Source organism: Callorhinchus milii, unplaced genomic scaffold (assembly GCF_018977255.1).
Source record: "Callorhinchus milii isolate IMCB2004 unplaced genomic scaffold, IMCB_Cmil_1.0 Scaffold12, whole genome shotgun sequence".
Taxonomy (NCBI): Eukaryota; Metazoa; Chordata; class Chondrichthyes; order Chimaeriformes; family Callorhinchidae; genus Callorhinchus; species Callorhinchus milii.
In genome coordinates, this window is record NW_024704753.1 from 11575135 (window position 1) to 11719313 (window position 144179).

A 144179-nucleotide genomic window follows, 5' to 3' on the forward strand; every position below is an offset into this window, starting at 1 on the left:
AATCCTCAGCTATACTTTCTTCTTCACATCCAATCTCTGAGCAAGACTGCTTTTCTTCACCTTCGCCACATTGCCCGCCTCCACCCCTTCTTCACTCTGAATGCTGCCAAAACCCTCATCTATGCCCTCATTGCCACCTCCCAGCTGGATTCCACTCCCTCGCTCCACCATCCTTGAATTATAACTCATCCAAAACTCTACCAGCAACATCCTCGCCCCCACTGCCCCAGCCCAAGTCAGGCTCCACCGGCTCCCTATCCCTCAGTGGGTTGGTTTCAATCTATCTATAATCTATACCGTATCTATAAATCCTTACCCCCTAGCGTCTAACTCTCCCATCTCCTCCTACCCCATTCCTCCTCTTGCTCCCTCTGCTCAGCCAAGCTTTTCATCAACACAGACCCAGCCATGAAATGAATGATCAATGTATCTGGATCACTGTTGGCCACGACACTGGGAAAAACTCATTCTCTTTAAAGATCCCTTGGCCCTGTTTGTAAAATCCACCTGAACTGGCAGATGGCACCGCGGTTTAACGTCTCATCCAGAGGACGGCGCCTTCAACAACGCAGCGCTCCCCCAGCACTGCACTAGAATATCAGCCTGGACTGTGAGCTCAAAGCCTCAACTGGAGGGGCTTGAACTCATGACTTTCTGATGCAGATGAGACTGATCCAGGCTGACACACACAACAGTACAATCACAAGAGCACAGCATTACCAATCTCACTTTGAAAATTGTTTTGTTGAGTGACGGCGTCCGTAGATATGAAAGTTAAGTGCTTACATGTATGTGTGCGCATGTCCGCATCTATGTTACAGGGATGAGGAATGGTTGTATCAGCTCTCCCTTCATAGAGGATCTCATGTGCAAAGAGTTGTAGAAATCTGGAACTCTCTCCCCCAAAGGGCTGTGGATGCTGGATCAATTGAAATTTTTAAGACTGAGGTCGATAGATTTTTGTTTGGTCAGGATATTATGGATATGGAGCAAAGGCCGGTAAATAGAGTTGAGGTACAGATCAGCCATGATCTAATAGAATGGAGGGGCTGAATGGTCGGTTACTACTTTCGTATGTATTTGTAAATTGGATTGAGAGAGCAAATCCAGAGCAATACTTTGACATACACCAAGGCAGCAGAAGAAAAGGTCAGTTGGGTTTGCGAGGCAATTTCAGGAAGACATTGAAAGGACTAGGAAAGTGGTTGAGACTGGGACAAATGGTCTCCTTTAAAAATTAGCTCAATGGGAAGACTGAAGGGTAGGTATTCTGGAAGCATGAGATCAATGGGTCAAAAGGGTCTTCACATTAACCCTCTGTGACCTGGGCGTGCATGTGTACAGACAAGTGTGTGTGAAGTTTCTGTGGGAAAGAGACAGAGAGGAGGAAAGAAGTGAGCCCTGACTGTGTATGTGAGACTGATCCCTGACCTGAACCCTAATGTGAGCATCTTACTGAGTGGGTTTAACCTTGTGACGACATGGAGATGTAACCAGCAATCTGCCCCAGTGACCGGCTAACAGTGAACATTGCTCCTCACCCAGATTAGCCATTAAACTCCTCTATTCTCAACCTGTACCAGATTAAACCCGGCCACCTTTGAACCCTCAGCAGCTAGAATCTCTTGAGCAGTAGCGTGAGGCTCTGTATTATTGTATAACTGCAGTAAACAGCCAGTTAACTCTTACACTGCCAACTCAGCAACACTCCCTTCAGCACTCACAGTGAGTAAGTGTAAAGTAATGTCTGTAATGTTACACAGTGAGTAACTGACTACACAGCAAGTCTGTACGACTACACAGAGTGTAACCCTCGCCGTAATTACAGAGCTAAAAAGCTAAACAAAAGTTGTGATTCACTAATATGGGCGCAATTTATTTGGGTCAGAAGCGATGGTGGGTGGGGGGAAAAAGATCAAATAATTCATGAGAGTCAACCCCAGATTCTGGGACATATACAGGACACTCAGCTCCCCCCCCACCCACCAACCTGTATACGCCTAGACCTTCCTCTTCGACTGTGCCCACAGTCACCTCCCCTCTCTCGATAACAAACTCCACCACTGTTAAGCGCTTTAAGACGCTACTCCGCACGAATGGCACTACATAGATGCAAACTGTCTTTGTCTAGGATATAATGCATTCTTATTAAATTTGTGTTGTCTTCAAATCTATACTCTAATAACTTGGCTGCCAGCCCTAAAGTCCAGCGCCCCATTCCTGAACAAGCTAGGGACATCTATTGGCAGGAATCATACTGTAAACCTCAAAGGCCATCACATTGACTGGCATTCGAGTTGATAGCAATTGGAGGCTGCAATTTCAGGCGTGAGATTTTAGCTGGTTAGACTCCTGCAGTTACCCCAACTCATACACTGGCGTCCCTAAGACTTGGCTCTTGTCAACCTGAGCCTAATACTTTCCGGGATTCGATAAGCAGGATATGCCCCTCCAGGCAGAGAGTGTGTATTCCATTCCAACAAGTTATCTCTGGGATTTCCATGTGAAGGTGGGATGCATTGGAATTCTCAGATTAATTTGGATACTCTTTAGCATGGGAATGGGTTTCCAAGTGTGTCAAGACACCCAGCTGACCCCCAAAAAAGGCACGAGATTCCACAGATCAATCTTAGACCTCACGATAATGTTAACTCAACTGGTGTGCATCTACACATCCCGGCCGGAACCCACTGCTGCCCCCTCCCTGGCTCTGTTAATGAGCTGAGGGACATTTCATGACATGCACAAGTCTTTGCTTTGATGGTGCTTCTTGGCTCTGATCTGATCTACTGACAGGCTTTAGAAAGATCTGCAGTGTAGGTTTTCTTTTCACGCACACACACACGGACACACATACGCACAGAGTTTTCCTCAAAAACAATAAAGTAAAAATAAAGTAATTCAATAATATAAAATGCCGAAAGCTCCCTGCTCCCCCCCGCCCCCAATTTCCCCTCACCACCCTCTAGCATTGTTACTCTGCAAATGCCCTCCCTATTATTCTGCTGGGATTCTTGGCCAAGTCAGGGCTGATCGGTCACTTTCACCCTGCTTTCAATGTTCAACGTCATTTTATCTACACATTTGCGGCTGGAAGCTTTGAAAGGCACAAAATGCTGGGGTTAGTTTACTTCAAATGCCCCCCCACCCCGCCAGGTGCAAATCTTTCTTACAGTAGTAGCACAGAGATGGGACATCACTCACCCTCTGCAGTTGAACAATCTTTCGCAGCGTCTTGCTTGGAAAAGTCCCCCAGTTCCGAGCTAATTAAGTGGATCAGAGACAGGTTGTGTTTGGTCAGAGTTCAGCTGCCACCCACCCCCCCCACACACACACACACACACACAATCAGGCTCTTTCTTGCTTATTAATATGTCTGTTTCAAACACTCACACAGACGGATGAAAAAGATGTCTCAACTCTCTCAGAAGCAATGCAGGTAAGTGGCTGATGTTTACAGCTTAAACTTGCCTCCGCGACTGTGCTCACAACCAGGGGCAGATCGACTGTGCTCTCTCTCTCTCTCCCTGTCCTTGTTCCAACCCACCAGCTCGCTCTGTATTTCAAAGCTTCCTTTTTCTTTTTAGGCAAGGTTGTGTGGCTGTGTGTGCCAGCACTGGGATTCACAGAGAGAGAGAGGGCTTTTCATGTGAGCAGGGACTGATGTCAGCGTCTGCTTATACCCAGCCACTTTCTGAAAGTCCAGTGAGCAGTGAAAGATTCTCCTTGATTTTACTGGAAGCAGTTCTCTTTCTCTTTCTCTCTCCTCTCTCTTTCATCCTCCTGTTGCCTGGAATTCCCGCTGAAGTCATTCAAGAATATCTGGCAATTATTTGGCCATTAATTCCTGTCCGAGTTCCCAAACGCCCAACACTGTTTTTGCAGAATTTGTTCCAAATGACTGCACGGCGCTGGCTGTCTGTGGCAGTGGCTGATCTCAGAGCATCAACAGTAACTTGTGTTTATACAGCGCCCTTTACAATGAAGGGGTTGGATCCTGAGCTGGGGGAGAGGATGGATAAGTCTGGCATTCAAAGAGGTAGATTTTAAGATTGAACTTAATAAAACTGTTGCATTTGATACAGCACCTTGTCACATCAAGATGTCTCAAAGCGCTTCATAAGAATTCACTGTGAAGTGTTGTGACTATATATTTTGTAGGCAAACTCAGCAGCCAATCTATGCGCAGCAATGTCCCACAAACAGCTAGGGACTGAGTGATTGATTTTATTTTGGGGTTTGGGCAAGAAACTTTTCTTTTTGAGTATCTTTTACATCCACCTGAACAGGCAGACGGGACCTCAGTTTAACATCTCATCTGTTTGGCTGATTAAAGTCCAGCAGTTACCCCAAAGTACATTCCGGGATCCCCAAGCCTGGGCTCTTGCCAATCTGTGTCTATTACCCTCCGGAATTAGGTAAACAGGGAGCTTCTCGCCAGAGAGATAGAGAGTGCGCACATTCCATTCCAGATATGGGAATTTCCATGTGTAGGTGCCAGGCATGGAACTCTGTGTAGTTTGGAAACTCTTAAGCACCGTAATGGGCTTTATGTGTTATAAAATAATGTGATACAATGCCTTATCACAGCACCAAAACTTCTCAAAGCACTTCACAGGTGGTTGTACGTCAAGTATAGTGTAAGCAGAGTTCTGTGAAGCGTTGGAGACATTCGGGTGTTACAGTCGTTATTTCAAACGTGAAACTTTTTACCAGGCTTTTGGTTACCTTTCCCCTCCGCCCAGCTCGGGTGCTCAGCCAACAATGTCAAGCTTTTTAAGACGTCCACCTGACATGACAGGTGCTGTGTAAATTTAAATTGATTTGTGTTGTTATGTTTTACAAGTCCGGACATATCATTGCTTTAAATAAACGCTCTCTATGTTTTTTACTCACTAACAATCTTGACAGCAGTTCTGTTTTGATGTATAACACACATGGAAGATGTAATTTCTCTCAATGTTAGCTATTTCCTCTCCAGCCTTCCAGAGTCCTCCCACTCTCCTTTCCCATCTTTTATCTCAATTGGGAATCATGAGGCTGGTGGAGGGGGAATACCAGGACCCTGGGGCGATCAGGGGAGAGAAGAGAGCGGAGTGCGAGATTCCCTCTCTCTCTCTCTCCCCATTGTGTCTGTGCTGGTGCTCGCTCCCCCACTGGAGCTCTCTACACCAAACCAGTGTGTGAACGGCAGGAATAATTGTGATGGTCTGAGCACAGTCCTCTCAGTTATATACATCATGCATGTCCATCGTGGCTGGGCTCCCAGCAGCAACCATTGCCAGCATTAACACCTGTCTCAACTATTCGCATGATCAGTACGCACACAGCTGTCTTGCACATTGTTACAGTAGCCCCCAATGATCTCAACATATTTGCAGGGCTTTGGCAGCTCTAGTGAGCGACCGAGAGAGATATCGTATTCTAATTAGATTCCTCGGTTATTCTGATCAAAGCCGGGGAGGGAGCTCTGTATCCTGTAATGGTTAGTCGCCTGCTCGCTCAGCCGACTAAGTATTTATTAAGGTGTTAAACACTCTGCCTCACAGCACACAAAGCCCTGTCACAGCTTCCCAGAGACTGGGAGCACAGCACTGGGGGCTTTGAGTGCGTAATGCACTGCTGGGTCGTGCTGGGTGGGAAACAAAGCATCAGAGACTTCCCAACTCCTGAGGCAGGTATCAGCCTCGCTCAACAATAACAACAACAACAAAATCACATTTGTAAACACACCATCAAATTGTATTCATGTACAGAGTCTTTCATGTAGGAAGGACGACCCAAGGCCTTGGACGGTTAAGGGTTTGCACTCGAGCTGGGGGTTGGAATCAACAGGATTGGAGGGTAGGGGGAGTAGAGGGGTGGCTGTAAGCACAATCAAAGAGGAAGGTCTCAAGACTGGCCTTAAAGGAGACGAGGGAGGGAGGGAGCGAGGCAGAGGGATTCGGGATGTAGTTCCAGAGAATGGGGGCAGAAAGGCTCAAGGCCCAACTGCCAAGGTAGGGTGGGCAGCTCGGGGGACGTGAAGCAGGCCAGACTAACATACTCCTTCCTGCTCTGGGTCAGAAGGTTTTGGGTTCAAGCCTCACTTTGGGACTTGAACTCACATAGTCTAAACTGACCCTCCAGTGCAGTTCTGGGGGGTGTTGCATTGTTGGGGATGCAAAGTAATAATATATTATTATAGACGGGGATCCACAGAGATCACCAGCAGCCCCACTCCGTAATGAAACTCCTTCCCCTCGACTCGAACGCAGGTCTCCAGCTCTCATCTCCTCGACCTTCAGAAAGATTCTCCCTAAACCACTCACTTCCCAACCAGTCTGATCCCATCACCCGTCTCTAGCCCTGTTGCTGGGAGCCTGGCCCACCCCCTCCCAAAGCTCCCAATGTCATCCCATGGGGTGCAACTTCAGGATTTTATTCTCAAGTCCAATGTCTTAAAAGAGCAACGTCGGCCATGTTATGCTGGGCCCGCCTTAGGAGAGCTGTTCGTAAACAATGCAAACACGTTAACCTTGGTCCAGACCCAAGATCTTCATCACACAATTTATCTCCACTCCCCCCATCCCGCTCCCCCAGTAAAATGTCTATAGCCTCCACCCCCCCATAAAATTATAATAATCCTTGCAATTGACATAGTGCCATATCACCTCGTCGAGACGTCTCAAAACGCTTCACAGAATATACTGTAAAGTGAATTGAATGTATATTTTGTGGGCGAAATGCAGCAACTCCACCCCCACCATCCCAACAGCTGTCAGATCTTGTGCCCCTCCCTCAAAGTGACTGCAACATGAAGGTAACAATTAGAAAACTCTGAGGTGTTAGCACTCTCACCTCAGAGCCAGAAGGTTGTGGGTTTAAGCCCCAGCTCAGGACTTTGAGATCACTTGCAAGCTTCCATTCTCTGAGGTGCTATGCTTTAGATGAGACAGTAAACCACAGTTATATCTGTGCCCATTCAGCCGGTTTCTTGCACTGAGAGCAGGGAATCCTCCCAGTCGTCTCCCGTTATCAGCCAAAACCCGAATGGGTAGGGTGGTCCTAGCTGGACAAGCAGTGGAAAAGCTTGCCAGACAGCGCTCTCAATAGCAAGCCATGCAGTTTCAGTTGGTTAAACTCCAGCAGTCACCCCAACGCACAATCTGGAGTCCCCAAGCCTTGGCTCCTGCTCACTTATACCTAATACTTTCTGGAATTAGGTAAGGAGGATGTGTCTTTCCAGGGAGAGACTGCGCATTCCATTCCAACAATCTATCTCTGGGATTTCCTTGTGTAGGTGGGATGCATGGAATTCTCAGTTTGGTTTGGATAATCTTAAGCATGGGGATGGGTTTCCAGTTGATTAAAAAAAGTTTGTTACAGGATAAACAGTGACAAACTTTACAGTATATTTAGAAGTTTGGGCAGGTGTGATATCAAACGGAAGGATTGTTAATTTGGGAAATAGAATAACTCTGAGGCTGTCACCCAACACCAAGCTAATGGAATATTACCCACTTCCAAGCAAAACCCTCCCCTTCCAGACACGGGAGAAGAGAAGGGAGTTTCACCCTGTGTCGTGGTCCAACAATCCTCATGATTGTTTCTTGCACTCTGAGACAACAACAACAAAATTACATTTGGATAACGCCTTTCACGTCAGGAGGACATCCCAAGGCGCTGGACAATCAGGGTTTCGGACCCGAGCTGAGGGTTGGGGAGGGTGGAGAGCAGGGGCGGAAGGAGGGTGACCAAAGGCACAGTCGAAGAGGAAGGTTTGGAAACTGGTCTTGAAGGAGGCAAGGGAGGGGTTGAGGCTGAGGGATTGCGGGATGGAGTTTCAGAGAGTTGGAGCAGAATGGCGGAAGACCCGCCCGCCAATGGTGGGGCGGGCGAGGTGGGGACGTGAGCCCGCTGAATGGAGGGAACCGGCAGGTTGGTAGATGGTCAGGAGGTCCCAGAGGTAAGGGAAGTAAGACCATGGAGGGCTTTGAAGGTGAGGACCAGGATCTTGAACTGTATCCTCTGTGTGATGGAGAGCCAGTGGAGTCGGGCGAGGATGGGGGATGATAGGGTCACGGAGGCTGGTGCGGGAAAGGATTCGGGCTGCAGAGTTCTGGATGATCTGCAGCCTGTGGAGGGAGGAGTTGGAGAAGCTGACAAGCAGTGAGTTTGTATAATCGAGCCTCGATGTTATGAATGCATGTAGGAGGGTCTCAGCGGCCTGCAGTGTGAGACAGTGTCGGAACCGGGCGATGTTGTGGAGATGGGGGAAGGCAGAGCGGGTCAGGGTATGGATGTGGGGTAGAAAGGACAGTTGAGGATCAAACAAGACCCCACGGTTCCGGACTGGCTTAGTAAGGTGGAGTGTGCAACCATGGATGGTGATGCTGTCAGCGCCTGAGGTGAGGAGGCGCTGACGGGAGCCAATCAGGAGAGCCTCGGTCTTGTTGACGTTCAACTGAAGAAAGTTAGCTCTCATCCAGGACTTGATGTCTGACGGTCATTCTGTCAGGACAGCAGTGGTCCTGGAGTTGAGGGTGGAGGCAGAGACATAGAGTTGGGTGGCATCCACATACACAACCTTAAGGTTAAGAACGATCCATTAAACACAAGTTATGGACTTTGTTAGGCGCAAATTGGCTGCCGCATTTGCCTACAAATACATAGTCACTACAGCTGACAGCAATGCCCTGCGAAGCACTTTCTGAGACATTTACAATTTGGGAAGTGATTAAATCAGAGTAACAATGAAGGCAGACTAGAATGCGTGTCCATGGAAGTCCCAGGGGCTGCTCAATGTTTGGTTATTCTGGGAATCTGCCTCAGTCACAGGCCGCTGAAAGCAATCGTGTATCAAGCCCTGATGATCTCTACTCACAAACCACATTTGATATCGGCAGCTGATACCTGTCCCCAAACAGAGATGAAAAATTAACTCCCAGCATTTCTCAACAGGAATCTGTGCTCGGGGAACCTCTGTTCACTGTCTTATAAAGAGGTTTATAAATCAGTGCAGTGCATATTGTGGGACTCTCTCCCTCCACCTCTCCTTCCCCCCACCCCGTTCCCAGGCAATGCATAAACATAAGATTTATAACAATGTATAACATATAAAAATGCAAGTTGTTGTTGTTCCATTGCCACCCTCTTAAACTTTCCAAATCAGGTTCTGAGGTTTAGCAGAGATTGTTGTCCAGAGACAAGAGTTCCTGCTAGGCTGCTCCTCACTTCAATTCCACCCCAGCAGAAAAGCCCACACATTCCCACCCACCACCCAACAGTCTCAGCCTGGCCTAGTCAGTATCACTCTTGCCTCTGTCACAAGGTCCCAGGTCAGGACTCTGAGCTCACAGTCCAGGCTTAACGCAGTGCTGCATTGTTGAAAGTGTCATGAAACATTAAACCGTTAAAACCTGTTCACAATCAGGCTCATGTGTGCACGCAAGCAATTAGGAAGGCGAACGGTATGTTAGCATTCATTATGAAAGGATTAGAGTATAAGAGTAGGGAAGTCTTGCTGCAACTGTATAGGGCCCTGGTGAGAATACTGCGTCCAGTTTTGGTCTCCTCATTTAAGGAAGGACGTACTTGCCTTGGAGGGGGTGCAGCGTAGATTTACTATCTTAGTACCAGGGATGAAGGGGATGAGTTACGAGGATAGGCTGAGCAATTCGGGATTATATTCTCTAGAATATGGAAGAATTAGAGGGGATCTTATAGAAACCTATAAGATCATCAAAGGGCATGATAGAGTAGATAGTGAGAGATTGTCTCCCCTTGTTGGAGAAACTAAAACCAGGGGCCACAACCTTAAAATCAGAGGCAGCCCTTTCGCACTGAGTTGAGGAAGAACTTCTTCACTCAAAGAGTGGTGAATGTATGGAACTCGCTACCCCAAAGGGCTGTTGACGCTCAGTCCTTGAACATATTCAAGACTGAGATAGATAGATTTCTTATTGCAAAATGGATTAAGGGATATGGGGATAAGGCAGGGTTAGGTTATTAGCTGGAGTTAGATTAGAAGATCAGCCATGATTGAATGGCGGCGCAGGCTCGAAGGGCCGAATGGCCTACTCCTGCTCCTACATGTTATGTTATGTTAAGCTTATGTGTGTGCGTGCGTCTGCATGATCTGTGGGAGGTGTAAAAGAGGTGTACAGAGGGCAGTGGTCAACACCCACAACCGAGGTGGGCACGACTGGGCCTGACTGTACAGGGGAACCAATCAACAACAACTCAATTACATTTACACAGCACCTTTCACGTCAGAAGGCTGACCCAAGGCACTGGACAGTTAAGGGGTTTGCACCTGAGCTGACGGTTGGAATCAAGAGGCGTAGGGTCTTAGGGGGCTTAGAGATGTTGACTCGTTCAGTCAACATCTCTTAAAAGCAGATGTTGACTGCACAAGTCCAGATGTAGCGGAGCACGGGCTCTGTCAGAGATGCCCAGAGACACACACACACCTGAGAGAGGAGGTTGTGCTACTGTCTCTCCAACTGACCGTGTGTCTGCCTGACAGACAACAACAATTTATATTTACACAGCGCCTTTCACGTTGGGAGGGCGTCCCAAGGTACTGGACAATGAGGGATTTACACCCGATCCTCAGGTTGGGAATCAGAGAGTGGTGGAGGGCAAAGGGGGGTGGAGGAGGGAAGATGACTGAAATAGCGGTCGAAGAGGAAGGTCTTGAGGCGGGCTGACAGGCGAGTGACCTTCAGGGTGCAGCGAAGCTGTGGAGAGATTTGAAAGTGAGGAGAAACGTTTTGAAACGGGTTATAAACAGATTAATTGGGAGATAAAGGAAAGGGAGGCTGAGGTGTAGAGAAACAACATCAATCACAAGGCAGACGGGACTGAATTAATCATTTTGGTCAAACAAAAAAGACAAGGTGGAGATAAATCAATGCCTTGTATTTAATATACAATCTGAATGGTAGAATCTATATAATGTTAGAGGGACAGCTGCTCCCCACAACTACCAGCAGCTCCCACATCACAACCGGGTACAACAGATTAGTTTTGATTGTATTTTAAAGGTGAATTTGCATTCGATTTGCTGAGATTTGGTAAGTTATTATCTTCAAACAGACAGGAAATGAAACGTGCCTGTGTGTGCGCATGTCTGACAGTCCACTGGCACTGACTATCTGAACCTGCTTAGGTGCTGTACACATCACCACAGGACTCTAGCTCAGTGCTATACCACTTGACTGAGTGTGCGCACTGATAAACCAGAAGGTGTGGGTTCAAGCCCCCCACGGAAGGACTTGGCAGAGTTCACGGTCTGGGCTGATGCTCCAATGCACTGTTGTTGGTGCCGTTCTTTGATTGCAATGTTAAACTGAGGACCATCTATCTGTGCCCTGTTTAGGTGGATATTAACACTGCCAAAGGGACTATTAGAAAAGAGAAGGGATTTGCTCTCAATTGGTGTTCTGGCCAACAATCCTCCAAATAAAATTGTTCACTCAGTCCATGGCTGTTTGTGGGACACTGCTGTGTGCAAATATACAGGCACTTCACAATGAACCCTATGCACACACATACAGATACACACACACACAGATACACAGTATACAGACCCACACACACACAAATACAGCAACAACAACAACAAGATTTCATTTATAGAGCACCTTTCACGTTGGGAGGACGTCCCAAGGCGCTGTACAGTTGGGTCAGGACCCGAGCAGGGGGGAAATGGTCAGGGTGAGGGGAGGGAAGAGAGGGAGCGAGGAGGGGGTAGAGAGTCAAGCAGGGAGCTGAAGGTACGGTCAAAGAGAAAGCAGACACACAGCAAGCAGGAGTCAGTGTCGACTTGTGTGACAATGTGGCCTCAGCTGTGGTGATTGTAAAGCAATAGGAAGCCTGTGGATTGGGGTCAGGCCTGGACGCCCTGGGGGGTAGGGAGGGATCTATAAGTTAAGGTGAGTGTGAGCAGAGCAGTTACTATTAACACCTCATTACAGCACAGGGTCAGAGTATCCCCATGGCTTGGGGGGAACACATTACACCCATCTGCTGGAGGGATTTATTAATTGCATAATTTATAAACACAGCAACACACAACCACACTGCCTAATTTACCGTAAAGTGCAGTGACTGTGTATTTTGTGGGTGAAACGCGGCAGCCAGTTTGCACCCAGCAACGTCCCATCAACAACCATAGAGCAAGTGACCAATTTTATTTGGAGGATTGTTGGCTAGAACACCGATTGAAAGCAAATCCCTTCTCTTTTCTAATAGTGCCTTTGGCAGTGTTAATGTCCACATAAACAGGGCACAGATAGATGGTCCTCAGTTTAACATTGCAATCAAAGAACGGCTTTTTCGACTAGCGCCATGGGATCTTTAACATCCACCTGAACAGGCAGTCGGGACCTTAGTTTAATGTATCATCCGAAGGACGGCAATCCTGACAGTGCATTTACCCCCAGGGCTGCATTGGAGTGTTAGCTCAGACTACATGATTAAAACCAGACGTCGCTGGAAACACTCAGCAGATCAGGCAGCATCTATGGAGAAGGAAAGTAAATCAACGTTTCGGGTCCACGACTCTTCATCAGAACAGGTTCTCTCTCTCTCCCAGTATAAAAGCTCTCTAGCTCTCTCCCAGAGTAAATGCTCTCTCTCTCTCTGTAAATGTTCTCTCTCTCTCCCCCCCAGAGTAAATTCTCTCCCTCTCTCCCAGTGTAAATGTTCTCTCTCTCTCTCTCTGTAAAAGCTCTCTCTATTCTGTGGAGTCCTGTAGCTCAGTAGTTAGAGCACTAGCCTTGCAAGCGAGAGACCTGGGTTCAATTCCCAGCAGGTTGAAACCTTGGGCAAGTTTCCTAACTCCACACAACTGATGATTATCCCTCAAGAAAAAAAGCAGTAACATTTGGTCCACAACTGTTTGTGGGAAACTGCTGTGCGCAATTGGCTGCTGTGTTTCGCCCACAAAATATACAGTCAAATGACTTTACAGTATATTCTGTGAAGCGCTTTGAGACATCCAGACGACGTGAAAAGCACTACGTCAAATGCAAGGATTGTTATTATTACTACCCCCAGTGTAAAAGCTCCCTTTCTCTCCCTCAGTCTAATAGCGCTCTCTCTCTCTATGCAAAAGCTCTCTCTCCAAATGGAAATGCTCTCTCAGTGTAAAAGCTCTTTCTCTCTCCCAGTGTAATGCTCTCTTTCTCCCCCAGTGTAAATGCTCTCTCTCCCAGTGTAAATGCTCTCTCCCCCAGTGTAAATGCTCTCTCTCCCGCCCTGTGTAAAAGCTCTCTCCCTCTCGCTTGTAAAAGCTCTCTATCTCGCTGTGTGTGTATAAAAGCTCTCTCTCTGTCTGTAAAACCTCTCTCTCTGTAAAAGCTCTCACTCTCTCTGTGTAAAAGATCCCTCTCTCTATGTGTAAAAGCTCTCAATTGGCTGCCGCGTTTTGCCCACAAAAAATACAGTCAATTGACTTTACAGTATATTCTGTGAAGCGCTTTGAGACGTCTAGAAGACGTGAAAAGCGCTACATCAAATGCAAGGATTATTATTACTACCCCCAGTGTAAAAGCTCCCTCTCTCTCCCCCTGTGTAAAAGCTTTCTCTCTCCCTCAGTCTAATAGCATTCTCTCTATGCAAAAGCTCTCGCTCTCTCCCAGTGTAAAAGCTCTCGCTCTCTCCCAGTGTAAAAGCTCTCGCTCTCTCCCAGTGTAAAAGCTCTCGCTCTCTCCCAGTGTAAACGCTCTCGCTCTCTCCCTCAGTCTAATAGCGTTCTCTCTATGCAAAAGCTCTCTCTCTCCAAAAGGAAAAGCTCTCGCTCTCCCAGTGTAAAAGCTCTCGCTCTCCCAGTGTAAAAGCTTTCTCTCTCTCCCCCTGTGTAAAAGCTTTCTCTCTCTCCCCCTCAGTCTAATAGCGTTCTCTCTATGCAAAAGCTCTCTTTCCAAAAGGAAAAGCTCTCGCTCTCCCAATGTAAAAGCTCGCTCTCCCGGTGAAAAGCTCTCTCTCTCCCAGTGTAAAAGCTCTCTCTCTCTCTCCCAGTGTAAAAGCTCTCTCTCTCTCCCAGTGTAAAAGCTCTCTCCCTTTCCATGTAAAAGCTCTCTCCCTCCCCGTGTAAAAGCTCTTTCTGTGTAAAAGCTCTCCATCTCGCTGTGTGTGTGTAAAAGCTCTCTCTGTTTGAAAACATCTCTGTCTCTGTGTAAAAGCTCTCTCTCTCTGTGTAAAAGCTCTCTCTCTCTGTAAAAGCTCTCTCTCTCTCTGTAAAAGTTCTCTTTCTCTGTGTAAAAGCTCTCGCTCTCTGTGTAAAAGCTCTCGCTCTCTGTGTAAAAGCTCTCTCTCTCTCTCTCTCTGTGTGTAAAAGCCCTCGCTCTCTCTCTCGGTGTAAAAGCTCTCTCTCTCTGTGTAAAAGCTCTCTCTCTCTGTGTAAAAGCTCTCTCTCTCTGTGTAAAAGCTCTCTCTCTCTGTGTAAAAGCTCTCTCTCTCGGTGTAAAAGCTCTCTCTCTCGGTGTAAAAGCTCTCTCTCTCGGTGTAAAAGCTCTCTCTCTCGGTGTAAAAGCTCTCTCTCTCTGTGTAAAAGCTCTCGCTCTCTGTGTAAAAGCTCTCGCTCTCTGTGTAAAAGCTCTCGCTCTCTGTGTAAAAGCTCTCGCTCTCTCTCTCTGTAAAAGCTCTCGCTCTCTCTCTCTGTAAAAGCTCTCGCTCTCTCTCTCTGTAAAAGCTCTCGCTCTCTCTCTCCGTAAAAGCTCTCGCTCTCTCTCTGCGTAAAAGCTCTCGCTCTCTCTCTGCGTAAAAGCTCTCGCTCTCTCTCTGCGTAAAAGCTCTCGCTCTCTCTCTGCGTAAAAGCTCTCGCTCTCTCTCTGCGTAAAAGCTCTCTCTCTCTGTGTAAAAGTTCTCGCTCTCTCTCTGCGTAAAAGCTCTCGCTCTCTCTCTGTGTAAAAGTTCTCGCTCTCTGTGTGTGTAAAAGCTCTCGCTGTGTGTGTGTAAAAGCTCTCGCTGTGTGTGTGTAAAAGCTCTTGCTCTCTCTCTCTCTGTAAAAGCTCTTGCTCTCTCTGTGTAAAAGCCCCTTCTCTCTCTCCCAGTGGAAAAGCTCTCTCTCCCTGTGTAAAAGCTCTCTCTCTCTCTCCCTGTGTAAAAGCTCTCTCTCTCTCAGTGCAAAACTAACGACAGGCTAAAGAGAGTGCAGTAAAACAGCCTATTCCCGCTCCCTCCCTGCGTGTCTATAAAGCTGCCGCTGGTCTGTTTGTTCATGAACACTGTGGGCCTTTGTTCCATGTGGGGTCACATCAGAAGGGGACGCCCAAGGGGGCTCCGCTCAGGAGTTGCCACTGGGAATGTGGCTGCAATACCAGTCAGGGGTGCCCCCCGAGCATGGGAATTAAAAGGGAAATTCACAGCTCCCAGTCTTACTCACACCGAACACCATCAAGCAGACACGCATGCACAATAACACACACATGTACTTCACATACGTACATGTGTGCACTCACAACACAAATACTGTGTGTGTATATATATATGGAAAGACTTTTGTTCCAGCTACAGCCCCCAAATACTCCCTCCCCCTCTCTCTCTCTTCCCATCTGCTCAGTCATTGAGGAAGACCACAGCAATGAGATTTATGCCCATCATTGTCAGCCTGGCTCAGTCGCCAACAATCACAACACACAGTCACTACACTGCACAATAAATCATGTAAAGCGCTTTGAGATGTCCTCCTGACATGAAAGGCTCGGTGTCAAATGTAGGGGCTATTATTATTATTAAACAGACATTCGTGATGGTGACTGAGGTTTTGAAGCTTGCATTTAGCCAGGGCTTCACTTGGACAATGTCTTGGAGCGAGCAAGTGAGTGAGTGCCTAACAACTGGCTTAGACACCGAGCAGGGTAAAGCTAAAGAGGTAAGTTTTAAGGTAGGACTTGAGGATACAGTGAGAGTGGCAGAGGGCAGCGGGAGGCAGTTCCCAAGCTTAGGAGCGGCGTAGCTGAAAGCTTGGCCACTGAGGGTGGCAGGAGGCAGGGGCTGGAGGGAAAACATATGGAAACAAAACTACCCAATAATGAGTGGATGGTAAATCCAATGCGAGCAATGCTGTGCAACAGATGTGCTGGAGAGAGAGACTCCTGACTGCTTTTTATCTCCTGCTTTGAAATGGTTGATTAGGCAGGGGCATGTGGGAGGGTGGGGAGTGGAATAGCCAGCAAACTGTTCTATTAAACAAAATGCACAATCCAAAATGGAAAAGGCATGAGAAAGGAAGTAAACGGAGAGCTGTTTCAGAGAGAAACAGAAAGAGAGAGAGGCAGCAAAGACACAAAGGGCCGATCGATCTCCCTCTGAGCTCTCTCTCTCTCTATAAATATATTTTAAAAAAGTATTGCAATTCGCTGTTATTGTTTAGTGTTTCTGTGCACAAATTGGCTGCCAGGTTTGCCTACAAGTAGTTCCACTATAGTGAAATCCTGTGAAGTGCTTTGTGAGAGTCTCAACAATGGGATGGGACACATGTATTATTATTGTTATGGTGAGTGCTTCAGGCTGACTGGTTTACTTTCGAATAAGATTCCCCCCACCCCTCAAGATTTTCTTCAACTCTGCAGACATGTTCCTAAAGTATGGCCACAGTACTGTGACTGTGTGTTCTGTGGGTGAATTCAACAGCCAATTTGCACACAGCGATGTCCCACAAACAGCCATGGAGTGAGTGACCGATTTTGTTTTTGATACAGAGCCTTACATCAGTCACATTGTGAAGCACTTCACAGGAGTGACTGTATTTAGTAGACTAACGCGGCAGTCCCACACTGCACTGTCTCTCCTCCGGTACCAGGAGAATGGAAACTCCCTTCTCTTTGAACAGTCCCTTGGGATCTTTAATGCCCACCTGAACAGGCACAGACAGGACCTTGGTTTGACATCTGGTCTGAAGGCCGCTGTATCTGGAGACCCGTAGTTGTAGCGGTTAGAGCACTCATCTCGCAAACAAGAGGACCTGGCTTTGATTCCCGGGCATCGCAAAACCTTAGTTTCCTTATTCCACACACCTGTTTACCTAGCAGCAAGTAAAAACAGAAGAACAGCTAGACGAAGAAAGACCAAGCTCCATCTAGTTTGCCTTCCACCTTCCTGGCGATCACATGCACATATTTCGCAAACTACCTATGTACTATATCCCATAATGTAATTTCTTAAAAGAAAACTATCTAATCTGCGTTTGAAAGAATCAACACTTCCTGCTTCAACCTGTTCAACAGGTTTATTCGCTCACTGAAATAGCTTTGGTAGATTTGTTCTGAATTCACCCCCCTTCAATCACAGGCCATATCCTCTGGTTTTACTATTCTGGACAAGTTGAAACTGTCATGATCTGTATTGTCTACCCCCTTTAGAATCTTAAAGACAGCAATCATGTCTCCTCTCAATCTTCTCTTTTCCAGTGTGAACATGCCCAATTTACTTAGTCGCTCCTCATAGTCCGGTCCTTCCATTCCCTCAACCATTTTGGTTGCCCTCCTCTGTATCTTCTCGATTTCTCCAATATCCTTTTTGTAATGCGGCAACCAGAGCTGTACACAGTACTCTAAGTAAGGTCTCACCAATGACGTATACAGTGGCAGGATTACCCCACTATTTCTGCTTTCTGTTGATCTTTTGATACATCCCAACATCTGATTTGCTTTACTAGAGCATTGGTGAGAGAGCTTCAATTTATTGTCAATCAGGACTCCCAGGTCTTTTGCATTTTCCATACATATTATTTTCCTTCTGTTCAAATAATAGTCCCTTCCAGGATTTTTTTTCCATGAGAAGTACTTTACATTTCTCCACATTGAATTTCATCTGCCACTGATCTGCCCAATTCCCAAGTATGTTCAAATCCTCCTGTAACCTATCTTGTTCAGCTTCGCAATTTACCATCCTTCATTAGCTTGGTGTCATCAGCAAACTTAGCCACTGTGCTTGCAACTCCTAGTTCCAGATCATTTATAAAAATATTAAATAAAAGATTTCCCAAAACAGACCCTTGTGGAACTCCACTGGTAACACTTTCCCAGTCTGATGACATTCCCTGTACCATCACCCTCTGGGTTTTTCCAGTCAACCAATTGCATATCCATTGTAATATACCTCCACTGAGTCCCCACTTTCTTCACTTTCAGTTCCAGCCTCTCAAGAGGAACTGAATCAAAGGCCTTAATTAAATCCAGATATAACATCCCCAGCCTTAACCTTATCAAGCTCCCTTGTCACACCGTCAAAGAAAACCAGTAAATTAGATTGGCAAGACCTTCCGTTCATGAACCCGTATTGGCTATCATTTATGATTTTATTTCTGTCCAGGTGCTCCATGATTTTATCCTTAATAAGTCTCCATAATTTTACCCACAATGGATGACAAACTTACTGGTCTGTAGTTTCCTGGGTCACTTTTGTTACCTTTCTTAAAAATAGGAGTAACATCTGCTTTTCTCCAGTCCCCAGTCACCTCTCCAGTATTCAGATTCTTGAAAGATTTGTGCCAGCCTTTCTGTGACTTCTTCCCTTAGTTCCTTAAGGATCCTCGGACGCAATTTATCCAGCCGCTGAGATGTATTTACCTTAAGTTTACACAGCTGTTTGGCAACCATGTTGTTAGTTATATGAATACTGTTGCAACTTTTCTCTGCGACATCTTTGAGTTCTCCTTCCAGATCAGATTGGTCACCCGTCTCCTCCTTGGTAAAGACTTGTGCAAAAAACTTATTTAGCAGTATTGCTGCCTGTACAGCATCATTTGTTATGTTGTCTCCCGAATCCACCTTCAGTGGCCTTATTCTGTTGCTTGCTTTTCTTCTACTCTTAATGTCACTAAAAAAACTTTTTGTTACGATCCCTTACATCTCTTGCCATGTTCAATTCAAAGCTTTTCTTTGCCATTCGGATGCCTTTTTTGCAGTTCTGGCATGCCTTCTGGTATTGAGTCTGACTTGATTTCTATGCCATTTTCCTTCATGGCCTTAAATGCTTTTTTTCCCTCTTTATGATTTGGTTTGTAGCCCCGTCCAACCAGCCAGGGATGCCATTAAGCTTAGTACCTTTGCTTTGCATGGGTACACATTGTTCCATTGCCTTCATAATCACTTCCTTGAAGGAATTCCATAGGTCCTCCATTCCCATTGCCATACTTAAGCCTGTTAGGCCTACTCCGACTGGACTTCTCAAGCGCACAAAGTCAGTCCTCTTGAAATTTGGCAGTTTTGTTTGGGTTTTTAGAACCTCACCAACTCTTGTGATGTCAAATGTGACTGCATTGTGATCGCTGTTGCTTAATGCTTCTTCCACCTTTATGTTAGAGATTTGGTCGTTCCTGTTGCTCATTATCAAATCCAAGATGTTATCTCCCCTTGTTGGCTCTTTTACAAACCGAGTCATAAAACAGTCTTCCTTTAACTCTAGAAACCCCTTCCCTATCTTACCAGTAGACAACAACAACAACTTGGATTTATATAGTGCCCTCCATGCCGGGCGGCGACTCAGAACACTTTACAGTTTAGGATCCCGGAGCTGAGCCAGTGGGAGGGGGAGGAAGGTGACCAAAGGTGCAGTCGAAAAGAAAGGTCTTCAGCAGAGACCTGAAAATGGGAAGGGAGGAAGTAAGACAAAGGGAGTGAGGAAGGCAGTTCCAGAGCCTCGGGGCATAGTGGCTGAAGGCACAGCCGTCGAGGGTGGAGCAGAAGACTCGGGACGAGGAGGAGGCCGGACAAGGAGGAACGAAGGCAACGGGTACTGTGCTGAGGAGAGAGGAGGTCAGAGAGGTAGACTCATTATTATCCCAATAAATTTCAGGTAAGTTAAAATCTCCCACCACTATGGTTGGTCCCTTACTAGCGGCCTTCCTGATCTCATCCCACAGTTCCAGATTGAGGCTTTCACCCTGGTTTGGAGTTTACAGCAGACCCCCAGTAACAGCTTACATCTGTTACCATCTTTTAATTCTACCCAAAGTGATTCTGTTACTGTCCTTTCCTTTTTTTATATCCTCTCTCACTTGTGTCTCAATAATGGAGTTTATGTATAGTGCCACACCACCTCCTTTTCTCCTGATACGATCCCTCCTAAACAGTTTATAACCTTCCAGATGCGTATCCCATTGATTGGATTCATTCCACCATGTCTCTGTGATGCTAATGATGTCCAAGCTATCAACCCCACAAGGCCTTCCAGATCACGCATCTTGTTTGTCAGATTTGTATTAATGCAAGTTAAGCTCCATAGTTTCCCATTTACTTTATAAGCATTTTTAGTTTCTTTTTCACCAACCTTTGGAGTTAGACCCCTTACACTGGTACACCATAAAGCTTTTCCTAAACAATTCGGGTGCTCTCTTACACCTACCGCAACCACCCCTGTCTCTGGTTTAAACACTCCCTCACTAAACTATTGATCCTGCCTGCCAATACCTCCACCCCACTTGTGTTTAGATAGAGCCCATCCGGTCTGTATAGATGCCCCCTCTTCCAAAAGGTGTTCCATTGTTTGAGGAAACAAAAGCCTGACTCCCCACACCAATGCCTTAGACACGCATTGTTCTGCCTAACTACCCTCTGTCTTTCCTCACTAGCACGTGGTACTCGTAGTATTTCAGAAAATACTAGACTTCAAGTCTTTCCCTTTAGTTTTCTTCCAAATGTTCTAAATTTAGCAAGTAGGAATGTGGTTGTTAGTAGATTGCTTTCCAGAGGTAATAATCCCTCCAAAAAAATAATAAAAATAAAATGCGGTCACTCAATCTACAACTGTTTGTGGGACACTGCTGTGAGCAATTGGCTACGGCGTTTTGCCCATAAAATATACAGAGAATTCACTTAACAGTATATTCTGTGAAGCGCTTTGACACGTCTCAACAACATGATTAGGCGCTATATCAAATGCGACTATTATTATTATCTGGAGAACGATGGGGTTGGGGGATAATGAAATGGACTGAAGGATTAGGTGAGGTTCGGGATGGTTTGATCGATTGCCGCCTTGGGCCTGGAGATGTGAAGGCTGTGCTCCGGTCCAGCTCAGCCTGTGGTGAGGGGGGGATTAATTATAGGTTTGCCCTGTGTGGCTGTGTGGGAGATTGTTACAGTGAGGGACACACTATTTTTAGCCGAGGTCCTGGCTTTGCATTTATCAGCATTAAAGGCCATTAGACACCGTCCTTCCAGAAGCTCAGTCTAATCTCTGGGCCGTGGTGACCAGGGACAGGAGAATTCTGCTCCGTAACATAAATGAGTTTCACCAGCCAATGCCACATATCAGCCAAGGTCATTACTGATCTCAGGCCCAGCCTGCGATCTTTGACAGCCCCACCCACCCCATCATCTTATCTGGACAAAACACCTACACTCTCAATGGCCTAGCTAGGAAAGAGACCATTTTGGGGGGCTTCAGCAGGCTGTTTGCCACAAGTGAAAACCCATCACCAGGCTTAAGAGTATCCAAACCCAACTGAGAATTCCATACATCCCAGCTACACATGGAAATTCCAGACATAGATTGTTGGGAAGGAATGCGCACTCTCTCCATGGAGGGATGCATCCTGCTTACCTAGTACCCAAGTATTAGGTGCAGGTTTGCCAGAGCCAAGATTTTGGGACTCCAGAGTGTGAGTTGGGCCAACCTTTGGGGTCCAACCAACTAAAACCACATAGCTTGCCATTCAGATCGCTGACTGGCAAGCTTTCCCACTGCTTGTCCAGCTCGGACCACCCTATCCGTTAGGGCTTTGGCTTGCAGGGTTAACAGAAACTAAGTGGGAGGATTCCTTGCCTCTGGTGACTGGTCTGTCTTTCCAAGTCCTGCCGATGAGCCATGCTGGTTATGCTGTCATCAGCAGTGCCCCCGCCCGCCCCTCCCCGCCCGCCCCAACTCGCACCCCCTGCCCACCCCAACAGTTCTGACAAAGGGTTGTGGATCCGAAACATTGAATCACTTTCCTTTCTCCATAGATGCTGCCTGACCTGCTGTTTTTGTTTCACTTTACAGTATATTCTGTGAAGCGCTTTGAGACGTCTCAATGACATGATAAGGCGCTTCATCAAATGCAAGGAGTATTATTTTCACCCTGAGATTCACTAGCCGACCCCGGATGCGGTGCAGGTTAGGAACAAATAATCAACAGGCACACCTGGGAGCCTGACTGTACAGGGAGCCATGATGTTAGTCACCCCACAGTCACTAACAGCAACACAAAGTGCTCGTAGCGTTTCACCATTTGGAAGCCCAGATGATTGTGGGTATACTGGGTTTCTGCTGTATACATTGCAGTGGTGTGCAGTGGAGAACAATAATCCTTACATTTGATATAATAATAACCCTTGCTAATTTATAGCGCCTTATCACATCTTCAAGACATCTCAGATCGCTTCACAAAATTTACTGTGAAGTGGAATGCCTGTGTATTTGTAGGCAAATGAAGCAGCAACACAATGCAGCAATGTCCCACAAACAGCCATGGAGTGAGTAACCCATTTTATTTGGGGGATTTTTGAATCATGCCATGGAATCTTTAAATGTCTACCTGAACAGGCAGACGGGACCTTGCTTTTACATCTCATCTGAAGGACGGCACCTCCGACAATGCAACCCCCTCCCCCAGCACTGGAAGTTCTGCCAAGGCTAAGCGTTTTTGAAGTCCCGAAGTTGGACTTGAACCCACAACCTGCTGACTCGGAGGCTAGAGTGAGGCTACACTGAGCCGGGCTGACACACAGAAACCTCAGAGACACATGAAGTCCTTGCTGTCTCTGTGCTGAGGTGCTTCCTCACAGGGGGTCCAGGTCTGCACGCAGCCTTCCTGTACAAAGCAGCAGCTGGAATCAAATGGGGTGGGGGGCATGGGAATCAGAAAGGCATCATAATAGAAGCCAAACCTGTCATCACCCAAGGTTACCCCTCCACCCACCCACCCAGGAGGGAGCAGTCAGGAATCAGGAATTTCCCTAACCCAGGGGTCATCAACGTCACCTGTAGCCCCAGCTCAGAGCAATAACTCAGCAAGGAGTGGGCAGAGGATTCAGCCTGGTGTTTCATGGGGAGGGGGAACGGAGGGAGGGGGAGTGTACTGGGGTGGGGGGGAATAGAAACATGCGATAATTCAGCTATTAACATTCCATCGAAGCAATGGACTGCTCTGGCTCCAAGGACAGGAGTATGAGGGAGTATGAGGGAGTTGGGTAAACTCAGCACCACATTCCTAACAAACCAATTACCTTCAGATAGCCACAAGGTGTCCAGCAGCACTATTCAAAAAGAGAAGGACGTTTCTCTCTCCCAGTGTCCCAAGCCAACAATCATCCAGACAACATTGCTCACTTGATAGAGGTTTGTGAGATGTTGCTGTGCGCAAATTGGCTGCTACATTCTCCCACAAAACAGTCACTACACTCTACCACAATTCTCTGCGAAAAGATGTTGAGGGGCTGGACCAAACAAGAGGACTCTTGTCGTGCCCCCACCAGCCCAACATGTCCCCTCCTACCCCAGTCAAAACCAACGACATGCTCCCCCCCACACTCACTCACTCACTCGCACACCAGGAACAATCACCTGGAGGGCACCCGGGAAATCTTCCCCAGGGGAGAAAAAAAATGCCATCAATCCCCCCCAGCCAGCCATTGCACCCCCCAGCCAGCCATTGCCCGCCCCCCCCAGCCAGCCATTGCCCGCCCCCCCCAGCCAGCCATTGCCCGCACCCCCAGCCAGCCAGCCAGCCGTTGCCCCCCCCTCAGCCAGCCAGCCGTTGCCCCCCCCTCAGCCAGTCAGCTAGCCGTTGCCCCCCCACACTAAGCCGCTGCCCCCCCCAGCCATTCAGCCTTTGCCCCCCACTGAGCCACTGCCCCCCAGCCAGTCAGCCTTTGCCCACTGAGCCACTGCCCTCCCCACTGAGCCACTGCCCTCCCCACTGAGCCACTGCCCCCCCCCACTGAGCCACTGCCCCCCCCAGCCAGTCAGCCTTTACCCACTGAGCCACTGCCCCCCCCCCACTGAGCCACTGCCCCCCCCCCCCACTGAGCCACTGCCCCCCCCACTGAGCCACTGCCCCCCCCCCACTGAGCCACTGCCCCCCCCCCACTGAGCCACTGCCCCCCCCCCCACTGAGCCACTGCCCCCCCCCCACTGAGCCACTGCCCCCCCCCACTGAGCCACTGCCCCCCCCACTGAGCCACTGCCCCCCCCACTGAGCCACTGCCCCCCCCACTGAGCCACTGCCCCCCCCACTGAGCCACTGCCCCCCCCACTGAGCCACTGCCCCCCCCCACTGAGCCACTGCCCCCCCCCCACTGAGCCACTGCCCCCCCCACTGAGCCACTGCCCCCCCCCCCACTGAGCCACTGCCCCCCCAGTCAGCCATTCCTTAGCCATTCACTCCCCAACAAGAACAAAGGGAACTTGTAGATACCTCTAAATCTGCAGCAGATCACAGCGAAAGGGGGAGAGAGGGAGAGAGAGAGAGAGTCCCGGGAGGGGGAGAGGGGGAGAGAGAGAGAGAGTCCCGGGAGGGGGAGAGGGGGAGAGAGAGAGAGAGTCAGGGGGAGAGGGGGAGAGAGAGAGAGAGTCAGGGGGAGAGGGGGAGAGAGAGAGAGAGTCCCGGGAGGGGGAGAGAGAGAGAGTCCCGGGAGGGGGAGAGAGAGAGAGTCCCGGGAGGGGGAGAGGGGGAGAGGGGTCACAGACTCACAGCTCCTGCGCTTTGCTCAGCGCTGAGGCGATGGTGAGGTTTCTTACCTTAAGAAACTTTGTGCTGTTCAGCTGCTGAGACACTGCTGCCCTTTCCCACGGTCCCCGACCCCGACCCCGCGGCCAACTCTCCGGCACTCTCTGCGCTGCGCTCCTCACTGCACAACTCCAACTTTCCTGCGCTCTCTGTGCCGCCGCTCCGCTCCGCTCCGCCCCGGGACCCGCAGGGCTTCTGCGGGAAGAAAAGCTCGTGCAAACCGCTCGGATGCGGAGCCTCTATCGCTGCCTTTACCCCCCACTCCCCCCACAGCTCACAGCCACTTAATGAGGCCGTTTTACATTGCAATCTGCACACTGGGAGATCACATGCACTCAACTCACTCAGCACTGCACACACAGGGCTGGGAAGGCTGGACCTGCCCATGACATCACCCCCTCACCCCCCCCACACCCCCCCCACACACACACACCCCCCTCCCCTCACCCCCCCCTCACCCCCCCACTGCCCTCACCAGGGCTGTAACTCATCTTAAAAGGGCAATGATCATCCCATCAAGGGCTCTTGTGGTCCCAGGTTATGGGGACCCTCATCACTGAAATGACTTGACACAGTCGGTCGGTGTGACCCACCATTGGGGCACATTCCCCACTCTGGGAAGTTCGATTCTCTCTATTTATTCTGCAACAGAATTTTGGGAATTTTTAAAAAAAAAAAAAAAAAGTTTTTTTTTCATTTCACTTTCTTTTAGGGACCACAGAAACTTCACAGCCACTTCAAAGTTAAGGAAGAATTTCTTCCTTAAATTGGGGTAGAGTGCACAGTCTCTGGATGAGATATTGTGTCCCTGTGGCCAAATGTGCTCCTGTCTATAGTTCAGCCACAAATGGAGCACTAACAATAAAATTCTAAAACAGATACATTCATCAATGACAGAAACACAGCTTTGCAAGTGAGAGGACCTGTGTTTCGTGTTCGATTCCCGGGCAGGGCAAAATGTTGGGCAAGTTTCCTTACTCCATAAGCCCCTGTTTATCGAGCAGAAACCTGGTTGTTAGTTGATTGGCGATCGCTTTCCGGGGGTAATGATGCCTCCAAAAAAAATAATAATTATGGGACACTGCTGTGCAATTGGCTGCCATGTTTCGCTCACTTTACAGTGTATCCTGTGAACCGCTTTGAGACGTCTCAAAGACATGCTATATCAAATGTAAGGATTATTATTATTATTAAGCCAACCAGCTTTTCCAGTTACTGGAATTGTGGTGAGTTCAGTTTTTCTTTATATACATGTCCCAGGATTTGGTTTACGAAATATGGTCACCTTACTACAGTGTGTGTGTGGGGGGGTGGGGGTTGGACACGAAGCAGGGGGAACAAGGGGTATGTGTAAGGCGATAGAGCAGGGCACAGAGCGGAGTGAGGGGTGGAGGTTAGAAGTCAGGTTTATACCGGGCCGTCATATCTGTGATCACTTCACAGGATTGGAGTTGGACACTGAAGAAAAAAAGGCGGGGGGGGGGGGGGGGCAAAAGCCTCAACTCCAAGCACCATCCCTGACAATCCTGTTCCAATCCTGTAACCCACTGGAGAAATCCTCTTCTTAAATTCCCCTTTCACGGTCCGAGTTACCATCTTAAATTCGTGCATTCCTGTACTCGAATCCCCTAACAGCAGAAATAGCTCCTCAGTGTTTATGCTCTCAGCCGCCCCTTACAAAATCCTAAAATATATTTATAGAAGCTCCCAATGCGTCAGCCAACATTATGTGCTCAAAGTCCCAACAGGAGACTTGAACCCACCACCTTCTAACCCAGAGGGTCCTTTGCTCCTTTTAATGCTGAGCTCTGGTTCAGAGCTTTGCCTCTCTATCTTGTCCTCAGCTAGCCTTATGTTCTGTAACCAGAGCCTAAGACTGGACAAGCCCTTTTCCCCATTGATCCTTTCAAGTGGGCGGACAAAAGGAGTGTCCCTCCGCTCCCCGCAAATAGCTTTTAGTGACAGAAATTCCAAGGATTGTGATTCCTGGGCATTCGGGAGCTGCTGTTAGCTATCGCTCAGGAATCCTATTCTGCACAGTCCTATTCTGTTCAGAAGAATCCGTGGATGTGAATGAACAAAGTGAACATGTTAAACAGATTATCTTTATTGCATTCAATACTTTTGGGTAATGGTAGGAAGGAAAATGCAGAGAGAGAGAGACAAAGAGAAAGTTGGATGAGACTTTAAACTGAGGACTTGTCTGTGCATGCTCATTTGGGCGGCAATGAACCCAAGGTGCTATTCAAAAAGAGAAGGAAGTTTTTCTCTGTGTCATTCACCCGCATTGTTGTTTGTGGGATTTTGCTGTGCACAAATCAGCTGCTGCATTTGCCTACAAATTACCCAGTCACTACACTTCACAGTAATTCCCTGTGAAGCACTTTGGGACATTGTGATGACATGATATGGCGCTGTATCAAATGTAAGAATTATTATTGTACAAAATCAAGTAAAGCACCTTTCCCCAATGCCACGGCTGAGATTTCTACACCATTCCGAGGTCTTGTAGGAAGATAACATTCCTGGGACGATGACATCAGAACATAGGAACAGGAGTGGGCCATTCAGCCCCTCAAGCCTGTTCTACCATTCTATGGCTGATCTGCACCTTAACTCCAGGTATTGTGACTCCCACCTTTGCTCCATATCCCTTTATGCCCTCAGTCTTAAACATTTGAATTGATTCAGCATCCACAGCCTTTTGGGAGAGAATTCCAAATTTCTACTAAACTTTGCGTGAAAAATCCCCAAAGAGCATTTTTATCAACAAAATGTCTCAAAGCATTTATTTTAACTTTCTGTAGGCAAATGCGGCAGCCATTTTGTGCACAGCAACGTCCCACAAACAGTCATGGAGTGCTGTTTTCTGGAGTGTTGGCCAGAACATTGGGGAGAAACTCCCTTCTCTTTTCCAATCTTGTTGTGGAATCTTCAGCATCCACTTCAAGCAGACAAACAGGAATTCAGTGTAATGTTTCATTCCAGAGGACGGCACCCCCGATAATGCAGCGCTCAAGTCCCAATGTGGGGCTCGAACTTGCAACCCAGTGACCCCAAGGCAAGAGCGACACCAACAGAGCCAGGCTGACACCTGGCTGAGACTTCAGCATGGATGCTCTCTGAGTGGGGGATGGGTGACACCTCAGGAACGGTAGATGAAGGCCAGTTGGGACAAGCCCGTGTGGGGGGGGGGAGGAGACACAAGATGAGACCAGCATTGAGACAAGAGAAGAAATGTATACTTAATAAACTGGTGAAAGGAATGGACACACAAAGAGAAGCCATCTTGCACTGTCCCATCAGAGAGAGCAGCCATTTGCTCTCCCTCACCACTAGCTGAACACTCCTCGCATTATTCCCTGAGGTCTCCAAGTCCTCTACATTGTTAGTTTACTGTTGAATTCCTGAGCGGTTCCACATTCACTCAGCTGTTTCAACACGTCCCCTTTGACAGCCTGAACTCATAGCCTCGCCTCGCACACAATGGGCTGCTCCCAGGCTGCCTGGCCACAGTGTGAGAGAAAATCAGGTTGTTTTCTGAAGCGGTGAAGAAAAGGGCTGAACGAGTTGCGGACTGTGTTTGTGTGTGTGTGTGCGATCTCCAGCAGCACAAAGCTGCCTCTCTGTGAATGGCCGGGACCCTGAGTCTGTCATTCACGCCACGCTACATTCATGATTAAACACTAACTCATTCATTCACGAGCTAAGAGTGGAGCTTGCATTCCAATTAAAGGGGACAACACCAAAGCCATGCCCAGGATTTAGATGGATAGCACAAAAAACATAATACTTGTATTTGATACAGTGCTTATAACATCAGAACACCTGAACCAGCTTCACAGATCATTGCTGTCAAGTATCTTGATTGTGCATTTTAGTCAACTAGAGTAGCTGATTGTGCACAGCAATGCCACGCAAACAGCCATGAAGTGAATCACTGATTTTATTCGGGGATTGTTGGCCAGAACTCCCTTCTCTTTTCGAAAAGTGCCACAGGGATCTTTAATGTCCACCTGAACAGGCAGACGGCACATCAGTTTATTGTCTTATGCAAAGGACAGCTCCTCCAACAAAGCAGCATTCTCCAAGCATTCAGCCTGAAATGTAAGCTCAAAGTCCCAACCCTGTGCGCAAACCCTCAACTTTCTGACCCAAAGGCCTAGGAACAGTGAGCACTGTAGAAGATGAGTAATAATCAGCCTGGTTCAGTCGGTTGCCCTCTCATTTCTGGGGCATAAGGTTGTAGGTTCAAGCCCCACATCTGGACTTTGAGTTCGCAGTCTAGGCGGATGCTGCAGTGCTGTGTTGTTGGAGGTGCCATCCTTCAGATGAGATGTTAAACCAAGGTCCCATCTGTGCCTGTTCAGGTGGACTTGGAAAAATCTCAGAGATTAATTGAAAAAAGTGTGTTTCCTGGTGTCCTAGCCAACAATCTCCAAATAACTCGATCCTGGATGTTTGTAGGAGGTTATTGTATGCAAATTAGTGTAGGAGTAGGAGTGCAAAGTAGTGTAGGAGGTTGCCTACACTGTACAGTAATAACTTTGGGAGGATTTGGCACTATTTGATGTTATTTCAAATGCAAGGATTCTGTTTTGAGGCAGCGGGGGACGGCTGATTAATAACCAGGTAGTTACCTCTTTTACCCATCAATGGGGAATTGGAGACAAAATCCACTTCATAGCAAAATCTCTCAGCTTGCGGACATTGGAGAAGACACAGGGGAGCAGAGAGTAAGAAGCTGACAGGAGAAGCTGGGGTAGTCCCTTCGGTGGCACAGTTGTTGCTGGGAGGCCAGGTTATCAACTTACAAACAGATAACAGAGCAACAGCAGCTGTCACTGAATGGAAATGCATCAGGGCAGTGCAGGTGCAAAGCTAGTGATTATGCCTCTGCCTGTGTCTCCCAGTCCTTCTGTGCGTCTCTGTCTGTCCCTGTCTTTGTTTTTCTCATTTCACCTGTGCCTCTGTCTGTGCTTGAGTCTGTCCATGAATCTCTGTCTGCCTGCCAGTCTGTCTATATTTCAGAGACTCTGTGTCTGCATGTATCTCTCAGACTATCTGTCTCAGAGATCCTGTCTCTCAGTCTGTGCTTCCACAAGATTACAAGAGAGACTTGGATGAAGAAGATCCTTTGGTCCATTTCATCTCATCCTTTCAGAAAAACACACATCAAGCTGTTTTTAAAAGAGGCCAGGACCGTGGACCTACTGGCAGCTTGTTCCAGCTATTAATTATCATCTTTGTAAAGAAATACTGCCTGGTATGACCCCTGAAATTGTCAAGCTCTCTTTGCTGCCATCTCTGATACCACAGTTGGTCTCCCCCACAGCTTGGTCTGATCTGCAAATGTGACCACTGGATGTAAACTGGGTCTGTGAATCCAGGCCATAAAAAATACAAGGAACTGGAGGTATCCACAACAGATGCAATGTGCCACCCCCCCGCTTAATACCTCTTCCCATTGTGACCTTGTTCCTCTAACAAAAACTCTCTGCTTCCTTGCCTTCAGCCAACTCTGAATCCTCGTCCATATGATGCCCTTAATACCAGTGACCTCCAAAGGAGTCTCTCACTTGGAACGTTGTCAAATGCCTTTTGTTCATCTAGATTTGTTGTCCTAATCTGTGGAGTTTAACACGAGGACGCCACCTCCTCAAACATGCCTCTGAGGTGGGACAGACAAGATCTGAATTTGTGTTGAACTGTCATGTATTCTTATAAGGTGATCTATTTCCTTTCTGATTATTGACTGCATCAATTTTCCATTTGTTCCCTATTTATTCTTGCTCCTCAGTCTCCTGTCTCCATCTCTCAGACTCTCTTACTATTTCCTCCTCTTCCACTTTCTTTGAACTCACAGACAAGCTCCTCGGCATCTCACTGACACCTACTGGAGAGAAAAGGAATCACAACCACTTCCCTCACTTGACCACTGCACCTCTTGCCCATCAAGACAACAACAGCAACAACTTGCATTTATATAGTGCCCCTCATGCAAGGAAGCGTCCCAGAGCGCTTGGCAGTGGCAGAGCACGATGCCAAGCCGGGGGGAGGAGGAGGTGATCGTAGGCACTATTGAACAGGAAGGTCTTCAGGCGTGACCTGAAGATGGGGAAGGAAGGGGGAAAGTGGAGGGACAGAGGAAGAGTGTTCCAGAGTTTCCAGATTTCAAAGAAGGCAGACATAGGGATAAATTCTGCACGGCATAGCTCAACATGAAACCATTTCGGGATGGGATTACTGAGTTCAATTTTATTTTATTTATTTATGTGTGTCTGTGTGGTGTGTGTGTGTGTGTGTGGTGTGTGTGTATATATGTATGTATTTATTTATTTTTGATCAGCCAGGTGTCTGTCACAAATCCGTCACCATGCTAGTAATAATAATCCTTGCATTTGATATAATGCCTCATCAAATCATTTAGACGTCTCAAAGAGGTTCACAGGATATACTGTAAAACGGTGTGACTATATTTTGTGGGTGAAACGTGACAGAAATGTCCCACAAACAGTAGTGGATTGAGTATTACCCCCGGAAAGGGATCTGCCAATAATAATAATAAATAATAATCCTTGCATTTGATATAGAATTTCACAGAATATGCTGTAAAGTGTTGACTGTATATTTGTGGGCAAAACGCAGCAGCCAATTGCGCACAGAGGTGTCCCACAAACAGTCGTTGATTGAAAATGACCAATTTTTTTTTGGAGGGATTATTATCAGGTGTGTGGAGTAAGGAAACTTTCCCAAGGTTTTGCCCTGCCTGGAATTAAACCCAAGTATCTCACTTGCAAGGCGAGTGCTCTAACCACTGAACTACAGGACTCAATCGACTAACAACGGGTTCCTACTTACTGCTAGGTAAATAGAGGCATGTGGAGTAAGGAAACTTGTCTTAAAGTTTTGCCCTCCCCCCAGCGATCGAACCCAGGTTCTCTCGCTTGTGAGGCAAGTATCCAAACCAAACTGAGAATTCAATGTATCTCATCTATATATAGAAATTCCAGAGATAGATCTTTAGAATGGAATGCACACTCTCTCCCCGGAAGGATGCATCCTGCTTACCCAATATTAAAAAGTACTAATTTTAATATTATTCATATTATCTAGTATTAGTATTATTAACCAATTTCTGGAATTTCTATGTTTAGGTGGGAAGCATGGAATCTTAGTTTGGTTTGGATACTTTTAAGCACAGTGATGGGTTTCCGCATGTCTCAGCCAACCAGCTGACCAAAATATAGATATTTTATTTTATTAATCCCATCTCCCCGGAATAACTGAGCATTGACAATCTCTTCTTGGTAAATACCATGTAGTGGCCTCTCGGTGGCGGAGCTGCTTGCTGTCCTGATGATTTGCGTATTTATGGCTCAGGCTCTGAGCAAACTCTCTCCCCCTGGAGGCTGGCGGGGGCGGGGCTGAGCCTGTGAAATGGACCAGGTGATATTTACCTGAGGCTGTAAATCACAGTCGCCAGGTAAACCAGAGAGAGAGCAAAGTGGGGACATGGGGACTCCAGGGAGGAAAGGATTTTACAAGCAAGACATCAACACAACGACTTGGGAAGTGCTGGAGAGATACACCAACCTGACTCCCATCGGATCGGGGGCATACGGGAGCGTGTGGTGAGTGAGTGAGTGAGTGAGAGGGACAGAGAGAGAGAGAGAACAAGGCAGCCAACACAGCACAACACAACAGCAGAGCAGAGTGCAGGCTGGAGAGAGTCAGAGGGCTTATTGTTCAGGCAGTCAAATTCTTGCAGAATTTTAATGCGATCAAATCAGTGAGTAAGTGATATGGTGTATTCTGATCCAGGAATGCAAAAAACACAAGAAGAAACAAAGTGTGTGTATGTGGGAGGGAGTAAACGTAAAATGACTTTATAAAGCGATAAGAGTTGGGACTTGCCTCTTGGTGCACCATCCTGGGAAAGAAACTGCCGTGTGAAAATCAGCAAAACTAGTGTCCCAGCCTCCCTCTGCACAGAGAGCCACAGCCCAGCCAGGCGGGGGCAAATGTGGAGATAACTGAGGGGAAAGCCTATCATTATTAAGCATATATTATATAGTATATATTAACAACAACAAGATTACATTTGTATAGCACCTTTCACATCGGGCGGATGTCCCAAAGCGCTGGACAGAGTATGGCATTTCAGAGCTGAGCTGGGGTCAGGGGGGGAGAAGAGAGGGGAGGGGAAGGGGGGTGGCCGATGGCATGGTTGAAGAGGAGAGTCTTGAGGCGGGACCTGAAGGAGGCTAAGGAGGGGGCGAGGCGGAGTGACTGGGGGATGGAATTCCAGAGGTTGGGGGCAGAGTGGCTGAAGGCTCTCCCGCCAATGGTGGGGCGGGTGGGTCAGGGGATGTGGAGCCAGAGCCTGTTATATTAATATGGTGTGCTTGTACACCAGTCCCAAAAAGTTAGTTTGCAGGTGCAGCAGCAACTAAGAAGGCGAACGGCATGCTAGCGTTCATTTCGAAAGGTTTAGAATATAAGAGTAGGGAAGTCTTCCTGCAACTGTATAGGGCTTTGGTGAGACCGCACCTGAAGTATTGTGTGCAGTTTTGATCTCCTTATTTAAAAAAGGGGATACTTGCCCTAGAGGGGGTGCAGCGTAGATTCACTCGGTTAGTTCCTGGGATGAGGGGACTGACCTATGAGGATAGGCTGAATAAACTAGGGCTATATTCTCTAGAGTACAGAAGAATTGGGGGGATCTTATTGAAACTTACAAGATTCTTAAAGGGCTGATAAAGTAGACACAGAGGGACTGTTTCCCCAGTAGGAGAATCTATAACCAGGGTCACAGTCTTAAAATTAAGGGTCAGCCTCTTAGAACAGAGTTGAGGAAACATTTCTTCACTCAGAGGGCAGTGAACTTATGGAATTCACTACCCCAGAAGGCTGTAGATGCTCAGTCCTTGAACATTTTCAAGGCTGAGACTGATAGATTCTTAAAAAATAGAGGGATTAGGGGATATGGGGATATGGCAGGTAATAATAATAATAATAATCCTTGCATTTGATATAGTGCTTTTCACGTCGGGAGGACGTCCCAAAGCGCTTCACAGAACACACTGTAAAGTGAATTGACTGTATATTTGTGGGCGAACGCGGCAGCCAATTGCGCACAGCAATGTCCCACAAACAGTCGTAGATTGAAAATGACCAATTTATTATTGTTTTTGGTTTTGGAGGGATTATTATTAGGCTCTGTGTGGAGTAAGGAAACTTGCCCAAGGTTTCGCCCTCTGCCTGGAATTGAACCCAGGTCTCTCACTTGCAAAGCGAGTGCTCTAACCACTGAGCTACAGGACTCCACAAGAGCACTTGCTTTGCAAGTGAGAGACCTGAGTTCAACTCCAGGCAGGGCAAGTTTCTTTACTCCACACGCCTAATAATAATCCCTCCAAAAAACAAAACAATAATAAATTGGTCATTTTCAATCCATGACTGTTTGTGGGACATTGCTGTGTGCAATTGGCTGCCGCGTTCGCCCACAAATATACAGTCAATTCACTTTACAGTATATTCTGTGAAGCGCTTTGGGACGTCTGGAAGACGTGAAAAGCGCTATATCAAATGCAAGGATTATTATTATTATTATGTTGAAATGTCAGAGTTAGGTGAGAACATCAGCCATGATCTTATTGAATGGCGGAGCAGGCACGAAGGGCCGAATGGCCTACTCCTAATTCTTATGTTCTTATGTTCTTAATATATTAATATAAATTAAATTAATATATTAATATATATTAAGCATATATTGAGTGCTCCCATATGCAAGTTATTGTTGTTTTATATGTGTGTGAGACTGAGCCACATGCACACACATATATACTTAATAATAATAATAATAGTAATAATCACCCTTGCATTTGATATAGCACCTTATCACGTCTTTGAAACATCTCCAAGAGCTTTGGATCGGGGCGTATATCCTGTGAAGCGCTTTGATGATATGATAAGGTGCTATATCAAATGCAATGATTATTATTATTATAAAGTCGGAAACACTGGGAAGGAAATTCAATTCATGTAAACACGAGGTAAACCGGACAGTCAGCACTAGAGGATCTGGATGGGAAATGGGAGATGGGAGAGTGGTCACACACTGGGCAACACCAAACCATCACTGCATAAACACCAGTGGACAATCTTTTGGTCGGTCAACCAAATATATTGTTGTTGATTGAATATTTTTCAATTTATGGCAACAGTATAAATATTGCTACTCAATAGCTACTGGAAACACAACATTGATTAACGCAGACTTAACGAGACGAGATGTGAATGTTTGGTGGGATATCCTTTGTCAGCTGGGTATCTGACACATGCAGCAACTCATCCCTATGCTTAAGAATATCCAAACCAAACTGAGAATTCCATACACATGGAAATTCCAGAGATAGATTGTTGGAATAATACATAAATAATAATAATCTTCAAAGCGCTTCACAGGATATACTGTAAAGTGAATTGAGTGTGTATTTAGTGGGAGCAACACGGCAGCCAATTGAACACAGCAGTGTCCCACAAACAGTCATTATTATCTTTTTTGAGGGATTATTACCTCCAGAAAGCAATCCGCCAATCGACTAACAACTGGGTTCTTACTCGCTGCTAGGTAACCAGAGGTGTGCAGAGGAAGGAAATTTGCCTAAGGTTTCGCCCTGCTGGGAATCAAACCCATGTTCTCTGGCTTGCGAGGCGAGTGTGCTAACCATTTCACTACAAGACTCCTCACGGCCGTCCTTCTGTTGAAACGTTCAACTGAGATCCCATCTGCCTGTTCAGGTGGACATTAAAGATTTCATAGCAACAATTCAAAAAGAGATTTTCTCCCGGTGTCCTGGCCACAATCCCCCAGATAAAACTGATCATTCACTTCATGGCTGTTTGTGGGTCATTGCTGTGTGCAAATTAGCTGCCACGTTCACCTACATAATATGCAAACTTTATGGTAAACCTGTGAAACACTTGGAAAGGTCCTCCTGACTTGAAAGATGCTATACAAATGTAATTTTTCTATTGTCTATCAAATGTGAAGATTGTTATTATCAATAAGGAATATTATTAATATAAGGATTATGATAAGCATTAATTATTAAGGATTATTATGGATTTGTAAGGATCATTATTAAGAATTAATATGTGTGAAACTTCGAACACAGATTTTTGATCCCAGTTTTGGCATCAATGGGTCTAGATATGGCCTGTTGTAACATATTTGTCACTTCTGTTTTAAACTGAAGCCAACTTGTCAATTCAAATTAATTGTATAATAATTACCTTTATCATTTAATTCAGTAGACATTAGAGATCCCCTCCCTGCCCCTCCCTATCCATCCCCGTTCCTCTTTGCCCCTCCACACCCCTTCTCGCCCCACTAGGCCCCTCCCCTCCTTGCCCCTCTCCACCGCTCCCTACCCCTCCCCCCTGACCCTCTCGCTCTCACTCCCTACAGTTCGGCCGTGGACAGGAAGACGGGGGAGAAGGTGGCTGTGAAGAAGCTGCACCGACCATTCCAGTCGCTGCTCCACGCCAAGCGGGCGTACCGGGAGCTCCGGCTCCTCAAGCACATCACACAGGAGAACGTGAGCCACGTCCCCATCACAGCGCAGCCCAATGTAGCGCAGCCCAACACAGCGCACACCAGAGCAGCACAGCCCAACACAGCGCAGCCCAGGCCTGCATAGCACAGCCCAACACAGCGCACCTCAACACAGTACCGCCCAGCACAGCACAGCCCTGCACAGCACAGCCCTGCATAGCACAGCCCAGCACAACACAGCCCTGCACAACACAACCTAGTACAGCCCAGCACAATCCAGCCCATCACAGCCCAGCACAGCACAGAGGTGGGTTTCTCTTTTGGTCTCACCATCTGGAGCCTATTGCGTTTTGGTTAGCTGCTCGCCTGGCAAGCGAGAGAACCCGGGTTCGATTCCTGATATGGGCAAAACCTTAGGCAAGATTCCTTACTCCACACGCCTCTGTTTACCAAGCAGTAAGTAGGAACCCAGTTGTTAGTCATTTGGCGGATCACTTTCTGGGGGAAATAATCCCTCAAAAAAAGTCCAGTCTTTCAATCTACGACTGTTTGTGGGACACTGTTGTGTGCAATTGGCTGCCACAGTTCACGTACAAAATACACAATTAATCCAACAATAATAACAACAACTTGCATTTACATAACGCACCTCACACAAGGTAGTGTCCCAGAACACTTGAACTCACTTTACAGTATATCCTGTGAAGCGCTTTGAGACGTCTCAACGACACGATAAAGCGCTACATCAAATGCAAGTATTATTATTATCTTCCCTCCCCCACAGGTCATCAGTTTGCTGAATGTCTTCACGCCAGATGACTCTTTGAAGGCGTTCCAGAGCTTGTGAGTACACGCGGAACATGGGCCGTGCTCCAAGATTACACAACCCTGCCACGCATAAACAAACACACACACACACCACACAGCCCCACGCACACACAAACTCACACAGCCCCAGACATGCACAAACACACACACACAGACCCGCACACGCAATCCACACACACAGCCCCGACACGCACACCTGTACACACAGCCCCCTCGCTTCAGGACCGCCTTGCTCCCTCACACACTATGATTTTGTTTATTGGTGTGTGCATGTGTGTGCATGTTTCAATGTACATACCCACACAGCCCTATACACACACAACCACAGACTTGCACGTGTGAACATACATACCTATCCACCCACCCACTGTGTCAAAACAGTGTGAGGCCGCAGTAAACCAGGCAAACAGGATGCTGGGTTCTATTAGAAACATAGAAACAGGAGGAGGCCATTTAGCCCCTCGAGCCTGTTCCACCATTCTATAAGATCATGGCTGATCTGTACCTCAAGTTCAATTACCTGCCCTTGCCCCATGTCCCTTAATATCCTGACCTAACACATATTCTGCAGATAGAACACAATTTCCTCTATTGCCAGAGATTGAGAGAATAAACCCAGAACAATACACCAGATACACCTAGTCTCCGGGATAAGAGAGCACAGAGAGTCTGAAGGGCAATTTCAGACAAACATCAGGAAGATTTCTCTAGAAAGATTAATTACTAACAGGAACAGGTAACCAGGAAGGGTTATTGAGGCTATGAAAATTGATTAATTTAACTATCTTCCTTGGGGTATGTGAGATTATCCTACATGAATCGCTATACATAAATGTTGTTATAAGTACTGTACATGTTGTTGTAGTTAAATGTTGGAATTGAGTCCACGCTCTGTGGTGATCGCTAGTCCAGTTCCTGAGCCAGGTGGGTCAGGACACTGCTGGTATCAGCATAGCCAGCCTGACTCATCAGCAGGATTTAGAAGGTTAGACTAGTCACTGGGGGCAGGGACTCTCCCTACTCAGCTCCTGTTAACCCTGCAAGTCAAAGCCCTAATGAGTAGGTGGTCCTAGCTGGATGAGCAGAAGGAAAGCTTGGCAGACAGTGATATCAATGTCAAGCTGTGTGGTTGTAGGTGGTTAGACTCTAGCAGTACCCCAACGCAGACTCAGGGGTCCTCAAGCCTGTGCCAGTACTCTCTGGAATTGGGTAAGCAGGAAGCAGGATTCCTGACACGGGAACATTTCCATCCGTACAAACAACTATATAAATATGTGTGTGTGTGTGTGTGAATTATATATATATACACACACATTGAAACATGGACACACACACACACCTATAAACAAAATCAGAATGCGTGAGAGAGCAAGGGGGGCCTGGAATGTGGGGCTGAGGTACTCATTGCCCCAGGCTGTGAGCTATGTGATCGCCATTTCTAACAGGAATGTGCAGGTTTCACAGGAGCTGGGGGCTGGGTGAGTTGGTAGAGGCTCCCTGTCAATCCTACTCACCTCCGAGACTCTGTCCGAACTTGCTCTGAGTGAGACTGAGAGATTGCGGGAGGGAGGGGTAGTGAGCGGGGAAAGAGTGAACGGGGTGAGGGTGAGCCACGTGAGTGTGAGCAGAGTGAGTATGAGCTGTGTGAGTGTGAGAAACAGATAATAATAATATTAATCCTTGCATTTGATGGGGGACGTCTCAAAGCGTTTCACAGGATTTACTGCAAAGTGTAGTAACTATGTGTTTTCATAGGCAAACATGGCAGCCAATTTGCACACAGCAATGTCTCACCATCAGTGCTGAAGTGATCAATCAGTTTTATGTGGCAATTTGTTGGCCAGGAAAATGGGATATTTAAATAACCTGATTTGAATATTTGTGGGAATGTGAGTATTTGGGTAAAGGCTGGGACAGTGGCAGAACAGAGGTCACACTGAAATTCCTGGGCGGATATGTGCACCACAGGCCTGAACATGCCTGAAATAAGTCCAGAAATATTTTCATATAAAATCTCCTCCCTGTCTCCTCTACTGAAGGAATCTGACTCTCTTTCCCTTCTACAGTTTGGGTGTCAGTCTGGTAACACTCTCGTCTCTGAGTCAGAAAACTGTGGGTTCAAGTCCCATGTGGGGACTTTTAGCTCACAGCCTTGACTGACACCCCAGTGCAGTGCTTGGTGTGTGTTGTATTGCTGGAGGTGCTGTCTTTCTGATAATAATAATAATCCTTACATTTGATATAGCGCTTTTCACGTCTTCTCGATGTCTCAAAGTGCTTCACAGAATATACAGTAAAGCGAATTAACTGTATATTTGTGGGGCGAAATGCGGCAGCCAATTGCACACAGCGGTGTCCCACAAAAAGTGGTGGATTGAAAATGACCAATTTATTATTGTTTTTTTTGATGAGATATTAAACCGAGTCCCATCTGCCTGTTCAGGTGGACGTAAAACATCCCACGGCACTTTTGGCAAAGAGAAGGGAGTTTCTTTTCTCCTGGTGTCCTGGCCAACAATCCCCCAAATAATATTGATCATTTACTTCAACAACAACAACTTGCATTTATATAGCACCTTCACGCAGGGTAGCCAGGCTAGTGTTTGCAAAGTGCTTCATGGCTATTTGTGGAATGTTGTGTGCTGCCACGTTTTCAGAAGATATTACCATTGAGAGGGGACCTAATAGAGGTGGATACAATGATGAGGGGTTTCGACAGGGTGAGCAGGGAGAAGTATTTCCATGTGAGTTAGTGACTAGTGGACACAGATATGAGATAGTCACAAGAGAGCTTGGGAGAAATTCTTTCACACAGAGAGTTGTTGGGATGTGAAACTTCCTGCCAAGCAGAGGTGGTAGAGACAGAATTCATTGTGGATTTCAAGAGGTATGTGGGCAAGTATATAAAGGATAAGGGCATGAAGGTGTATAGAACAGTGCAGTGGGATTGATTAAGCCAGTGTAGATTCAATGGACCAATGGCCTCCTTCTACATTATAATATGATTCGATGTCCCTCGGTGAATTGTGTTGCGAGATCTTAATGTCCACCTGAACAGACAGACAGACCGACCGATCGACGGACGGACGGTCGGACAGACGTCTGGTCTGAAGGATGGCACGTCAAGACAGTGCAGCACCTCCTTAAACAGCATCAAACAGCTTGGATGTGAGCTCAAAGTTCTGAGGTGGGGTTCGAACCCACAACCTTCTGACCCAAAGACAAATTGCTGAATGAAGACTCAAACCCCTCTTTCTCTCTTCACAGTTACATGGTGATGCCCTTCGTCGCTCGGGATCTCAAACACATCATGAAGAAAGAGAAACTGACTGAGAACGTGATGGTTTTCTTCCTGTACCAAATCCTCCGGGGTCTCAAGGTGAGCAAGAGGAGTTGTAAGAGGTAAATAGGGAAGAATGGACAGATGGGATAAAGGTTTGAGTGCCGTGTATTCAAATCTGACCAGGACCCGCACAAAGGTGGGGTTGGAGCTAGTGTTTGTGAACGTAATAAAATGTTAAAAAAAATTAAAAAGTAATAAAATAATAAAAGATAGCCAATATGGGTTCATGAAAGGGAGCTCCTGACAAACTAATTTACTGGTTTTCTTTGCCTATTTGACAAAGGAGCTTGATAAGGGTAAGGCAGTGGATGTTGTATTTCTGGAATTCCGTCAGGCCTTCGATATAGTTCCTCATGAAAGGCTGGTGCTGAAAATAAAGAAAGCTGGAATCAGTGGACGTAACTTGCAATGGATGCATAACTGGCTGAGCAGTAGAACCCAAAGGGTAGTGGTACTTCAGGCTGGGAAAATGTTACCAGTGGAGTTCCACAGGGGTCTGTTTTGGGACCTCTTTTATTTAACATCTTCATAAATGATCTGGAGCTAGGAGTCACAAGCACAGTGGCTAAATTTGCAGATGACACAAAGCTAATGTAGGTGGTAGACTGCAAAGATGAACAGGATAGGTTACAGGAGGACCTGAACATACTTGGAATTGGGCAGATCGATGGCAGATGAAATTCAATGTTGAGAAATGCAAAGTGCATCACGTGGGAACAAAAAGCAACGGACTTTTATTTAAATGGGAAGAAAATAATCTGTATGGAAAATTATAAGGATCTGAGGGTCTTCTGATTGACAATAAATGGAAGTTATCGCAACAGTGCTTGGTAGCAGTGTGGAAGGCAAACCAGATGCTGGGTTGTATTAAAAGTGCAATATTAAGCTGAAATAGTGGGGTAACCTGGCAATTTATAAATCACTGGTGAGACCACACTTGGAATACTGTGTGCAGTTCTGGTCACTGCAATATAAAAAGGATATTGCGGTGATTGAGAGGATACAGAGGAGGGCAACCAACATGATTGAGGGGCTGGAGGGACTGGACTATGAGGAGCAATTAGGTAATAAACTGGGCATGTTCACACGGGAGAAGAGGAGGTTGAGGGGCGATATGGTTATGGTCTTTAAGATTCTGAAAGGACGAGATAATGATAAGCTGTTTTATCTGTACTGAACAATAGAACCAGAGGATACGGCCTGCGATTGAAGGGGGGTAAATTCAGAACAATTCTGTGAAGACACTACTTCAGTGAGTGAGTAGTAAACTGCTAGGGAGACAGTGTAAGCAGAAAATATTGTTTGTTTCAAGAACAAATTAGATACATTTCTGCTAGAAAATAATATCTCAGGAATCAGCATATAGTTTGGGTTACGACATGCCAAGCGACAGCCAGGATGATGGAAGGCGAACTAAATGGACCTTGGTCTTCTATCACCAGCAAATTCTTATGTTCTTAACGAGAAACTAAATGCTGTATGCAACAAGAAGAAGAATCCTTGCATTTGATACTATATGTTCGGAGTCCTGTAGCTCAGTGGTTATAATAATAATAATAATAATCCTTGCATTTGATATAGCGCTTTTCACGTCTTCTCGATGTCTCAAAGTGCTTCACAGAATATACTGTAAAGTGAATTGACTGTATATTTGTGGGCGAACGCGGCAGACAATTGCGCACAGCAATGTCCCACAAACAGTCATGGATTGAAAATGACCAATTTATTATTGCTTTGTTTTTTTGAAGGGATTATTATTAGGCGTGTGGAGTAATGAAACTTGCCCAAGGTTTCGCCCTGTCTGGAATTGAACTCAGGTCTCCTGCTTGCAAAGTGAGTGCTCTAACCACTGAGCTACAGGACTCCACAAGAGCACTGTTTGTGGGACATTGCTGTGGGCAATTGGCTGCTGCGTTCTGGAAGATGTGAAAAGCGCTATATCAAATGCAAGGATTATTATTATTATGTTGAAATGTCAGCAAGTGCTTCACAGGGAAATTGCTATGCGGTGCAATTACTGTATTTGAAGGTAAGCATGAACAACTAATTCCCACACAGCAAAGTCCCACAAAGAGCCATGAGTGAATGGCCAATTTTATCTAGGGGAATCTTGGCCAGGACACCAGGAGAAACTCTTCTTTTTGACTTGTGCTATGAGATCTTTAATGTCCACCTGAACAAACAGACAGGGCCTCTTTATGAATAGTGTGATCTTTAATCCATCTGAACGAGCAAAGAAGACCTCAGTTCCCTCAGCACTGTACTGGAGTGTCAGCATAGACAACGAGCCCAACATCCTGACGTAGAGCTTGAATTAACAGTCAGCAGAATTACTTACTCTGAACTCATGGCAGCATTCTTGCCTCTGAGTCAGAAGGTTGTGTCCCTTGGTTACTCACTACCCAACAAGGGCAGCCTATTATGTGGAGTCCTGCAGCTTAGTGGTTAGAGCACTCGCCTCGCAAGCGGTTTGATTCCTGGGCAGGGCAAAACAATGGGCAAGTTTCCTTACTCACTGCTCCTGTTTACCTTGCAGTAAGTAGGAACCCAGTTGTTAGTCGATTGGTGGATCACTTTTCTGGGATAACGATCCCTTCAAGAAATGTATTAACAATAATTTTGTCACTCAATCCACGACTCTTTGTGGAACACTGCTGTGCACAATTGGCTGCTGCATTTTGCCTACAAAATATACAGTCAATTCACTTTACAGTATATTCAGTGAAGCGCTTTGAGACGTCTCGAAGAGGTGAAAAGCCGCTACATCAAATGCTAGGATTATTATTATATTACGCTAACTTTATCAAACCCTTTTATAATTTTAAACATCTCTATTAGGACCCCTCAAGATCTGGGCGACATGAACATAATACTCCAAATGTGGTCTAAACATGGTTATTTGGGGTACATTGCTGTGCGTAAATTGACATTCACCTATAAATACGGAATCACTACGCTTAACACTTTACATTAAACTTTAGAGTAGATCTTATGAAGTGCTTTGAGATTTTAATAAAATAATGAAATGGCCTGCAATTGAAGGGGGTTAAAGTCAGAACAAATCTGCAGGATTACTACTTCAGTGAAAAAGTAATAAAATGTATGGAACGGGCTCCTTAGGAAGGCGGTGGAAGCAGAAAGTGTTGATTCTTTCAAAAACAAATTAGATAGATTTCTGTTAGGAAATAATATCTCAGGATAATAATAATAATAATCCTTGCATTTGATATAGCGCTTAATATTTAGTCTGGGACATGACATGTGCAAGTGACTGCCAGGATGGTTGAAGCCAAACTGGATGGACCTTGGTCTTCTTTTGACTAGCAAATCCTTATGTTCTTATAAGGCATTGTATCAAATTGAATTATTAATGTAAGAAGTTAGCAGGGGAAGTTGAGTAGAGCTTCAACAGGGATTAAGCTAAAATGGGCTGAATGGCCTTCTTCTGTGTTGTAAAGTTGCTCGGCCCCGGGATCCATTATTGTGAAGCGCTCTGAGACTCCGTCCAGAGTGGAGGGCGCCATATAAATCCAAGTTGTTGTTTTTGTTATCAATCATTCTTTACTGCAGTGACGAGCTCCAGGAAAGAGGTGCATATTCCATTCTGGAAACGGGGACAATTCCAGAGTGAAACTCTCAGTAGTTTGGTTTGGAGACAAGTTGCAGGTTGCGTAATAAAAATGATCATCGATGTCCATGTCGGATCAGAAAGCCCACCAATAGCAGGACACTATGGTTCTCTAATCTTGCCCAGTATTTGCATAAACAAAGATAGTCTCATTAGTACAGCGACAGCATTCCAGCTCCCCACCCAATTCTGTGTGTACTGGTTTGGGGTGGAGAACTAAGAGGAGCAGAAGATTTCCCCTGGTCTTATAATGCTTGTATTTGGTACAGAGCCTTTCCTACATGGAATCCATCCTCATTTGTCCACATGATTCAGTGGTGCCTGTGTGATGTGAGGTTCACTCAATGGCATTCCAAGCTGTAGCTGCTGACCGTTGCCCTCGATCTATAGTCACTTTTGTGTTGGTGTGTGAGCTACTGTGATGATACTCACTGATCCTGTGTCTGGTTTCTCCCACAGTACATCCACTCTGCTGGGATTGTGCACAGGGTAAGACATGCTCTGTCATCACTGTTTACCCAATGTGTGTAAAGTATCTGTAATCTGGTTGGAGGGAATGAGGGAGGAGGAGTGTGTTTGTTGGGGTGGGAGGAGTGGGGTTTGGAGGGACAAGGGAAGGAGAAATGTTGCAGCCTAAGATGACAAACCATCACAACAACAACAAATATTACATTTGTATTGCGCCTTTCACGTTGGGAGGACGTCCCAAGGCGCTGGATAATCAGTGTTTCGGACTCGAGCTAGGGGGCGGGATTGAGAAGGGTGGAGGGCAGGGGGGGAAGGAGGGTGATGAAGACACGGTCAAAGAGGTCTTGAAGGAGGCAAGGGAGGGTGAGAGCGATGCGAAGGAACTGCGGGATGAAGTTCCAGAGTGGCTGAAGGCCTGCCCGGCAATGGTGGGGGCATAAAGCAGGCTGGAGCCCGCTGAGCGGAGGGAGTGGGCAGGTTAGTAGGGGGTTAAGAAGTCACAGAGGTAGTGGGAAGCAAGGCCATGGAGGGCTTTGAAAGTGAGGACCAGGATCTTGAACTGTATCCCATGTGTGATGGGAAGCCAGTTGAGTCGGGCAAGGATGGGGGTGATAGGGTCGTGGAGCCTGGTGCAGGAGAGGACACAGACTGCAGAATTCTGGATGATCTGCAAACTATGGAGGGAGGAGTTGGCTATTATTATAATAATAATCCTTGCATTTGATAGAGCGCCTTTCACATCAGCGAGATGTCTCAAAGTCTTCACAGGATGTAGTGTAAAAAAGACTGTATTTTGTGGGCGAAACATAGCAGCGAGTTGCGCACAACAGTGTCCCACAAACAACCATGGAGTGAGTATTTTATTTTGTTTTGAGGGCCAGGACACTGGGAAAGAGAAAATCCCTTCTCTTTTGAATAGTGCCATTAGATCTTTAATGTCCAACTGAACAGGCAGAGAGGGCCTTGGTTTAACATCTCATCTGAAGGATGGACAATATTTTGTCCTAAACGTATGATTGTGCAGAACTGTGGAAAATGCTTAAATTCAGTCTTAGTCTAGCATGACTCTCCAGTGTAGTGCTGGGTGGTGCTCTGCAATGTCAGAGGTGCCATCCTTCAGATGAGATTTTAAAATGAAGTCCTATCTGCCTGTTCAGGTGTACTTTAGAAAATCCTGTGGCACTTTTCAAAAATAGAAGGGAGTTTTTTTCTGTGTTCTGGCCAACAATCCCTCAAATATGATTGGTCACTCACTTCATGACTGTTTGTGGGACACTGCTGTGCGAAATTGGCTGCCGCGTTTCGCCAACAAAATATACAGTCAATTCACTTTACAGTATATTCTGTGAAGTGCTTTGAGATGCTTCGAAGACGTGATAAGGCGCTATATCAAATACAAGGATTAATTTAGAAACTGGTTAATTTTAACTGTCGCAAAAAANCTTCCAAATTATAATTGCATTTAAGAATTTTCCGCAATATTGTACGATCTTAAATCTATGGGCAAAATGGCTTACAGACTAAGATTAAATGGAATTTCAGACTTCTGGTGCCCTAAATTAAAAATGAGTAAAATTGTTGCATTGACATTTTTTTTCTTTCTTGCAGGATCTGAAACCTGGTAATCTGGCCGTGAACCAGAATTGTGAATTAAAGGTAGGCATCCATCTCCCCCACTGTCTGGACATCATCAAGCCAATGGGAAGCTTGGGTTTTAGCTATGAGCTTTAACTACAACAACAACAACAACGCTTTAACTACAACAACAACAGAAACCCAATCATGGATTGAAGTGACCAATTTTTTTTTGAAGGAATTTTTACTCCCAGAAAAGCGATCCACCAATCCACTAACAACCGGGTTCCTACTTACTGCTAGGTAAACAGAGGCATGTGGAGTAAGGAAACTTGCCCAACATTTCATCCTGCCGGGAATCAAACCCATGTCTCGCTTGCGAGGCAAATGCTCTAACCACTGAGCTACAGGACTCCACTAATTAGCACAAGGAACAGACTTTAAGAAAATTGCAAATTTGTGAATTAAGTAACATTCTATTCTGTAATTGGCTGGTGTCTCCTGTCCACCTGCCAAACATTACTATGCTAGCTTCCTTGACCTCGGTCTTTGGAATACTTGTTTCAATAATTCCATAAAAGGAACTGTAATTGGGGATTCTGCTAGTCTGTACTATTGTCAAGGCTCAGGATGGGAGATATGCTGTGATATTGTAAGCTTTTACAACATTCTGAGAATCAGTTCTTTAATTTGTTTGCAGATCTTAGACTTTGGATTGGCACGTCACACAGAGGCCGAGATGACAGGCTATGTTGTCACCCGCTGGTACAGGTCCCCTGAGGTTATTCTCAACTGGATGCACTACACCCATGCAGGTGGGGGTCTGATATTTCAAAGGTCACTCAATCCACAACTGTTTGTGGGACACTGCTGTGTGCAATTGGCTGCTGTGTTTCGCCCACAAAATATGCAGTCAATTCATTTTACAGTATATTCTGTAAAGCGCTTTGAGATGTCTCAATGATGTGATATCAAAAGCAAGGATTATTATTATAATTATTGTTTGTGGGTGTACGTGGTGTCCCAGTAATGTCCCAGAAACAGTCATGAAGTGAATGACCAGTTTTATCCATGGAATTATTGGTCAGCGCAGTGAGAGAAACTCTCTTTTTCTTTCGAATAGTGCCGTGGAATCTTTAACATCCTCCTGAACAGGCAAGCGGGACCTCAGTTTAACATCTAATCTGAAGGACAGAAACTCTTCCCTCTCCCCGGCCCCCCAGCTCTGCTGAAGTGTGAGCCTGGATTATATGCAAGTCCTAGCACAAACTCGAAACCTTCTGACTCAATTCAAACTTTGGGGCGAGAGTGCTACCGACTGAGGCAGACATAGTTTGAGAAAGCACGTTTACACAGATTCATGTAGTAGCGCTTTTCAAGTTTTTTTAAAAAAGAGATGAATTGGAAATTAATGTTATTATGGTGGCAAACACGACAGCTCATACAACACAAAATTAATCTGCCCCATCAATCTCTTATTGGTGATTGTTGGCCAGGACACTGGTTGAAGGAAACTCCCCTGGCTCTGGATTTCCTCTGTTTATTTTGAAGCCAGTTTTCTCCAAATTCTATTTTGAGAGCTACAGGAAACCAACTTCAAAGTTAAGTATTCAAAATTTAGATGCTCCAAAACGCTACATTAGTAAAGTAAATCTAGACGGGTGGAATTTCGATCAGATGATTGTTTGAGATCCCATAAACAGTAATGAGATGGTTGGAATTTGGATGAGGAGAGAATGATGTCACATTTCTGGGATGTAAACTAATAAAATAATAATCCTTGATGTGTGCAATTGGCTGCTGCGTTTCGCCCACAAAATATACAGTCAATTCACTTTACGGTATATTCTGTGAAGCACTTTGAGACGTCTCAACGAAGTGATAAGGCGCCATATCAAATGCAAGGATTATTTTTATTAGTTATAGCACCTTATCACGTAGCCAAGGCATCTCAAAGCGCTTCACAGGATATGCCGTAAAATGGTGTCATGTGTATTGTGGGTGAAACACGGCAGCCAGTTTATACACAGCAACAACAAAAACAACAAAATTACATTTATAGAGCACCTTTCACATCAGGAGGACATCCCAAAGTGCTGAACAGTTAGGTGTCGAGCCCTGAGCATGGGGGAGGGGTGGGTAGGGGTGAGGTAAGGGGAGAGGTGGGAGGCAGACCAAAGGCACGGTCGAACAAAAGGGTCTTGAGACCAGCCTTGAAGGAGGCAAGGGAGGAAGCGAGGCGAAGGGACCTTGGGGTGGAGTTCCAGAGTGTGAGGCAGAGAGGCTGAAAGCCCGGCTACCGATGGCAGGGCGGGTCGGGCGGGAGACATGGCGCAGGCCGGAGCCCGCTGAACGGAGGGAGTGGGCAGGTTGTTAGGGAGTCAGCAGGTCAGAGAGATAGGAGGGGGCAAGGCCATGGATGGCCTTAAAGGTGAGGACGAGGATCTGAACTCGATCCTCTGGGGGATGGGGAGCCAGTGGAGTCGGGTGAGGGTGGGAGTGATGGGATCACGGAACCTGGTGCATGAGAGTACACGAGCTGCAGAGTTTTGGATGATCTGCAGCTTGTGAAGGGAAGAGTTGGGAAGGCCGATGAGGAGGGAGTTCCCGTATTCAAGCCTTGAGGTGACAAATGCATGGGTGAGGGTTTCAGCAGCCTGAGGGAATGAGGCAGTGGTGGAATCTGGCAATGTTGCGGAGGTGGTGGTAGGCAGTGCCGGTCATGGCGCGGATGTGGGGAAGAAAGGACAGTTCAGGGTCAAACAAGATACCCAGGTTCCTGACTGGCTTAGTGAGGTTGAGTGTGCAGCCGTGGAGGCTGATGCTGCAACGCCCGAGGTGCTGTGTTCCATAAACAGTGAATCACCAGAATGCAGTAGTGACGGGTGGGGGTGGTGGGGGGTAATGTGGGGAGGAGGCTAATTCCTCATATGACAAGTTAGACGGAACCAAAATTAATGATTTCAAAATAGTGGCCAACAAAACCAGTCCAGGTTTTTGTGATCTCTTCATTTGCAGCCATCTATTGTTGCTGAGACCTGGATTCAAAGCTTTTATGCATTCTGCTTCAACCACTGTTTTTTTTACTGCATTCCACTTCCTAATGCTCAGCGTACAAACATTCTCCAACCTCTCCCTTTATTGATGATCTGAAATTAATGCCCTCCAGCTACCATCTCAGCTGCCATCCAGGTAGATAGTTTAGCAGAGAAGGTACCAGAGATCAGGAGCGGCTGGTGTTTAGAATTTTGGGATGGGTTTTCTGCTGCTGCACATTCCTCTGTTTATGTGCCAGCCTGGTGCGATGGTAGAGCTCTCGTCTCAAAGTCAGAAGGTTGTAGATTCAAGCCCCATGTCTGGACTTCCATCACATATTTTGGCTAAGCTGATGCTCCAATGCAGTGCTGGGGGTATGCTGCATTGTTGGAGGTCCTGTTCTTTGGATATGAAATTAAACGAAGGTCCCTTTTCAGGTGAACATTAAAGATCCCATTAGCACTATTTGAAAAGAGAAGGGAGTTTTTCTCTCCTAGTATCCTGGCCAACAATCCCCCAAATAAAATTGGTCTTTCACTCCATGGCTTTCTGTGGCACAAACTGACATTCACCTAAAAATACGGTAAAATCCTGTGAAGTGCTTTGAGATGTCTTCCTGAAGGCGTTCTATCAAATACAAGGGTTACTTTTATATTACTAAGAATCTGAAAGTCTCTTTTGCACTGGAGTTGACATTTTGCACTCAGGCTGAGAATAATATGGTGTGAGAATATTAAAGTTGTGATAGGCTGAACAGTACCAGATTATCAAGACAGGTTAGCGAGTCAGTGAGAGGATTTAAGATTATTTGAAATAGAATTAAAGGGGAGGGGAGAAAATATTTCTTTCTGAGAACATGGAATTCTCAGCCAAAAAACAGAGTTCAAGCAGTCAGTAAATTGTTGTTAAAAGGAACAGAGAGCAGTTTGAAGAGGAGGAATAGCACAGACCTGATGGGTGAATGGCCTGTTTCTGTACTGTAGTCCTCTCTGCTCCCACAATCTCAACCCTCACCTTCAGCTCGGGTGCCACGATAGGGCTCTTGGGACATCCTCACAACATGAAAAGCATTGTATAAATATACATTTGTATTTGTAATTCCTATGTAACAATCTAGATCTTTGGTGTGCAATTACTGCCTCCTGCGTTAATCTCTCTCCACGGTGGTATGGACACAAAGGCTTAAACTGGCCCTTAGACTGTCAAATGACCAACTAATGACAGAAATCGCTGGGAACACTCAGCAGGTCAGGCAGCATCTATGGAGAAAGTGAATCAACGTTGACTCACTTCCCTTTCTCCATAGATGCTGCCTGACCTGCTGAGTGTTCCCAGCGACTTCCATTTTTGTTTCAGATTTCCACCACTATTTTGTGTTTTGACCAACTAATTACTATCCTTTGGAGGTGGGGGTGGGTGGAGGGGAAGGTAAATGAGGTCTTCTTAGGTTCCAAGATGAGATGTTTCAAATGTGTCCACATTCCGGAAAATCACTAGCCATGGGCATCGCTTAGTGTCCAGTGGAATTGTGTAATGTGTGAGAATGCAACAACAACGAGATTATATTTGTAATCTTTCACGTCGGGAGGACGTCCCAAGGCGCTGGACAGTGTACAGCACTTATCTAACTGCAGACTAATCTCCAGCAGGTTTGGGTTGAGTTTATTACGTTGAGTGACTTTACATTGAGTAACTCCTCCCTTCTCTTGCAGTGGACATCTGGTCGGTGGGATGCATCCTGGCTGAGATGGCCACTAGCCGGGTTCTCTTCCCAGGATCTGACCGTATCCTTTCGTAATAGTAGCAACGGTCGTCCCTTAAAGTTCCTTTCAGCAAGATTCCTTCCATGTTGAGTGAGCGCTCTCAGAGTGTAGCCCAATGATGGGAGCTGCTCCTTCTCTTTCAAAACCAAAATGTTTGATTCAAGTTATACTGAAACCAGGAGCTGATTCATTTCACTTTCAAAAGGCTCATCCACAAGTCAACCCCAACCATCTCCACCGGAAACATTGCTCATCACGAACCATTATCTGTGGTGTTTGTGGTGCTGCTAGCCCTCAGTGTGTTCGAAGAATGCTAGGAACTCACTGAAGTTAGACTGCTCCACATTCCAGCTCTCTATTCCTAAGTCTGCTAGCACTTCCAACTCTGAGTCAGAAGGCTGTGGGTTCAAGCGCAACGTCAGGACTTGGAATCACATAGTCTAAGCTGGCTCTTCAATGCAGAGCTGGGGGAAGTGCAGCATTATTGGAAGTATATCCTTAAAATGGGATGTTTAAACCGAAGTCCCATCTACCTGTTTCAGGTGGACGTTAAAGATCCCGTGGCACTATTCGGAAAGAGAAGGGAGATTCTCCTGGTGTCCTGGCCAACAATCCCCCAAAATAAAATTGGTCACTCACTCCATGGATGTTTGTGGGACATTGCTATGCAGTGTTTCACCCATAAAATACAGTCACTGCACTTTATAATAAATTCTGTGAAACGCTTTGAGATGTCTATGCCCCTTCTTGCACCATTGGATTCCTTCCACCTTCCCTGTTTTGCCCACAAAATATATGGTCAATGCACTTTACAATATATTCTGTGAAGCGCTTTGAGACATTGCAACGACGTGATAAGGCGCTATATCGAATGCAAGGATTATAAATATTATTCATTATTAATTGAAAACCTCAATTTATTATCTGGCTCTGGCTTGCAGACCAGCTGAGAGCTAGGCTCTGGGGATATGAGCGGCCTGTAAGGGGGTGACCACCTGCTTACTTAACAAATGTGCTCAATGGCCAGCACATAGTGAGTGAGGCATCCTTAACTCTCCTCTACAGATTTTGATCAGCTGAAAAAGATCTTGGATGTGACGGGGAAGCCGCCACAATACCTCATTGACAAGATGCAGAGCAAGGATGTATGTATAACTCAGCCGGGTGTCTGACACATGCAGAAACCCATCACAATGCTTAAGAATATCCAAACCAAACTGAGAATTTCATTCATCCCACCTACACAGAAATTCTAGAGATAAATTTTGGAATGGAATACACATTCTCTTCCTGGAGGGACGCATCCTGCTTACCTAATTTCAGAAAGTATTAGGCACAGGTTGGCAAGAGCCAAGGCTTAGGGACCCCAGTGTGTGCTCTGGGGTAGCTGCTGGAGTTTTAATCAGCTAAAACTGCATATCTTGCCAAATAGCACTGTCTGGCAAGCTTTGCTGCTGCTTGTCCAGCTGGGACCACCTAACCTTTAGGGCTTTGGCTTACAGACTTAACAGGAGCGGAGTGTGAAGAGTCCCTGCCCTCAGTGACTGGTCTGCCCTTGCAGGTCCTGCCGATGAGCCAGATGGCCATCTGTGCTGTGATCAGCAGTGCCCTGGAATACTGCGGACCTGCCCGGCTCAGGAACTGGATTAGAGACCGCCACAGAGGACTGGCTTGATTCTGACATTCCATTGCCAGTTCAGCTCCAAGGAGACCCAGCTTACCTGTGTTAGATACTTAAAGCTACAGTAACCTGAGTCATTCGCTCACTGCCACACTGCTGCGCCCCTCCCACCTCCCGCCCGTGGCCCCCGGACTGACTGACACTGGTGTTTTGCTGCACTGTTGCTGAGTAACCATGATTGTGGCTGAACATCTCTCATTCACGCCTCCTGCACAGGCCAGAGACTACATCAGTGCCCTGCCCCCGCGGGAGAAAAAACATTTTCAGCAGGTGTTCCCCACAATGAAAAAGCAAGGTATGGGGGATTGTATGTATGTCGGGTGGGGGTGGGGGGGGAGGGCAGGTAACAGACAGTGAGCAGTGGTGGAGGAAGAGTCAGTGACTGACTGTCAGCTCCATCTGTTCCTCGTCTCCTTTCCAGTCAACTGCCCTGTGCTCAGTGCTGGCTGCAGTTAGGAGAGTGAGCACAATGAGTGGGATATTAACCTTGACCAGTTTGCTGATGGTGAAAAGCATCAGGCAAAAGAAGCTGTCAACTCACAATGAAAAGAGTATACTGTGCTTTGCAATATACTACAAGTGGAATCCCATAGCGGATTGGTTAGCGCACTGACCTCACAAACGAGAGGAACCGGATTTGATTCCCAGGCAGGGCAAAACCATAGGCAAATTCTCTTACGCCATACGCCTCTGTTTAACTAGCAGTAAGTAGGAACATGTTGTCATTTGATTTGCGGATAAATATCCACTTTTTAAAAATTTTTTACTCAACCCATGAATGTTTGTGGGACATTGCTGTGTGCAAATAGCTATGCATTTCGCCAACAAAATACATATATAATCCATTTTACAATATAACCTATGAAGCGCTTTGAGATGATAAAGCACAATGACATGATAAGGCGCTATATCAAATGCAAGGATTAATATTGTTATTATAACCACTGGTCAGTGTAACCCAAAGGTTGTCTCCTCCCTTAGATAACTCATCACTGAGCCCTTTTCCCTTGGAGTGACACATTTTCAGGAGTTCACTGTATTTATTTCAATGGATGACCTGATGAGGAAGAGCCTCTGCCCAATTTCTACCCAATCCCTCTTTGCTGTATTAACCAGAGGAAATAAATATTAAATGTTAATTTGAAAGAAAACAGAGGCCACTCTTAGGGCCTACATTGTGCTTTGGCAGGATTATTATTTAATGATTAATATTATGAAATGGAGAGAACCATTATCAAAGGTAAGTGGGAAAAGTGTTAATGTCGACAAAGGGAGAAACTGCAGGACATTTTATGGAGTTCAGATCCCTGATGTGTATCCAGAGCTGGGGTGCCCACGAATGACTTACCTGACCTTGAGTCTCCCTCCCTTCCTCTTTACCTCGCTCACTCATTCCCTCCCTTCCTCCCACATTCACTCCCTTTGTCCCTCCCTCCAGCTGTGGATCTGCTGGAAAAAATGTTGCATCTGGATCCTGACAAGAGAGTAACGGCAAGCGATGCACTGGCCCACGTGTACCTGAGCGAGCACCATGATCCCGACAGTGAGCCCGTAGCCGAACCCTACGATGATTCCTTCGAGAGTCTGAACCTGAATGTGGAGGACTGGAAAAGTAAGTAGCAGGAATCAATTCAAAGGAATTCCACCCCTGCCTGGTGTCCATGTGCTGTGTAGACAGGCAGCTTGATCCAGTAAACACCATGTAAACAGCAGGTTCTCTATGGTCACTGGTCACCCCCCTCTATATGGTTTAACATCTTGTCCTTTGGATGAGATGTTAAACCAATGTCCTGTCTGCTTGTTCAGGTAGACGTTAAAGAACCCACAGCGCTATTTAAAAAAAGAAGGGAGTTTCTCTATCCCGGTGTCCTGGCCAACAATCCCTCAAATAAAACTGGTCACTCACTCCATGGCTGTATGTGGGCCATTGCTCTGCACAAACTGGCTGCCACATTTCACCCAGAAATTAGTCACTCCACTTTACTGTGAAGCGTTTTAAGACACTATGACGATGTGCGAAGGCGTTATATCCAATGCAAGGATTATTATTATAGTCACTGGCCCAGAGGTTGTCTCTTCCCTCTACCTGAGTCCAGAAGTTCTTTTGCAGCTGGTAGAGATAGCCTGATAACACATAACTCGTGGCTGCCCGATCTGAAAAAAACAGATAAATGGCTTTTTGATGGTATTGTAATGTTAATTTGAAATCTAAGTCTGTGTTTGGCCACAGGTTGGATGTTCACAGCCGCCAGCAAATTGCTAGGAGCATTCAACTGGTACAGGATCCAGGCTTGATTTGAGCTGTGTAGCAAGCCTGAACTGCCATAATGGGCATTTTATTGTAAACTTGCATTTCCACTTTTAAAGCTGAGCTTTTGTATTGTAGGTCTTCTTCACCTGGAGATCACAACCTTTGACCCCGGGAATCCCAGACAAATGGCAACCTGATGGGCTGAGTTTACCTGTGTGACGTGAGGAGTGCTAGTGATGGGCAGGGCTTCCTCATTCATTCCAGATTCTACACAGACACAGCCAGTGTGTAACTCTCTCTACACACACAAACACAGCCATCGGTGTAACTCTCTACACACACACACAGCCATTGGTGTAACTCTCAACACCACACAGCAAGTGTGTAACTCTCTACACACACACAGCCATTGGTGTAACTCTCTACACCACACAGCCAGTGTCACAAGCTTGTATTGTATTTAACAAAGCAGTGATTGTGAGCAAAACACAGTAAACTGTCTGACTGTATGCACACTTGGATCAATGAGCGCAAAGGACGTAAAGTTTGTAATAACATCAGCTCAATCTTCACCTGTAGTAACCAGCCACAACCCATCAGTACAGCCACTGATGGGAAAGGTTTGTATCTGGTACGAGCGGCCACACCTGTAACATTTGAGGATGTAACTGACTCCAGGAATTGCTTCCTCTTTCCTTCAGTAACTGCTCTGCCTGTGTCCTGTATTATGGTCATGTTATATGTTCTGGTGCTGCAACCAACTTTAATAAACATTTGGAGATTAGTTTATAGTCAGTCATCCTTCACAAGCTGAACTCATCCATTTATCTGCCTTCCCACTCAATCACCTCACCCCAAAACTCTGCAAATTGCTTATTGTTAGATATCTCTCTAGTTTCTTCTTGAAAGTTAATATGGATACACAATGTAATTTTATATTTATACAGCACCTTTCACATTTGGTTTGCAGGGTTATCAGAAGCTGAGTGGGAAGAATCTCTGCCACTTGTGACTGATCTGGCCCCCAAGTCCTGCTGACAAGGCAGGCTGGCTGCACTATATACTCCACCTCACCATTAGTGAGCAAGCTTTCAGCCACTTCGCTTTCTGCAATTCTTTCTGCAAATTTCCCCTGCCAATCTCCCCCTTCCTGTGTCTTTTTGTTCCATATAAGATTTTAAACGGAGGTCCCATCTGCAATGGTGGCATTTGAAAAGAGAAGGGTGTAGGGAGTCTTCTTGGAGCTGAACTCCAATTCCACGTGTGTCAGACCCCTGCTGACCAAAAAAAACCTAATTGGATGTTGCATTCACCTACAAAATAGTCACTGCCCAGTAAACACCTCACTGTGACATTCTAAGAGCTTTAACAATATAATACTTGCATTTGATATAGCACCTTATATCTTCAAGACATCTCAAAGTGCTTCACAGAATATACTGTCAAGTGATTTGACTGTCTATTTTGTGGGTGAAATACAGCAGCCAATTGTGCACAGCAGTGTCCCACAAACAGTTGTGGATTCAATGAAAAATGTATTCTTATTTTTGAAGGAATTATTACACCCGGAAAAGCAATCTGCCAATCAACTAACAACTGGGTCCTACTTACTGCTATGTAAACAGGCGTGTGGAGTAAGGAAACATGCCCAACGTTTCACCCTGCTGGGAATCGAGCCCAGGTCGATCGTTTGTGAGGCGAGCGCTTTAACCAGAGCTACAGGACTCCTTTATCAAATGCAAGAATTATTTTGCCTCATTTAACTGCTCAGATACTTGTCCAGTTTTCTGGGGTAAGCAACTGGGTCATTTCAACAGGGGAAACTGGACAAGTGTGAAACAGCTTTCTGAGATTTTAGATGAAACTAAAGGAATTGCATCTGATACTTGTGATCACAATGACAAGGATCAGATGGCCTTATTTCACATTTCTGACTTGTGTAATGGTGGGTGTCTACCCCCCACACACACAAACACACCAGTTGTGTGTGGATGTGTGTGGAGGTGGGAGGGGGGATGTGAACAGTTTCCTGGATACCTCTCCTCTTCCTCAGGGAAGCTCCTGCCACATGCGTTACCACATTATTCCATGAGAGGGCTCCATTGTAATTGTGCACAACTTGCGCTTTTCACGTAGGATTAATCTTATTGCACTTCACGCGCAGACAACAGGGAGCACTGAGCAGATACGTGGAAATCCCTCCGCAGATCTCAGTGCACACACCCCATTATCCCATCCCTGATGTCAGCCTGGCTCGGTCAGTAACACTTTAGCCTCCGACTCAGAAGGTTGTGGGTTCCAACTCCATGTCGGGACTCCAGGCTGACATTTTAGTGCAGTGCTGGGAGATTACTAAATTGTCAGAGGTGCCATGTTTTGGATGAGATGTTAACCTGAGGTCCCGTCAGGTTTCAGGTGAACATTAAAGGTGGATATGGCACAATTTGAAAAAAGACGGGAGTTTCTCCCATTATAAATATATTATATCCCCCAAATAAAGTTGGTCATTGATTTCATGGTTGTCTGTGGCGCAATGCTGTGAGCAAAATTGGCTGCCCCCTTCATATAAAAATATCCACTTCGCAGTAAATCTTGAGAAGCACTTTGAGACATCTCAACGATCTGATAAGTTGCTACTTCAAATGCAAGAATCATTGTTTTATTATCTCTGTACAAACCTGCTGTGTATGGATCCCCTCCCTCCACAGATCTCTGAACACACCCGTGCATATCCCTCCACACAAAGCACTATAAATTAGCCCCCACCCCCTTCCTGGCATGAAATGAATCCATTTGCTTTATCTTTCTTAACCCAGGGGGCACTTTCAATTGGGATCAGCTAACTCAGCATTTGACTGTCAAAGCAGTTTTACTCAGAAGAATGAGAAAGTGCTTACGATACATAACACTAACAAGGTAACTCTGTGAATGCTGGCTACAAGCTGCTGAAAGTAAACACAAAGGGTTAAATGTGATATATAACACTCAGCACATTCTGCTAGGACTATACATTAGCCCCCACCTCCTTTCTGGCATGAAATGAATGCACATGTAACCCTGTGCTCAGGAAACATTCCCACTTTCCTGTCAAGATCTGAGTAGCTATCAAGAGCAGGTAACCAGGCCAATTGCTTTATTTTTCCTAACTCAGGGGGCACTTTCAATTGGGATTGGCTAACTCAGCATTTGACTGAGGCAGAGAGGTAAGGATCAGAGAATGACCATGCACTAAAATAATAGTCCTGAACTATAGGAAAGGAGAGGCAAGGATTGGTAACCAGGCCAAGGTAGCATTAGTAACTCAGTGAACCGTGATCACCTACAAAAATGAGTCTATCCACTTTACAGTAAATCTTGTGAAGCGCTTTGAGATGTCCTGACTTGAAAGGCACAGTACCAAATATAAGAGTTATTGCTATTATTACCCAGATATAATGCAGTTAACACCCTGATGATAATGCTTGCATTTAATCTACCGCCTGTAACTGAAGCAGCTCAAAAAACATCACAGTGGTTACGCTCAGGTGTAGTGACTGTGTATTTGTCAGCATTCGTGGTAGCCAATTTGCACAGCGCAGTCTCAGACATAGACAGGTGAAACTATCTGGATTGGTGCCAAAAGAAATCCCATTCTTTTTCAAAGGAGACAGGATCTCGCTTTAACGTTTCGCACGAAGGACAGCACCTGACATTGCAGCGGCCATACCCCTTCTCCAGCAACTGCACTCAGCATCAGGGTGAGCTCAGAATCTCAGCGTGGAGCTTAAACTATTCATGGAGTCCTTTAGCATATTGGTTTGAGCACTCGCCTCGCAAGCCAGAAGACCCAGGTTCGATCCCCAGGGAGGGCAAAACCTTATGCAAGTTTCCTTACTCCACATGCCTCTGGTTACCTAGCAGAAAGTAGGAACCCGGTTGTTAGTTGATTGGCGGATAGATTTCCAGGGGTAATAATTCCTCAAAAAAAATTTGGTTAATTGGTAAACAACTGTTTGTGGAACACTGCTGTACGCAATTGACTGCTGCATTTTGCCCACAAAATACAGTCAATTCACTTTATAGTACATCCTGTGAAGCATTTTGGGATATCTCAATGACGTGACAAGGCACGATTTCAAATGCAAGGATTATTATTATATCACCCACAGACGAGAGCAACACCAACCAAGCTGGCTCTGGAGCTCACTGGGAAAGCAGAATTGGAACATCCTTCGTCTGTCGCTCATTTTCATTTCAAATTTGCTCATCTTCACACATTATCAAAATTAATCTTTTAATTACTAAAATGTACAACAGTGATGGTGTTCAGTGCAGTCAAATAGAAACATCTCCTTTATACAGTACTGGTTGAATGTTGTGGTCTGTGCTGAGGTGTGGCAAACCAAGCAGCACATCTTTTCAATTCTGAACCAAGCTTAATAAAACACCTGTGTCCCTTCCCATACTGCCATTCAGACATGACCACACAGCAGCTAAATTCACTTCTCTGTAGCCCCTGGCTGAGAATAGCAACTAAGGCTTCCAGCCCCCTCCATTTGAAAGCATTGGGCAATGGCTTATATTGGGGTTGATGGAATTCTTTGAAATGCAAATGTGTATGCGTGTGTATACGAGTGTGTGTGTGTGTGGAGAATGGGTGTGTGTGCGGGGGAGAAATGGGACGACCTGCATCTGCTTTGCCTTGGTCCTCATTCACTTCATGGTTTTTATTAGAGCAGCATGGAGATGTTTCTATTGTTCAGCCCATCCCTTTATGGTAAGGATACAACAACAATCTCTCTCACTGACACACACACTCACAGGATTCTTGTCTCACACAGTGCAGTCGTGTTTAGCTGCCTCTAAAGAGGACGTAGATCACGGGCAGCGTGAGTGCAAACGCAGTATAGGTCAGCACCGTGCTGTACACAGTGTTGGTATTGATGTGCGACTCCAGCCTCCTCTCAACCTCCTCCAATCCCATCAGCAGTTCCTCAGGGGCGAGCGTTGGCGGGCCGGGGTGGGATTCCGCGGCCATGGCCCTCTCTGCCAGCCTGGTTTGTGTGGCCTTCTTCACCACCGTCAGATCGGAACCCAGCGTCCCCAGGACGTGCTCTAGGCCGTGTACCTGGAGCTGCAACCCCCGCAGTGAGGAGCTCGTCTCTTGTGCAGAGCTCGCCTGCTCCCTCACAGCAGCTAATAGCGGTGCAGTGCTCAGGGAGGCTTCTGATGGCTGTCTCGCTGTGCCCTCCCGGCCTGCCTGCTGCTCTGCCATCTCCTCACTCGCCAACTCCTTCAGGCTTGTCACCAGCTGGTTCAGCTCCTGGTTCTGTAGCTGATGAATGGCCGCCTGCTCCTTCAAGGCTTCCTGTAAGCTCACCGGTCCCTTCTGTGCCTCCAGCAGCAGCCCCCTCAGCTCCTGTAGCCGCACGTGGTTGATGTAAGTGGAGCCCAGGACCCCTATCACCGCCCCCAGCACGGAGCCCACAATGGACCAGTTCTTTGTCCTCTCTGCTCTCGTCCGCTCCTTCTCATGGCTGGACCTCACGGCCGCTGAGAAGAGAGCGAACGTCTCACGCTCCAGTTCCTCAGCGTTCTCATGCGTCGTTCGATGCCGTCGCTCCTCCTGATATCATTGAAAACTTACTTTTAGCTTCTCCCAGCCAAAACACAAGACACCCTCCCCAGTCACAGAGACCCTCCCCCAGGAAGTTCACTTTTATAGCCACTGTCAAGTATGAAACTCAACCATAAGGGAAGGTTGCAGTATCAAGGCTACAGTGCGAGTGTGCTATAAGGTGTAAAAAAAAGCCTGTACTGGGGTGATATGGAGTATCATAGTACTGTGGTACCGTGGAGTCATAGTTAAAGATCAAACTCCTCCACCACTGGTAAGCGCTCTGAGACGCTGCCCTGCGTGGAGGGCGCTAGATAAGTGAAAGTTGTTGTTGCTGATGCCTTGGTACCTAGCTCTGTTTACCAAATTATTAATCTGACTACTTTCAGACGAAATTCCATTTTGTCTTTTGTAGGCGAAACACAGCAGCCAGTTGCGCACAGTAATGTCCCGCAAGCAGCAAGTGACTAATTTTATCGGATGAGTCGTTGAACCAAGGTCTCATCTGCCCGTTATTATTATTGTTATTATTTTAAGCGATCACCCTCCTCATCCTCATCCCCATCCATGTCTGAAGTTCCTTGCTGACCTGCAGGAGTTTGTGTTCCTGGGTGGCCAGCTCCAGATACTGGCTGTCCTCCCGTGACACCCTGTCCAGCTTGTCTCGAACCTCCTTCAGTTTGGCCTGCTGACCCTCCAGGGTCTCCCGGCTCTGTCGGACCACGCCTCGTGCCACCATGAACGCCTTTTCCGCCTGACGTGAAATACCACAATCAGTAACCAGTGCTCAGCAAACGCTCTGCAAAATGTGCTGAACTCTGCTCTTCAGATCCTAAGTTTGTTCCCTGTCTTCATTAACTCCAGAAAGAGTGCAGGAACCAGTGCAGCACTGACACACCATTGCCACACAAGGTGAGGTGACATGTTTTGGTTCCACTTTTGTAAGACACCCAGCTGTTACTCACGTTACCATAATCTATTTGGCATTTTATTTGCAACCGGGTATCTAAATACAAAGTAAACTACAAAAAAAAGGATTTGATAGGGTAGATACAGAGAAACTATTTCCTCATGTGGGTGGGAGAATCCAGAACAAGGGGCATAATCTTAAAATTAGAGAAAGGACATTTAGGAGTGAAATCAGGAAGCACTTTTTCACACAAGGGTAGTGGAAATTTGGAACTCTCGCCTCCAAAAAGTTGTGGATGCTGCATCAATTCACATTTTCAAGACTGAGGTTGATAGATGTTTTGATGGTCAGCATGTCAAGCGATATGGGGCAAAGGCGGGTAAATTGAGTTGAGGTACTGATCAGCCATGATCTAATAGAATGGCGGAACAGGCTCGAGGGGCTAAATGGCCTACGTTACTATGTTACTAAACTATTGGAAACATTGCCAGGCTTCCTGATGCCTGTCCACCTTAATCGTCAAGACTTTGACTTGCATAGTTCACAATTTAATTCCCCTCAGATACCTGAGAGTACTGGCCAGTTTCAAATGAACGCTAACAGAGCTCAAGAGTAGGTAACCTGCACTGGGGTGATGGGGGTGAGGAATTATAGTTTAAGATCAAACTCTTGTCAAACTCTGTATAGCAGACCAATGCCCTGGTACCTAGCTCCATCAACCAAATTGTTAATCTGGTCACTTTCGACCCGAAATTCCAGTCTTGGCTTGTCAGGCAATTTTGTCTTAAAATTTAAGAATGTCCAGAAATAGTGATAAATTCTTAAAATCATCTTTCATTTGGAAACCTATTTTTTTCAAGAAATGTAGAAAATCAACTAAGAAAACCACTTTAGTTTATCAATTAAACCGTTGTGGTGTGAGCAATTACCTTTAAGGAAACATAGGAGAGGTTCCCTTAGCATATAATCACATTGCCTCGATCAGCACAAAGAGCTTTGTCTTACCTTTAAAAATTAGAGTTGTGTCCTTACTTCTTTAACTAATGAGGAAAATTTACAGACCACCTCTTCAGAATCGACACAAATAAGGAACTGCTTCATAAAGTTCATGTAAAGACATAAAGTTACCTCAGTGACATTCAGCTGTGCATTCCGCACCTCATTCAGTCCCACAAACTCCTCGTATTTCTCCCACAAGACGTTGACTGTGGTTCGTATTTGACAGACTGTTTTTCTGCCAATCTCCTTCCCCAGCTCCACCCATTTCAGCTGGGTGGTGTCTGTGATTTCAGTCACAGTCTTGGTGTTTCGGCTGCGGGGGGTTTGCGAACAGTAAAGTCTCACCAGGAGGCTGGTGGTTCCACCACTTGGGAGAGAATAAGCCCGGGGGCATATCACACTGATTACACGTCTGTTCATCACAGGGTCGAGGCTAAAAGGCAGTGCTTATCAAGTCTGGCACTGCTTTTAAACACTACCTGCAATCAAACACACCATTATCCAACATCACTTGACAACCATTTGCTCTGCATCAGTCACTATAGACGAGCATCAAGTAACAGAGCCTGTAAAGCCTGAACTTCTGTCTGACATCCATCACCATCGCACATTCCCCTCACCTGGTGACAGTGACTCTCTCTCTCGCGTCCCCTCAGTGACCCTCTCACTCTCTCTCTACCCCCACCCCCGTGACTCTCTCTCGCCCCCCCCAGTGACCCTCTCGTTCTCTCTCCCCCCCTCAGTGACCCCCTCTCCCCCCCTCAGTGACCCCCTCTCCCCCCCTCAGTGACCCCCTCTCCCCCCTCAGTGACCCCCTCTCCCCCTCAGTGACCCCCTCACCCCCCTCAGTGACCCTCTCACCCCCCTCAGTGACCCTCTCACCCCCCTCAGTGACCCTCTCACCCCCCCTCAGTGACCCTCTCACCCCCCTCAGTGACCCTCTCACCCCCCCTCAGTGACCCTCTCACCCCCCCCTCAACCCTCTCACCCCCCCTCAACCCTCTCACCCCCCCTCAGTGACCCTCTCACTCCCCCTCAGTGACCCTCTCACTCCCCCTCAGTGACCCTCTCACCCCCCCTCAGTGACCCTCTCACCCCCCTCAGTGACCCTCTCACCCCCCTTCGTGACCCTCTCACCCCCTCAGTGACCCTCTCACCCCCCTCAGTGACCCTCTCACCCCTCCTCAGTGACCCTCTCTCTCTCTCTCTCCCTCAGTGACCCTCTCTCTCTCTCTCTCTCCCTCAGTAACCCTCTCTCTCTCCCCCCCTCAGTGATCCTCTCTCTCCCCCCCCCTCAGTGATCCTCTCTCTCACCCCCCTCAGTGATCCTCTCTCTCACCCCCCTCAGTGATCCTCTCTCTCACCCCCCCCTCAGTGACCCTCTCTCTCCCCCCCCCTCAGTGACCCTCTCTCCCCCCCTCAGTGACCCTCTCTCTCCCCCCCTCAGTGACCCCCTCTCTCTCCCCCTCAGTGACCTCTCTCTCTCCCCCCTCAGTGACCCTCTCTCTCTCTCCCCCCTCAGTGACCCTCTCTCTCTCTCCCCCCTCAGTGACCCTCTCTCTCTCTCCCCCCTCAGTGACCCTCTCTCTCTCCCCCCTCAGTGACCCTCTCTCTCTCCCCCCTCAGTGACCCTCTCTCTCTCCCCCCTCAGTGACCCTCTCTCTCTCCCCCTCAGTGACCCTCTCTCTCTCCCCTCAGTGACCCTCTCTCTCTCCCCTCAGTGACCCTCTCTCTCTCCCCTCAGTGACCCCCCCTCTCTCTCTCCCCCTCAGTGACCCTCTCTCTCTCTCCCCCTCAGTGACCCTCTCTCTCTCTCCCCCTTCAGTGACCCTCTCTCTCTCCCCTCAGTGACCCTCTCTCTCTCCCCCCTCAGTGACCCTCTCTCTCTCCCCCCTCAGTGACCCTCTTCTCTCCCCCCTCAGTGACCCTCTCTCTCTCCCCCCTCAGTGACCCTCTCTCTCTCCCCCCTCAGTGACCCTCTCTCTCTCCCCTCAGTGACCCTCTCTCTCCCCCCTCAGTGACCCTCTCTCTCTCCCCTCAGTGACCCACCCCCCTCTCTCTCCCCCTCATACCCCCTCTCTCCCCCCCAGTGACCCTCTCTCTCTCCCCCTCAGTGACCCTCTCTCTCTCCCCCTCAGTGACCCTCTCTCTCTCCCCCTCAGTGACCCTCTCTCTCTCCCCCTCAGTGACCGCCACTCTCTCTCTCTCTCCCCCCCTCAGTGACCCTCTCTCCCCCTCAGTGACCCTCTCTCTCTGTCTCTCCCCTTCAGTGACCCTCTCTCTCTCCCCCTCAGTGACTCCCTCTCTCTCTCTCTCCCCCTCAGTGACCCTCTCTCTCTGTCTCTCCCCCTCAGTGACCCTCTCCCTCTCTCTCCCTCAGTGAGACCCTCTCTCTCTCCCCCTCAGTGACCCTCTCTCTCTCTCCCCTCAGTGACCCTCTCTCTCTCCCCCTCAGTGCCCTCTCTCTCTCCCCCTCAGTGACCCCTCTCTCTCTCTCTCTCCCCCTCAGTGACCCTCTCTCCCCTCAGTGACTCTCCTCCTCCCCTCATGACCCTCTCTCCCCTCAGTGACCCTCTCTCTCCCCCCCTCAGTGACCCTCTCCCTCTCTCCCCCTCAGTGAGACCCTCTCTCTCTCCCCCCCTCAGTGCCCTCTCTCTCTCTCCCCCCTCAGTGACCCTCTCTCCCCTCAGTGACCCTCTCTCTCTCTCTCTCCCCCCCCTCAGTGACCCTCTCTCTCCCCCCTCAGTGACCCTCTCCCTCTCTCCCCCTCAGTGCCCTCTCTCTCTCTCCCCCCTCAGTGACCCTCTCTCCCCTCAGTGACCCTCTCTCTCTCCCCCCTCAGTGACCCTCTCCCTCTCTCCCCCTCAGTGAGACCCTCTCTCTCTCCCCCCCTCAGTGACCCGCTCTCTCTCTCTCCCCCCCTCAGTGACCCTCTCCCTCTCTCCCCTCAGTGACTCTCTCTCTCCCCCCCTCAGTGACCCTCTCCCTCTCTCCCCTCAGTGACTCTCTCTCTCTCCCCGCCTCAGTGACCCTCTCTCGCTCTCACCTGGTGACAGTGACTCTGTCTCTGTCTCTCCTCCTCGCCGCCCTCTGCAGCCTGACTCTCCCCGCACAGATTCGCCTCACCCATCCAGCCTCCCTCACGCAAAAAAGAAGAAATATTAATTTCACCGCACCGGACTAGTCGAGTAATATTAACCGGTATTTTCCTGAGGCTGCTGTTCCCGTTGTGCATTCCTCGCTCCCAGTACTTGGCCGCCAAACCCTGAGCGGAATGTGCGGCCCCTGATGAGAAACCAGCTTTAGCTTTACCCTGCAGGACGGCCGCGCTCCGCAGATTCGCCTCAAACTGCAAAAATATTAACAATAATAATAATAAAGTGACGTACACGGCTATGGTACGCGCGGAAGTTGTTTTTTTAAACACCCGGTGGTTGTTTTTATTTTTGGTCAGTGCCCTGTAAGGGAGTCGGTGTGCGACAGGTGTGGGGCTGTGAAGGAGAGGTGGCGAATGTGCGGCGCGGGAGCGGAGGTGTGAGTGGAGGAGGCGCCTTTTGTTCCATCTTGTGAGGGGGAAGCGGAGCCCGAGAGAGAGAGAGAGAGAGAGAGCCCGAGGGCGTGAGAGAGAGAGAGGGGGAGAGGGGGAGAGGGAGCCGGGCCGGGCAGGGCAGGGCGGGGCGGGGCGGGGAGACCGCCGTGGGAGGCCAGTGTGTGGTGGGGGGAGAGGACAAGCGGGAGGCGGGCGGGTGTGTGTGTGTGTGTGTGTGTGTGCGCGGGGCCTGGCCGCCCGCCCGCCCGCCTGTCCCCGGGAGACATGCTGTTGTTATGGCGCTGGCAGCCCGGCCCCTGGTTCGCTGACTCTGTGTCTCTCCCTCACTGACCTGCCCGCCCTGGGGCCGCTGCTGATGGACCTGCTCCGGGAGACAGCGCTTCACACCCACCCAGGGGCCGAGAGAAATGATTCACACTCGTAACTTGGTAAATTTCCCTTTAATAATTATTATTATTATTATACATTACCCTTTCGTGTTCACCTCTCTCTCTCTCTCTCTCTCCTACATGTTAAACCCGCCTTTCCTCTTCACCGGTCGCTCTCTCTGTTTCTCTGCTCTTCCCACACAGCTTTGGTGACAGGAACCTTTTTTTTCGAAAAGAGTTCCGACGTTAACTGTCAATGAAATGCATTTTTCAAAGTTTCTGGTGGCCGTGTGTTCCACTGCACAGGGAGTGCCAGCGCCAGGGCGAGGGTTTGTATTTACAGCCTCGAGTCTTCTGTACTTGGTCCAAATTGAATGGATTTCCTTTTCCAGGAATACACTTTAACGAGTCCTGTATGTCCCGAACATCAAATCGGATTGGAGTTGATCGCACATGCTTCCCCGGGTTGTGTTTGTACGCTGGATTTGACAGACCCACATGGCTGTCGTATCTGACCGTTTTAGCTGCTTCCTCGTTGTGTTTTGGAAAGTAGGAAATGAAAAGTTTGTCTCAAATGTTTCGAATATGGACTTAACAAACCTACCGACATCTGTGCTGATTTGCAACATTGTTTAGAAATTGAATACTCTGGTGTGTATGAATGAAGTATCCGTCTACTATGAGCCGCACTACATGTGTGATGGTATTTACTGTATGATATGGTTAATATGATCATTCAGTTAGACTTGTGACACTTCGGTGCTGAACTTTGTACACGGAACTATCGAACCCTGATCTTATTATAGTGCTGTGTGTACTGTACACAACATCATGAATTGACAGCACTGTTTCCTTTATGGGGCATGGCATGTTTCTGTATTCACAGTGCTGTTAGGTGATGTTACTTTGTATTCACAGCACTGTGTACTTTGCATAGGAAAGGACCTGCCTATGTAATCACAGCTCCGTGTGAGCAGTATGATGTATAACATAACTATGTATTCACAGAGCTGAGAGTGCTATAAGGCTATGTTATGTATTTACTGCACTTTCACCCACAAATATATCAAGTCAATTCTGTTATATTCTGTGAAGCGCTTTTAGACGTCTAGAAGACATGAAAAGCGCTATATCAAATGCAAAGATTATTATTTATTATTATTTCACTTAGTATGAGGAGTAATACATCTGCTCTGTGTACTGCATAGGATATGTGGAGTCCTGCAGGGTATTGGTTAGAGCACTCGCCTCGCAAGCGAGAGGACCTGGGTTCGATTCCTGGGCAGGGTGAAACCTTAGGCAAGTTTCCTTATTCCACATGCCTCTGTTTATCTAGCAGTAAGTAGGAACCCGGCTGTTGGCGGATCGCTCTCCAAGGGTATAATTCCTTAAAACACTATAATAATTTGGTCACTCAATCTACCACTGTTTGTGGGACACTGCTGTGCACAAGTGGCTGTCGCGTTTTCCCCCCAAAATATACCCCATGCATTCACAGCTCTGTATGTACTGTAAGACACATGACATACCTGAGTATTTACTGCGCTGTGTAATATATGTAACCTGATATCTCTCTCTTATGATACATCTGTGCATTCACAGTTCTGTGCATGTGTGGGATATGACACGTCTGTGTATTCACAGCTTTCTATGTATGTGACATGACACGTCTGTGTATTCATAGCTCTGTGTATTCATAGCTCTGTGTACTGTGTGTGACGGATCCATGTTATTCACAGGTCCTTATACTCCTGTGGACATGCCATAGCTTTCTGTATATGTATGATATGACATGTCTGTGCATTCACAGCTCTGTGTCCTACATATTCATAGTGTTGTGTGTACCATATGTGGCACATCAGTGTATTTAGAGTATTGGCAGTGCTGTGTGTACTGAATTATTTTTGATATGTCTGTCTGTTTAATGTGCTGTATGTACTTATGGGCTATAATATATCTGTGTATTTACAGCACTATTATCACGGAAATATTTATGCTAAAGGGATGTCACATGTCCGTTTTCGCAGGGTTGGGTATGCTGATTGGAATAGTTTATGTCTGTGCATTCTGTGTTCATTTGTGCCGTGTGTCTTGTGAGTGCCATAACATTTCTGTGTGCTTGCAGTGCTGTTTACTGTATGGGATATGGTATGTTTAGGCATTCACAGACTGTGCATACTTTATCAGGTTCAATATATTTGTGTATTCATAGTGCTTTGCTTCATGTTGGGGTATGATACACCCAGATATTCATACTACTGTGTACTGTATAAGATATGCATTGTTTGTTTTGGCCAGCTGGGTGTCTGACGTATGCGTAACAGTATCCAAACCAAACAATTCCATGCATCTCACCTGTACAAGGGAATTCCAGAGTTATTTATTGAAATGTATTGCTCACTCTCCCTGGAAGAACACATTTGCTTACTTAATTTCAAGGGGCATTAGGCACAGGTTGGCAAGAGCCAAGGGTTGGGGACACCAGAGTGTGCGTTGGGGTACTGCTGGAGTCTAACTAGCTAAACCAGCCTTTGATACAGTTGACCACTCTATCCTCCACTGCCTCTCCTCTCACCTCAACCTTCATGATTCTGTCTTTGAATGGTTCAGATGCTACCTCTCACACAGTCTCCACTTTGTCTCCACAAGCAGCTTTTCCTCCAGCCCCTGCACCGTCATGTGCGGTGTTCCTGAGAGCTCTGTCCTTGGTCCTCTCCTTATCAATTTGTACATGCTCCCTCTTGATGACATCATCCCCAGACAAAAAGTCAACTTCCACAAGTATGTGGATGACACCCGACTCTATCTCTCTGACTCCACTTTCGACTCCAGGACCACTGCTGTCCTAACAGAATGTCTGTCAGACATCACGTCCTGGATGGGAGCTAATTTTCTAAGTTGAACGTCAACAAGATCGAGGCTCTTCTGATTGTTCTCCCTTCAGCGCCTCCATACCTCAGGCACTGGCAGCATCCCCATCCATGGATACACACTGCACTTCACTGAGCCAGTCAGGAAGCTTGGGTTCTTGTTTAACCCTCAACTGTCCTTTCTCCCCATATCCGTGTCATGACACACTTTGCCTTACCCCACCTCTGCAACATCACCTGACTCTGCCATACCTCACCCCTTCGACCGCCGAAACCCTCATTCACGCATTCGTTACATCTATGCTCGACTACGCCAACTCCCTGTTTGTCGGCTTTTCCAACTCTTCCCACCACAAGTTGCAGATCAACCAGAAGGCTGCAGCTCGTGTCCTCTCCCGCACCAGGCTCTGTAACCCCATCACCCCCACCCTCTCCCAGCTCCACTGGCTCCCCATCCCTCACAGGATAGAGTTCAAAATTCTTGTGCTCACCTTCAAGTTCTTACACGGCCTTGCCCCTTCTTACCTCTGTGACTTGTTATCAAACTGTTCACTCCCTCTGCTCAGCGGGCTCTGGCCTGCTTCATGTCCCCCACCCAGGCCGCCCCACCATCGGCAGCCGGGCCTTCAACCTTTCTGCCCCCACTTAATGGAACTCCGTCCCACATTCCCTTAGGTTTTCTCTCTCCCTTCCCTCCTTCAAGGCAAGTCTCAAAATCCTACTCTTTGACCGAGCCTTCTGTTACCTTCCTTACTCCAACGCCCCACCCAACACCAAATCTGTGACTTTCCAGCACCTTGGGGCATCCTCCAAATGAGAGAGGTGGTATACAAATGTAATTTTGTATTGTAAAACCGCATAGCTTCCCATGATATTGCTGTCTGGCAAGCTTCCCACTGCTTGTTGAGCTAGGACCTGTTAGGGCTTTGGCTTGCAGGATCAACATGAGCTGAGTAGGAAGAATCCTTGCCCCTAGTGACTGAGCTGCCCTTCCAAGTCCTGCTGATGAGCCATTATCATCACTGGCTGTGTGATCATCATCATTGCCTACCGACACTACCGCAGAGGGCTGGCTTGATTCTGATATACTGTTTCCAAATATGTCCCCTTGGAGCCACTTCAGCTCTGCTTACCTGCTTACCCCACACCAAAGGAGGATAGTCACTAGTTAGTCATTTGCATCCAACAATTGTGGGTTTGATCCCTCACTGGATGGATGACAGGTACCAGGATCTTCCTGAGAGTTTCCTGATGGGCAACACAGCTCAGCATTGCCACCATCTTCCTGCCCACAGCTGAGACATGTCTGCGTGTTCACAGCTTTTCAATTTGCTAGGTGTTTGTGTTCACAGACTCTTCTGTTTTTTCAAGAAGCTGTGTGTAGCGTATAGCGTAAGTTTAAAGCACTATGTGTATTGAATTGCTGATGACAATGCCCTTTTGGAATGGGTGGGGTTTAAGACATCATGTATGTTCATGTATATGTGTTTCCAGCGCTTGCGCATGATATGGGATGTGTCATATCTGTGTAATCCTCTTGTGTGCATTGTGCCAGGTGTTAGCCCAGTTTAGTTTTCCAGGTTGTCACTTCTGAGTCAGAGACTGTGAGTTCAAGCTTCACGTCGGGATTTTCAACTCACATAATCTAGTCTGACACTTCACTGCCAGGGGCAGGCTGCTTTGTTGCAGGTGCTGTCCTTCTAATGAGATGTAAAACTGAGTTGTCTGCCTGTTCAAGTGGACATTGAAGATTGCATGGCACTACTTGAAGAGAGAAGGTTTTTTTTTCTCTCCTGGTGTCCTGGCCAATAGTCCCTCAAATAAAATTGGTCAGTCACTTTATTGATGTTTGTGGAACGTTGCTGTGCACAAATTGATGACATGTTTGCATACAAATAAAATAATAAAATGAAATCTAGGTGTGTAATATTCCCATTGTGTTAAATAATAAATATTTAATAAATAATTAAATAATAAAAATAATAATTTGGTCACTTAATTCACGACTGTTTGTGGGACGCTGCTATGCGCAATTGGCTGCTGCGTTTCGCCCACAAAATATACAGTCAACACACTTTACAGTATATCCTATGAAGCACTTTGAGACGTCTCGAAGATGTGATAAGCGCTATATCAAATGCAAGAATTATTATTATAATGAATGGGAGGGTTACACTGTTTCTACTGTGTGCTACCACTGACCCAGGCTGATACACACAGCAGCTTAAAATATCTCAAAATGCTTCACTAATATTTACTGTTAAGTGTAATGACTTTTTTTCTGCTCCATCATTCATAAGCTCCAATTCATCCAAAACTCCACCACATCTATGTCCCACCAAACTCTGTACATCCATCTTCCAGTTCTCACTGAGCTCCACTGTCTTCCTGTCTCTCAGCAAATTGATTTCAAGGTTCTCACTCTTAAGTTCCTCCCTGCCTTACCACCTCCTTATCTCTCTGATATTCTCCTACCGTACCCTTCTGCTAGCCCCCAACGCCCCCATACTCGGCACACATGGATTTCCTGAGCAATCCCCGCCCTCTCTGCACGATCCCTCTAACCCTCCATCATAGTTCCAGTTGCACCAATGATTATAGGAACTATGTTTTACATTATCACATTCAATTTGTCGATCAACATATTTCCTGATTTTCTCTAGTTCCTTATTTTTCACATTGTAATCTCTTGGGATACCAACATCAATAATACTACAAGCACAATCTATTTGATTCTTTATGATAATATCTGGACTGTTACAGGTCAATGTCCTGTCTATACGTACTTGTGAATCCCAGATTATTGTGATGTTGTTTCTCAATGCCACTTTTGCTGGTTGATGTTCATACCAATTGGTCTTTACATCAATATCAGTGTTTACAAATTGTTCAGTGAATATATTTAGCTACGTTATTATGCCTAATCAGATATTCTGATTGTGCTAGAACTAGACATGATAGCAACATGTGGTCCACTTTTTCTGGTGCTTGATGACATATTCTGCATTTTAGATACATTTTTCTCTAAGATCTTATTTTCATAATATAATAATAATCCTTGCATTTGAGATAGTACCTTATCACATTTCGAGACCAAGTTCCTGTCTGCCTGTACAGGTGGACATTAAAGATCTCATGGCACTATTCAAAAAGAGTTTCTCCCAGTGTCCCCAAATAGAATTGGTTCTGTGGCTATTTGTGGGACGTTGCTGTGTGCAATTGGCTGCAAAGTTTCACCCACAATATACACACTTAATCCAACAACAACAATAAATCACATTTGTAAAGCGCTTTTCACGTCGGGTGAATGTCCCAAGGCACTGAGGTGGGGGAAGGCAGAACGGATCATGCCACTTTACAGTATATCCTATGAAGCGCTTTGAAACATATCAACGATGTGATAAGGCACCGTATCAAATGCAAGGATTATTATAATTATTACTATTCTATTTAGTGAAGGACATTGTTTCATGCAATGCTTACTAGATTTTCTCTCTGTTAAAGGAATAACAGGATGGGTCTGGACTTTGATGTGAAAACATTTTGTCACAACCTCCGAGCGACGAAACCTCCGTATGAGTGCCCAGTGGAGAGCTGCCGGAAAATTTATAAAAGCTACAGCGGCATTGAGTATCATCTGTACCACTATGATCATGACAACCCTGTGCAGCAGACCCCCGCTCGCAAGCCCAAGAAGAAGGGGCGCAGCTCCCGGACAGGGACGCAGCAGTCTCCCAACCCATCAGAGATCTCCCAGTCCCCCAGCCGAGAGCTGCTGACCTACGCACAGGCCCAGCGCATGGTGGAGGTGGACATTGAAGGGCGGCTGCACAGGATCAGCATTTTTGACAACCTGGAGGTGCTGTCGGAGGACGACACCACCGCGGAGGACATCGTGGAGTGCAATAGCAACAAGGAGAACACGGAGACCCCCACCCCCACCCCCAAAGCCAACAAGCACAAAAATAAGGAGAAGAGGAAAGAGTCCAGCCACCACAACCCTAACGCCTCGGCCACCAAACTTCCAGAGGTCATCTACCGTGAGATCGACCATAATGCGACCGACGCTCCCCCTCGGCCCTCCTCCTATTACCGCTACATTGAGAAGTCGGTGGAGGAGCTGGACGAGGAGGTGGAGTACGACATGGACGAGGAGGACTATGTGTGGCTGGACATAATGAACGAGAAAAGGAAAAACGAAGGGGTGAATTTTATCCCGCAGGAGGTGTTTGAGTACCTGATGGACCGGCTGGAGAAGGAGTCGTACTTTGAGAGCCACAACAAGGGCGATCCCAACACGCTGATCGACGAGGATGCCGTGTGCTGTATCTGCAACGACGGCGAGTGCCAGAACAGCAACGTCATTCTCTTCTGTGACATGTGCAACTTAGCGGTGCACCAGGAGTGCTATGGGGTGCCTTATATCCCCGAGGGGCAGTGGCTGTGCCGCAGGTGCCTCCAGTCGCCCTCGAGAGCAGTGGACTGTGCGCTGTGCCCTAACAAGGGTGGCGCCTTCAAGCAGACAGACGACGGGCGCTGGGCGCACGTAGTGTGTGCCCTGTGGATCCCTGAGGTCTGCTTTGCCAACACTGTGTTCCTGGAGCCCATCGATAGCATTGAGCACATCCCGCCCGCACGGTGGAAACTGACGTGTTATATCTGTAAGCAGCGTGGCTCGGGGGCTTGCATCCAGTGCCACAAGGCTAACTGCTACACTGCTTTCCACGTGACCTGCGCACAGCAGGCTGGGCTCTACATGAAAATGGAGCCTGTAAGGGAGACAGGGGCCAACGGGACCTCGTTCAGCGTGCGTAAGACGGCATACTGTGACATTCATACGCCGCCCGGCTCGATACGCAAACCACCCGCCCTCTCGCACAGTGAGGGGGAGGAAGAGGAGGACGACGAAGGCGAGGATGGGAAGGGGCCAAATTCGGAGAAAGTGAAAAAGGCAAAGGCCAAGTCGCGCCTGAAGATGAAGAAGGCACGCAAGATCCTGGCAGAAAAGCGGGCGGCTGCGCCCGTGGTCTCGGTGCCGTGTATACCACCTCACAGGTAGATCATCGTGTCCCTCTGATGGGTTAGTGCGACCGCAAAGCGAGCTTGTGTGAGGCTGACAGGAGGTGCAAGGCTATGAAAAGGTGCAGACATGAGCTAAGTTCTAAAGGGGTTACTGGGCATGAAGGTTTTCTACAAGGCTATAGCTGGGAGCTAGACTGTGAAGAGTTAAAGTAAGACTGTTTGTGTTTGGCTGTTTGCGAGACACTGCTGTGAAGTCCTGTAGCTCAGTGATTAGAGCACTGATTTGCTCCGCACTTAAGGCACTGACAGCATCAGCAGCCACGGATGCACACTCCACCTCACCGAGCCAGTCAGGAACCAAGTCATCTTGTTCGACCCTCATTGTTCTGTTTACCTAGTAGTAAGTCGGAACCCGGTTGTTAGTGAATTGGCAGGTTGCTTTTCTGGGGTAATAATTCCTTCAAAAAAAATTGGCCACTCAATCCCTGACTATTTGTCCACAAAATATACAGTTAATTCACTTTACAGTATATGCTCCCTTGTGGTGACATCATCCGCAGACATGGGGTCAACTTCCACATGTATGTGGATGACACCCAACTCTGTGTCTCCGCCTCCAATCTTAACTCCAAGACCAATGATGTCCTGACAGATTGTCTATCAGACATCAAGTCCTCTATGAGAGCTAACTTTCTAGAGTTGAATGTCAGCAAGACTGAGACGCTCCTGATTGGCTCTGCACCTAAGGCACTGGCAGCATCAGCATCCGTGGATGCACACTCCATCTCACCGAGGCAGTCAGGAACCTAGTCATCTTGTTCGACCCTCATTGTTCTTTCTCCCTCACGTCCATGAGATGACCTGCTCTGCCTTCCCCCACCTCTGCAATATTGCCCAACTCCGCCACTGCCTCACTCCTCAGGCCGCTGAAACCCTCATACATGTCTTCATCACATCTAGGCTCGACTCCCTGCTTGTTGGTCTTCCCAACTCTTTCCACAAGCTGCAGATCATCGAGTTCAAAATCCTCGTCCTCACTTTCAAGGCCCTCCACTGGCCTCTCCAACCTGCTAACACCTTATGAATTTCTTCGCTCCCTCCGCTCAGCCTGCTCCAGGTCCCCTGCCCGGCCCGCCCCACCATCGGCGGTCGGGCCTTCAGCCTCTTTCCCCACCCTCTGGAATTCCATCCCACATTTCCTTTGTCTCATTCCCTCCCTTGCCTCCTTCAAGGCACCCTCAAGACCCTCCTCTTCAACCGGGCCTTCGGCTATCCTCCTAACCTCTCTGCCCTCCACCCTCCCTGATCCCAACCGCCCCCTGCCCGCTCGGGTTCTTATCCCTGGCCTCTCAGCTCCCAAGGCACTTTTTACAAATGTCATTCTGTATTGTACTGTATATTCTGTGAAGCACTTTGAGACGTCTCAAAGACGTGTTAATGTGCTATATCAAAAGCACGTATTATTATTTTTATTACTGCTGTGCGCAATTGGCTGCCAAGTTTTGCCCACAAAATATACAGTCAATGCACATTAAAGTACAATCTGTGAAGTGCTTTGAGACGTCTCAAAGATGGATAAGGTGCTATATGAAACGCAAAGATTATTATTATTAAGACAAAAGTCAGTCTGTGAAGGCAATAGAAGCAAACGATTACTGGTGGCCTTAGAGTGATCTTTTTCTTCTATTGTCTGAATCCAGCCCGGCGGATGATTTCATACAGTCCATTTCCAACTTTGGGCCGACTGCTCACTCCCTCCCTCCCTCCCCGTCGAATGGCCTCTCCTGGTAGTGTCAGGAGCCGGCGGTTGGTAGGACACAGCATGGGGAGTGGAAATAATGCCAGCTGTTGCTGCAGTCTGTCAACAACAACAGCAGCTTGCATTTATTTAGTACCCTTCATCGGGGTTGTATCCTGGAGCGCTGGTAAGAGACAAGCTTGAAGGCAAGCTCATCTCTTACTAACCGCTGGCTCCTGGAGGGCTGGAAGAGCGAGAGTGTGATTGGTTGGTTGATTGATTGATTGATTGATTGATTGATTGATTGATTGATTGATTGATTGATTGATTGATTGATTGATTGATTGATTGATTGATTGATTGATTGATTGATTGATTGATTGATTGATTGATTGATTGATTGATTGAGGGGAGAGATAGTGATTGGGAGAGAGTGTGAGAGGAAGAGAGTGTGAGATAGAGGGGAGATAGTGAGAGAGATAGGGGGAGAGATACAATACAACAACAACAAACAACAAAATTACATTTGTAAAGCGCCTTTCATGTCAGGAGGACATCCCAAGGTACTTAACAGTTGGGGATCAGGACCCAAGCATGGGTGGGGGCCAGGGTTGGGATGAAGGAGGGCAGAGTGGTAGGAGGGTGGCTGAAGATGTGGTCGAAAAGGAGGGTCTTGAGTTGTGCCTTGAAGGGGTCAAGGGAGGGAGCAAGGCAAAGGGATTGTGGGATGGAGTTACAAAGGAATTTAACAATAGAGTGATTAACAGGGAGGGGGGAGAGAGCATGATGGAGAGGGGCAGATAAAGAAATGGAGGCAGGGAGGGAGAAAGCAGAGAGAGTGATTGAGAGGGGAGAGAGTGTGTGTGAGAGTGTGGAGGGAGAGTGAAAGAGAGTCAAGGAAAGAGGGTGTGTGAGAGAGGGAGGGAGGGGTGGAGAGAGATTGATTGAGGGAGAGCGAGAGTGTGTGTGGGAGACGGGCAGAGTGAGAGAGTAACTGAGAGAGTGTGCAAGAGGAGAGAGTGTGCTGAGAGAGAGAAGGATTGAGAAAGAGGAGGGAGAGTGATTATAATAATTATAGTCCTAGATATAACGCCTTATCACCTCTTTAAGACGTCTCAAAGCGCTTCACAGAATATATTATATGGATATCGCTGCTCGGTGGCTCACTATATTACACTGATGCAGTGACCCATGGGATCACTTTTGGCTCGCCAAACACTTGTACCAGCTCAGGCGAGTCTATGGCAAATCAATGCTTTGTTTGTTACTGAGTAGCTTCTGAGCTGCAATACTATGGCGTAGGGATTAATGAAGGAAGATTCAATAAAGAAAAGTGTATTTGGTCGGCCGACCAAAAAGATTGGTCACTGCTGGTGTAGTAGCTATTGAGCCGCTTACTTAATCTCGTTGTTTGTTTAAAACCTTGGTTTGTACGTCATTTTAGCAATTGCTTATGCTTCCTCTCAGGCTGAGTAAGATCACGGGCGGACTGTCCATTCAGCGCAAGAGCCAGTTCATGCAGCGACTGCACAGCTATTGGACTTTAAAGCGACAGTCCCGCAACGGCGTGCCGCTCCTTCGGAGGTTACAGTCCCACCTGCAGTCTCAGCGAAACGCAGAACAGGTGCTCACGGCCGGCGACCAAACCCCACCACGGTTTCAAAGCTTGTGGCAGCCTGGAAATATCCCACTGAAAACACTGAGAGAAGCAGCATCTATCATAGCTTTTTAAAGGGAATAGGTCAAATCTTTGGAAACAAATCAGAATATGGGGAATGGGACTAAACATGATAATTCTGTGGAAGAGCCCGGCACAATAACCGAGAGGTCTCCTGTGCTGTAAAATTCTGATCCTATGAAAACTAGCATTGAAGTGGAGAGGCTGGTAAATGTCCACTGCTACTGGTTCAACCCATCACCAGTAAGAGGATGTTTCAAGGGTGTGAAGGGCAAGTTTTGGACAGATACCAGAAAGTATTTCTTTACACAGAAGGGGAAAGGGAATCAACCACTACAAGTGGTTGTCAGGAAGCGTCAATAGAGTCACTGAGACTCATGAAAGATGCTGTAATGGGAAAACAGGAGGGTGGGTAATCTGCAAGGATGAGATCAAATCACTCAAAACACTTACTGACTACTCTTCCGAACATTGCTCTCTCTCTCCCTCGCTACTTTCCCTCTCGCTGTCCTGCCCTCTGTCCTTCCTGCATACTGCCCTGTCCTCTCTCCCTCATGCTTCCCTGCCCTCTCCCTCACTTGCTGTCCTTCTCACACTTCCTCTATGTTTCTCTCACTTTCTCTTTCATTGTCTGCGCTCTCTTTCTACTAGCTGCCATCTCTTTCCCTCTCTCTTGCTCACTGTCATCTCTCTTTCTCCCCTCTGCTCACTGCCACTCTCTCTCTCTCTCTCTCTCTCTCTTTCTTCCCCTCTCTTCCCCGTAGGCTGCCGAAGCCTTGCATTGCCCAAACCGAATGGGTTTAGTGCAGAGTTGGTGCCAGCCCTCTGACAGAGTTTCCTCTCTCTCGTCGTTGCAGCGGGAGTCTGAAGAGAAAAATTGTGCATTGAAGGAGCAGCTGAAGTCGTGGCAGCGATTACGGCACGATTTGGAAAGGGCACGACTGCTGGTGGAGCTGATTCGCAAGCGGGAAAAGTTGAAGAGAGAGGAGGTTGGACAGCTCTTGGAAGTTATCTGGAAACCTTGGTGTCTATTACACGTGGAGTCGGATCTTAGAGTTAATTCCCATGCTCTTAGCATGGGAAGGGGAACAGCGAGGGGAAGCTAAATTTTGGAAGGTTTTATGGGCAGGCTTGATGGACCAATGTGACCCCTGGCTGATTTCCCCCCTTCCCCTCACCCCCAGCACCCAGGGGCATTGAGGTCTATTGCGGCCCCAAATGTTGTCTCGGTTGAAATTGGTTCATTCGGCACAGATCCTGCTGCCTTCTGATCTGTGGGGGCCTCATGCAGCTCCTTTCCTCATCACGCCAGAATACAAAGGCTTGTCAACCTTTCTTCATTTCCAGCTGGAATTGGGTGGTAATAACCTCTGCTTTGCTTGTAACCCAGATTAAAATACAGCAGTTTGCTATGGAGATGCAGCTGACGCCCTTCCTTATCCTTCTTCGCAAGACCCTGGAGCAGCTTCAGGAAAAGGACACGGGGAACATCTTTGGCGAGCCCGTACCCCTGAAGGAGGTATGTAACCCACAGTGAGCATGAAACAATGCATTGTGGAGTCCTGTAGAGTATAGGTTAGGGCATTCCCTGCAAGGGAGAGGACCTGAGTTTGATTCCCGTGCAGAGACTCCGGGAGAAACCTCCTTCTCTTTTCGAATAGCGCCATGGGATCTTTAAAATCTGTACTGAATAGGCAGACTGGACCTGTTTTACGTCTCCTGAAGGATGCCACCTCCAAGAATGCAGCGCTCTCCAGCGTTACGTTGGAGTGTCGGCCTGGACTCTTTGAGTTTGAAGTCCTGACATAGGCTTGAACCCACTCCATTCTGAGTCAGAGGTGAGAGTGTGAGCCAGGCTGATAGTTGTAAATGGAAGTTGCCAGACAGTCTGGTTTGCAGTCGTATTCTAAATTATTGTCAGTTCCATTTGTCCAATGTAACATTGCAATTCAAATTATACATACAGAATGTGCCTACATGTTCAACATGAGCACACTGTCACAAACATGTTTTTCCACTGAGTTTGGTAACTTTGGTGATCTATTGGAAGCAGTTGTTGGCATTCAAGTTAAAATTCTCTTCAAGCATCTGAGTCGGTCTATTTGTTGGTGCACCACCACTGGGAGTCCATATAAGATTTTCTACTGGCACATTTAACCCCTCCAATCCGGCTTCCATGCTGCCCATAGCACGAAACAGCCCTGGTCAAAGTCCCTAATGACATTCTGAACATCTGTGATCAAGGCTCCCTCTGCGTCCTTGTCCTCCTCGACCCCTCTGCCACCTTCGACAGTGTCGACCACTCCATCCTCATACACCACCTCTCCACTTTACTCAATTTTCACAGACCTGCCCTTGCCTGGTTTGATTCCTATCTCTCACTGTCTCCACTTTGTTGCCTCTCACGGTTTCTCCTCCAGCCCCCGCACTGTCACGTCTGGCATCCTCCAGGACTCTGTCCTTGGTCCTCTCCTCTTTAATATCTACATGCTGCCCCTTGGTGACATCATCCGCAGACATGGGGTCAACTTCCATATGTATGTGGATGACACCCAACTCTATCTTTCTGCCTCCACCCTCAACTCCAGGACCACTGCTGTCCTGACAGACTGCCTGTCGGACATCAAGTCCTGGATGAGGGGAAATTTCCTATATTTGAATGTGAACAAGACTGAGGCCCTCCTGATTGGCTCGCGCCAGCGCCTCTGCACTACCTCACCCCTCAGGCCGCTGAAACTCTTGTTCATGCCTTCATCACCTCCAGGCTCAACTGTGCAAACACCCTGCTTGTCGACCTTCCCAACTCCTCCCTCCACAAGTTGCAGATAATCCAGAACTCTGCAGCCCGTGTCCTCTCCTGCACCAAACTCCATGACCCCATCTCCCCCACTCTCGCCCGACTCCATTGGCTCCCTACCCTTCAGAGGATCCAACTCAAGATCCTGATCCACACTTACAAAGCCCTCCATAGCCTTGTCCCACCCTACCTCTGCAAACTCCTAACCCCCTACCAACCCGCTCTTTCCCTCCGCTCAGCCGGCTCCGGCCTGCTCCATGTCTCCCGACCCACCCGCCTCACCATTGGCGGGAGAGCCTTCAGCCACTCTGCCCCCAACCTCTGGAATTCCATCCCCCAATCACTCCGCCTCGCCCCCTCCTTAGCCTCCTTCAGGTCCCGCCTCAAGACCCTCCCCTTCGACTATGCCATCGGCCACTCCCTTCCCCTCCTCTCCTTTCTCCACTCCCCCCGACCCCAGCTTGGGTCTGAAATACTGTGCACTGTCCAGCGCCTTGGGACATCCTCCCGACGTGAAAGGTGCTATATAAATGTAATCTTGTTGTTAATCACTAATAAAAAGTGCTGGCGACACCTACGGGCCAAGTATTATTCCTATAACAACTTCTCAATTTTGCTTGAACTCAGGAAATTGGGTTTCGGACTCTGAATGAAAACTGCTACCTTTAGATGATAATAATAATCATTGCTTTTGATACAGCACCTTAACACCTCCTTGAGACGTCTCAAAGCGCTTCACAGTATATATATTGTAAAGTGAATGTGAATTTTGTACACAAAATGCTATAACTTTAAATATAGAATTCTATAGCTATAACTTTAACTCCATCCCGTATTTCAATGTTGTTCAGGTTCCAGATTACTTGGATCACATTAAGAAACCAATGGACTTCAAGACCATGAAACAGCAGCTGGAGGAGCACCTATATCGGACGTTTGATGAGTTTGAAGAGGATTTTAATGTGATTGTGAAAAACTGTTTACAATACAACGCCAAGGATACTATATTCTACCGCGCAGCCATCCGTCTCCGAGACCAGGGTGGTGTGGTGCTGAAGCACGCCCGCAGGCAGGCAGAGAAAATCAGCTTTGACTGTGATACCGGGATGCACACACCTGAACTGGTGGCACCAGACAACTCTGGGCAGCTATTCTGGGAAGAAGGTGAGTGTATTTTCAGATTAAAGATTAATGACTGATGTCACTCATCCCTGCTTGTTTGGAATCCAATTTCAGATGTAATAATCATTGCATTTGATGTAGCAGCTGTAACGTCAAGTGCCTCAAACTGCTTCAGAGTATCTGTGACTGCAAAATTGTAGGCAAACCCAGCAGCCAATTTGCACACAGCAATAGCCCACAAAGAGCCTTAAAGTGAACGAATGATTTTATTTGGAGATTGTTGGCCAGCAGAACATGAGGAGAAATTCCTCTTTTCGAGGACTGCAGCGGGATCTTTGATGTCTGCCTGAACAAGTAGCCGTGATCTTGTTTTGCAGTCTCCGAAGGACGGCAACTCTGTGACAATGTGGCACAATGTAGCCTTGTGTTCAGCATAGGAATAGGAGTAGGCCATTCAGCCCGTCGAGCCTGTTCGGCCATTTAATTAGATCATGGCTGATCTATTTCTTTACTACAATTTCAAATCCAATTTCCTGCTTTCTCCCCATATCCCTTAATACCCCGACCTACCAAAAATCTGTCAATCTCTTTCTTGAAGGTATGGATGGATCCAGCATCCATGACCTTTTGGGGGAGAGAGTTCCAGATTTCTACCACCCTTTGAGTGAAAAAATGCTTCCTAATTTCACTCTTAACATAACATGTAGGAGTAGGCCATTCGGCCCTTCGACCCTGCCCCGCCATTCAATCATGGCTGATCTTCTAATCTAACTCCAGCTAATAACCTGACCCTGCCTTATGCCCATATCCCTCAATCCCCTTTGCAATAAGAAATCTATCTATCTCAGTCTTGAATATGTTCAAGGACTGAGTGTCAACAGCCCTTTGGGGTAGTGAGTTCCATACATTCATCGCCCTTTGAGTGAAGAAGTTCTTCCTCAACTCAGTGTGAAAGGGCTGACCTCTGATTTTAAGGTTGCGACCCCTGGTTTTAGTTTCTCCAACCAGGGGAAACAATCTCCCACTATCTACTCTATCATGCCCTTTGATGATCTTATAGGTTTCTATAAGATCCCCTCTAATTCTTCTATATTCTAGAGAATATAGGTCCAAATTGGTCAGCCTATCCTCGTAACTCAACCCCTTCATCCCTGGTACTAACCTAGTAAATCTACACTGCACCCCCTCCAAGGCAAGTACATCCTTCCTTAAATAAAGAAGACCAAAACTGCACATAGTATTCCAGGTGTGGTCTCACCAGGGCCCTATACAGTTGCAGCAAGACTTCCCTACTCCTATACTCTAATCCTTTCATAATGAATGCTAACATACCGTTCGCCTTCCTAATTGCTGCTGCACCTGCAGACTAACTTTCTGTGATTGGTGTACAAGAACACCCAAGTCCCTCTGGACGCTAACACATTCTAATCTCTCCCCTTCTAAAAAATAACCCGCTCTACTGTTTTTGCTACCTAGGTGAATGGATGACTTCGCACTTCCCTACATTATACTTCACCTGCCACCTACCTGCCCAATCACCTAAGCTATCTACGTCTCGCTGCATTTTTTTTTGTCGTCCTCTGTGTTGGCACTTCCTCCTAGTTTTGTGTCATCCGCGAATTTAGATATATTAACTTCAATGTCCTCATCTAGATCGTTGATGTAGATGGTAAATAGCTGAGGCCCAAGGACTGATCCTTGTGGCACTCCACTAGTCACATTCCGCCAATCCGAAAAGGACCCGTTTATCCCTACTCTTTGTTTCCTACCCGTTAACCATTCCCCAATCCACGTTAATATGCTCCTGCCAATTCCATGGGCCCTTATCTTTTGGACAAACCTTTTATGCGGCACCTTATCGAATGCCTTCTGGAAGTCCAAATAGACCACATCCACTGATTCACCCTTATCTGGTTTACTGGAAATATCCTCAAAATACTCTATGATATTTGTCAAACATGATTTCCTTTTTGTAAAGCCATGTTGACTTGGCCTAATTATATTGTGCTCCTCTAAATACCGCACTACCATATAATCAATGATTCTAAAAATTTTCCTATCACTGATGTGAGACTAACTGGCCTATAGTTCCCCACCTTTTCCTTTCCACCTTTTTTAAATAGTGGTGTGACATTTAAATGGTTTGGTTCTAATTTTAAGACCATGCCCCCTTGTTTTGCATTCCCCCATTCCCCCAACATAGGAAATAGCTTTTCTGCATCTACCCTATCAAATCCCTTTATCATCCTAAAAACCTCTATCAAATCACCCCTCAATCTTCTAAATTCGAGGGAATACAATCCAAGTTTACGCAGCCTTTCCTCGTAACTTAACCCTTTTTGGCCTGATAACATTCTGGTGAACCTGTGCTGCACCCCCTCCAAGGCCAATATATTTCTCCTGTGGTGCGGTGCCCAAAACTGAACGCAGTCTCCAGGTGGGATCTGACTAACGCTTTATGCAGCTGAAGCATCATTTCTTTCCCTTTGCATTCCAGGCCTCTCGAGTTAAAGGCCAACATACCATTTGCCTTTTTGATTATGTTTTTAGTGATTTGTGGATATAGACACCCAAATCTGTTTGCTCTTCCGCAGCTCTTAATTTCTCCCCGTTAAGAAAGTATTCTGCCCTATCTTTTTTCGGTCCATAGTGGATGACCTAGCACTTCCCTACATTGAACTCCATCTGCCACAGCTTTGCCCACTAACTTAATCTGTCTAAGTCCCTCTATAACTTCCTACTCCCATCTTCACTACTTGCTGAGCTTCCTATCTTAGTGTCATCCGCAAACTTGGATTCAAAACTTTCTATTTTTTTCATCCAAGTCATTTATGTATATATCAGTTTGGTTTATGAGCTTCAAAGTCTCAAATCAGATCCTGAATCAAACCATTCAAATTCTCTTGCTATTGTATTATGAAGATAGTTTGTCTCCATTGCTACATTGTCACAGCAGACAGTGAGGTGGAACAGTAAACACATTTTTAACAACTTCATGGAGGATGTCTCAAAGACCCTTGGCACCAGAACTGGGGTGGGAACTGAGAGGGCAGAGTAAATTGGCTCTCCATGTAGATGTAAAACAGGCCTATCTTTCTCAATAATCACAAAAATAATCTAATTAAATCACCATTGCTAGATGACTTGGCTTACTATCAGAGACCAAATGTTAATCCTGCAGAGGTTGTAGTGTTATACCAAATTGCTGCTACTTGTATTTTGCATTCTGCATTTCGTGTAATTCTTTTACGTGTGGAGGATGTCTCATAACTAGTTCACAATATTTACTGTGAAGTGTAGTGACTATACCCAGCACTTCAGTCATGGTATCGCCTCATCTTACCACTGTGACCCCCTCAAACACCACTGACGTGGCAGCTCCTTTCACTCTACAGGAAGTGGCCTGCTTCATGTCTCCCACTTACCTTCCCTCACCATTCGTAGGTGGGTTTTCATCCTCTCTGTCCCAGTCTTTGTAATGCCATCCTTGAGTCCCTCAGACTTGTTCCCTCCCTCACCTCGTTCAAGGTACGAGTTAAGACCTACCGCTTTCATCTTTCCCCTCTGCCCCCTCAGTTCCCACCCCAGTTCCGGTGCCAAGGATTGTTAAGGGTCTTTGAGACATCCCCCATGAAGTTGTTAAAAGTTTGTTTACTGCTGTTTTCCTTTCGATCCATCTCTTTCTCATTATAAATACGGTATGGCAGAAGTGGATCGGCTGCTGGTCCCCGAGAACCGATCGCACTTGCCGCTGGAGGAGCAGCTGAAGATTCTCCTGGAGAAGCTCGAGACGATGGGCTCGGTCAAACAGAACAGCGGGCGCTCACGGCGAGCCAAACTACTGCGTAAGGAGATCACCATGATCCGACGGAAGCTCGGGCAGCACAGAGAGCCAAGCCTGGGATCAGACCGGCACGGCGCTCCGGGAAGGGGATGCGTTCCGGGAATGAACCCCTCCATTAAAGACGGACAGACGGACAGTGCAGCTGAGGAAAGCAGCTGTCATGAGACAGGGAAAGGTATGGATTTAACTCGAGCTTTCAAATTATTTGAGTTTCTAACAGGAGAGAAATCAAAAATAACTTGAAATGACTAATCACTAAAACAGAGTTTTAATATAAAAAGGGCAAGATTAGAGGGTACTCATAGAGCAAACTGAAATATAGCTCCGTGCGTGTTGTCTTTTCACTACTTACGTCCTGTTGCAGTGTATTAGTGATGCATCAACAGTTTCAGACTAGGGCAGGGCTTTAGTTCACCCAGTTAACTGATCAACTTCTCTATAGTTACTTCCATACATCTATCTCATTACCCAATTGCAGCGAAACTTCAACATCTAGCAAAAGAACACTTAAAAACACGCTCCTGTATTCCAATTAACTTTTATTGTCCTTATTATGAAACTGTGACCCTTTTGATTTAGAATTTTGTTCAAGATACAAACAAATGATCTCTATTCAAATTTTCCAAACCATTCACAATATAAACACATCTGTCAGATTCCCCCTTAAGTGTTTTTCCAAGAGACACAAATCTGCTGGTTCTAGAGATTCTAGCAGCAAGGAACAGGTGTTCTGTGTGGACTCCCCAGGTGTCCGTGTGAAGTTCTGTTCCAGTCATGCCTAGTGTGATATGACAGGAGTAGAACTTCCGATGACATTTGGGGACTGGGAGAGTAGAATTAAATTAAACTACATTAAACATCTGCTCTCAGGCTGACTGTAACAAGTGTGACTGAGACAGACCAATACATGTGCATGAGCCATCTGTTATACTATTTAAGGCAAGGTCAATAGAATATATATTCACGAGGAGTTGTCTTGACAGGGAAAACAACATAAATGACTTTTATCATTGTTAAATACGTTTGTTTAACCCAGGTAGCCTAAATAATCCTTACATTTAATATAGCCCCCTATCACATTGCTTTACAGGATTTACTGTAAAGTGTAGTGACTGTATTTCAAGGCAATTTCCACACAGTAATGTGCCATAGCACCTAACAATATTCACTTTAATTTCAAATTATTTCTATTTTGTAACATGCTTTGAAACTGGACATTGCCTGCCTGTTTCAGAGCTGAGGGTGTTGAATCCTGGTTTATATTCACCTCCTCATCCATGTTTACCCCCAAATTCAGATTAATTGGCTATTCAGCCTGACTTAGTTGGTAGCACTCTGGCCTTTGAGTTCGAGTGGTTGCGTGTTTGAGCTCCATTTAGGGACTTTGAGCTCCATTTTGGACTTTTTCACATAGTCTAGGTTGACACTCCAGTCAGTGTTGAGTGCTTCGAGTACCATCGTTCAGTTGAAATGTTAAACTGAGGTCCTGTCTGCCTGTTCAGTGGGACGTTAAAAATCCCATGGCACATTACCCACATCACAGTCAATCCTGTGAAGTGTGTTGAGACATTTTGACATCTTGATAGTTAAATCAAATGCAAGGTATGCATCTTGTTTGTGGGACGTTGCTAGCACAAATTAACACATCGTACGATGTTCACTTTCATTTCTAATCATTTTTATTTTGTAACCTGCTCCAAGACTGTACATTGCCTGCCTCTTTAAGAGCTTAGTGTTCATACCCACTACTTACTGCTGAGTTCTGTGCAGACCCTTGTGAATTTAATACTTTATCCAACCAGGGCACTTCCCACGCTGTCAATATCTCTCAGGCAACTAAGAAGCTGCTATCTGTGTGCTTGCTCACTGTAGTGCCCGTAAAGCATTGAAAATGAAAATAATAGTTTCAAGAGGGAAGCAACCAAGTACAGTGTATGAAGGATAGAGGCTTGAAGAGGTATGAGAATAAGGCAGAATGAATGAATACCTGCGCTGAGAGCTGGTGCAGACTCGATGAACTGAATGGCCTTTCTGTGCTTCAATTTCTATGGTTCTATGAGAAATTTGGTTAACAGCGTTGTAGGTGAAGTGGCTGAGAGGAAACTGTGGTTTGGTGGCTTTCTCTGCTCTTGCTCCTCGTTGGCTGCAGCTCCGAGCTGCTGCTCAGTTCTATTCTAATAACTAACACTAAGATACTAGTTGTGCTAGCTTTTGCTGTTAAGAATCCCCTCTCTAAGCTTTGAGAAGTGTTGTATGTTGACACGCTTTGCTTCACCAGAAAATATTGCCGTCCATCTGCAGGGCTCGGCACCACCTCCTCAGCCTCGGCGGCAGAAGTCGGGAGACGGACAAAGTTTCTGTTCACGGCAAAGTCCAAGAACAAGTGTATCGGCTTACATAAGCGGCCAGGCCGCCCACCCAAGAACCGTGAGGCCCAGGTTATCCCGAGCCAGGGTGTGGGCACCACCAACCCTGCGGCTCCACAAACCCCAAGCCGCTGCAGCCAGTCCAGGAAGAGAGGCCGCAGCTCCAGCACCAGCTCAGAAAGCGACAGCGACAAGTCAGCAGGGGGAGACGCTCACATTGGTAAGGACACCGCGCTTGAATTTCACCAAAATTCACAGATCATTAACTTTGCATTTGTAGTCCTGTAACCTATTGATTAGAGCACTCACCTCACAAGCAAGAGACCCAGGTGCAATTCTCAGGTGTGGTGAAACATGAGGCAGGTTTCCTTACTCTGTTTACCTAGCAGTAAGTAGGAACACAGTTGTTTGTCGATTGGCAGATCGCTTTCTGCAGGTAATAATCAAATGCAAGGATTATTATTATTTGAAGTAGCGCCTTTCACATCAGGATGATGCTTCACATGTTTTACTGCAAAGTGTAATCACTGTGTTTTGGAAGCAAACACTGTAGCCACTTTGTGCATAGCAATGAAATTATATTGAATTAGAGCTCCCACAACAGAGCAATGGGTTAAGCTCCGGCCAGGATAGAAGGCTTGAATCCTGGTCTGTACTGAGTTGCCTTATCTCAGCCACTCACTTCCTGTGCACTAGCCAGTTCTTGCACTAAAAGAAAAATGGCCGACGTCTTCTTCCATGGGTCACACATAATAGACATGGTTGCATGTGGACGTGTAATAAACACATGTTCACACATGGTTCCTATTAAACCTGTAACGTTGAAATAACAGCAGTAATCACCAAATTATATTTATATACTGCCTTTCATGTCGGAAGGATGTCCCAAGGCGCTGGACAGTTAAGGGTTTGCACACGAGCATGGGTTTGGAATCGAGATGTTTGGAGGGGATTGAGGATGGGGGGTGGCTGAAGGCACGGTCAAAGAGGAAAGTCTTGAGAATGGCCTTGGGAATGAATGTCTCATAGTGACTGTTAGTGACTGAATGTCTCAAAGTGTATTTCTAGTACAATCAACTGAGCCGGGCTGAGATGAAACTATTAGAAAAGAGGACACTTTTCCCAGTGTCCTGAGCAACAGTTCTCCAGATTACTTGTTCATTGCTGCCCACCATGTATGAACATGTGCTTATTATACGCCCACATGTCACCATATCTATTATGTGTGACCCATGGAAGCAGATGTTATCCATTTTCCTTTTAGTGCAGGAATTGGCTGGTGCACAGGAAGTGAGTTGGCTGACTGCATACATGCTCAGTAAAACCTGCTATGATGCTATCATGCTGGCCTAGAAATAGACAGTCACTACACTTTATGACATTTCAATGTTATAGGCACTACAACAGACAATGTATCAAACACAAGGATTACCATTAGGACGTGTTTTTTGCCACCAAATGGATCTGATTTCAGGATTTTGTCCCCATTTACAGGACTGCCAACCAATGGCTTTGATGGAGGCAGCCAGCCTGTGAACGAGAGTTTCCGAGTTTACCGGAACGAGCGAAGTCTCCCGAGAAGCAGCTCCGACACCGAGTCCAGTTCCAGCACCAGCAGCAGCGCCGCATCCGACCGCACCAGGTACCTCACATAGCCACCAATACACACTGATACACTGATACCAGCTCACCTCACGTAGCCACCAATACACACTGAGACCAGCTCACCTCACATAGGTAGCCACCAATACACACTAGTCTCACATAATACAGTATACCTAATACTTGCATGTGTACATGTGGTGGACCTCAGCTCTCTGATATACTCCATGCATAAAGGGCGCTATGTAAATTCAAGTTATTATAATAATAATTCTTACATTTCATAGTGTCTTATTATGATGTTGAGACATCTCAAAGCGCTTCACAGAATATATTGTAAAGTGGATTGACTGTATTTTGTGGACGAAATGCAGCAGCCAATTGCACCCAGCAGTGTGGTGAATTGAGTGACCAATTTCTTTTGAGGGATTATTACCCCTAGAAAGCGATCCACCAATCGATTAGCAACTGGGTTCCTACACACAGTAAACAGGCGTGTGGAGTAAGAAAACTTGCCCAATGTTTTTCCCTGCCACGAATTGAACCCAAGTCTCTCACTTGCGAGGCAAGTGGTATAATCACTATGCTACAGGATTCTGTGACTTGTTGTTAGTGCATAAGTGCAATTGTTAGAGCAACCTCAAACCGGTGGTTTGGAATATATAAAATCCCACCCTGATTATAGTGAGAAACGCTAGTGGCTTTTACTGTGCATGAATGTTGCCAACTAGCACACTTCCTGTGCTCTGGCCAGTTCATGACCTAAGAGGAAAAAATGGTCGACTTTTGATTCTTCAAGTCACAGATAACATCACTTCCTGTGTTTTGTGCATGTAGAAAGCAGGAAGCAATGTAAGTGATCTTATGAACAGGAAGTCAGCAATCTTAGTAATTTTCATTGCTCAGAAAGCCAATATAATTTTCCATGATCCTCACAGCAGTGACACTACTGAAGCATTTTAGACATGAGAGACACAGAGCCACTTTAGTGTTGCTGTTGGCACTTGGAAAACAATGCATTTCGTCCTGACCAAAAAGACTTCTTTCTCTGCCTCACAGCACAACCCCGTCAAAGCAGGGTCGAGGGAAACCCTCTTTTTCCCGGGTGAATTTCCATGAAGACAGCAGTGAAGACACTTCCTGTACAGAGAATGAATCCTATAATGTTGGTTCCAGCCGGCATGGGCACAGTGGTGAGTTGTGGTTTTGGGTCACTTTTGCTTCAAAGAAAGTAACTGTTAGCGACTGCGGGGCTCCAAATAAGTAAATCATTGAAAGGGGGGTGTCAGGTATGGAAAGCTATTGAGAAGGCAAATAGGATTCTCAGATTCACAGACTATTATAAGATTCCGGAACATCTGCTAGAACTTTTTTTGGTCATTTGGCTATCTCACGCATGCTGAAACCTAATTCTAGAAGGTATTAGGCACAAATTAGCGAGAAACAAGGCTTGAGGATCCCATAGTGTGTGTTAGAGTACAACTGGAGTTTAACTAGCTAAAACCAATTGAAAGCTCTGTCTAACAAGCTTTCCGCTGCTTGTCCAGCTAGCACCACCCTACTGTTAGAGCTTTGGATTGCAGAATTAACAGGAGCTGAGTGGGAAGAATCCTGGCCCCCAGTGACTGGTCTGCCCTTCAAGATGAGCCAGGCTGGCTGAGCACTCATCATCAGTGCCCCTCAAGTGCTGTAAACCCACCTTGTTCAAGAACTGGACCGCAGAGATTGCAATAAAGGATTGACTGAATTCTGATATTCCATTGCCAATTGGATTATTGTGTTTTTTGGGAGTTCTTGGCTTTCCATTAAAGAAAGGATCTCAGCAGAGTGTAGGAAGGGGGCTCAATTGGGGCATTTTCCACTAAAGAGGAGAAAACCTTGACCGTGCTTATGCCTACCGTCGGCAGGACTCTCGCCTCTAAGTCAAAAGGTTCAAGCCCCACGTCGAGACTTGGAACTCATGTAGTCTAAACTGACACTCCACTGCAGTTCTGGGGATATACTACATTATTCGAGGTGCTATCCTTCAGATCAGACCTTAAATCAATGTTTGTGGGACTTTAAGGATCCTATGGCACGAGTCAAAAAGAGTAGTATCTTGACCAAAAATCCACCAGATAAAATTGATCATTCACTTCATGGCTGTTTGTGGGACATTGCGGTCTGCAAATGGGTTGTCACATTTGCTCACAAAGCTTACAGTCTGTATACTTCACAGTATATCCTGAGAAGCATTTTGGAATGTCCTCCTGACGTGAAAAACACTTATCACAATATTATTATTAAGGCTGGATCAGTAGAATCATTTAGTGATGAACTGGATAAACACCTGAGCATATGGGGAGAGATCTGGAAAGTGGGATAAATAAAATGAAAGCGATTTAGAAACACAGTCCTGATCGGCAGTTTTCTATTCCTGTGGTGCTGTCACCATCTTGTGGCCAGACATCAGCACTGCAACAATCAGTAATAAATTAGAATTATATTTGGAGCGGGAAAAATACAAGGTGGATGAGTGAGGGGGGGATAGGAAAAGGGCTGGGGGCGAACAATATTTCCTTAATGGGACTTCTTCCCTTTGGGAAAACTGGTAGTGTAAAATCTGTGTCCAGCTTCGAGCATAGTGTAAAAGTGAAGTGAATTGAATGCGTAAAGTAGCTCAAGTATCCATAATTTTCATTAAGGTGGAGGAAAAGGCCAGGGTTTGTATCTCTGATACACAACTGAGCTCTAACTGTAACCATGTATAAAATTCAAGAGAATTTCTATCCACAATGTTGAACATGTTGATTCCTGGTTCCGGCATTGTAATTGCTAAAGCTTTCTCATATTTTTTTTACAACAGTGCGTAAGGGGCTGGGTCGTTCCACAGGCTGGTTGTCAGATGATGAAGACAGTCCCTTGGAGGCTCTGGATCTGGTCTGGGCAAAGTGTAGGGGTTACCCATCTTACCCAGCTCTGGTAAGCCTGCGGGAGAGATAACAGTAGGATTGCAATTGAGCTGCATTTTGATAGTGCATTCACTGTAAACGCGATCTGTTCCTTGCCATGTAATGGCTGCATTTATCTGCCCCGGCTATCTATGATTGTGGCTTAATTGGTCTTTATGGACAGACTTGGGCAGCTATTACTTTACAGAAATGTTTTCCTTTGTTCTCTGTGCAGATAATTGATCCGAAGATGCCTCGGGAAGGACTGTATCATCATGGTGTTCCTATCCCTGTTCCGCCACTGGATGTCCTCAAACTGGGAGAGCAAATGACAGTAGAAGCTCGCGAACATCTCTACCTCGTTCTTTTCTTTGACAACAAGAGGACCTGGTAAGATTTATGACCTGTTGTACCTCTTTGGGACCAGGTGTGTCAGACGTTGTAGGAGATAGCCTTTTGTTTAATCTGTCTCCATCCCCTAGCGTTTACTCAAATCCATTTGGAAGTATGAGACTCGTGACAAAGCAGATTGTGGCTGGATCATTGAGAAGAGTGGTCTTGATGGCCTTTTCACTGCTCGTATCTTCTTCATTCTCAGGCTCTTTACCCCAAGACTGTTGTATACGCCTGTACTAATGCTGACCAGTGCAGGGAGATATAACATTCTTCTAAGTCTAAATGGGCTATTGGCTGTGTATGTCAGCAGGTTATTCAAGTACCGGGAGTAGCACAGCTAAGCCCAATGCTGTCTTCACTTACTTTTTCCACCAGGGATCACTGGAGCAATCTCTGAGTCCTGATTCCTCATGGTTTCAGCCTTGAAACTTGTCTTAAAACATCAGATTGTGCAGAATTCTTTTGGTAAATTCAGTCTAACCAGTTTTCAGCAAAATAACTGGCTCTTACATTGGACTGAATTTAAAAAGGTTGCACAATCTTAAATTTTAAGATGAGGGTTTTAAGGCCTAGACCTAGGTAAAGATATGCATCAGCCTGGCTCACTTGGAAGCACTCTCACCTCTGCGTCAGAAATTTGTGGGTTCAAGCCCATGTCTGGACTTTGAACTCACAAAGTCTAAGACTAACACTCCAGTGCAGTAGTGGGGATGTGCTGCATTGTTGGAGGTACCATCTTTTGGATGAGATGTTAAATCGAGGTGCCGCCTGCCTGTTCAGGTGGTTGTTAAAGATCCCGTGGCGCTATTCGAAAACAAGGGAGTTTCTCCCGGTGTCCTGGCCAACAATCCCAAAGTAAAATTGATCATTCTGTTAGTGGGACATTGCTGTGTGCAAATGAGCTGCCGCTTTTGTCTACAAATACACAATCGCTACACCTTACAGTATATCCTGTGAAGTGCTTTGAAACATCCTCCTGTAATGAAAGGAGCTACAGTATACCAATTGCAAGGATTAAAGGATTAATTAAATTAAGACGGGTGCAATGATATAAACTGGGTGCTTTTTTCCCAGGCAATGGCTCCCTCGAACGAAGCTGGTTCCTCTAGGTGTGGACCAGACCATGGATAAAATGAAGATGTTGGAAGGAAGGAAGTCAAACATCAGGAAGTCTGTGCAGATCGCTTACCACCGGGCCATGCAGCATCGGAGTAAGGTGCAGGGAGAACAGAGCAGCGATTCTACCGATACTGACTGACACATAGAAATTTCATTCAGTTTTCATTTTTTAACATTTAAAATTTTTTAAAAACTAACCCCAGCCCTGAAGCTCGGCATCTCTGAGTGTAAAACACAGACGAGAGCTCCGTCTCAAAGCACTGAATTTTAAACTACAAGTATAGTAGAGGGCTGAGATTGGAGGCTGCTGAAAGCCAGTTATTGGCAGCTGAGGGGTTCTAAATAACCAGGAAAACAGAGTAAATATACCAACCGTTTACACAGAGGTAAAAGGTTCTTTAATACACAGTCAAATCAAGAGGCTGATTCACCAGCACCAGTCAAACATAAATCAGTCTAGTAAAATAGCAAAACTTTGTTTAGGGCAATTTTTCACCCATGAAATATAGTCAATTAATTTTACAGTATATTGTGTGAAGCTGCTTTGAGAGTCTCAAAGATGTAATAAGGGGCTATATCAAATGCAAGGATTATTATTATTATTAATAGTTATCTTTGATTGAATACAGAAAGTAAAACGAGGAACATTGCATAGTAACATTGTTCAGTCATTCGACCCAACTGGTCCAAGCCAGTGTTTATTTTCGACATAATTCCTCACCCCTTCTATATCCTGCTATTTCATTTTCTCTCAAGAATGAACATTTTGCGCTATTTCTAAACAGATTTCTTAATTAAGAAATCCCAATGGGGACTACTTGAGGCATTCTCACAAGTTAGCATCCTGGATTTCCTAATTGAGAAATCCGTTGAGAAATAATGTAAACATTGACCCTTTTTGGCTGTGGAACATGAGATGTGGCAATCCTCGGTGGATTGTCTTGACATCTGATTTTCCACTTGGAATTACATTTCATGGCCTTACATAACCCACCCTTTCTCAATCCAGTTCCACCAGTCCAATCCGTCCTTACCTTCTAACAGCAGCAAATATAGTCACCAACCCAGGAGCCCAAAGCCAAGAACAGAGAGATTTTTATCAGAGCGTTAAAGTGAGAAAACATTCACAGTCACCATGTGGAGTGAAAGGAAAGTAAAATAGTGAACATTTAGTACCTAACCCCATTCATTCTCAGATTCTAACCTTACTGCTAAATAACACAAATCGGTTTAAAACTGTGGGATAAAACTTGCAGCGTTCCTAAACGTACCCGTTCAGTGATGATCTGTGCACTGCCATTTTGCTTTCAATATGGATTTTAAATTATTTGTTATTTTTTGCTTTGCCAGGGTTTATTTAGCTGGGAAGACAAAAATAACTTCTAGCAGTACATATATTTAGTTCCCCTGACTACTCGTCACCCATTTATCTCTCATTTTACAGATGCTCATACTAGTCTTTCTGAAGCACACACCAGCTTAACTGCCAATTGCCTGTCACACACAGATACACTCTCACACTTACACACTAATCCTGTTCAGCAGCAGAAGTGTATCCTTCAGAACTTCAACAAAATAACCTCATCCTAGAACTTACTGATAATGAATAAATTCTCCCCTTTCAAATAAATATTTGTTAGATTGTTTTAGTGACGTAATGTAACTTTCTAAATTGTTTTTTGGAAGTGGTTTTATCTGTGAGAGTGATTGATCAGTCAGAGATTATGCAGCAATGGAGCTCTCTCAGGATATGATGATAATGGTCAGGGTGCTATGTCTAAGCCTCAGTGAGTAGGATAACTCTGCTTAGGTTGGAAAGGTTAACTCCAGAAGTTGGTGACTTGGTTAAATGAAGTGGATATTCACGGGCTGGGCAAGATTCTTGGTTTTCTGCTTTTGTGTACTTCACAGACCAGATAGCAGAATACAGTCTTACATGTCTGTATTTTCGTGTCCATCTCTTTGTTCCCCTGATTCTTAAAGCAGGTCAAAGTCGTAGCTAAACACAACTTAATTTTGCAGTTCCCCAAAAGCCTGTCAAAATCTTACCTTTTGTTAGAGCGCACAGCTGATTCCACACAGAACAACCTGCACTGGCCCATTTCGTAGGGCATTGTACTCATGACGTTTGTGTCTTTGTAAATCTTGACTACGTAGAGATTCAGTTATGAGGCATTCCTGCTTTGTGGATCTGGCAAATGTGGATTCTGGTGCTGGACTGGCTGGGAACAGAAATCAACAGTGTGAGATTTTCCCCTGTTAGGAAGCTGTGTGTCTGAAAGCTTGGGATCATTTGTGAAATATGGGACTTCCGGTTATTATCCCTTATACGTGAAGAATCCCTTCCCACTGCTGCACATTAAAAATATTTTCCCATTTCTCTCCTCCCTCTCATCTTTGTTTATCTGTAAATAGCCCTGCTTGCTACCTTAAAAAGCTGCTCAGGTGAATTGTCTGATGAAGCCAGACATTGCCTGTATAGTGAATGGTCATCACTTCCAGTCCTGGTCCCACTCCATTAATTGCAGTAAACCATTTAGTCTCCCCCACGATTGAAATGATTAATGATGTTAATGCACTTGGATTAACACCTGGGATCAGGAATAATCATATTCCCATCATTCACTCTTCAAGAGGGCTCACTTGGGGGTCTACTCTTAGAGAGAAGATATTAAAAATCCCTTTTAGTGGGCTTATTCTGCTCATCATGACTGTTCTGGCTCTTTGATAGAACAATCTATTTCTGTCCCATTTACCCACCTTTTCCCCAAACCCTAGTTTCTATGCTTTTTGGTCCCTCGTGCCTGGCATTAAGCCTATCATCATGGTCACATAGAGTTACTGATCTTATCATTCATTACACAATCGTAAGCCATATATACACACAATCGTTCTTTTCCCCCGTTCACACACAACCGGTCCCAATTCCTACCTTATTTTGACAGAATCTGCTCTTCCAACTAAACTGTCATCCCTCATTCCATCTACATCAGGCCTAAAAACACAGCATTGTCAGGTTCCCTCCCTCTCTTCCAATTATAATTAAACATTTGTTTTTTCATACAGTATTTCTCTACCAGTTCTGGGTGGGGAGCTAACTGGTCTTCAGACTCTAAATTTAAGATTAGGAAAAATCTTAAAATCTGTCTTAATTTGTGAAGCTGGAAATTCTGCACAATATTAATCGTTGAGATATGGGCTTGAGGCCATAGCTATGAAGAATTTGGATCTATAATATACAGGCACTAAAACCAGTAGCTAATGTGGGAAATGAGGACCCCAAACAGTGGGACAATGAAGGAAGTTCTCCTCTGTATTACAGCTAAAATACTGGGTCCACATTAGCGGCTAAGTGTTCTGCTCTGGGCAGATCCATTGTAAATAATGTACATTGTGATGTTAACGATTTTTAAATTATTTTGGGGGGGTTTGTAAGCACCCTGATGACATGAATAGACATTACAGCAAAGCATTATAATTTTCAGTACATTAACAAACATCATGAGACTTTTTAGTAACTGTTGCAGTTAAATTCTTAGCAAGTGGAATGCTTGTGTCTGTGTGTGTGTGTGTGTGTTGTATGAGAGAGCGATAGCAGCAACACCATTTTAAACCATTTAATAAAGAGACTGTAAATACTTCCATACTCTGGGTAGAAATGCTGTACTCAGATCGGGTGGGGGTGGGGGGGAGGAGGCAAGGGAAAGGGAGGGGGAAATGTCGAAATGTTACCTTTCCTTAATTTCTAGAATGTATTTTTTCAGTTTGTATTTATTTTGGAAGGAAAAAAAAAGCGCCAAAAAAAATTGATCTGAAATTCTTAGGGAAAATAAATAAATGGCAATTTTGAAAACTTGTGTCATCTGGACTGACATTATTCAAGGGTCTCCCAACTTTTCCCTCTTACCCTCAGACTCAAGGAAGAGAGTTGCTGACAGGACCGTATCTGCCAGAGAAACATCTACACCCGTGGCACACAGCGGAAGAAAACTCTGACATTCAATTTAATTCTTTTCCACCTAACGAGGTACAGATAGGACCGAGTGTCTCATTGCTGTCCTGAGGTCTCACTGCTATACTAAATGCCTTTTACCATCCTGACTGGATACATTACCAGAGAAACTCATCCAGGACAGTAAACAACTGCTCTTGAGTTAGTGCTCTCGAAAGCAAAGTAGTCACGGACACTAATTAGCAGGAAGATGGTGTTTTTATTCTGTTGATCATGTACCTAATAACTGACTTGACTTCCTATAATTATTCAGTTCCAATCATTTTGTATTGCCTTGATCTGTACCGAGTGTTCTGTGTGTGGGGCTGCACAGATACCCCCTCCATGTGAGTGCGGTGCAACCACCCCTTTTTATATGTGAAGTTTGAATAAATAAAGTGCTGTTTGTCTATCGGACTTCTCCCATATACACTGTATTGAGGGATTCTGGCCGGTCCTGAACTCTTATTCAAGACAGATGCCTGCAGGAGTCTGCTACCCAACTCTTGCTGATTTCATCCAAAGGAAAACTGTTCAATTCAGATGTGGTGAGTACGATGAACACAGTATTTATTTTATGTGCATTCTTTCCTCCCATTTGTATTGCACTGCGACGCGATATATTGTGTCCCCTACCAGGCTCTGGTCTGTACTGTTAATTTGTCGATCAGGACACATCTGTGCATTTTACCTTCAGTGCAATCTTTATTATAGTGTGTCCCTGACAATGTGAGCTGGGCTTTACAGTGTGTCCCGACAGTATGAGCTCTATATTACACTGTTTGGTTCATGTATCTGACTGCACAGTGTTCCACTTGTAACTAGACTGAGACAGTACATTCTCCAGACAGTTGGTTCTCAAGATATTGTTTTGTTGTATATCACCCACCAGTGTTTGACACTCTTTCACACTCCGGTCAATATTGTTATTCCTTACCTACCTACAGTATTCAAAGTTCCAGTATGACATTCACCCTATTGCATGTTATTGATATTGTCCAGTCCCCGTTGTTCCTCTCTGTGCCCAGTGAATCAATTTCCTGGGCACTTGCTTCAGTCATTTAGACTTTTCTTCTTGTGGCAGGTCAACCTGTCCTATTCCTGGGTACCTGTCCTGTGAGACCTGCACAATGCCATGTCCTTCATTCACTGAATCTGTCTACTGAGCGAGTAACTAATCATTAGCCCATGCTGTCTGTGTTCACCACTATATTCTGTGGTGTAACTGTTCCAGGTGTGTACCACTCAGTATACATCTCAATGTTTCGTATTGTTTCTCTGATATTTCATTTCAGTACATCTCTGTATACTGAACTCTGACCCAGGTGATTGGGACTAAAAATCTCCACTGTGTCCCAATAGCCAGCAGTTTGACTTCAATATCCTCACTCTAATCTTCAAATCGCTTCACTGTTTTGCCTCATCCAATCTCTGATATCTTCTCCAATCTTGTTCCTTTGCTATAGTCGTGTACTCTGCTCTGCTGCTTGTACCTCACATCCTCCATTCCACTATCAGTGCCCATGCTTTCAGCCACTTTGCCCTTGTCTCTTTCTGCTCAACGAATCCCCCCCACACTCACCTTTACATCACTTTCCTAGTTAATACCAGTTTCCATACCATCTGTTTGGGTAAGCACACACACTTATTGACTTGCATACACTTCCTATTGCTGTTTCTATTGTAGATCTTTCCATGTTCCATGTGGTTGTCTCTGTGGAATCCACCTCTGTGGAATCCACCCGCACTCTTGTCTGCGTGCTAGTGATGTGGCTCTATAAAGTCACTGGGGCTACAGCTATGGATTTCTGCACCACTTGTGCACCACAAGTGTTGGCTAATTCATTAATCCCTTCCCAAATGGAGCCTGCAGACAGTTGATGGTCAAAGCCTATATCAAACCATCTCAATGCACTTCACAGGCCATTAAGTGTAGTGACTGGGAATTTGTGGGCAAACACAGCAGCCATAAATCCATGACCAATTTATCTGGAACATTGTTGACCAGAACACTGGGAGAAATTCCCTAGCTTCATGGGATCTTCAACGTCCACCTGAACAAGCAGACAGGACCTCAGCTTAATGTCTCATCTGAAGAACGACATCAATGCAGTGTTCCTCCTTTACTGGATTGCCAACCTAGACTGTGACATCAAAGTCCAAACGTGGAGCTTGAACAGACAACGTTCTGATCTTGAAGTGATTGTGTGACTGACTGAACCAAGCTGACACCTGATTTTTAGAGTATTCCTGTAACGTCGCAGACGCACTGATGGATGGAGACAGTCTTTGTGAAAACTACTGCTGCTGAGATGTATGAAGATTAGCTGTAATGTCAACAATTGGGTTACTACTTGAGGAACTGAGCAGCACGGCATCGTATGGCTACAGGTGTATATCAACAGAGCAGATGAGTGGCGACAGGTGAGCAACAGCAGGTAAGTGGCTACACAGCAGGTGAGTGGTGACAGCAAAGTAGAAGTAGGGAATAATTATACCATTTCAGACTTGGAAGGTGTCAGATTCAATTGATACTTTTGTGTTTTGTTACACAGCCTGTTAATTGTGTTTATATGTATGCCAATAAACTTGATACACCTCGCATTCAGTATCTGTGGCTTCCTGCAGTGCTGGACACCCTTGATCTTAATAATAATAATGATAATCCTTGCATTTAATATAGCGCCTATCCCGTTATTGAGACGTCTTAAAGCACTTCACAGTATATACTGCAAAAGTGGATTGACTGTATTTTGTGGGTGAAACGCACAAATAATAAAATTGAGGTAGATAAATAATATCTTAATTGTTTTTGCTGTCCAACCTTCCCCTGAGGCCACGTTCCTGGCTACATTCAGTGTGTGCCTAATGGCAAGTCCCCAAATATAAAGCAAAAGCTAAAGGGAGAAATTGGGTTTTGGTTTACACTTATGTAGCATTTCAGAACAAGCGTCCAGAATTTGGCAAATTGCTTAATTCAGTCAATCTTAGCTTTGAAATCCTATTTTTCTGCAGTTCTTGAATGAAACTTACATAAAACCGGCATAAAAATTAAGATTGTATTTAAACGTTTACCAAATTTGACATGCTCATTCTGAAACACTACATAACCATGCAGAGAAAACCTAGACACTGGTGGGATTTCTTCCTGTTCGTGCATGTTTTGCTCACAAAATATACAGTCAATTAATTTTACCATATATTCTGTGAAGCACTTTGAGACATCTCAATAATGTGATAAGGGGCTGCATCAAATGCAAGGATTGTTAGTAGTTCACATGTTTGTTTGAATTGCACTCTTTAATGTTGTACCCCAAACCTGATTTGTCTTTTTCTTAAGTGAAGCTTAGAACTTTCCTCAATATCCACAGGAGCTGAGCTTGACTACCTGTTGAACAATGACCTCTTTTGTTTCAGTGCTTCTCTGCATTGTACAACAACAAAATTACATTTGTATAGTGCCTTTCACTTTGGGGAGATATCCCAAGGAGCTGGACAATCAGTGTTTTGGACCTGTGCTGGGGGTTGGGATCGGGAAGGGTGGAGGGCAGTGGGGGGAAGGAGGGTGATCGAAGGCACGGTCGAAGAGGAGGGTCTTGAGATGGGTCTTGAAGGAGGCAAGGGAGGGGGAGAGGTGGAGGGACTGTGGGATGGAGTTTCAGAGGATGGGAGCAGAGTGGCTGAAGGCCCACCCGCCAATGGTGGGGCGAGTGAGGCAGGGATATAAAGCAGGCTGGAGCCCGCTGAGCGGAGGGAGGAGGTAGAAACGATGGTTGAGGGTAAAACAAGATGCCAAGGTTCGGGACTGGCTTAGTGAGGTGGAGTGTGCAACCTTGGATGGTGATGTTGTCAGCACCTGAGGTGTGGAGGTGCTGACGGGAGCCAATCAGGAGAGCCTCAGTTTGTTGATGTTCAACTGAAGAAAGTTAGCTCTCATCTAGGACTTGATGTCCGACAGACATTCTGTCAGCACAGCAGTGGTCCTGGAGTCTAGGGTGGAGGCAAAGAGGTGCAGTTGGGTATCATTCACATACATGAGGAAGTTGACCCCATGTCTGCAGATGATGTCACCAAGATGGAGCATATAGATATTGAAGAGGAGGGGACCACGAACAGCCCTGAGGAATGCTGCACGAGACAGTGCGGGGGCTAGAGGAGAAACTGTTTGTGGAGATGAAGTAGAGACGGTGTGAGAGGTAGGATCTGAATCATTCAAGTACAGAACCATGAAGATTGAGGTGAGAGGAGAGGTGGTAGAGGAGGATTGAGTGGTTGATGATATCGAAGGCAACAGAGGTCAAGGAGGCAGACAGAGTCCTGGTTGCAGATGGACAAAACTTTGAACAAAGCTGAATTTCTGTGCTGTGGGCGGCATGGAAACCCGATTGGAGTGGTTTGTGAAGGGAGGGGCGGGAGAGCAAGGAGCAAAGCTGGGAAGCAATGACTTGTTCCCGGACCTTGGAAAGGAAAGGGAGGTTGGAGATGGGGTAGTTTGAGACCAGGGATGGGTCCACAGTGGAATTTTTAAGGATAGGTGTGATGACGGCTATTTTTAAAGAGGTGGGAACGGTGCCCTCTCAAAGCCAGTCAGGAACCTCGGGGTTCTGTTCGACCCTGAGCTGTCCTTTCTCCCTCATATCCGCGCCACAACTGGCACTGCCTTCCATCACCTCCGGAATATCGCAAGACTATGGCACTACCTCACCCCTCACGCTGCTGAAACTCTGGTCCGCGCCTTTATCACCTCAAGGCTGGACTATGGGAACTCTCTCCTCGCCGGCCTTCCCGGCACCTCCCTCCACACTGCAGGTCACTCAGAACTCTGCAGCTCGTGTACTGTCCCGCACCAGGCTTCGGGACCACATCACTCCCACCCTCGCTCGCCTCCACTGGCTCCCCATCCCCCAAAGGATCAAATTCAAGATCCTCATCCTCACCTACAAGGTCATTCACGGCCTCGCTACCTCCTACCTCTCCAACCTACTATCTCCCTACCTACCTGCCCGTACCCTCCGTTCCTCTGGCTCCGGTCTGCTCCACATCCCCCGCCCCAACCGCCCTACCATCGGTGGCCGGGCCTTCAGCCTCTCAGCCCCGAGGCTCTGGAACTCCATTCCCCAGTGCCTTCGCCGCTTCCTCCCTTTCCTCCTTCAAGGCTGGTCTCAAGACCTTTCTCTTTGACCGTGCCTTCAGCTCCCCTCTCGACTCTCTACCCCCTCCTCGCTCCCTCCCTCCCTTCCCTCGCCTCACACTGACCATTTCCCCCTTGCTCGGGTCCTGACCCAACTGTACAGCGCCTTGGGACGTCCTCCCGACGTGAAAGACGCTCTATAAATGGAATCTTGTTGTTGTCTTGTTGCCAGTGGAAAGGGAGAGGGTTATGATGTCTGTGAGTAGAGGGGCAAGGAGGTGGCGCTAGGAAGTTGGAGAGGGGTAGAGATGAGGTCGAGGGAGCAGGTGGTCGGTTTCATGTGGGTTATAGTGGTGGTGAGAGGAGTGGAAGACAGGTACAAAAGTGTGAAGGGAGGGATGGTTCGGGACCGGGGTGTGAGTGGGTGAGGGGGGAGTAAACGAAAGGTCAGAAGCAGCTGAGTGGATCCCCTTGACTTTGGTTTCGAGCTTCGCCTCAAGAGTTGGCGTTGGAGGAGAGGATGGGCTAGGTATGAGATGGTGGGCAGAGGAGCCGCTTGGTGATGCAGAAGAGCAGCCTAGAGTTGTCCTTAGCCTCCAAGATTGTCTTGGAGTAGAACGACAATTTAGTGAAGGCGAGGGCGGAGTGGTAAGTTTTGATAAAGTCCAGCCAGATCTGCCGATGGACCGTTAGGTTGGATTTGAGCCAGGTGGGTTCAGTGGCACACACCTGTGCCTTAAGGGAGCGTAGGTGGCTGGTGTACCAGGGTGACTTTCGTGAGTAGGAGACTGTTTGGGATGTGAGGGGAGCAAGAGTATCGAGAGTGGTGGAGAGGGCGCTGTGGCGGAGAGTGACCGAGAAGGGTAGGTCATTGCGGGAGGAAGCCCAGAGTGAGAGGAGTTCAAATGACTCCCAAGACAGCAGAGAGGGAGTGGAGATTTTTTTCCAGGGGCGGTAGAAAATGGAGGTGGGTTGGGTGGCGGTGGGAGAGGGATTGAGGAGTTAAGGGAAATTAAGTAATGGTCTGAGGTGGCTTTGTCGGTGGTGGTGAGATCTGAGATGGTGAGGCCCCGGTCACATTGTACCAGACCTGGCCCCTACTCAGGCAGTTGCTCAGCACTGGCAGCTGGCCAAAGGCATTGGCATTGGTTATGGGTTCACACACACACACACACACACACAGTGACCCCTCACACACACACTGCCCTCATACACACACACTGCCCTCTCTCACACACACACAGTACACTCACACACACACACACAAACGAGCCAGGGGGAGGGGGAGGAAGGTGGCCAAAGGCGCGGTCGAAAAGAAAGGTCTTCAGCCAAGATCTGAAAATTGGAAGAGAGGGAGCGAGGCAAAGGGAATGAGGAAGGCAGTTCCAGAGCCTCGGGGCATAGTGGCTATAGGCACGGCCGCTGAGTGTGGAGCGGAGGACTCGGGAAACGAGGAGGAGGCCAGACCCAGTGGAACGAAGGCAACGGGCAATGTTTTGAGGAGAGAGGAGATCAGAGAGGTCGGGGGGTGCAGAGGAGTGGAGGAATTTGAAGACAAGAGTGAGGATCTTGAAGTCGATCCTCTCTGGGATAGGCAGCCAGTGCAGTCTGGCCAGGACTGGGGTGATCGGGGAGCGGAGTTTGGTGCGGGTGAGAATGCGGGCGCCAGAGTTTTGAATGATTCGGATTTTATGGATGGGAGACCGGCGAGGAGGGCATTAGAATAGTCCAGCCAAGAGGTGACAAAGGCATGGACCAGAGTTTCAGCGGCTTTCGGAGAGAGGTATTGACGGAGACGGGTGATGCGTTGGAGGTGGAAGAAAGCGGTGCTGGTGAGGGACCGGATGTGAAGGAGGAAGGATAACTGGGGGTCGAACCTGACGCCTAGGTTGCGTACGGGTTCAGAGAGTTTTAGGGGAAGGTCAGGTAGGTGGAGGAGGTGAGATCCGTGAAATTTTAGATGTTGACCCTAACCCTAAGAATATGGCTTCTGTTTTGTCAACGTTCAGCTGAAGGAAATTTGCGCTGGTCCAGCTCCTGAGATCTGACAGGCAGCTGACAGAACATCAGGGGACTGGGGGTGGCAAAGAGAGATGGAAAAATAGAGTTGGGTGTCGTCCGCATACATGTGGAAGTGTACCCCATGTCTGCGGATGACATCCCCAAGAGGAGGGGGCCAAGGATGGTTCCTTGGGGTACCCCACAGGTATCCGGGTGAGAGTGGGAGGAGAAACCGTTTGTGCAGATTTACTGCTGGCGGTTTGTGAGGTAGGACTCGAACCAGGCGAGTGCGGTCCCACTGAGGTGGATGACGGAGGAAAGGCGGTGGAGGAGGATGGCGTGATCAACTGTGTCGAATGCGGCGGAGAGGTCCAGGAGGACAAGGAGGCAGAGGGAGCCCTGGTCACAGATAGAGATGTCGATGGTGACTTTCACAAGCGCAGTCTCTGTACTGTGGGCGGAAACCGGACTGGAGGGGTTCGAAGAGGGAGTGGGAGGAGAGGTGTGCGCGGAATTGATTGGCAACAACACATTCTAGGACTTTTGCGAGGAAGAGCAGGTTAGAAATCACACACACACACACACACACACAAATACACTGCACTTTCACACACACTGCCCTCATACACACACATACAGAACCCCCTCACATATACATAGTGATCCTCACACATACACAGTGCCGCCCCTCACACACACCAGTGCTCTCACACACGCGGTGCACTCTCACACACAGTGCCCTCACACGCGCACACAGTGCCCTCACAGGCACACATACAGCCCTCACACACGCACACACAGTGCCCTCACACACACACACACACAGCCCTCACACACACACTCAGAGCCCTCACACACGAACACACAGACCCCTCACACACAGAATCCCCCCACACACACAGAGCCCTCACACACAAACGCACACACAGCCCTCACACACACACACTGCCCTCACACACACACACAGTGCCCTCACACACATACAGAGCCCTCACACACACACATACACACACAGTGCCCTCACACACACACACACACACACACACAGTGCCCTCTCACACACACACAGTGCCCTCACACCCACACACAGAGCCCTCACACACGCACCACAGAGCCCTTACACACAGAGCCCTCACACACAGAGCGTTCACACACACACAGAGCCCTCACACACACACACACACACAGAGCCCTCACACACAAAAAGTGCCCTCTCACAGAGCCCACACACACACACACAGTGCCCTCTCTCACACACACACAGTGCCCTCACACACAGAGCCCTCACACACACACCACAGAGCCCTTACACACAGAGCCCTCACACACAGAGCCCTCACACACAGAGCCCTCACACACACACCACAGAGCCCTTACACACAGAGCCCTCACACACAGAGCCCTCACACACAGAGCCCTCACACACACAAAAAGTGCCCTCTCACACAGCCCACACACACACACACAGTGCCCTCTCACACATACACAGAGCCCTCACACACACACAGAGCCCTCACACACAAAAAGTGCCCTCTTACACAGAGCCCACACACACACACACAGAGCCCTCACACACGCACCAGAGCCCTTACACACAGAGCCCTCACACACAGAGCGTTCACACATACACAGAGCCCTCACACACACAGAGCCCTCACACACACAGAGCCCTCACACACACGCAGAGCCCTCACACACAAAAAGTGCCCTCTCACACAGAGCCCACACACACACACACACACACACACACACTGCCCTCACACACAGTGCCCTGACACACACACACACAGAGCCCTCTCTCACACACACAAGATTCCATTTATAGAGCGCCTTTCACGTAGTCACACAGTGCCCTCCCACACACACACACACACAGAGCCCTCCCACACACAGCCCTCACACACACACACACAGCCCTCCCACACACACCCACACACAGAGCCCTCCCACACACACACACACAGAGCCCTCCCACACACAGCCCTCACACACACACCCACACACAGAGCCCTCCCACACACACACACACACACACACACACAGCCCACCCACACACAGAGCCCTCCCACACACACACACACACACAGCCCTCCCACACACACCCACACACAGAGCCCTCCCACACACACACACACAGAGCCCTCCCACACACAGCCCTCACACACACACCCACACACAGAGCCCTCCCACACACACACACACACACAGCCCTCCCACACACACACACACACAGAGCCCTCCCACACAACCACAGAGCCCTCTCTCACACACACACCCACAGAGCCCTCTCTCTCTCACACACACACAGAGCCCTCTCTCTCTCACACACACACACACACACACACACACGGTGACCCCTCACACATACACTGCCCTCATACACACACATTGCCCTTTCTCACACATAGAGCCCTCACACACACACACACACACAGAGCCCTCACACACACACACAGAGCCCTCACACACACACACACACAGAGCCCTCACACACACACACACACACAGTGCCTTCACACATACAGTGCCCTCACTCACAGAGCCCTCACACACACACACACACACACAGAGCCCTCTCACACACACACCCACAGAGCCCTCACACACACACACAGTGCCCTCACACACACAGTGCCCTCACTCACAGAGCCCTCACACACACACACACAGAGCCCTGACACACACACACACAGTGCGCTCTCACACAGTGACCTCACACACACACACACAGTGCCCTCACACACACACACACACACACACAGTGCCCTCACACACACACACACACACACACACGGAGCCCTCACACACACATACACACACGCAGTGCCCTCTCACACACAGTGACCTCACACACACACAGCGACCTCACACACACACACACAGTGCCCTCTCACACACAGTGACCTCACACACACAGTGCCCTCTCACAGACACACACACAGTGCCCTCACACACACACACACACAGTGCCCTCACACACACACACACAGTGCCCTCACACACACACACAGTGCCCTCACACACACACACACAGTGCCCTCACACACACACACACACACACACAGTGCCCTCACACACACACACACACAGTGCCCTCACACACACACACACAGTGCCCTCACACACACACACACACAGTGCCCTCACACACACACACACACACACAGTGCCCTCACACACACACACACACACACACAGTGCCCTCACACACACACACACACACAGTGCCCTCACACACACACACACACAGTGCCCTCACACACACACACACACACACAGTGCCCTCACACACACACACACACAGTGCCCTCACACACACACACACACACAGTGCCCTCACACACACAGTGCCCTCACACGCACACACACAGTGCCCTCACACACACACACAGAGCCCTCACACACACACACAGTGCCCTCACACACACACAGTGCCCTCACACACACACCACACACACACAGTGCCCTCACACACACACACACACAGTGCCTCACACACACACACACAGTGCCTCTCATACACACACACACAGTGCCTCTCTCACACACACATACACACACACACACAGTGCCTCACACACACACACACACACACACACACACACACAGTGCCCTCACACACACACACACACACACACACACTGTGCCCTCACACACACACACACACAGTGCCCTCACACACACACACACACAGTGCCCTCACACACACAGTGCCTCTCACACACACACACACACAGTGCCCTCACATACACACACACACACAGTGCCCTCACACACACACACACACACACAGTGCCCTCACACACACACACACACACAGTGCCCTCACACACACACACACACAGTGCCCTCACACACACACACACACAGTGCCCTCACACACACACACACACAGTGCCCTCACACACACACACACAGTGCCCTCACACACACACACACACACACACACAGTGCCCTCACACACACACACACACACAGTGCCCTCACACACACACACACACACAGTGCCCTCACACACACACACACACACAGTGCCCTCACACACACACACACACACACACAGTGCCCTCACACACACACACACAGTGCCCTCACACACACACACAGTGCCCTCACACACACACACACAGTGCCCTCACACACACACACACACACACAGTGCCCTCACACACACACACACACAGTGCCCTCACACACACACACACACACACACACAGTGCCCTCACACACACACACACACAGACACCTGCCCTCACACACACACACACACACACAGTGCCCTCACACACACACACACACACAGTGCCCTCACACACACACAGTGCCCTCACACACACACACAGATCTGCCCTCACACACACACACACACACAGTGCCCTCACACACACACACACACAGTGCCCTCACACACACACACACACAGTGCCCTCACACACACACACACACAGTGCCCTCACACACACACACACACACAGTGCCCTCACACACACACACACACAGTGCCCTCACACACACACACACACACAGTGCCCTCACACACACACACACACACAGATCTGCCCTCACACACACACACACACACAGATCTGCCCTCACACACACACACACACACACACAGATCTGCCCTCACACACACACACACACAGATCTGCCCTCACACACACACACACACATCTGCCCTCACACACACACACACACACACAGATCTGCCCTCACACACACACACACAGTGCCCTCACACACACACACACACACAGTGCCCTCACACACACACACACAGATCTGCCCTCACACACACACACACACACAGTGCCCTCACACACACACACACACACACACAGTGCGCTCACACACACACACACACAGCGCTCACACACACACACACACAGTGCTCACACACACACACACACACAGCACTCACACACACACACACACAGATCTGCCCTCACACACACACACACACACGCCCTCACACACACACACACGCCCTCACACACACACACACACACAGATCTGCCCTCACACACACACACAGATCTGCCTCACACACACACACACACACACACACACAGATCTGCCCTCACACACACACACACACACACACACAGATCTGCCCTCACACACACACACACACCTGCCCTCACACACACACACACACAGTGCCCTCACACACACACACACACAGATCTGCCCTCACACACACACACACACAGATCTGCCCTCACACACACACACACACACACACACAGATCTGCCCTCACACACACACACACACACACAGATCTGCCCTCACACACACACACACAGTGCCCTCACACACACACACTCAGTGCCTTCACACACACACACACACAAATGGCAACTCCGGGAAGGTATTCACTCGGTCCACACACCGCGCGCGGGGCCGGAGGTCAACACTGAGAGGTTCTCTCGGCCAATGGCTACAATACAATAGTGGGAGAATTTGTGAGAGAAAAACCAGAGAGAGAGGGACACAGAGACACACACTCACTGGGGGTAAGGGGCGGGGGGGGGGAGGGGGGTGAGGATGGGTTTGGGGGGTGAGGGTGGGGTGGGGGTGAAAGTGGGGGTGGGTGGGGGGTGGGGTTGGGGGTTGGGGGTGAGGGTGGGGGGGGGGTGGTTGGGGGTGGTGTTGTGGGGGTGGGGTTGGGGGGTGGGGTTGGGGGTGGGGTTGGGGGGTGGGGTGGGTGGGGTGGGGTTGGGGGGTGGGGTGGGGGTTTGGGGGTGGGGTTGGGGGTGGGGTTGGGGGTGGGGGTTGGGGGTGGGGTGGGGGTGGGGGTGGTTGGGGGTGGGGTTGTGGGGTGGGTGGGGGTGGGGTGGGGTGGGGGTGGTTGGGGGTGGGGTTGTGGGGTGGGTGGGGTGGGGGTGGTTGGGGGTGGGGTGGTGGGGGTGGGGTGGGGTGGGGGCTGCTGAAGGTCCGGTGTATGTGGTTTATGATCAGCAGTTCACACCTGAACTCTCTGTTCTTGGGATCTTTAACATCCGTCTGAACAGCTCATTATAATGTCTCCTCTCACAGATGTTATCTCTGACAGTCTCCCTCCCAACAACTGCCCTGTCAGTACCCGGTGTGTGGGGTTACAGACCTGGGGCTTGAACCCACAACCTTCTGACTCAGGAATCAGAGCATTACCAACTGAGCCCAACTGACACCTATTGAGGCCTTTTATTTATTGAGATTAAATTATATTTATTTGAAGGCCTGAGGTCTTGTCCTATCTGCCCATTTATCAGCAACAAAACTATCTGCTGAGCGAAAACCAGTCTTGAAAACCACCAACGTTTCAAGGAATTTTACTTCCTTGGAACATACTTTGGTAAATTCCAGTTTGTGTTGGTTTGTTACCTGTACCTGGGCTGGATGTGACATTGACAATCTGCCTGTCCCGGAGTACGTTATCGCACTTATTTGCTTCTTTCTCTGTGCAGGACGATGGAAGGTGATGCGGGGCAGAGGCACCTCACACTGTCAGTGGCCTCTGCCGACTGGCACTCCATCCCCTGCCCACAATCCGAGCTGAGCCTGGACATTGTGCTATCTGGTGCTCAGTCCTTCCGGTTAGTCTGGGTTTGTCTGTGTGGGGCAGTGTGGGGGAGGGGCTCTGGGTGTGGGCGAGATTCTGAGTGGGCAGTGTGGGGGAGGGGCTCTTGGTGGGGCAATGTGGGGGAGGGGCTCTGGTGGCGCAGTGGAGGGAGGGGCACTTGGTGGGCAGGGCAGAGGGGTTGTGTGGGAGAAGGCTTACACACTCTGCGCTCTGTGACACGCTGTGATGTTGCAGGTGGCAGGAAAGGAGCTGCGGGCACTGGACGGGTGTGTTAGCTGGGCGGGTGTGGACCCTGACCCAGGTGAATGACAGGATCTGGTACCGGACATACCACAGGGACAATCCGAGCAACGGCAGCCCCACAGCGGGCAACGGCAGCCCCACAGATGGCAACGGCAGCCCCACAGATGGCAACGGCAGCCCCACAGCGGACAACAGCAGCCCCACAGCGGACAACAGCAGCCCCACAGCGGGCAACGGCAGCCCCACAGCGGGCAACCGCAGCCCCACCGCCGTTAGGAAGAAAAGAAGAAAAGCACCTTCTACAAACCGGGTGGGCAGGAAAATGAAAAAGGAAATAAAAAGGGAAATAGAAGCTGCAGCTGGTATGTGGGCAAACTCCAGGATACTGTGTGCAGTGAAGCTGGAGCCGGGACACCACGGAACACCACTCAGTCCTGTAAAGCAGGAACCTGACACTGGAGGTTCCCGGGAGCAGGATATTCTCACTGACTATTTCCAGCTGTCCGTGTCACTGGCTGACCTGTACTCACACTGGAGCCGAGCCGACAAGAACTTCCAGCGGGTGGCACCAGGTTTCCCTGGTCAGTACCTGCCGGGAGCTGGGTCTGTAGCACAGAATTGGAAGGAGGATTATTTACTGCAGGTGCAGGGCAGACCGACGGGGCTAAGGGGGTGGGTTGACGGGCGAGGGGGCAGAGCGATCAGGATGAGGGACGGAGCTCATAAAAGCTGTGCATCCCACTCTCACAATAGGCTGAATCACAAGCTGCGGCACAATGTGGTCCACAGCACATTTCAGACATGTGACACACGCCTTTTGTGATCAGCAACTGAGAAGGTTAAGAGTTGATAGTTGTGAGGTGTGTAAATATAGGAGCGTTATAACATGTTGCCGTATAACAATGAAGCACAATGCGTTTGTTTGATATAGTGCCTTTCACATCAGGAGGACATGTCAAAGCGTTTCACAGGATGTACTGTGAAGTGTAGGGACAGTGTATTTACAGATTAACATATTGGTGCTCATATAATGCTCTAATTTGGTTATAACAGTCAGAAAGTGAGCCAGTCAGCTGTGTTTATATACAGTGAACCTGGCTATCGCAGCCTTGTTATAGGATGAGTTTATGGATGCTGACCACCATCATAACAATGCTCCACCATCTGTGGCCGCGCTTTCAGCCACTACATCCCTAAACTCTGGAACACTCCCCCAACCCTCCACCTCGCCCCTTCCCCATCTTGAATGGTAAAATGGGCAGACACATGGCAGATGAATTTCAATGTGGAGAAATGCGAAATAATGCATTTTGGTAGAAAGAATAAGGGGAGCAATACAGGCTGGTAATACAATCTTAAGGGGGTGAAAGAACAGAGAGACCTGGGGTTGCAGGTAAATGAATCCTTGAAGGTGGCAGGACAGGTAGATAAGGCTGTAAAAAGGCCATATGGGATACTAGGCTTTATAAATAGGGGCATAGTGTGCAAGAGTCAGGAGGTTATGATTAACCGATATAAAACACTGGTTAGGCCTCAGTTAGAATACTGCGCCCAGTTCTGGGCACCACACTATAGGAGGGATGTTAAGGCATTGGAAAGGGCGCAGAGGAGATTTACGAGGATGGTACCCGGAATGAGGGACCTTGATTATGAGGAAAGGATAGGGAGGAGAGGATTATTCTCATTGGAGCAGAGAAGGTTACGAGGAGACCTAATAGAGGTCTTCAAAACCATGAGGGGATTTGATAGGTTAGAAAGGGAAAAACTGTTTCCACTGGTGGATGTGTCGGTGACTTGAGGTCACAGATTTAAAATAGTCTCTAAAAGAAGCAGAGTGGAGGTGAGAAGAAATTTTTTCACGGAGCGAGTTGTTCGAATCTGGAACTCATTGCCTGAAAGGGTGATGGAGGCCGATTGATAACGACTTTTAAAAACGCGGCGGATGGGTATTTGAGGAGGACGGGTTTGCAGGGTTATGGGGAAAGGGCTGGGAGTGGGATTGACATTAATTGCTCTATTCAAAGAGTCGGCACAAACTTGATGGGCCGAATGGCCTCTTTTTGTGCAGTACGATTCTATGATTTTATGATCTTCAGATCATGCCTGAAGACATTCCTCTTGGACGGTGCTTATGATGACCCTAGCTTGCCTCGGCTCTGAGACGCTACGCTGTGTGAGGGTCACTATATAAATGTAAGTTGTTGTTATTGTACCAGGGGTGCGAGTCCTGCGCCAGGAGCCCACCGAGTGCCTCTTCTCATTCATCTGCACCACGAACAATCAGATCTCTCGCATTACGGCCATGATCGAGCGCTTGTGTCAGGTTTACGGGGAGCGATTGTGCCAGCTGGACTCCGTCACCTACTACTCCTTCCCAACACTGGCATCGCTGGCAGGTAGGCAATGGAAGTCAGGTGCCAGCCCAGTGCAAGCAGAGACAGTGGTTTAAGACTGAGCTCTTAAGTGATTCCAGTGCTTTGAAGGTGGTGAAATGGGAACATGGTACATATGTTAAGGATGGTATATATTATCCTATAGATTCTACGATGTTTATGTGTTAAAGAGGGTATTTTATACATTATATTTTATAGAATATATTCAACTCTCATCTATTGAGAGCGGTGTTTACATTATTCCATGAATTTTATAGGCACTTGCCAATTGAGGAGAGTGTTATATACAATAAACCCCTGAGCACTAATCACTCTGATTAAACGGCTCAGAAACGAGGTATTGGGAGGTGGTGAGTTAGGCATATGTATAAATGCACAAATGAATGTGAGATATTGACAGCGTCTTGACATAAGGGTGGGACTTGCCTGTGTTTAGCAGTTTATGCCACATCAGGAGCTCAAAATTATGATAAAATAAGCAGTGTATTTCCACTGCTCGGTGAGGCTGTAATGAGAGATGTCGAGGTGGGGTTGGAGCAGTATTGGGGGCTGGTTTGGGTTGGGGGCAGTGCGTAAAGTTTGCTGTGCTCTCTGTTACAGGAACGGATGTTGTTGAGCGGTTGCGAGACCTGGGGTTTGGGTACAGAGCAGAGTTCATCAGTCAGAGTGCGCGGCTGATTGTGGAACAGCACGGCTCAGGCTGGCTGCAGTCGCTGCGTACAGTTCCCTACGAGGAGGCGAAGCGGGCATTGTGCACCTTACCTGGCGTGGGCGCAAAGGTGAGTCACACCTCAGTTTACCTGTAACCAGCTGTGCAGCATCTGCTTGTCAATGTGGGAACAAAGAACAGAGTGAGGATCGGTTTTGGAAAGTTTAAATCAAAGTTGCATTTTTGTAGCATCTTACGTTGGAATGTCTCAAAGCTCCTTTTGGGTAGTTGTGTGCGAGTGTGGCGACTGTAAAGATAAAATGCAGCCACTGTACTTTACTGTAAATCCTGTGAAGTGCTTTGAGACATCCTCCTAACATGAAAGACGTTATCTTCACAAAATTTAGTCAACTCATATCGTGTGAAGCGCTTTAAGACGTCTCAAAGATGTGATAAGGCGCTATATCAAATGCAAGGATTATTATTATGTCAAATACAAGGATTATTCATTTATTTATTGTGTTTCATTTGTTCTAAAATAAAATGATCTTAAATTCCCACACTTTCAGTAATAGTAAGCACTATGCGTCAGTGGCTTAATGGAGACTGTAGTGTAGTGATTAGAGCACTCACCTTGCAAACATGAGGACCCGGATTCGATCCCTGGGTGGGGCGAAACCTTGGGCAAGTTCTCTTAATCCACATCCTTTGTTTACCTAGCAGTAAGTAGGAGCTTGGTTGTTAGTCGATTGGTGGATCATTTTAGTAATAATCCCTCCCTCAAAAAATTGAACACTGAATCCACGACTGTTTGTAGGACATTGCTGTGCACAGTTGGCTGCTGGGTTCCGCCCACAAAATACACAGTCAATCTGCTTTACAATATATTCTGTGAAATGCCTTGAGACGCCTCAATGACGTGATAAGGCACTATATCAAATACAAGGAATATTATTATGTGGGATACCCCAAACATAATGCCTCCTATTTATATTTTGAAGAAAGGCAGGTAGTACAGTAATGAAAAACATGCACAAGATGCTTGTGTATATCCCGTCCTGCTGTGAAAGTTTTGTTTACTTCTATCTAGTTGGAGCACATTACAGCAGTCTAAAATGGTGCCTAGCATTAATACACGTGTTAAGCAGAGAGCAGTAATCGAATTTCTCACATCTGAGGGGATTTTGCCGATTGAGATTCACCATTGCATGATAAAAGTGTATGGAACAGTTATGTGTTGATGCGGGTACTGTAAAACCCTGGGCAAGTCGTGTGAAAAGTGGAGAAACTGAACCAAGATAGATCTCACAGTGGGTGGCTGGCAACAGCTGTTAATGAAGAGAATACACAGGAAGTTGATGAACTAATCCATAAAGATAATTATTTGGGGAGGACAGGTTTGCAGGGCTATGGGGAGAGCGCGGGGGAGTGGGATTGATTTGGGAAGCTCTTTTCAAAGAGCCGGCACAGACACGATGGGCCGAATGGCCTCCTTCTGTGCTGTATTCTGTGCTCCTACCTATCTGACCTTCTGATTCCCTACCAACCTGCCCACTCCCTCCGTTCATTGGGCTCCGGTCTGCTCCATGTCTCCCTCTCGACCCGTCCTACCATCGGTGGCCGGCTTTCAGCCTCTCTACCCCCACACTCTGGAACTCCATCCCACGGTCCCTTCGCCTCGCTTCCTCCCTTGCCTCCTTCAAGGCCGGTCTCAAGACCCTTTGACCGTGCCTTTGGTCTCCCTCCCACCTCTCCGCCTTCCCTCACCCCTACACCATCCCTCCCCCATGCTCGGGCAAAATGTAATTTTGTTGTTCTTGTATAATTCTATGATTCTATAATGTGAAGATCGACACATCACTCAGGGCAAATTGAGTGAGAGCCTCGGTATCTGTCATTATGCCATAGAGATGGTTATTGTGATCTGGGCCGCCGCCTGGTGTGGAGGGCGCTAGATAAATTCATGTTGTTGTTGTGGTTACTGGTAACCTTGGTTATTCCCAAGTTTGTGCTCGGTGGGTTCCCCCCAATGTTCACAAGGAAACCAGAAAGGCCATTTGTTCATTATTTTACCGTAACGTCAAACTGGCACTGGTTCCACATTGGGCAAGTGTGTGGATCGTGATAGACTTTGTGGAAAAATAACTGCACTGGTGTATTTAAAAAAGCTTCTTTTGTGTTTATGTTAAGTTTGTAAGTTAACAACTAAAGAATTTTGAGAAAATTGAAGAGGGGCATTACTTTTGGGCTGTCTCTCGTATTATCGTGTGTGTGAAGGCGGTTGGCTAAACAATTGTCCTGTGTATGTGTATGCTGGCAGGTAGCTGACTGTGTCTGCTTGATGTCCCTGGACAAACCAGAGGCCGTTCCCGTGGACACGCACATCTGGCAAATTGCCAAACGCGACTATGCCAAGAACTTTGGAGGCACTCAGAAGAGTTTGACTAATAAAGTGTATCGTGATATCGGTAAGACAGTAACTGCATTTAGGAGTTTGCTTACAGAAACGTATGGTCGCTCCTCTTTACAGTATATCCTGCAAAGCATTTTGAGATATCCTCTTGACATGAACAGCACTGGATCATTACAGAAATAGGCTGTTCAGCCAATTCGTGTTTTTCTCCATGTAAGCCACCTCGTTTTGTCCCACTCTCCTCCACACCCTTTAATGTCTTCTTCAAGAATCTCTCTGATTCCCTTTTACAATAATTATGGAATCTTCATCAATAGTTTGTGTAAGCGGGTTCCACATACCCACCACCCTCTGTGTTATCTCTGCTTATAGGAACTATCTGGCAAGCTTTCATGATGTTTGTCCAACCAAATCCACCGTATCTGTTAGGGCTTTGGTTGACATGAGCTGAGTGCGAAGTGTCTCTGCTACCAGTGACTGGTCTGTGCTTCCAAGTGCTCCTGATGAGTCAGGTTAGCTGTGCTGTCATCAGCAGTGCCCTGGAATACTGGATTTGCCTGGTTCAGGAACGAATTAGAGATCACCACAGAGAGCTGGCTCGATGTCAAACATGTCACCTTGGAGCCAGTTCAGCTACAAGACCCCACTTACCTTCCCCCCAAGGAGGTTAGTCCCAAGGACACAAGGAGAATTCACAGCTATTTGTAGTTAAAGCCTTCCACATTCCACACTGAACCTTGACTTTTTCTCATGTGGTGATAATCCTCAAACGATGCATTGTGACTGACTCATTTTAATGTTGTTTCAACTGAAACCATAGCTGAACCCCATGGTCTTTTCTGGCATGGTGCTCCAGCTTCCTTGCCACTCACCCCTGTAAAAAAAAGCACTTTCACATCTGCTAAACTAAGTCGGTGCAATTTGTCAAAACTAAAACACTCTATCACATAAACATGGCTTATTTCCAGATCAGAGGGTGTGAGCAGACAGCTGCTGTGCATCACAGAGCATGTTACTCGGTTATGTTACTCATACAAACTGGAAAGCAGATATTAGATTATAATAATAGACCTGTGTTTGACAAAACGCCTACAGCATACTGGTTAAAATGACTAAACTAGTGACTTTCTGTCTTTTATTCAGGAGACTTTTTTCGCAGCCTGTGGGGTCCTTTTGCTGGCTGGACACAAGCTGTGAGTAATCCTGTGTGCAGGGGATAGCTTCTTAGTGATACTCAATCATAGAATATTCCTAAGAGTGGTCACACACTGTGTGATTCAGGGATTGAAATTCCAATGTTTTTTCACGATTCACGCTGAGGCAACAGCCTGCATTCATTTAATAAACCTTAATAATAATAACAATAATAATGCTTGCACTTGATACAGCACTTTATCATGTCGGGAGCATGTCTCAAAGCACTTACAGGATTTACTGTGAAATGTAGTGACTATGTATTTGACACCTGACGCGTTTTAAATAGGACTTGCATACAACTTGTCAGGTGTCAGCCTGGCTCGGTTAGTAACATTCTTGCCTCTGAGTCAGAAGGCTGTGGGCTCATACTGGAACATCACTTTGACCTAATGCTCCAGTGTAAACCGAGGTCCCATCTGTCTGTTCAGATGAACGTTAAAGATCCCATGGCACTACTAGTAAAGAAAAAGGAGTTTCTCTTGGTGTCTTGGTCAACAATGCCCCCAGATCAAATTTATCATTCACTTCATCGTGTGTGTAAATTTACGCACAAACTACCCAAACAGACAGTTTACAGTAATTCCTTTAGCTGGTTAAAATAGCAGTTAATCCCAACTGGGGTCCCCAAACCTTGTCTCTAGCCAACCTGTGCCTAATACTCTCCGGAAGTTGGTGAGTGGGATATGCCCCTCCTGGTAGAGAGTGTGCATTCCATTCCAAATATGGGAATTTTGTTGTGTAGGTAGCAAGTGTAGAACTCTGTCTGGTCTGGAGACTCTTAAACATTGCGATGGGTTAATGCATTTGTCAGACACCCGACTGCCACAGCAAGGTCAATCCTGGGAAACAGTTTCAAGTCCAGTTGAAGAAAGATATTTTCGAGGGAGAGAAACAACAACAAGATTGCATTTATAGAGCGCCTTTCACGTCGGGAGGACGTCCCAAGGCGCTGGACAGTTGGGACGGGACCCGAGCAGGGGGGGATATGGTCAGGGTGAGGGGAGGGAAGGGAAGGAGCGAGGAGGGGGTAGAGAGTCAAGAGGGGCGGTGAAGGCCCTGTTGAAGAGAAAGGTCTTGAGACCGGCCTTGAAGGAGGAAAGGGAGGAAGCAAGGCGAAGGCACTGGGGGATGGAGTTCCAGAGCCTAGGGGCTGAGAGGCTGAAGGCCCGGCCACCGATGGTAGGGCGGTTGGGGCGGGGGACGTGGAGCAGACCGGAGCCAGAGGAACGGAGGGTACGGGCAGGTAAGTAGGGGGATAGTAGGTCAGAGAGGTAGGAGGGAGCAAGGCCGTGAATGGCCTTGTAGGTGAGGATGAGGATCTTGAATTCGAAAGGAAGGAAGACCAAGACTTTGGAGGAAGGTTCCAGAAGACAGGGGCGCATTGACGACCGAATGGTGGGAATGGGGAGAAAAACATTATGGTGGAGATTGCATATGTTTGCGGCAAAAACAGATGTGCGTCTCTGATCGAGTCAGGTGTGTAACTGTAGATGTTTATGCCCATAAACAGACAAGTCGACACCAGTCTAGCAACTACTTATCGCAACCACATATAGTAGTACTCCGCTGGCCACCGGCTAACACTGCTTTATAATAATCCTTTGGTATAGTGCCTTGTCACATCGTTGAGATGTTTCAAAGCGTTTCACAGAATTTACTGTAAAGTGGGTATTGTAAACTGAGTATTTTGTGGGCGAAAAATAGATTAGGTTTAGGTTACAGTGACGATTATGGAGAGGTACGATACAGAGCACTGCCCTCAATATAGCTGCACTATTTGCATTTAAAAATCAAGAGAGAGAGAGAGAGAGAGAGAGGGTTCATCTAACACTTTGCACTCGTGCGGAACCTTTTGGTCAGTTGTTTTCTGAGCGACTGATGATAAGGTCACAGCTGGGGGAGGTGGCCTGAATATCAGATAGTCTAGTTAGATCCTGATTAAGGTAAACAACAGTCTCTAAGGCCCAGAGAAGAGAGGCTCTGTTTCCAGCCTGTCCCCTCTGGCAAATCTGTGGTGTGAGTGATGCAAGTGTTCAAAATTAACATGAGACGCTTCCTACAGCTACGTAAAGTCTCTCGCCTGATACAAGCTCATGCTTGCTGCACTCTTGTTTCAGGTCCTGTTTTGCTCAGATCTGAAGAAGTTTCAGGAACACAAGTCCGAACAAGGGCCACAGTCCAAGACAAAGAGGAGTTAACACTGGACCTCAAACAGGCAGCCTTCTGGCTGCTGAGGGATGCAGAGCATTAGAGTAACAATAAAACCAGAATGCTTACGTTTGATTCAGTGCCTTTCACGCCAGGAGGACGTCTCATAGCACCTCACAGAGTATACTGTAAAGTGTTATGACTGGGAATTTTGCAGGTGAATTGTAGCAGTGGGGTATTACTAACTCAACCACTTGAATACTTCACATGAACTGAGATTAGGGATTATACACACTGCCTGGCGCAGTGGTGGTACTTTCTTCTTTGAGTCAGAAGGTTGTGGGTTCAAGCCCAACGTCGGGACATGGTCTAAGCTGACACTCCATTTCAGTGGTTAGTGTGCTGTATTACTGCATCCTTTGGATGAGATGTTAAAACCAAGATTGTGTCTGCTGGTGCAGGTATATGTTAAAGATCCCATAATACTATTTGAAAAGAGAAGAAAGTTTCTCCTGGTGTCCTGGTCAAAAATCTCCCAAATAAAATCGGTCACTCACTCCTTGGCTGTTTGTGGGACATTGCTGTGTGAAAATAGGCTACTGCGTTTGCCTACATATACACACAACAGTAAATTCTGTGCAGCGCTTTGGGACATCATCCCGTGTGAAAGGCACTATACCAAATGCAAGGAATATTATTATTTATTTGGTTCAGCACAGTGCTGAGGGATCTCGTGGTGCGGTGTTAATGGTTGGGATGTGCCCTTGTCTGCACCTTTTAGTAAACTTCTGAAGTTCATCTGAATGAATGTAAAGCAAGGAAAGTGCAAGCAGCATTCTGTGACTAAAGTTACACGCCTTCATTCTCTCTGTCACAATATCTACTTTGCTTTCTAATCAGTTCTATTAGTAAAACACTTTGGGACATTTATGTGAAAGGTGATGTGTTAATGCACATTATCGATACTGAGAATCCTTTGCTGCTCTCGCTTCCAAATACACATGCAGCCCCTCAGTCTCCACATTTACACAATCAAAGACTGAGCCACTGCCTTGCCCATCAGATGTCATGTCAAGCTGTGCTGATGGGCAAGACAGTGGCTCATTCCTGGTGCAGACAAGTGCTGGTGCAGACGAGAAGGATACAAGGTCAAATGTATTGAGTTACAATCGGGGATCAGAGTCCCCTGGTTTGACGGGAAGGAAAATCAATAGAATTCTCATGTCTGATCACTATCAAGGAATCCTGTGCTGGTGTGTGTGCACATATGTGTGGGTACTCGTGAGTGGTGTGTGTGCTCATGCACATATTGTGTAGGGTTGTGTGTATGTGGAATGTGTGTTATGCTGGTGTGCCGGGCTGTGTGTGGTGTGGTGCTCACATATTCCACCTGGAATTCACCTTGATTGGTCTGCAGAGAGACAAGCAGCTGCTGCTTAAACTCCGCACCTCCAATTGGTGGAACCATCGCTCAATGGGAAGGAATATATGGCAGAACTGCAGACAGGAAGACAGTGGCAATGCTATCACACATTTCATGATGAGACGCGTTGCCCACCGTGAAGTTCACAGGGAGTTCCTTGTACCTACCATCCACCTAGTCACCTAGTCAGGGCTTAAACCCGCACTTGTTGGACGTCGAACAATCAACTAATGACTATTCTCTTTGGGATGGAGGTAATTGGGATCTCCTTGGAGCTGAACAAGGACAGGGAGTCATCCCACTTAGCTCCTGTTAATCCTGCAAGCCAAAGCTGTAATGGGTAGGGTGGGCCTAGCTGGACAAGCAGCGGAAAAGCTTGCCAGACAGCAATATCAATAGTAAGCTATGCAGTTTTAGCTGGTTAGACTCCAAACAGTTACCCCAATGTACACTCTGGGGTCCCTCAAGCCTTGGCTCTTGCCAACCTGCGCCTAATACTATCCAGAATTAGGTAAGTAGGATGTGTCCCTCCAGGGAAAGAGTGTGCATTCCATTCCAACAATCCATCTCTGGGATTTCCATGTGTAGGTGGGATGCATGGAAATCTCAGCTTGGTTTAGATACTCTTAAGCATGGGGATGGGTTTCCGCTTGTGTCAGACACCTGACTGACCCCCAAAAAATCCTTGCGTTCAAATCCTTCCAGCTCAATTGTGCTTTCGGTCATCTTTCCAAGCACCTTTCCCCAGCTTAGACACGTCAAGTGCTTTGAGACATCCTCCCAATATGAAAGGTGCTACATAAATGTAAATTGTTCACTAATAGGCATCAATGTTGTAGAAAATTTAAGAAATGCCTTGAATTAGACCCCAGAGATTCTGGTCGTGGGATCTGCATGCTTGCTGCTGAACAGACAAAAGGCCAAACCATCAACTTGACAAGCCGTTTGCACACTCAGTCAATATATGGCTAGACTTGTAGGATAAAGCAGCATCAGGCAGTGACTCGCATTCAGCAGAAACAGAAGGAGTGAGAGCTCCGTTTCGGCACAAGGGGTGGGTGAGGGGGTTGAAGTTTGTCCAGCTACAGTGCAGACAACTGAGGCCAACTCAGTGTGTGTAGTTATAGCAGGGGCTCACTCTGTTTACTCACAGTTATGAGATCGTTAGTTTAAACAAGGATTTTCAAGCATGGAATCAAATGTCAACGAATAGTTACCACAGCAACAGTCCAAACACTGGCCCAATTATTCCAGCCTCCCCACAGAGGCCTCATTTGCTGCTCACAGAACAACCTGCTCAGAGTTATTGACTTGCTGAATAAAGTGAAGACAATTGGATTAAGTTTCAGGTTTAGTTTTAATAAATCTATTAACTTTAATAGATTTTTTTATAGATCACATTTTATAGATCACATGATAGACACATTTAATAGAATGTATATCAGCCTGGTTTCAGTCATTAGCGATCTGTGTCCTGAGTCAGGCTTTGTGGGTTCAAACCCCACATTGGGCCACAACAGTGCAGTACTGGAGGGGCAGCCCTGCATTGTTGGAGGCAACATCGTTCGGATGAGATGTTAAACCAAAGTCCTGTCTGCATGTTCAGGTGAACGTTTAAGATCCTGCAATATTACTGGAAAAAGAGAAGAGATTTTTCTGGCCTACAAATCTTTGAATACATTAATTAATCACCTCCAAACTGTTGTGACATCTTGCTGTGCACGACGTGGGTGCTCTGTTAAAAAAAAAGTCGCTACACTTAACAGCAATTCCCCGTGAAACTGAAGTTGTATAAAATGCTAGTTCTTCTTTGTGATAATAATAATGTTTTATCCTATAGGCAAACACAGGAGGCTTTCAAAACAAATGGGGTTTTAAAGTTACTTAATTAAAACTTTACATTGGCAAAGGAACTTTACGGCAGGAGCCTGGTTTGTACCTGGGCTCTGGCTAAGGTTGTCTCTGTTGTGGCTATCACTGAGCATCCAATACAATAACCAAATAGCCGGCTTGCTGCTCCTCCCATTCACCATCAATATAGTTATCTCCATGTATCTCATCTAATGCAGACATAGACGTGTATGTTGTATGCAATCACACAGTGGGGGAACGAACACGGGCACCAGACATGATGGTGATGGAGCTCAGGAGTTGAGAGCGACTAAATTTGGATCATCCTCACCCAATTAATCACCCTGGTGTGCAATTTCACCAGGTCATAGCCTGTGAGCCTATCCTACCTTAAAATTTAAGGGAGAAAATTGTGGAAAATTCTCTTACGCGGCCTTAATTTGGAAGCTGACTTCCTGCAGTTCTTTAAAAGAACCGACTTTCAAATAAAGACCGAAGTTAAGATTTTTCCACAATTTTTCCTGCCTTAAATTTTTATGACAACATAATTTTATAGATTCAGACCAGGTAAAATTTTGGGCCTTGGATATTTGCAACCAGTCAGTCTGACTCTGTGGGCACCTAATTAAATATCTAACACACAGTTTCCTTGTGGGCTGTTCATAAACCATTTGTGGGGAGGGCAGCCCTGACTGTCCCCGATAGAGCAGCAGGGAAACGACCAGGGTTTCTGATTTGGCCCCTCTACTGTACCGTCTAATAATTGTGCACCTATGTGGCAGCCAGATGAGGAGAGGTCAGGTTCATCTGTGACGACCTTTGCAGGCAAACACACTGCCAATGTGAACAACAATAATAATCCTTGATTTGATATAGTGCATTATAATAATAATAATAATCCTTGCATTTGATATAGCGCTTTTCACGTCGGGAGGACGTCCCAAAGCGCTTCACAGAACACACTGTAAAGTGAATTGACTGTATATTTGTGGGCGAACGCGGCAGCCAATTGCGCACAGCAATGTCCCACAAACAGTCGTAGATTGAAAATGACCAATTTTATTATTGTTTTTGGTTTTGGAGGGATTGCTATTTGGCGTGTGGAGTAAGGAAACTTGCCCAAGGTTTCGCCCTCTGCCTGGAATTGAACTCAGGTCTCTCGCTTGCAAAGCGAGTGCTCTAATCACTGAGCTACAGGACTCCACGATTACCGTGTTATTGAGGTGTTTCAAAGTGCTTCACAGAATATATTCTAAAGTATTTTGTGGATGAAATGCAGCAGCCAATTGTGCGCAGCATTGTCCCTTAAACAGTCGTGGGTTGAGTGACTTTTTTTNAGAGGGATTATTACTCCCGGAAAGTGATTGGGGGCAAAGAAAAGTGTGCCAATGGGGAGAAATTAGAAAATTAATTGGGCGCACGGCATTCATATTTGAAAAATGTGGGAATTTAAATATAATCTGATGATTCAGTCATCATTTAGTGATGAGGAATCATATACAAACCTTTGTGTAGCCTGACCAGATAGACGTCACTAGTACAGACATTAGGCCCAAAATTCCACCTGGTCTTAGTAAGATCACTTTGCCTTAAAATTTAAGATTGCATAGAATTGTGGAAAATTCTTAAATTCAGTCTTAAAAAGTACCCGCTTCCAAACTAAGACAGAATTCAAGAATTTTCCACAATTCTGCTCCATCTAAAATGCTTCATGTCAGAAGGGCATCTCAGAGAACGTCACAGGAATTACTATAAAATGTAGTAACTGTGTACTTTGGAAAGAAAGACAAAGGAACAATTAGGTGGAGGACAGTAGATGATGAGATCAGAGGTGTTGATGGTGTATTTTACCGTATATTCTTTGAAGCGCTTTGAGACTTCTCAAAGACGTGATAAGCTATGTCAAGTGCAAGGATTATTATTATTATTAAGACAAAAGAAGGCAATAGTGGAAGATTATAGAAAGAAAAACTGGGTCTGAGACCCAGAGTATGTGTGAATGGTTATACGAGAGGGGGAGAGGCTGAGAGAAGATAAGAGCTGTGTTTAAGGTCTAAAATGGTTAAAATCAATGTTAAGGCCAGAGAGCTCCTGATATGAAAGACGTCAAATCGTATTTAACTCTGCACAGAATACACTGTGAAGTAGGATGTAATCAATTGGAATGTTTAAAAGGGGAAATGAATAAATACTTGGGAATTAATGGATGGGAGGGACAGCAACAGGTGGCAGATTAAGATCTGCTATTACTCTAATAAAGCAGTGGGAATGGTTCAGCCCAAATTCTCAAGTATTCTGAGCCAAAATATGTTCCAGGCACTACACTCCGCAGTTTGTGAGTCTTGTTAGTTAAAAGCCGGAGACTTGCTGTTGAGGTGTGAGTTGCAAATGCGATGAAACTTTCTTTGTATGTGGTGCAACTTTCAAATCCTCTGACGATCCGCTGTCATTAGCAGATCAAAGCCTTGGTTCAAAGGCAGGAAAACAGTCCAGAAAGATGGGAATTCCAGGGGTGTAGCTCTACTCTAAGTTCTGGTTGCCATCGTTCCCCATCTCGCTCTCCAGAAAAAAAACGCCGTTTTCCCCTGCAGAATTACTACAAGATTGGAAGTGGGTTCAGATTCACATTTACCCCATTTGACCTCTCTCTCCCTCTAATTAATGCTAATGGATTGTCTTGCTCCCCAGAATTGGAACAATGTTTGTGGGTAGAGAGTGGGTAGAGTAACAAAACATGTAATTTTGTTGTTGTAGAGTTGAAACTAGGACTCTGAAGGCTGATATTGTGGTGAACTCTCCCCCATCAATCCCTCGACTGAAGTAAAATCAGTAGAGATTCACCACAACACTTTGGCAGAAGGTCTGTCTGGCGATAGCCTAGGATTCAATGTCAAGAACGTTTCAGTGAAAGACATTTGTCGGGGCTACATGTCAGGACAGCAAGAATGACTCTCCTCAGAAGGCTGACAACTTCACAGCCCAGGTGAGCACCAGCAGGTGCTAGACCACTCTTTCACCCAAATTTAGGACATCCATACTCTGAGCTTGCTTCTACTAGATTAACTTGGGCTGAAGCGGCTTAATTTATTTCCTTTTTTTTAAAAAAAAGGCAAAATGCACACATCGCGTGCAAGTTCTCCATCAAAAAGCAATCTGCCAATCGACCAACAGCTGGTTTCCTACTTACTGCTAGGTAAACAAAAGGTGTGTGGGGGTAAGGAAACTTGTCTTACATTTTGCCTCAACTGGGAATCGAAACTGGGTCCTCTCGCTTACAAGGCGAGTGCTCTAACCGAGATAGTACGACTCTGTCTCTGAGGTTCAAATTGAGGGTAATCTCAGCCAGCAGGCAGAAAATCTTTCTTCACACAAACTGGAGAATATGGAATTCACTGGAAATGAGCACTAAACTATCAAACTGGTAGAATGGTCTTGACTGGCTGAAATGACAATATCCTGTCCTACAATGTCCATCTATACACCTGAGCGTTATTCTGACCTGTATCTTATTCCTCAGGTGATCATTGTGAACTAGCCTGGGCAGATCAACGCTGGCTATGCCCCTGTGTTGACCTGCCATACCGCAAACATTGCACTCAAGTTCTCCAAACTCAAGCAGGTAAGCAGCTGGAGGAAAATCTGGAGACGCTGATATTGTTGGTGATGACACCATGTGTGTGAAGACCATTGCTGTGTACCCCCCACTTGGTAAGAGTGTGGAGGGTGGGGGTGGAGAAGAGGAGGTTCTCATTAAGCTTCAGCACACTGAGGAACAGCAGAGCTCCATCGGAGTTGCAGAAACTTGCATTTATATAGTGTCCTTCACGGGAGTAGTCTTGGAATGTTTAATAATGACGTGAAATTCTTTACACTTTGTAACAAGTTGCTCCTGTGTTTTACTTGGTCATTCTCTATAGAACAGTCTTAGATACAAGTCTACCTTTCAGTGGCTTATGTGTTGCCTGAGCCCTGCCCAACACTGGGATTGAAACAGTTAACCATCTTGGAACCAATTTCTCCTCACAAAACTCAACAGGACCTGGAAAAATGACCAAATTGACTGCCAATGTTGATAAGAAATGAGCATCTCAGAACTCATCTCAGGAGAGGCGGCCTGCAATGTGAGGGTCCATGCAGTGGTCTGCGGTCAGTGTAAAATGTTTCCACCCTTATTCTGGCAAATGAGGCTCTTGTTGGGGTACAATGCCTAGGCTGGTAGCAGTGTTGTATTAACAGAAGATTGTGGGTTCAAGCCCATGTCGGGATTTAGAATTGCATATTCTAAGCTGACACTCTAATGCAATGCTGAGGATGTGTTACATTGTCAGAGGTGCCATCCAATGAGGTTAAACCAAGGTTTCATCTATGACCTGTTCATGTTGCGCTATTTGAAAAGAGAAGGGAGTTTCTCTCTCCCAGTGTCTGGCCAAGCCCTCCAAATAAAATTGGTCACTCACTCCATGTCTGTTTGTGGGACATTGCTGTGCGCAAATTGGATGCTGCATTTTGTCCACAAATGATTTGATAGGGCACTATATCAAACACAAGAGTTATTTTAAATCTCAAGACTGTCCTGAATAAAACTGACTGTGTGGGGCTGAGCAGGCAAGCAGTGAATGGAGCAACAGCGTCTACTATGCTCACCACATCTATCCAGGATGTCCAAGGACTTGTTATTGAGAACTAGTGCTAAATCTCACCCACCCCTTCTCTCTCACCCCTCCCTCCAATGCGAGAGAATGTAGACGGTTGTGAGGAGGTGTTTGTGTGTGTGTGGGTGGGGGGGGGATTGCAGGCCAGGTGGCTGTGGGAGCCTGTACCAGGCTTTCTGTACAGTCTGTGCAGATGTCTGGCTTTAGGAGCACAGCTGTATTAGTTTACAATAAAAAAATATCACTTCAGACAGCTTTCTGTACAGGTGGGTGTAAGGCTGTCAGCTTTATGGCAGTATAATTAGATCCTGATACAGCGCAAGTAATAGCACAGTGAAGACCACTAACCAGGTGCAGACACACACCCCTCTGGGAATGTGAGCAGCCCAATGCCATTAACCCTCAGCTGCTGGCTGTCAACCCTCTCATTCCAGAGTTTATTAGCTGTTTCTGCACATGTTATGCATATACAATCTGTGGCTACAAAAACAGCTCAGAGCAACCAGATTGATCTCATTCTTAACAACTTCACCGGTGTGCACAACAGAATTGTTCTGTTATCTCCTCCCCAAGACCCGCCACTGCTCCGGAGCTCAGTGTGGATACATGAACATGCGTATACGCAGTTGTCAACTGTATAATAAGACCCAGCTTGGCGTCTACAAGGAAGCCTTTAAGAAACAACAAATTTGCTCCTGTGTATTGCAATGCGATTCAAGGTCAGAGGCCACTTTGGTGTGAATAATTGGAGGATTGGTTCCAAGAAGAAATGGGGCCCTGTGGTGTGTGTTTTTGGTGGTGGGGTGGGTGGGAGTGTGGGGGTTAGTATAGTTTCCTCCTGTACTCACATGAGATAGGCTGTCTCATGTCTGTCGATGGGGCAATAGATCAGCTCCTGACTATCCAGACTCCGATCTGCCCGGCTCCCTCCTGCCTCCAGCTGTGTTCTCCATCACTCAACTCATCCACAGACAGCCATGAGGTCATCGTCTGACCACCTGATCGCCTCCTGTCTGGGGCCTCCACACCATCAATCAGGGCTGTTAAGGAGGGACATTCTGATCACATTCCTTACCAAATCTAGGGAACGCAGCCCACTCCTCCCACCTCCCCCTTATCCCAGCAAACAGCCGTGGCCGTGGAGAGAGTCTGAAAACTCCTGAGAGAGGTTTCAATCTAAACTCTCTGCATATCGCAGTGTTAGTGCAGTCAGTATGTGGATCACAGTGTCAGCCTGGCTCAGTTGGTAATACACTCACTTCTGAGTGTTGGCTGATACTGCATTGTTGGAGGTGTCCTCTTTCAGATAAGACATTTAACCCAGATCCCGTTTGCCTGTCCAGGTGGATGTTAAATATCCCACTGCACTATTCAAAAAGAGAAGGGAGTTTCTCTCTCCCAGGGTCCAGGCCAACATTTCCCCCCTAATATTGCTCATTTCCCCCTAATATTGCTACAATTGCCTACAAAATACCATCATTACACGTTACAGTATATCCTGAGGATTGCTTTGAACGATGTGATAACGTGCTTTATGTGTCAAATATAAGGATTATCATATCCTTCAGCCCCACCCCACCACCAGTTCAGATTCCAAGCAAGGACTGTCGAACACCTTCGTGCACCCCCAACATGAGAAGCGTTATACAAGTGTAAATTTACAGTTGTCATATTATGGCGAGAAAATTGCATTTCATATCTTGTATCCCATTAAAACACAGTCACTACACTTTACATTAAATCTTGTGAGGTGCTTTGAGATGTCCTCCCAACATGAAAGGCAATCAATGTAAGGATTAATATTATTATATTTGATGCCATTGTCTGTCAATGCGCTGGTCCATATTCAGGAACTGCAGTATTCAGGGTTTTCTCAACCTCTCCTCTCCCAAGATCTTTGTCCTCGTATAACCCTTGCATCCGATGCATGGGCTGAAACAGCGTGTACAACAGTGCATTGACACACAGGGATTCGCTATCAAGCAGTGACAGTAACAACAACAAATTGCACTTGTATAGCGCCCTTCACGTCGGAAAGGGTGCTGGACAATCAGGGTTTTTTGAACCTGAGCCGAGAGTTGGGAGTCCTACACCAATGCCAGCCACTTATCCATTCCCTCGGCCTGAGCATTTTCTTACACTCTCCTTGCTGGTCTCCCTCGCTCCATCATACATTAACTTCAACATCAAGATTCCATTTTTGTACCAAAGTCTGCCAATGCAGCATCTCCTGTCAACACCTGTCTCCAATTGCATTGGTTTCAAGGTCCCCACGTATAAATCCTTCTGCTCACCCCTTCCTTTCACCTAACCTGTACTTGCTGCATGCACCCGAGCTACAATCAGTGGCTGAGCTTTCAAATTCGATACCCCTAACCTCTGGAATTCCTTCATAGGATATACTGTAAAATGGATTGACTGTGTACTTTATTGGCAAAATATGGCAGCCAGCTTGCGCAAGTCCTGACATGGGGCTTGAACCCACAACCTTCTTGACTCACCAAGGCAAGTCCTATTACTGCGCCATGCTGACATCTCTCACCCATCTACAGGAATACCAGTAAGAGAAAATCCAGTTGCAGTGCATTATGAGACCATTGCTGTTTGCTCACCCGCATTTGATGTATGGATCAATTAATTAAATGTTTGCTCATTGACTCAGGGCTTGTTCAGAGCTGTTGATAACAACCATATGTGATTCAATGAGACATGCCCACAAACCCTCTTCAGCAGCTAATTGGAGTGACTCGTTTGAAAAGAAGATTAATTAGCAGTTCCTGCGTGCAACTGGCAACGTCAAGGTCAGCGCTGAGCAGCTCAAGGGGGAAGCGATTAGGAGGAGCAAGCATCAAAGAGACCAAACCCTGGGAAACAGACTGAGACAGCAAGGGGCAATGGTAGAGGGAGGATAAAAGGGTTTCGGAGCTGGCCAAAACAATAGGCTGGAAACACAATGCGGCCCAAACAGCCTTAATACAGTAATTGATTCTGTAGTGTTGTGGAGTCCCATAGTGTAGTGGTTAGAGCACTCGCCTCGAAACAAGAGGACTCGGGTTCGATTCCTAGGCAGAGCGAAACCTGAGGAAGTTTCCACATGCCTGCTTACCTGGGGGTAAATTGGAACCCGATTGGCAGATTGCTTTCCAGGAGTAATGATCCCTTCAAAATAAATAAATAATAATTAGTTCTCTCAATCCATGACTGTTTGTGGGACACTGCAATTGGCTGTCGTGTTTCGTCCACAAAATATGCAGTCAATTCACTTTACAATATATTCTGTGAAGCACTTTGAGACATCTCAATGATGTGATATATCAAATGCAAGGAATATTATTGTTATTATTCTGGCTCTGTTCAAACATGTCTCTGAGTTGGATTTCCCCACAGCTCTACGTACAGGAAATATTACTTGATAGTGACGGGTGTCACACCAGGTAACACAAACGAGCACTCCACCGTTCATTGAGAATTATCTCTGGATCACAGTAATACCAGGAATGTGCCTGGATGTGGAATGACCTACGAGGTGCAGTGTGATGGTCAAGGCAGGATTCATATTAACTTTTAGGATGAACTAGGCAGATATCTTTTAAAAAAGGAGTCATTGCACAACCACAATCGGAATACAATTGATATTTATAAAGTGCCTTTCACTTGGAGAGGTAATAACAACCTTTAGCCTGCTCCCATCCTCTGTTCTTTGATTTCGGAGCCCCTAACCTCACCCCCTACCTTGCCTCCTATAAGGCCCATCTCAAGACCTTCCTTTTTTGACCATGTTCCCTCCCACACCCCCCCACACCCCCTTGCCCTACACCCCTCTCTAATCCCAACACTGTAGCTCGGGTGCAAACCACTCACTGTCAAGTCCCCTTAGGACATCATCCCAATGTGAAATGGGCTATATAAATGTAATTTGTTGTAGTTGGGTCTGAAAGGAATTCCTCTTTCAAAGATACGATGGGCAAGGCCTTCTTCTGTCCTGTTATTATGATTAAATCAAGTCACGCAGGACAGGAAAGCTGCTCTTTAGATCTACAGTTTTGCCCGGGACCATATTACTCCCATCACCTGAAAGACAAGGTATTAGTAATGAAATGCTTTAAGGGGACTTTATTTGAGATCTGATCAACATCGTAAAGCACGTACATAATGAGTTATTCTAAACTGGTTGTGTGCGCAAACACACGAGCTGCCCTGTGCCAAGAGAGTGAGGAAAGGCATGATGTAACCTGTGTTTTTGTACATTGGGGCAGGAATATACTCGCACTTTGATCAGGTGTTGCCTGACAAATCTTCACATCTCTGCACACTGTGATTTACTGTAAAGAAAGAGAATGTCAGATTACTTTAGAAGATTTGATTGCCGACCAGCATCTTTCTCAGTAAGTAATGGATTCCAGCTCTGCCTTTGTAAGCAAAGCTCAGGGTGTCAATGCCTCGGAGAGGGACAGCTCCATTCCCTTTGCCCCAACCAGGCATTCATCCCTTCACAGATTTGCTTCATGCCCCCTGCCCACCTGGTGGGTGAGCTTTTACCCATTCTGCCCCTGAGCTCTGGAACTCCATTGCAGAGTCCCTCTAAATCACCCCTGTCACTCTCCCTCAATCACATTCTAACTTCATGACTTACCTCTTTGATGACGCTTTCACTCACGTTTCCCCTCGCCAGCTTCTTCAGCCTGCACTTCCCTCGGCTGCGGTACCCAGCCAACAATCAAGCAAGATATGAAAAGCTATGTATAACTTGTGCACAACAGTGTCCCACGAACAGTCATGGATTGAGTGACCTTATTTTTTAAGGGATTAATACTCCCGGAACGAGATCCACCAATTGACTAACAATTTAGGAAGGTAAATAATTACCTATTTACTGCTAGGTAAACAGTGTCATGTGGAGTAAGGAAACTTGCCTAAGGTTTTGCCCTGCCCTGGAGTTGAACCTGGGTCCTCTTGCTTGCGAAGCGTGTCCTCTAACCAATGTACTACAGGACTCCACATAAAGTTAGAGGTGCTGGCATTTGACTATCTTCCTTTTCAAGTTAAAGATCTCATGATGCGGCTGAAAAAGAGAAGGGAGGTTCTCTGGTGTCCTGCCCGATTAATCATTCATTCACTTCATGGCTGCTTGTTGGACTTTCTGAGTGCAAATTCTAGCTGTGTTTACCTACCAATAAACAGTCATTACATTTGATAGCAATTGCCTGTGAAGTGTTTTCAGGCAGTCTGATGCTACAGGCACAGTATCAAATGGAAGGATTATTAATATTTTAAATGGTCTTGCAAGACCTTTTACAGTCAGTCAGGAATGGCATAACCAGACACTGTCCAAATCCATTTCGTTCTCAGCATCTTAGCAATACAAATTCCAGACAAGTGGACCTAGATTTTAATATCTTTAGAACAAAGTTCAACTGTTTTTAGAAGACAAAGGCAGGGAGAGAGAGCGTGATAATTTCTCTCAGTTATGGTTCATATTCCTCCAGGAAATCGAGCGATACTTGAGGGGGCAGTAATGGCAGAGGCCTGATCAATCCGCTTTGAAGAAGTAAGATTTTTTCTTCCTGATATGACAGACATAAGGGAAGGACAAGCTGTGACTGGATTTATCATCGAGTACTACAATGTTATGTTAGTAATGATGGCGGCACAAATGCTGTTTAAGGAAACAACCCACCACTTCCTCAGTCAATAGTACACAGCACAGTATATGCGTTCATAGTCGAGGCTGATGCCCAGTCAGTCCTGAGAGAGTGCTGCATGATCTGCATATTTTGCCTTGAGTTGAATTATAACTTGGCTCAGCCAATCGTGCCCTCCCGTCTGGCCAGAGCCTCATGTTGGGACCTTGTAGTTGAGCCTGGATGTGATGAATGTGTGGATGAGGGTTTTGACAACCTGAGGGGTGAAGCAGTGCCGGAGCTGGGCGATGATGCGGAGGTGGGGGAAGGCAGAGCAGGTCATGGCATGGATGTGGGATAGAAAGGACAGTTGAGGGTTAAACAATACGCTAAGGTTCCAGACTGGCTCAGTGAGGTGGAGTGTGCATCCATGGATGGTGATGTTGAAGTGTGAAGGCGCTAACGGGAGACAATCAGCAGGGGCTCGGTCTTGTTGATAATCAACTGCAGAAAATTAGCTCTCATCCAGGACTTAATGTCTGACAGACATTCTGTCAGGTCAGCAGTGATCCTAGAGTTGAGGGAGGAGGCAGAGATAGAGTTGGATGTCGTCCTCATCCTGTGGGGGAAGTCTTACTGCAAATGTATAGAGCCTTGGTGAGACCACACCTGGACGATTGTGTGCAGTTTTGATCTCCTTATCTAAGAAAGGATATACTCGCCTTAGAGGGGATGCAACCTAGGTTCACTAGGTTGGTTCCTGGGATGAGGGGTTGACCGACAAGGAGAGGTTGAGTAGACTAGGCTCTAGAATATAGAAGAATTAGAGGTGATCTTATAGAAACCTATAAGATTCTTAAGGATCTTGACAGGGTAGATGCCGTGAGACTGTTTCCCTGGTTGGAGAATCTAAAACTAGGGGTCATAGTCTCAGGATTAAAGGTTAGCCCTTTATAACTGAGTTGAGAAAATATTTCTTCACTCAGAGGATAGTGAATTTATGGAATTCTCTATCCCAGAAGGCTGTGGGTGCTCAGCCATTGAACATATTCAAGACTGATATCGATAGATTTTTAAAATCGAAAGGGATTAAGGGATATGGGGTTAGGGCAAGTAAATGGAATTAGGTTAGAAGATCAGCGACGATCGTATTAAATGGTAGGGCAGGCCGAATGGCCTATTCCTGTTCCTATTTCTTACGTTCTTATGTAAAAATAAACAGAAAGTAAGTACTAAAAAAGTTGACGCTGCTCAAGGTAGATAAGTCACCCAGTCTGGACGGGATGCATTCCAGATTACTGAGGGAAGTAAGGGTGGAAATAATGCAGGATCTGGCCACAATCTTTCAATCCTCCTTGGACACCGGATGGTTCCAGAGGACTGGAGGGTTGCAAATGTTACTCCCCTGTACAAAAAGGGGCAGAAGGATAAACCCAGGAACTACAGGCCAGTCAGTAGTGGAGAAGCTTCTAGAGACTATAATCTGAGACAAAATAAATTTTCACTTAGAACAATATGGGTTAATAAAGGACAGCCAATATGGATTTGTTAAAGGCAAATCATGTCTAACAAACTGGACAGAGTGTTTTGATGAAGTAACGGAGAAGGTGATTGAAGGTAATGCAGTTGTAGTTTAAGTGGATTTTCAAAAGGAGTTTGATAAAGTGCCACATAAGGGACTTGTAAGCAAAATAGAAGCCCATGGTATTAAAAGGACAGTGGCAGCAGACAGAAGGCAGAGACAGAAGGCAGAGAATTGTAGTGAACAGTTGTTTTTCTGACAGGAGAGAAGTGTGCAGTGGTGTCCCCCAGGGGTCGCTATTGGGACCATTGCTATTTTTGAATCTATATAAATAACCTGGACTTGGGTATTGGGAGTACAATTTCCAAGTTTACGGATGATACTAAGCTGGGAAAAGTAGTAAACAGCGAGGAGGATAGTAGCAGACTGCAAGAAAACATAGACAGACTGGTAACATGGGCAGACAGGGGGCAGATGAAGATTAATATGGATAAATGCAAGGTGATGCATTTTGGGAGGAAGAATGAGGAGAGACAATATACGCTGATGGTACAATCTTAAAGGGGGTAAAGGAACAGAGAGACCTGGGGGTTCATATAAGTAAATCTTTGAAGGTGGCAGGACAGGTAGATAAAGCTGTTAAAAAAGCATACGGGATACTAGGCTTTATAAATAGGGGCATAGAATACAAATGTCACGAAGTTATGATGAATCTTTATAAAACTCTGGTTAGATAAGGAGAAACTATTTCCACTGGTCGGTAACCTGAGGACAACGATTTAAAATAGTTGTTAAAAAAAACAGAGGGGAGGTGAGGAGAAATGTTTTCACACAATGAGTCGTTCGGATCTGAAATCCATTGCCTGAAAGGGTGATGGAAGCCGATTCAATAACAAATTTTAAGAGTGATAAATATTTGGAGAGGACAAGTTTGAAGGACTATGGGGCGAGAGTGGGGGAATGGGATTGATTTGGAAGCTCTTTTCAAACAGCCGGCACAGACATGATGGGCTAAATGGCCTCCTTCTGTGCTGTATAATTCTATGATTCTTCTATAATTCTATGTTGAGGAGGAGAGGCCAAGGGCAGAACCCTGAGCAATGTAGGTGAGATGCATGGAATTCCCAAATTTGTTTTGGACGATGATGGGTTTCCGCATGTGTCAGACACCCAGTTGACCAAATAAAATTGCTCACTACGGTTATTACTTTTATGAACTTGTCACATTTGGGCTAACCGTAGCTGGATCTGGAGTTAGGCTTGGTTTGTGTTAAACTAGAACGCCTTTATGCTCAATTGGAGTTCAGCCAATCCACAACTCGCCCAGACAATGTTCAAACATCCACTATATAATTATGTTGATGAAACAATTCAATTGTCATACTTTGCCCTGAGTTGACTTGGAATCTTTGTCAACTTGGCTCCATTCCTCTGGGTCAGAAGGTTGTTGGTTTAAGCCTGATGTCAGGAATTTGAGCTCCATCGCCAGACGTGCTGTCCATCAGATGAGCCATTATCAACCAAAGTCCCATCTGCTTGTTCAGGTGGACGGGACGAACACTTCAAAAAGAGAAGGGAGTTTTTCCTGGAGCCCTGGTAAAAATCCTACTGATAAGCAGTCATTAACATCATGGCTCTTTACAGGACCTTCCCATTTGTCTGCACAGCCCTCCAAAGTGATGTGCCTGGCAATGAAATGTAGAATCAGGCAATCCATAAAATTCTCTGGTGTATTGGTTAGAGCGCTCTTTTTGCAAGCGAGAGCACCCAGGTTGGTTTACCAGGTGGGCGAAACCGTAAGTTTCCTTACTCCACATCCCTCTGTTTAAGTAGCAGTAAATAGGACGGTTATTAGGCGGATCACTTTCTGGGGATAATAATTCTTTAAAAAAGTATAAATTAATAATAATTTGGCCATGGCTGTTTGTGGGACACTGCTGTGTGCAATTGGCTACTGCATTTCACCCACAAAATATACAGTCTATCCACTTTACAGTGTATTCGGTGAAGAGCTTTGAGACATCTCAACGATGTGATAAGGTACTATATCAAATGCAAGGATTATTATTATTATTCTCTGTGGCGGTCTCGGTAGTCTGGTTCCTGAGCCGTGAGGGTCTGCAGTCCTCCAGGGGCATTGCTGATGGTTCGAGCTAGAAAAGCAGTATGAGACATACACAGAACCAGAGTGTAACAGGTGCAGGTGTTCAGCATTGTGAATCTGCTCTGAATCATCCAACCCCAGCACCCACTGACCCCAGCACTCACTGACCCCAGCACCCACTGACCCCAGCACTCACTGACCCCAGCACCCACTGACCCCAGCACCCACTGACCCCAGCACCCACTGACCCCAGACACAGGGCAGCACAGCACTCAGTCAGTCAGTGTCACAGCGGGGCCATTCGCACCACAGTCTGAGCTGCTGCTTTCCTGCACTTGAGGGAGGGGACGGGGGTGGAGAGAGAAGGAGAGGGTGGGGGAAATGATTCACACAGGTTGCAAAGTCAGGCTTCAATCCTGACATAGGGAGGTGTGTGAGGACAGTGTTACTTCAGTCAGTGCTCAGCTCAGGCTGGGAGTTCAGCTGCTGTGTGGAGTCTGGTCCATGTGCACATCACAGCCTGCGATCTCTCAGCGCTGAGCCACACTGAGCTGGGCTGACCTGGGCTGGGCTGAGCTGGGCTGGGCTGACCTGGGCTGGGCTGGGCTGGGCTGAGCTGGGCTGGGCTGGGCTGGGCTGAGCTGGGCTGGGCTGGGCTGACCTGGGCTGGGCTGAGCTGGGCTGGGCTGACCTGGGCTGAGCTGGGCTGAGCTGAGCTGAGCTGGGCTGGGCTGGGCTGGGCTGAGCTGGGCTGGGCTGAGCTGGGCTGAGCTGAGCTGAGCTGGGCTGGGCTGGGCTGAGCTGGGCTGGGCTGGGCTGAGCTGGGCTGGGCTGAGCTGGGCTGAGCTGAGCTGGGCTGAGCTGGGCTGGGCTGTCGAGAGCAGAGTCAGGGTCAGGCTGTCAGAGGGAGGTTTGCCGGGAGAAGCTGCTGGAGGGAGAGACACTGTCTGCACCCCGGGAGGTGAGTCTGAGCTGCCAGCAAAGTGATACTGTGACTCGTAACACAGACCATCCTGACACACACACACTGACACACACACACACTGACACACACACACACACACACACCATCCTGATACACACACCATCCTGATACACACACCATCCTGACACACACTGACACACACCATCCTGACACACACTGACATAAACTGTGGCAGAGACATGAGTGACAAATCAAACATTGTGACAGGCACGGACGATAAATCCATTCTGTGCTGTGCTGGGTATCAGGCTGTGCTGTGCTGGGTGTCGGGCTGTGCTGTGCTGGGTGTCGGGCTGTGCTGTGCTGGGTGTCGGGCTGTGCTGTGCTGGGTGTCGGGCTGTGCTGTGCTGGGTATCGGGCTGTGCTGTGCTGGGTGTCGGGCTGTGCTGTGCTGGGTGCCGGGCTGGGCTGGGTGCTGGGCTGGGTGTCGGGCTGGGCTGGGCTGGGTGTCTGGCTGGCTGGGTGCTGGGTGCTGGGGTGCTGGGCTGGGTGTCGGGCTGGGTGCTGGGCTGGGCTGGGTGCTGGGTGCTGGGCTGGGTGCTGGGTGTCGGGCTGGGCTGGGCTGGGTGCTGGGTGCTGGGCTGGGTGCTGGGCTGGGTGCTGGGCTGGGTGTCGGGCTGTGCTGTGCTGGGTGTCGGGCTGTGCTGTGCTGGGTGTCAGGCTGTGCTGTGCTGGGTGTCAGGCTGTGCTGTGCTGGGTGTCGGGCTGTGCTGTGCTGGGTGTCGGGCTGTGCTGTGCTGGTGTCGGGCTGTGCTGTGCTGGGTGTCAGGCTGTGCTGTGCTGGGTGTCAGGCTGTGCTGTGCTGGGTGTCGGGCTGTGCTGGGTGTCGGGCTGTGCTGTGCTGGGTGTGGGCTGTGCTGGGCTGGGTGTGGGCTGTGCTGTGCTGGGTGTGGGCTGTGCTGTGCTGGGTGTCAGGCTGTGCTGTGCTGGGTGTCGGGCTGTGCTGGGTGTCGGGCTGTGCTGTGCTGGGTGTCGGGCTGTGCTGTGCTGGGTGCCGGGCTGGGCTGGGTGCTGGGTGCTGGGCTGGGTGCTGGGCTGGGTGTCGGGCTGGGCTGGGCTGGGTGCTGGGTGCTGGCTGGGTGCTGGGTGGGTGCTGGGTGGCTGCTGGGTAGCTGGGTGCTGGCTGGGCTGGGTGCTGGGCTGGGCTGTGAGGTGCTGGGCTGGGAGGTGCTGGGCTGGGTGTGCTGGGCTGGGTGCTGGCTGGGTGCTGGGCTGGGTGCTGGGTGCTGGGTGCTGGGCTGGGTGCTGGGCTGGTGCGGGCTGGGCTGGGCTGGGTGCTGGGTGCTGGCTGGGTGCTGGGCTGGGCTGGGCTGTGAGGTGCTGGGCTGGGCTGGGCTGGTGCTGGGCTGTGAGGTGCTGGGCTGGGTGCTGGGCTGGGTGCTGGGTGCTGGGTGCTGGGCTGGGTGTCGGGCTGGGCTGGGGCTGGGCTGGGTGTGGGCTGGGTGCTGGGCTGGGTGCTGGGCTGGGTGCTGGGGGCTGGGCTGGGTGCTGGGTGCTGGGCTGGGTGTCGGGCTGGGCTGGGCTGGGTGCTGGGCTGGGGTGCTGGGCTGGGCTGGGTGCTGGGTGCTGGGCTGGGTGCTGGGCTGGGTGTCGGGCTGGGCTGGGTGTCGGGCTGGGTGCTGGGCTGGGTGTCGGGCTGGGTGCTGGGTGCTGGGCTGGGTGTCGGGCTGGGTGCTGGGCTGGGCTGGGTGCTGGGTGTCGGGCTGGGTGCTGGGTGCTGGGCTGGGTGTCGGGCTGGGTGCTAGGCTGGGCTGGGTGCTGGGTGTCGGGCTGGGCTGACACAGCCCCTTTGAGTTCTGTGTGACAGGCACTGTTGTCACAGAGACACTGGTGAAAGAGATCTATTATGACAGAGCAGACAGCAGTGTCTGACCGGCACTGTGACAGATTGCCTCCCAGGCTGTGCTGAGCTGTGTGCCTGTCTGGCTGCCTAACTCTGGTGCTGGAGTTGAAGCAGTGAAGCTGAGGCACTTTTTAACCTAATGAAATGAAGATGTCCTGTCACTGACATGCTTTAAGCAGGCGCAGCACACGATTAGGCGATTAGGAAGCAATCTGTAGATTGAGATATGGTGGTGTGGTTTTTAATTCCCCTGTCAGACACTGCTGAGGAGTGCCCTGCCTGGGTATGTGAGGGATAAATTGACTTATATTCTAAATCATCTCTGAGACAGAAGTCCATTGCACCGAAAGAATCAAAGTCACCCATCCCAGATTAGAGGGCTGTCAGGGCATGATATGGTCAGTGCTGCCTCCTTGAACTCAGTGTTTCAAGGATTAAAACACAGTGACATTTCTATGTAGTCTGATATCAGCAGTGACACTTCTGTGTAGTCGGATATTAACAGTGTAGTTCGATATTATTCCAGGAATAAAGAATTCATATCTTTGAGCCATGTCTTAGATGCTCGCTTCGGCTATCTCAATCAATAATGCAAACATTATTATAAAAATAAACTCTCAGACCAGCCTTCCCTGAGTTTGAGCGTCCCAAACTCTGACTAAAGTGGAGATGTGTTGTTGGGGGGTGGAGGTGGATGGGGTGGTAAGGATCTCTCTATCCGGGGTAAGTACTGTGTGACTGGAGCTCACCAATCTCAGGGCTACTCGTTTTCTCCAAAATACTGCTCGGCTGCCGATGCTAGAACAGGACCTGGTTTTACAGACACAAAGTGCCATTGTGTTTAAATCCCTTTTTAGTATGACACGTACTTCACTGCTGAGACAACACCACTGAGCATGTATGTACAGAATGTAGCTGTATGTTTGTATACATATGATTAGATACACTATGCAGACAGACAACAGAGTTTTTCTTTACCCATATTAATCATAATATTAATGCTTCTGGGTAAAGAAACAAATTGGCAGGAAGGGTGTTTGAGGCTGGGATATTGAACTTATTGAAAAGCAGATAGGATGAAGTCCTTTTTCATCCAAACTAATCTTGTGATCTCTCCTCACTTAGCACCTTCCATTGCAGTCATTAGTATGCAGTTGATAACATAATAAAATTTTATATAGTCAAATGTTGTTATCATTTTGTTGAGACATCTTTAAGAGTTTCACAGGAGATATTGTAAAGTGAAGTGTATTTTTGGGTGAAACACAGCAGCCAGTTGCACACAGCCATGTCCCACAAACAACAAGAAGATTACATTTGTATAGCACCTTTCACGTCAGGAGGACGTCCCAAGGCGCTGGACAAAGTACAGCATTTCAGACCCGAGCTGGGGTCGGGGGGGAGAAGGGAGAGGAGGGAAATGGGAGTGACTGATGGCATGGTTGAAGAGGAGAGTCTTGAGGCGGGACCTGAAGGGGCTAAGGAGGGGGCGAGGCGGAGTGACTGGGGGATGATTTCCAGAGGTTGGGGGCAGAGTGGCTGAAGACTCTCCCGCCAATGGTGGAGCTGGTTGGTTGGGGGACATGGAGAAGGCTGGAGCCAGCTGAGCGGAGGAAGCGGGCGGGTTGGTATGGGGTTAGGAGGTCGCAAAGGTAGGGTGGGACGAGGCCATGGAGGGCTTTGTAGGTGAAACATACATACATACAGCCAGTAACCCAGATGCACACACAGAGCCAGGAATCCAGACACACACAGAGAGCCAGGAACCCAGACACACAAACAGAGCCAGGAACCCAGACACACACACACAAGGCCGGGAAACCAGACACAAACACACAGCCAGGAACCCAGACACACACACGGCTAGGAACTCAGACACAGACACATAGATAAGAACCCAGTCACACACAAACACACACACAGCTAGGAACCCAAACACGCACACATAGCTAGGAACCCAGACAAACACAGACAGGAATCCAGGCATGCACACAGCCAGGAAAACAGACACACACACACAGCCAGGATCCCAGATAGACACACAGCTAGGAACCATGTTACACAGACAGACAAAAACCCAAACACATAAACAGCCAGAAAACTAGACTCACACAAACAGCCAGAAAGCCAGACATACACACACAGCCAGGAACCCAGAAAGACACACGTACAGTCAGGAACATAGGCACACACAAATAGCCAGGAATGCAGGCACACACACAAACAGACAGCCATGGAGTGAATGACAAATTTTATTTGGAGGATTGTTGGCTAGGACACCAGGAGGAACACCCTTATCTTTTCAAATAGTGCTATAGGATCTTTAACATCCACCTGAATAGGCAGATGGGGCCTCAGTTTAATGTCACATTGGAAGGACAGCCCTCTGACAATGCAGCACACCCCCAGCACTGCATTGGACTGCATTAAGTCTAAATCAAGTCTTGGAATCACAGAGAGTGATGTCCTGACGTGGGGCTTGACTCACAACCTTTTGACTCAGAGGCGAGATCGCTGCGCCAGGCTGACACTCAAAAGTAAATTAAATGAAAACAGAGTGACTGTTAGTTTATTTGGAGCATTAATAGGAGTGTTCCCAGGATCCCTGGATGAAGACAATGGAGGGAGTTTATGGAGGGAGTTTATGCATGACTCCTTAATGAAATCAGAGCCGAGATTTTCTGTGGTTGAGCAGATCAGCATCTGTTTATTGGAGCATAATTTTTCCTTGATCTGATCTGGCTCCTGTCTGGGTCTCCAGTAAGTGAGGTGTGATGGGCTCTGTGCACATCACAGATAAGGTGGAGAGATTTCATTGCTAAAGGCTGAATGTAATGTCAGTTCCTATCTGTTCACTGGTTCCTACAGTACCCAGGTAACAGTGCGCTGTCCAGCAATCACACATTGGGAACGGTTGCAGACCAGGCCAGCTGTTCTTCCCCTTCATGTACATTCCTCGCTCCTCCCTGCTGATAACTGGCTCTGAGCTTCTTCCCTGTCCCTCTCCTGAGAACATTGCATGGATGAGAAAATGCTGAGAAAAGACTATTGAGTGAAGGTGATAAGTGTCAGGCGGTGAAGCGATGGGAGATATGTCAGGCAGTGTGAGAGGAGTCAGACACACTGGCTCTCATGAACACGATTGCCATCGGAGTGGAACTACACTCGGCAGCCAGCGGCTGATGTGTATGATTATCTGCTGTGGCACATTAGCTCCAATATTAAATGTGCTGGTAAATGCTTTCAGTATAAACAGTGGGGCTCAGGAGCATCACTCTCACAGTGGCTGGCTGCCCGCACATGTGGGATGTTTGTACTATCATAGATCAGAGGGTAACCAAAAGCAGATCTGTCAATCAATCAGATACTGTGACGACTTCCATTTTGAAGCTGCCTTTGTTTATATGGTGTGAATCCTGTGGAGTGCTTTGAGATGGCTCAACAACATATTGTTCGGATCTGGAATGCATTCCCTGAAAGGTTGGTGGAAACCGATTCAATAACAACTTTTAAGAGAGAAGTAGATAATTATTTGGGGAGGACAAGTTTGCAGGGCTATGGGGAGAGCGCGGGGTAGAGGAATTGATTTGGAAGCTCTTTTCAAAGAGCCGGCACAGACACAATGGGCCGAATGGCCTCCTTCTGTGCTGTATAATTCTATGATTCTTGAATGTGATAAGACACTATATAAAAAGCA

General features: G+C 47.0%; 5 protein-coding genes across 10 annotated transcripts in view; 3 read left to right on the forward strand and 2 right to left on the reverse strand.

Annotated features, from left to right (window-relative positions):
• The window catches only part of plxnb1b (plexin b1b), a 119402-nt gene extending 94290 nt beyond the window's left edge, over window positions 1-25112 (reverse strand). The window contains exons 1-2 of the mRNA XM_042339583.1: window positions 24718-25112; window positions 3205-3263 (exon numbers count right to left, since the gene is read on the reverse strand). The gene's annotated coding sequence lies outside the window, so the exon portion shown is untranslated. The remainder of the gene's footprint in view (window positions 1-3204; window positions 3264-24717) is intronic.
• Window positions 25113-32130: 7018 nt separating this feature from the next.
• On the forward strand, window positions 32131-55626 carry zgc:171775 (STKc_p38 domain-containing protein). Of its 2 annotated transcripts, XM_007890255.2 has the most exons (12): window positions 32131-32340; window positions 36183-36312; window positions 37054-37112; window positions 40365-40476; window positions 44528-44557; window positions 46145-46192; window positions 46812-46926; window positions 50860-50931; window positions 51976-52055; window positions 52808-52886; window positions 54030-54203; window positions 54978-55626. In XM_007890255.2, the coding sequence occupies exons 1-12, from the start codon at window positions 32222-32224 to the stop codon at window positions 55037-55039; spliced, it is 1080 nt and encodes a 359-aa protein (XP_007888446.1). In that variant the 5' UTR covers window positions 32131-32221; the 3' UTR covers window positions 55040-55626. The 2 variants fall into 2 exon arrangements, with proteins under 2 accessions (XP_007888446.1, XP_007888447.1); XM_007890256.2 differs by lacking the exon at window positions 44528-44557.
• A 3475-nt stretch (window positions 55627-59101) lies between these two features.
• On the reverse strand, window positions 59102-62978 carry ccdc51 (coiled-coil domain containing 51). The gene is made up of 4 exons (XM_007890257.2): window positions 62968-62978; window positions 62477-62826; window positions 61028-61192; window positions 59102-60447 (listed from the first exon to the last, which is right to left on the reverse strand). Exons 2-4 carry the CDS (start codon window positions 62765-62767, stop codon window positions 59674-59676), a joined length of 1230 nt encoding a protein of 409 aa, XP_007888448.2. The 5' UTR covers window positions 62768-62826; window positions 62968-62978; the 3' UTR covers window positions 59102-59673.
• Window positions 62979-66116: 3138 nt separating this feature from the next.
• brpf1 (bromodomain and PHD finger containing, 1) lies at window positions 66117-98152 on the forward strand. Of its 3 annotated transcripts, none has more exons than XM_007890258.2 (14): window positions 66118-66325; window positions 72640-74190; window positions 77363-77519; window positions 78431-78562; window positions 78964-79092; window positions 81222-81534; window positions 85200-85511; window positions 87638-87922; window positions 89197-89344; window positions 90364-90497; window positions 92150-92265; window positions 92470-92624; window positions 93705-93846; window positions 97663-98152. In XM_007890258.2, exons 2-14 carry the CDS (start codon window positions 72650-72652, stop codon window positions 97810-97812), a joined length of 3714 nt encoding a protein of 1237 aa, XP_007888449.1. In that variant the 5' UTR covers window positions 66118-66325; window positions 72640-72649; the 3' UTR covers window positions 97813-98152. The 3 variants fall into 3 exon arrangements, with proteins under 3 accessions (XP_007888451.1, XP_007888449.1, XP_007888450.1); XM_007890259.2 differs by having other exon boundaries at window positions 93705-93841; XM_007890260.2 differs by lacking the exon at window positions 97663-98152 and having other exon boundaries at window positions 66117-66325; window positions 93705-94255.
• Window positions 98153-110211: 12059 nt separating this feature from the next.
• Window positions 110212-121038, forward strand: ogg1 (8-oxoguanine DNA glycosylase). 3 transcript variants are annotated; one of them, XM_042339604.1, is made up of 8 exons: window positions 110223-110244; window positions 111323-111451; window positions 111673-112262; window positions 113898-114077; window positions 114675-114853; window positions 117044-117191; window positions 118280-118329; window positions 120451-120581. In XM_042339604.1, the coding sequence occupies exons 1-8, from the start codon at window positions 110228-110230 to the stop codon at window positions 120529-120531; spliced, it is 1374 nt and encodes a 457-aa protein (XP_042195538.1). In that variant the 5' UTR covers window positions 110223-110227; the 3' UTR covers window positions 120532-120581. The 3 variants fall into 3 exon arrangements, with proteins under 3 accessions (XP_042195539.1, XP_042195538.1, XP_042195537.1); XM_042339605.1 differs by lacking the exon at window positions 118280-118329 and having other exon boundaries at window positions 110212-110389; window positions 120451-121038; XM_042339603.1 differs by lacking the exon at window positions 118280-118329 and having other exon boundaries at window positions 120451-121038.
• The last annotated feature ends 23141 nt before the right edge of the window (window positions 121039-144179 follow it).

What these genes read in the sequence shown, in the direction of transcription:
- zgc:171775 (XM_007890255.2), top strand. Translation starts at nt 32,222, where the DNA reads ATGGGGACTCCAGGGAGGAAAGGATTTTACAAGCAAGACATCAACACA. An exon ending in ACAAGATGCAGAGCAAGGAT is followed by an intron (nt 52,056 to 52,807) that starts GTATGTATAACT and finishes CCTCCTGCACAG; the next exon opens with GCCAGAGACTACATCAGTGC. An exon ending in GAATGTGGAGGACTGGAAAA is followed by an intron (nt 54,204 to 54,977) that starts GTAAGTAGCAGG and finishes TTTGTATTGTAG; the next exon opens with GTCTTCTTCACCTGGAGATC.
- ccdc51 (XM_007890257.2), bottom strand. Translation starts at nt 62,767, where the DNA reads ATGAACAGACGTGTAATCAGTGTGATATGCCCCCGGGCTTATTCTCTC. An exon ending in CACAGCTGAATGTCACTGAG is followed by an intron (nt 61,193 to 62,476) that starts GTAACTTTATGT and finishes ATTTCACGTCAG; the next exon opens with GCGGAAAAGGCGTTCATGGT. An exon ending in AGGAACACAAACTCCTGCAG is followed by an intron (nt 60,448 to 61,027) that starts GTCAGCAAGGAA and finishes CAATGATATCAG; the next exon opens with GAGGAGCGACGGCATCGAAC.
- brpf1 (XM_007890258.2), top strand. Translation starts at nt 72,650, where the DNA reads ATGGGTCTGGACTTTGATGTGAAAACATTTTGTCACAACCTCCGAGCG. An exon ending in AAAAGTTGAAGAGAGAGGAG is followed by an intron (nt 78,563 to 78,963) that starts GTTGGACAGCTC and finishes CTTGTAACCCAG; the next exon opens with ATTAAAATACAGCAGTTTGC. An exon ending in AGGGGGAGACGCTCACATTG is followed by an intron (nt 87,923 to 89,196) that starts GTAAGGACACCG and finishes CCCCATTTACAG; the next exon opens with GACTGCCAACCAATGGCTTT.
- ogg1 (XM_042339603.1), top strand. An exon ending in GGTGGCACCAGGTTTCCCTG is followed by an intron (nt 112,263 to 113,897) that starts GTCAGTACCTGC and finishes TTATTGTACCAG; the next exon opens with GGGTGCGAGTCCTGCGCCAG. An exon ending in TAAAGTGTATCGTGATATCG is followed by an intron (nt 117,192 to 120,450) that starts GTAAGACAGTAA and finishes CTCTTGTTTCAG; the next exon opens with GTCCTGTTTTGCTCAGATCT.